Source organism: Solanum lycopersicum, chromosome 2, assembly GCF_036512215.1.
Source record: "Solanum lycopersicum chromosome 2, SLM_r2.1".
In the NCBI taxonomy this organism is placed as follows: Eukaryota; Viridiplantae; Streptophyta; class Magnoliopsida; order Solanales; family Solanaceae; genus Solanum; species Solanum lycopersicum.
The window spans coordinates 54,199,215-54,342,073 of NC_090801.1; the positions used below are offsets into that span (position 1 = coordinate 54,199,215).

The 142,859-nt window shown below is 31.5% G+C and overlaps 16 protein-coding genes, 1 long non-coding RNA gene and 1 other non-coding gene across 29 annotated transcripts in view; 9 read left to right on the forward strand and 9 right to left on the reverse strand.

Moving 5' to 3' along the window:
- Positions 1 to 1,390: 1,390 nt before the first annotated feature.
- Positions 1,391 to 11,146, reverse strand: LOC101251353 (AUGMIN subunit 6-like). 2 transcript variants are annotated; one of them, XM_004233257.5, is made up of 13 exons: positions 10,715 to 11,146; positions 10,570 to 10,626; positions 10,225 to 10,319; positions 6,484 to 6,634; positions 5,926 to 6,051; positions 5,662 to 5,818; positions 5,261 to 5,321; positions 4,886 to 5,180; positions 4,243 to 4,368; positions 3,759 to 3,920; positions 3,421 to 3,670; positions 2,870 to 3,340; positions 1,391 to 2,286 (listed from the first exon to the last, which is right to left on the reverse strand). In XM_004233257.5, exons 1-13 carry the CDS (start codon positions 10,928 to 10,930, stop codon positions 2,246 to 2,248), a joined length of 2,208 nt encoding a protein of 735 aa, XP_004233305.1. In that variant the 5' UTR covers positions 10,931 to 11,146; the 3' UTR covers positions 1,391 to 2,245. The 2 variants fall into 2 exon arrangements, with proteins under 2 accessions (XP_004233305.1, XP_010317066.1); XM_010318764.4 differs by having other exon boundaries at positions 2,870 to 3,343.
- Positions 11,147 to 17,079: 5,933 nt separating this feature from the next.
- On the forward strand, positions 17,080 to 25,123 carry LOC101251948 (F-box protein SKIP14). Of its 5 annotated transcripts, none has more exons than XR_011214689.1 (4): positions 17,080 to 17,310; positions 17,453 to 18,180; positions 19,495 to 21,359; positions 21,484 to 25,123. XR_011214689.1 is itself a non-coding variant. In XM_004233259.5 (3 exons), the coding sequence occupies exons 2-3, from the start codon at positions 17,482 to 17,484 to the stop codon at positions 19,969 to 19,971; spliced, it is 1,176 nt and encodes a 391-aa protein (XP_004233307.1). In that variant the 5' UTR covers positions 17,080 to 17,310; positions 17,453 to 17,481; the 3' UTR covers positions 19,972 to 25,123. The 5 variants fall into 5 exon arrangements, 2 of the variants coding, with proteins under 2 accessions (XP_004233307.1, XP_010317065.1); XR_011214690.1 differs by having other exon boundaries at positions 19,495 to 21,336; XR_011214691.1 differs by having other exon boundaries at positions 17,104 to 17,310; positions 17,401 to 18,180; positions 19,495 to 21,336.
- Positions 23,838 to 25,010, reverse strand: LOC101251059 (TLC domain-containing protein At5g14285). Its single transcript, XM_004233256.5, has one exon. The coding sequence runs from the start codon at positions 25,008 to 25,010 to the stop codon at positions 24,258 to 24,260; it is 753 nt and encodes a 250-aa protein (XP_004233304.1). The 3' UTR covers positions 23,838 to 24,257.
- An 8,988-nt stretch (positions 25,124 to 34,111) lies between the features above and the next one.
- LOC101250767 (uncharacterized) lies at positions 34,112 to 40,398 on the reverse strand. Its single transcript, XM_010318762.4, has 2 exons — positions 40,053 to 40,398; positions 34,112 to 39,148 (listed from the first exon to the last, which is right to left on the reverse strand). The coding sequence occupies exon 2, from the start codon at positions 35,169 to 35,171 to the stop codon at positions 34,329 to 34,331; it is 843 nt and encodes a 280-aa protein (XP_010317064.1). The 5' UTR covers positions 35,172 to 39,148; positions 40,053 to 40,398; the 3' UTR covers positions 34,112 to 34,328.
- Positions 40,399 to 45,445: 5,047 nt separating this feature from the next.
- LOC101250184 (uncharacterized) lies at positions 45,446 to 50,316 on the reverse strand. Of its 3 annotated transcripts, none has more exons than XM_010318760.4 (13): positions 49,741 to 50,311; positions 49,565 to 49,640; positions 48,953 to 49,158; positions 48,797 to 48,883; positions 48,598 to 48,690; positions 48,360 to 48,514; positions 47,935 to 48,019; positions 47,774 to 47,860; positions 47,576 to 47,695; positions 46,854 to 46,955; positions 46,603 to 46,773; positions 46,400 to 46,499; positions 45,446 to 45,778 (listed from the first exon to the last, which is right to left on the reverse strand). In XM_010318760.4, exons 1-11 carry the CDS (start codon positions 50,095 to 50,097, stop codon positions 46,606 to 46,608), a joined length of 1,536 nt encoding a protein of 511 aa, XP_010317062.1. In that variant the 5' UTR covers positions 50,098 to 50,311; the 3' UTR covers positions 45,446 to 45,778; positions 46,400 to 46,499; positions 46,603 to 46,605. The 3 variants fall into 3 exon arrangements, with proteins under 3 accessions (XP_010317062.1, XP_010317063.1, XP_010317061.1); XM_010318761.4 differs by having other exon boundaries at positions 45,492 to 45,774; XM_010318759.4 differs by lacking the exon at positions 45,446 to 45,778 and adding an exon at positions 45,877 to 46,223 and having other exon boundaries at positions 49,741 to 50,316.
- A 7,063-nt stretch (positions 50,317 to 57,379) lies between these two features.
- Positions 57,380 to 62,436, forward strand: LOC101250476 (probable inactive leucine-rich repeat receptor-like protein kinase At3g03770). Its single transcript, XM_004233869.5, has 7 exons — positions 57,380 to 59,456; positions 59,545 to 59,678; positions 60,262 to 60,505; positions 61,014 to 61,225; positions 61,359 to 61,384; positions 61,582 to 61,693; positions 61,896 to 62,436. The coding sequence occupies exons 1-7, from the start codon at positions 58,106 to 58,108 to the stop codon at positions 62,124 to 62,126; spliced, it is 2,310 nt and encodes a 769-aa protein (XP_004233917.1). The 5' UTR covers positions 57,380 to 58,105; the 3' UTR covers positions 62,127 to 62,436.
- Positions 62,437 to 68,660: 6,224 nt separating this feature from the next.
- Positions 68,661 to 73,579, forward strand: LOC101249884 (triacylglycerol lipase 2). Of its 2 annotated transcripts, XM_004233253.5 has the most exons (9): positions 68,661 to 69,015; positions 69,132 to 69,251; positions 71,717 to 71,857; positions 72,006 to 72,116; positions 72,232 to 72,375; positions 72,481 to 72,521; positions 72,637 to 72,716; positions 72,819 to 72,914; positions 73,057 to 73,579. In XM_004233253.5, exons 1-9 carry the CDS (start codon positions 68,815 to 68,817, stop codon positions 73,377 to 73,379), a joined length of 1,257 nt encoding a protein of 418 aa, XP_004233301.1. In that variant the 5' UTR covers positions 68,661 to 68,814; the 3' UTR covers positions 73,380 to 73,579. The 2 variants fall into 2 exon arrangements, with proteins under 2 accessions (XP_004233301.1, XP_019067780.1); XM_019212235.3 differs by lacking the exons at positions 68,661 to 69,015; positions 69,132 to 69,251 and adding an exon at positions 70,964 to 71,162.
- A 90-nt stretch (positions 73,580 to 73,669) lies between these two features.
- On the forward strand, positions 73,670 to 75,988 carry LOC112940930 (uncharacterized). Of its 2 annotated transcripts, XR_003245243.2 has the most exons (4): positions 73,670 to 73,831; positions 74,300 to 74,483; positions 74,602 to 74,753; positions 75,487 to 75,988. It is a non-coding gene; the product is annotated as an uncharacterized lncRNA (long non-coding RNA). The 2 variants fall into 2 exon arrangements; XR_011214692.1 differs by lacking the exon at positions 74,300 to 74,483 and having other exon boundaries at positions 73,683 to 73,831.
- Positions 75,889 to 80,065, reverse strand: LOC101249604 (chloride channel protein CLC-b). Its single transcript, XM_004233252.5, has 6 exons — positions 79,604 to 80,065; positions 79,290 to 79,490; positions 78,975 to 79,152; positions 77,749 to 78,281; positions 76,348 to 77,497; positions 75,889 to 76,210 (listed from the first exon to the last, which is right to left on the reverse strand). Exons 1-6 carry the CDS (start codon positions 79,789 to 79,791, stop codon positions 76,106 to 76,108), a joined length of 2,355 nt encoding a protein of 784 aa, XP_004233300.2. The 5' UTR covers positions 79,792 to 80,065; the 3' UTR covers positions 75,889 to 76,105.
- Positions 80,066 to 91,446: 11,381 nt separating this feature from the next.
- On the reverse strand, positions 91,447 to 94,718 carry LOC101248838 (small ribosomal subunit protein bS21c). Its single transcript, XM_004233249.5, has 2 exons — positions 94,079 to 94,718; positions 91,447 to 91,752 (listed from the first exon to the last, which is right to left on the reverse strand). Exons 1-2 carry the CDS (start codon positions 94,522 to 94,524, stop codon positions 91,641 to 91,643), a joined length of 558 nt encoding a protein of 185 aa, XP_004233297.1. The 5' UTR covers positions 94,525 to 94,718; the 3' UTR covers positions 91,447 to 91,640.
- Positions 94,719 to 99,334: 4,616 nt separating this feature from the next.
- LOC101248354 (SWI/SNF complex component SNF12 homolog) lies at positions 99,335 to 102,489 on the forward strand. Its single transcript, XM_004233248.5, has 3 exons — positions 99,335 to 99,624; positions 99,777 to 101,372; positions 102,131 to 102,489. Exons 2-3 carry the CDS (start codon positions 99,808 to 99,810, stop codon positions 102,198 to 102,200), a joined length of 1,635 nt encoding a protein of 544 aa, XP_004233296.1. The 5' UTR covers positions 99,335 to 99,624; positions 99,777 to 99,807; the 3' UTR covers positions 102,201 to 102,489.
- A 1,185-nt stretch (positions 102,490 to 103,674) lies between these two features.
- On the forward strand, positions 103,675 to 107,572 carry LOC101249142 (transcription and mRNA export factor ENY2). Its single transcript, XM_004233251.5, has 5 exons — positions 103,675 to 103,907; positions 104,009 to 104,096; positions 104,174 to 104,268; positions 106,715 to 106,791; positions 107,089 to 107,572. Coding segments are annotated over exons 1-5 (336 nt in total). The 5' UTR covers positions 103,675 to 103,905; the 3' UTR covers positions 107,163 to 107,572.
- A 1,661-nt stretch (positions 107,573 to 109,233) lies between these two features.
- Positions 109,234 to 114,073, reverse strand: LOC101248071 (B2 protein). 3 transcript variants are annotated; one of them, XM_004233246.4, is made up of 6 exons: positions 113,957 to 114,073; positions 112,380 to 112,980; positions 111,713 to 111,813; positions 109,929 to 110,012; positions 109,734 to 109,844; positions 109,234 to 109,626 (listed from the first exon to the last, which is right to left on the reverse strand). In XM_004233246.4, the coding sequence occupies exons 2-6, from the start codon at positions 112,936 to 112,938 to the stop codon at positions 109,573 to 109,575; spliced, it is 909 nt and encodes a 302-aa protein (XP_004233294.1). In that variant the 5' UTR covers positions 112,939 to 112,980; positions 113,957 to 114,073; the 3' UTR covers positions 109,234 to 109,572. The 3 variants fall into 3 exon arrangements, with proteins under 3 accessions (XP_004233294.1, XP_025885069.1, XP_069150539.1); XM_026029284.2 differs by lacking the exon at positions 113,957 to 114,073 and adding an exon at positions 113,776 to 113,954; XM_069294438.1 differs by lacking the exon at positions 113,957 to 114,073 and adding an exon at positions 113,730 to 113,933.
- Positions 114,074 to 117,082: 3,009 nt separating this feature from the next.
- On the forward strand, positions 117,083 to 123,261 carry LOC101247783 (mitochondrial import receptor subunit TOM20). Its single transcript, XM_004233245.5, has 6 exons — positions 117,083 to 117,334; positions 117,489 to 117,567; positions 117,783 to 117,952; positions 118,037 to 118,084; positions 122,480 to 122,566; positions 122,911 to 123,261. Exons 1-6 carry the CDS (start codon positions 117,239 to 117,241, stop codon positions 123,043 to 123,045), a joined length of 615 nt encoding a protein of 204 aa, XP_004233293.1. The 5' UTR covers positions 117,083 to 117,238; the 3' UTR covers positions 123,046 to 123,261.
- Positions 123,262 to 123,443: 182 nt separating this feature from the next.
- LOC101247492 (protein NUCLEAR FUSION DEFECTIVE 4) lies at positions 123,444 to 127,166 on the reverse strand. Its single transcript, XM_004233244.5, has 3 exons — positions 126,595 to 127,166; positions 124,326 to 125,263; positions 123,444 to 124,257 (listed from the first exon to the last, which is right to left on the reverse strand). The coding sequence occupies exons 1-3, from the start codon at positions 126,931 to 126,933 to the stop codon at positions 123,744 to 123,746; spliced, it is 1,791 nt and encodes a 596-aa protein (XP_004233292.2). The 5' UTR covers positions 126,934 to 127,166; the 3' UTR covers positions 123,444 to 123,743.
- Positions 127,167 to 138,430: 11,264 nt separating this feature from the next.
- TRNAS-UGA (transfer RNA serine (anticodon UGA)) lies at positions 138,431 to 138,512 on the forward strand. The gene has a single exon. It is a non-coding gene; the product is annotated as a tRNA-Ser (tRNA).
- Positions 138,513 to 139,259: 747 nt separating this feature from the next.
- On the forward strand, positions 139,260 to 141,937 carry LOC101247185 (nuclear transport factor 2B). The gene is made up of 2 exons (NM_001366609.1): positions 139,260 to 139,692; positions 141,659 to 141,937. Exons 1-2 carry the CDS (start codon positions 139,396 to 139,398, stop codon positions 141,731 to 141,733), a joined length of 372 nt encoding a protein of 123 aa, NP_001353538.1. The 5' UTR covers positions 139,260 to 139,395; the 3' UTR covers positions 141,734 to 141,937.
- Positions 141,938 to 142,845: 908 nt separating this feature from the next.
- LOC101246891 (uncharacterized) overlaps positions 142,846 to 142,859 on the reverse strand; it is a 474-nt gene continuing 460 nt past the window's right edge. Inside the window, exon 1 of the mRNA XM_004233242.5 lies at positions 142,846 to 142,859. This exon is cut by the window's right edge and continues 460 nt beyond it. The gene's annotated coding sequence lies outside the window, so the exon portion shown is untranslated.

Consider the following 142,859-nt stretch of genomic DNA (forward strand, 5'->3'; position numbering starts at 1 on the left):
ATTTATTACGCATGAAAACCATAGATATTTCATAGACAATTTATTACAGTATTGTATTATTTTTTTTAAAAAAATGATTACATATATAAACACATTTCTTTTTAAATTCTTGAAAAAATCTAAAATTGAACTTTAAATAAAATTTTAAATTGTCATGATCATTGTATTTTTCGAACTTCAACTTTAAAAAATAAAAAAATTGATGTTCATACACCAGTTAAAAAACTCACGAATCAGAGGAAAAAGAAAAGGACGCAACCCAAAGTCCAAATCCCTCTCGTTGTCATTGCGCGGTTGCTTGCCATTTATGTTTTCCCTGCTTACAACGTTTGGAATTTAGTTAACTTAAAACACTTCTCTTCTTTCATTGGTTCAATCTCTATTTTTAATCATCATATAGTAGTAACATTTTCTTTTTTCTTTTTGCATAATTTAGCTCATTTTGAATCTCTATTTTTTAAAAGTCAGAATCATCTAACATTTTCAACAAAAATGAGAAAATTTGTGGCTTTGTTGCACAAGACTTGAATATGAAAATTTAAGAAATCTTTTCTCATAAATAAAAAAAGAAATAATAGGAAGGCAATGATAATAAAAATCTTCTATGGTACTTGCCTGCATATTTAAGTAATCCAACGGCAACATTACCTTCAGGATATGGCAAAACTATGGATCAGAAATTGGTCATCAGAGATAATTGGTATCCTCCCAATATTAAGATAACATATGAGCAGTCCATCTCTTTCCAATTGTAACGCTCCAACTGGCACCTCAACTATTTCATTGAATACCTGTTACTACCCAGACCAAGTACTAGATAACTCTACCCTTCTGAAACGCATGAGTTTTTCTTGACGGAATTTTCCTATAACACTCTAATTCTAGCACTAGAACTGTTCCTGCAGCTGTGTTAACTTTGCTTTCACTATTTCCCCCAAGTATTTTTCTTCAAGTCCATGTCAATGACCAATGGAGCAGACAACCTTTTCCTCAGTTCTATTTGATTTGATGTGTGGATCACATCGAAACTGTGAGCATGTTGTTTTGTAGAAAACCATATAATCTAACAGCTAAAACAAGACTTACTAAAGAAGAAAGGACCTACTGAAGAAAAAACAAAACTATAATACTCAGCTACAGGAAGAACAAAAATTCACCACTGGAGGTTACTATCATTCACGGCACATTATACAGGAAGCATCAATCATCTTAGCTCGGTTAGCTGACAGATAAATGTCCAAACATATAACTCGGAAAAGCAAAACAAAAAGTTCGTTATAGATAAAAAGCAACTGGACAAATAAATTCAATGAAAGGACCAACGTTTGAGTAGTCACAATAAACACTGTGGAACATGTAAATATTGACAATCACCGTGTAATGGAAGGTGTTTAAGAATGTCTAGAAGGGAAGGTAATTCATACATCACAATATAATCCTTTAACGACAAGTTTGCTTGGTGTTAGAAATTGAAAGCTAAAATGGAATACTACAGGGATTCAAGTCAAGTTCAAAGAAGGGAGACATGACAGGAGAAACTAGAAAGATAACTACACCAACAGCTGATAAAAAAAACTTTGTACTTATAGTTGTACAATTTAAGAGACATGGAAGTTGTTTCCATGTATAACCACACCAATGTAGGATAAAAATTTAAGTCCTTCGTCAGAAAGCTGGAGTAGCTTTACACATGCCTGATAATGCAAAATGAATAAGAACTAAGGGGTCTTGGAGCTGCACTATGGAGACTCAATTTTTTCCATCCATGCAGTAACTGAATAATTCTTTAGTGTCTGGAACAAATCAAGGCATGATAGTTGCTTATCGACAATAAATTTTACTGTTAAACTGACAGTGTAATGAACATATCAAAGCTTAACTGCCAACAGATGTTAGCGTAGCTCACAACAGTAATAAAGCACTTTTCCCCTTCAGTTTAGAGAGTACATTTCACATTTGGGGCAGTTCTGATGATCTCCTCAAGAAGAGCTTTATTCTTATGAATTCCGATTCACATGGTGGGTGAACATTTGAAGATAACAACAGCCTGTCAAGCTGATATTAGAGAAATTTTGAGATGTCAAGTTCCCTCTGCTCCTCGGAATAAGATGAAAAAATACACATAAACGAATGATAAAGAAAAATGTCAAAGTTAGGAGGTTATCCCATGTCACTGAAACATAGGAGGTACAAGGTTCTGAAGATCTGTTGTAGGCTGAGCAGCAAGGTTATTTGAACTTCAATCTCAGTGCTTCATTAATGCAGTTTCAGTTTCTGATAAAGGTGCTGCAAGCATAAAGTTCATAAAACTATTAAACTGAGAGTGGTCTGGTAAAGGAAAACAGAAGTAGATTACAATGCAGATGATCCCCAGCCCCCACGCATATCTCGCCGAACGACCAGTAATATGGTCCAAATAGAGTGAAACGGATATAGACGTATCATTCAGCTGACCTCATCTAGTTTGATTTACTATAGTTGATACTTTTAATAAAATGAAGCATTTAAAAAAGAACAATTAAGAAGTCATTCAATGTCCAGAACTAGGAAATGCTTTCAAAAATTATTCATCTAGTGCCATCAATTAGAGCATGAAACCTATACTTCGAATTAAGAAAAATATAGAATTGGCACATTTATGGAAGGCAAGTTGCAATTGAGCTCCACAGTGATACTTTTAACTCGTAATCCCCAGGTCAGGGAAAAAAAGGTAAACCTAGTGGAGCTATAATTTAAAAATTCAAATCATGTCAGTGCATGTTCTAAAGAACAAGAAAACCAGCACTGCAAAGCTATAGCCCAGGGAATACAGATAGCGCAGTGGTAATAGAACTGCCAAAATAATAAACAATTGCTTAAACCAACATACCAAGTAAATCTTCGTACGAGTCTGCCAGCAGTGACATATCCATAAGCAAAGGAGGAGAAAATACTTGATCTTCAGCTTCATCCAAATCATAAAATGACCTGCAAGCATCAGAAACTGAAGAGTTTGAACCCATGGTCGAAAGAAAACCATCTATGCCATCATAGTCATCAAGAGATCGCAGATCATTGAAAAAGTCAGGCAGTCCCTCTGACTTGATGCACACATGACTGCGTGGAGCCTGGTTACCAAGAAAAGATAAATCTGGTTCGGGCGCAAGCAGCTTTTTACTTCTCAATAAGTTTGATTTGTTACCAAAATGAGAAAACCCAACCCCTGGTACAGGTATAAAATAGTGCTCAGAGCTATCATCAGAACGGCTATCTTGAGATGATTCCGGATAGCACAATTGGGAGGAAAGTGCAGCTTCTCTGACAGATCTCTTCAAATTTTGGACAAAGCTAGTGTCATCATCTGCTGAAATACAGGCAACATTTTTTAGAGATCCAAAACTGAAGAAAATCAGTGCACGCATTTAGAAGGAAGGAAAAAACCTTGCGGAGGATTATCCATTGAATTATTCGAAATTGGCAGATCTGGAGATTTTTTCTCATGCATATTATCTATTTGGCTGGCCTGAGCTGAGACCTGTCTCTTCTGCATGTTCCCACCTTTTCCGGAAGAATTTGGCGTTAAACTAAACAAAGGTGGAAGTTTTAAGGCAGGGGAACTGGCCGATGCCTTCTCAATATGCATGGACGACATTTTTGAGGTCATCTCAGCTACCTCATCAGTGCTGTTCTCCTGTAGAATTCCTTTTGTTTAAATTCCGTGGTGTGTATCAGAAGGTAAATATGTTACAAGTCCCATGAAAGGCTTCACAAAACATTACCAATGTTTGTCTGCTATTCTGTGCTTGGACCAGTGAATGTGATCTAGCATGATGTTCGGCCATGGGGAGAAGACTGGATGAAACACTATTGACTTCTTCTGTAAGCTGTGCAATTGAATTCTGTATAGCTGGACCAACTTCCTTGAGTTGATTTATGAGCACCTGGAGAGAAGTTTCAACACTATATTATCATCATAATAAGTTAATGCAATTTGTATGTAATGCTGAGGATTCCAGGAATACCACTTCCTCTTCAGATAATCAACTTTCCAAATGCTAAGTTACTCAGAATCTTCAATGGTCTCTACACCAGTTTCAACGGGTAGGACATGAATGAAGGCACTTTCGTACGGATCCTCCAAATACACAAAACATGCTGGAAATTACCAGAACCCAATGACCAATGCATAACATATCCCATACTCCACTTGAGCCCATGTAAAATAGTTCAAACATGCAAGAAAATTCGATAGGCTGTACAAACCTGTATACTTGCTAGGTGTTGCCGATGTTCAGCAAGTGTTGCACTCAAGTATTCAGCATGATCACTCGTACCACCATCATGTGAGCTTCTCAGAAGCTCTGGACCCTCTCCATCATTTACTTTTGCCTGAAAGAACTTATTGTATTAGGAAGAATAAAAGAAGAGATGAGGAAAAGAAATAGTTTCACATGCTTCTAACATAATTATTGACAAACGATAGATAGGTTCCAGTATTATAACTTCACATATGGGAAGCTTCATAAGAACACAGACTGTTGATAATTTTTCCTTAAGACATCACTAGATAAAGTTGCTAAAACTGATATAAGCAGATACAATGCTCTATGACATGCCAAGACGGTTTATGCACATTCCTTGACCATAGCAAAAGTTCTGACACCATAGTAAGATTCTAACTTCTAAGAAGTTATTTCCATTTTGGACCACTAGAAACTCCACATATTAAGAAACATCACAAACATACAGTTATAAGGATGACTAATATTAAGAAACATCACAAACATGTAGTCTAAACATTGAGAATTTTGGGGTCAAAGCACTCTTTTTCTAAAATCAGCAAACTTTGGGGTCAAAGGCACTCTTCAAAAACCTAAAATTTTGAGTCAACATAGAAATAGCATACTAGTTGAAGTGACTGCTTATGAATTCGTTGTAATGCATGTGTCCAACGCCTCAACACTTCAGCTATATCAATAGTAGGATGGCCTCTAGCAGTCCTTTCATCAACTCGAGAAAATCTCTCATCATTTCCTTGAGTATGAGAAGAATCTGGATTGTTCACATGCATTTCTCTATTTACAACTGCTGGTGATCTTTCAGACCGTTCATTATCTGGATGCGATGAAACTAAACCACGAGGTGGCGCCGCAGAACTTTGATCCATGGCTGCAAGCAAAGCCGACCCAGATATGCGATATCTGAACAAGAACATTAAAAAAAGAATGTGAAGGTAAGTCCAGCTATGAAAACCAAAGATCATACAGAAAGTGATCTTTACCTATGCTCACGATGAGCTATAAGATCCTCTATTGGGCCAGAAGCAAGAATCTCATGCTGATCTGTACAGCATATGCATATTAGTAATATGATGTATAAGACGCTAAAACTGATTCGGATCACTTGACTAGTTGTTATATTCATTGCAATATCAAATATATATCTGTTTGTGAAGAGAGGGATAGCCTAGTAAATGGGTCGTCCAGCTCCAACCATGATGTGTGTTCTTTCACCAAGGGAGCAAAGTGGGGTAAAGCCAGTGTTGACTCCTAGGCAGGGGAATGGGTTACCATATCAAGGACAAAGTATGGAGTATATAGCATATTGTAGAACATATTAATTGAGCATTTATGGAATTTCATAATGACGGCCAATTGAAGATAACCAACTGTTTGTACTCACTCTGGCGGGATAGCAAAGAGTCCCACAAGCGAGTAGCTCTTTGGACCATATGCGAGTTTTGACTTGAGCTTGATACAAGCTCATCCCAGAGGTCACCTTCCAACTTTACTTTATTTCTAACATCATGCAGTTTTTCAAGTTCTTGCTGCAAATAAGCCTGAGATCAAGAGGATCAAAGATGTATTAGAAGAAACAGTTACCACAATGAATATAAGAACAGAAATCAAGACAAATTCTCAGACAATTCATAAGATTTTATTTTACCTCTTCAGCACAAAGGCCTCGAAACTCAGCTGTCATCTCATGAGCCAAATTAGACCACGTAGCCTGTCTGTTAACTGCTATTTCAGCATTTTTCAGAAACCTTCTTCTTTCAAGAGCAATCCTAGCCTACACCGACAAACAAGGCCACAATTATATCTCCAAACCCGCAATAATAATTTAAACCATAAAGTTATCCACATAACATATTGGGTCAAAGACTAGCTAAGTAAATCAGTATAGTCCCACTCAATACCTTTCATAGAGTATTGAAAATGGAGAAACTGTTACTTCATGAAATATTATTTGGCTTGGTAACTGGAAATAGCTTCATAGGAAAGAAAACTAAGCCCTCAAAAGAAAGTGAATAATTCAAGATACATTTACACATTGGATCTTAAAATTGCAGAAATTGAACCCTTGTCTTCAGATAATAGCTACCCAACAGAGGCACTAAATCATTAGATTTCAAGGTCCCAGCAACCCATCATGTGGACAAACAATGAAATAATTTTAGAGTCCCTTATCAAATAAATGGACATAAAGCCAAAAGAATATGACCTTTGTTACAGGAAGTAAGGTGGCTGCATGTGAGAAAGCTACATCCGTCAATGAAGCAGGTAACGGGTTAGAAGCAACATCAGCAGCAAATGTTCGCCTATGAACTTCCCTCAAAGCATGCAGTGAGAGTTGCCACAGAAGTTCGACGAATCTGCAGTACATGTGAAACAATCCTGAATACTAAGTACATGAATGCTATCATGCGTCCTTTTGCATGTAATATGTACTAATGGAAAAAGACCACAAAAATGGAACCCCAAACAAACAGGTAGGTATTACAGAATAATAAGCAGACAGAACTAGAATTGCACGGACAACTAATTATCATGCCAAAAGATTCTGAAATTGGATGATTAAGTAACAGCGGCACAGAATCAACGATATTTGTTCATTCGTAAATTTAATTTTTTTATGAAATAAACAATAATGGGTCACCTCTCTATCCTTCACTTTAATAATAGGATTTTGTCTATGACAATTAGTGATGTGCGTCTAATCCACACATCAGTCATCACATGTTGCGCTCTTACTACTGAACCAAAACCGTGTGGTTATTCATTCATATACTTACTCAGATGTGTGCTGAAATCACTAACATAACTAGGGATGTTCATGGAAAATTCAAAAATCAAACCTAACCGGAAACCAAAGCAAACTGGAGAAAGGACGTTTTTTCCGTTTGAATTGGTTTTGGTTTTTAATTATCAAACCGACAAAGTTTGAGTTTAATTTGGTTTTAAGCAAAAAATAGCTGAAAACCGAACCAAACCGATTATATAAATACATAGTTAAAATTTAATGGTACATATTAATCTTTTACAGCTTGGTTTGTCTAAGAGTGTTTCCTTCATAATTATTTAGCTTTTTGTCTTTATATTCTAATTTGATTTGTAGTTTCATTTTGATAAGCCCAAGAATCTATTTCATATTAGAATAACTTAACTTTAATTGAGTCACTAAATTAGTAAACTAATTCATCACTATTTAACTTTAGTTTTTGAAATTGGTAACTTAATTATTCATCACTATTTTACTCAATTACCATCTAGATATCTTGGTAAATGACAAGTTTCTTAAAAAGTAATTATCTTGGTAAAGTTATGATGGAATGTGTTTACCCATATAAGTCACATATTTGGAAGAAGAAAACAAAACTGGAAGCAAACATAAAAAAAAAATCAACAAAATTGACAAAATGACTTTAATTAGTTTGATTCCAATATTTGAAAATACAACTTAATTGGTTTGTTTTCTTTTTAGGGACAACTGACTCAAGCCAAACCATGAACACTCCTAAATATAACAGTCAGTGTTATGTAGTTTCAAGCCCAGCTTCCTTAGGACTTAGGAGCTCCATGAGCTCGTCTGGATAAGCTGAATAAAAATACATTACAATTCTGAAGTGTTGGAGTTATCTTTATGGATAATCAGTACTACTCAAAGTGCTGAAATTGAATAAACAGCTAATGTCTTTGATGAGAAGTGTTGGAGTGTTGGCAAACGCATTTTACTAGTTAAAATTATGAATGGACAGTTTGTGTCTTTGGTGAAAAGTGTTGGTAAACACATTTTGCTGTTAAAATTATTGAATAGTTCTTACATTATATACAATAGGCTATTGCAAGAATTTCAGTTCCAAATTCAATAAAATTTTATAACTTCATTCACTTTAAGTTCTTATTGATTAGATAGGATATTTTTGGAAAAAAAAATTATTTAGTTGAATAACATAAATCATGAATAATTTGACCAAAGTTGGTAAATAAGAAAATGGTAAAAATGGTGCAAAATATTCATGAAGAGAATTAAGAATATATTTTTTTGGCTACTAATTAAAGACTAAATATTAGTATTGCCACCTACTTTAGGAATGTTCACGGTTAGGTGAAAAATACTTTCAAACTGAAATCGAATCAATCTGATTAAACAAAACCGATATCTGTTTGGATTTTGTTATAAATTTTAAAAACTGAGAATATGGTTTGGTTTGGTTTGGTTTTATTAGAAACAAACCGTATAAAGAACCGAACCAAACCGACCAATTATATACTCAATATATTAATTTCATAAATAATTTGAATACTTTGCATGTCGTATACTATTTCATATAAATTTTACTCTAACCATTAATTTTATCCCTTATATGCTAATGGACTTTCGATCTATAGCCCATTTTTTAAAAGAAGTCATGAATCCAAACTCATTTATTTAAACAACGTAAACTGAGCAATGTACGTTTTACACAAGTTTTAAGTGCTTCTCTTTACAAAACAAGTTCTGTTATGATTTGTATGGAATATTTTAAGTCTGTACAGAATCAAGTCTCACTGAAATTTCTTTCATGTGCTGAATTGAGTCCCATTACAAGTTTCTCACAAGTGTTAAATCAAGTCCCATTTACGTGGTTATTTGATTTTGGAATATAAATTACTCGAAATTTCTTTTTATGATTAAATATTTATTTATTTACTCTTCAGGTAAGTTCAAATATATTTGTTCACAGTATTCCTTCACAAAATTTTTGTAAAATTAATAATTAGTATATGTTAGCTAAATAAATAAGTTATATTTATTAAAGATAATCTTATCTATTCAATTTACAACTTAAAGTAAATTGATAAAAAGTTACTTTGTATTTAGTAACTTATTAGGAAAAAAATCTTTCATATTTTTTTACCAAAAATTATCAACTGCTTTTTTTGTTAGTTTCAACAATTTTACACGAACACATAAATGCTTATCAAAAATTCAGCTCCAACACTATCTTAAAAGCTGCTTAATTTCAGCTCACTCAAATGGGATGTTAAAGAGCTTTCAAGCTGCTCTATAAAGGGAAAAATATCTTTTCAGCTGAAAATTAATAAGTTAGAGTGATCAACTTATACCTTTTAACTCGTTTTGGCTTTAAAATACAAAAGTACGATAGACACCAAAGTAGGCCAAAAAGTACTTAAAACCAACCTAAACACCTTCTATGTCCCCTCCTAATGCTGCAATCCTAAAGTATTTTCTATAACTTGCTCCTTGATCATTCCTGTCCATAATGTTTAGTTAAAGAAACCTAAAAGTTGAATTGTAGAATCAAAGGTCTATAAAAACAAAGCTACTTCCCCAACACTAGTGCCGACTTAAAACTTCTGCACAAACACCTTCCACCAAGTCCTAAACCCTTTGCATTGGCAATAACCAGCCAAACAGTTTTGGATAAAATCAAGCAAGATCTATGATTTCACCCACTTTCAACAGAAACACCACAACTAGAGATGCAACTAACAAGAAAGCAGTAACAGCAGCAGTCCAACTCCACAGATATGTCTCCTCTCTTAGAGGAGCTTGGGTGGTAGGAATTATCAGGATACATTCAGCTTAGTATTCAAAGAAGATAGCTGTTTAATTGTGTGCTAAGTGACCAAGATACAGAATAGTTACCCAAGCTGTGCCACTTAAATATAAAATGTCTTTGAATGCAGATAAACATCAGAGTTACAATTCTGACTTTTGTTGTACGTCTTGAGGGTGAGTTAGTTACCCCAAACTCAATTAGGTAGTGAAATCAAAATTAATCTCCACAAAAGAATCTTCACTTAGCTGACCACTACTACCTTGTTGTAACAGCTCTACGAGTAAGATGCTTTACAATGTAGTCAAATGGTCCAAATGATAGCTCAAAATAAACAGAACAGAAAAGTTCTTTCATTAAAAGCTGTAAAAAAATTTTGCAAGTAATCTTCATTAACCAACCTTGGTCCACAGCATGTCGCAAGAGATGAGACCCTCGAATTGCTTCTAGGAAGTGCACCTTGTGATTCCAGCTCGCTTATAATTCCTTGCACAACCTGAATCAACACAAATTAAAAGAAAATGAAATAAATTAGACATAAAAGAAGAAGAAGAAGAAGTTCAAACCGAATTCATGAAGCACATCTCTAGATAAAACAACGGTTTAAAAGCTACAGCATAAGTCAACTTGATCAACATGTCTCAATCTCAAAATAGACATCATTCAGCTATATTCTGCACGTCTCACTTCAAAACTGTTAAAAAAGATAACAATCATCTTTCATGAATAAGCTAAAGCAGACTCACCTTCCGAAAATCACGAGATTGCGCCGAATCAAATATTGGCCAGACCTTATCGAAATCCTGAAGATCTTCAGAGTGAGAAAAGAGAACAAAACGAAAACGAGTACCAAACACAAATCCGTAAAGCCTGCACAAGCTAAAAAGTTACCTTGGAGGATTGAGCAGGGCCTCTAAGAGAAGAAAGTAGGAAGTAAAGAAGCTGTTCTCCCAATTTAGGGTTTGAATGACGAAAAAATCCAACACGAGGAGTGCCATTGTTAGCTACGATACCTATGATCGCTGGATCCAGGCCTAATAACAAACAGTTAGTGTACATTGCACTTTCTAACTCCATCTCCCTCTCCTTCTCTCTGTCCATCGTCATCCACACCTTCACTGTTTACAACTGCAATTTTTGCTTCAGTTCTCGCATTTCCGGCGTCTCAATCTTCGTTCGGCCGGTGGATTTTCCGATTTAGCACATGATTTTCTTGCAAATATGAAAACAACAAGCCCTTTTGGATAAATTTAAGAAAGGCCTGGTTGTTGGATGAATGAAGAGTATGATCTCAAAAGTTTGGGGTGCATTTCTGAATTAGTTGTTTTTTGGTGGGGTCAGAAAGGATAAAAGAAAATTTTGAAATGCGTAACGTGAACCGCTTAACTATGTTAGCGTCAAGCCTCGTCTTCACTGATGTTGTTAAAAGGAAAAAAAATAAAATTTAGTATCTTTTATGCTTCCCAGTAGATTGTTCAAATTTTTATTGAATTAAAAATGAAATTAAATTATAGATATTTATTAATTTAATTGTTATTGGTTTTTGTTTGGCTTAGATCTTGTTTGGCAACTGTTAAAGTATTTTTGATAAGCAAATTATGTTTTGATTTAATTTTTTAAAAAAAATATATTTGAGAGTCAAATTACAAAAAAGAGCAAATGTTAATATGTTTTTAATGTTAAGATTACTTTTTAAGAGAAAAAATATTTTAAATATCGACAAAGAAATTTTAATTACATTTATTGTACATAAATAAATATTGTTGAAAATATTGAAATAATATTTTTGTTATCTTTTACCTATTTTTTTTAGATTTAGTCTTAGCTATTATCTTCTTCTTCTTTTTTTGTGATAATACTCTAAAGTTATATAAAAAATAAATTAAAACAAAATAATACATAAATTTAAAAAAGAAAAAAATATATTGTTAGTACTTTTTTGGGCAGGCCTAAATCCTTAATCCAACGAAAATATTGTTTGTTACATTTACTTTTAATCATATAAAAACAATAAATAAAGTAATATATAAGATATAATATGTAAATAATAATACAAAATATAAAAACAATAAAAATTATTATATAAAAATCAATTAACCTGATGAGATAGGTTAACTAATTAATAAGGGATATATTGATAAATATGTATAAATGTAAGGAATATTATTATTTTAAAAAATTTATTTTCTATCCTAATTCTACTTATTTTTATATAAAAAATAACATGATTTTTTTTGTTTTTGCTAACATTTAAAAGTAGTTTTAAAAATTTGTCACCTCCGAATGGGCCATACCATGCGCGATCCCAATTTTAGTCAGAACTCAGACTTCGAACATCGGGTGAAAAAAAAATTGAGGCTTCTAATTTTAAAAAATGCACTGAGCATGTGCTAATTAAAAATTCTTGAAACTTAAATTTTGTAAGGGAAAAGGGTTAAAAATATCTCTCAACTTTGATTAATTGTTTAAATTTACCCTCGTAGTTAAAATGAAGTTAATATTATTTCTCTCGTTACAAATTTCACCAAATTTACCCCTCATTAGACGGATTGACCAAAATTGACCCGAATTTTTTTTAAAAAAGACTATATTCCTTATTTTAACCCAATAACCCGATTCTATTTAAAATAATCCGTCCATTCTCTCAAATCTCCTATTTTCACTGTTGTGGGACGAAATTTTTCGACAGCATTATCAATTATTTGTCAAATTACCACCAATTAATTTATTTATGAAAAAAAATATCGTTAAATAATCAAAATTTAAATATTCAAAATATCACCAAGTCAAAATCTGATATTTATATCACATCCTTCTCCAACTTTTTACTCCCAAATTGAGTTTTTCATAATTTCACTATTCCCAAATTTCAACTTGATTCGTAGGAGGAATAAAATTATTAAACTAATTTATTTTTCAAAATAAAAAAGAATAAGAATGAACACAATAAGATTAGTTTTTTAAAAAAATGAAGAAAAACATAGATATCCAATATACATGGGTAAGCTAATGATGGTAGGAAATACGAGAAAAAATATTAAAAAATTAATACATGGGTAAGCTAATACATAGATTTTTGTATTTTTTTCAAAATAAGTCAAATTGGGAGTGACACATGGCAATTTTACATTGGTCTGAAGCTGTGTGTATAGTCCTTCACGCGCCCAAATTTTGTGACATCATGAGTGGTGTTAAAATTAGTCAAAAGATATATTTTGTTGTTCATCTTGTATTCCAAACATACTTAGAACAAAACTTTGAACATCTTTGTAAGAAAACAAAGTTTAAGAACATTTTCACAACTAGAAAATTAAAACTAGTAGCGAAACTAGAATCAGAAACAGAAAAAAAATATATGAAATATTTTTCTTAAAGAGGAATTGTTGTTATATGTGTCTAAAGAATCTTATTGATTCCAACAAACTTTGCAGAAACACGAAGTTACCAAATTTAATGAACCAGTGAAGAACAGAAGAATAGAAGAACTGAAATTAATTCACAAATCTAAAATTTGTAAAACACGTACCAGAATTTGGAAATTTTTAATAGGAAAAAGATCAAGTCCACTGAATTCACAGTGTTCCCTTAAGGAAATTATTCCCCTCTAGTATCCGAGGTTTGATTTGGAATATAACCTCCCAGGGTAAAATGATCTCAATCACCAGAGTATAGATACCAAAAAATCCGGTGTCAGCGAACCACATAACGACAGTAAAGTACACTTAGAATACTAGATTTAGTAGTTGAAGAAGAAGTCAATGAATTCTATTTTAAAATGAGAGGAAATCCCTCAATTTATAGAAGACAAAGGGTGGTGCGAAAAGGTTCTTATTGTGCCTTACCGGAAAGGTCACAAACCATTGGAAAAGTCACAATCTTTCAGAATGGTCGTCACCTTTCATAAAAGTCACAACTTTCCATAAAAGTCACAACTTTTCATAAAAATTGCAACTTTTCATAAAAGTCACCACTTTTCATCAAAGTCGCAACATTTCATAAAAGTCACAACTCTTCATAAAAGTCGCAACTCTTCATTTTCCATTCACACCTTTTTTAAAATCCAACATATTTATTGTAGATTTAGATAATTTCGCGAGGTAATATAACACCCGCAAAATTAAGATGTCTTTTTAAAAATTCAAAACAACTTCAGTTATTACTTTATATATTTTCTCTATTAAATACTTAAAACATATTTGTTCCAAAGAATACACATCATTGTTCACCGTACAATATTCTCAATATGATCCGTTCCGTGCGTGCGAGAAAAAATAAAAAATTCAGTTAAACCATATAATAATATTAAATCTTATAACAATATGTAAAATTTTTCTCTTCTAAAAAATCATACTTTTTGATAAACATGTGATAGAAGAACACCTTCTTTAAAATTTTAAAGAGTAAACTAGACCAATACACCAAAAAAATAAATCTTCAATCTTCAATAGGTTATTTGATCGGAAATTCAAAGTTTTTCTTATGCAAGATAAAAATTTTAAAAATTTAATTTGTGGACAAAATAAGAATGTCAATTAAGAAAATCCACGATGAGTTATTAATTATACAATGTTTACATATTAGAAAAAAATATGCAAAAGCATTTTTCTTAACTTCACTCTTTTAAAAATTAAAAGAATTCTTGGATTACTCCTTGAAGATTTATGTTTTTACATGCAAATAATAAAATTTACTCTACTAAAGTAATAGCACCGTAATAAAAGATGTCCTTGTAAATCAAAACTATTGAATTGAAGAATCCAATCGGATGAATTTTCTGCCTAATTAACCTATGTTGTTTTTAAGAAGATTTTGTTAGGTGTTTGTTTACAATAGTAATTTTCACATCTAAGAGTAATCGAAGTGCAATGCATCGAAGATTTTCTATGAAATATAAAAAAAATGTATGAATCACGTTAACAATATTAAAAATACTTGAAAATATTGGCAAATGATCGTTATTACAAAAGGAATTGTTACATTTGTTGTTATTTTTTTTTTTTAAAAAAAACAATGATTAGCGTCTTTTTCTTATGGTACTTAAAATTTATGTTCAAACTTGAGTTTATTCAAAGAAGATTTGATTAAATTGTTGAATTTAAAATAAAAATGCATTATTACTAGGTAAAATTTATTCATATATGAACTTTCATTATAACTATAATAACTTCAACCACATATGACTAAGGCCCGTTTGGATGGACTTAATAAAAGCAGCTTTAAAAAAGTACTTTTTTTTTAAAGAAGAAATGAATTATTACCAAATCTATGGATCTGAAAAAAAAAAATACTTTTGAAAGTGCTGAAACTTATTTTTAAAATAAGCAGTTATGCGTTTGGATAAAAGTGCTGAAGTTGCTATGCCGAATGTGAAAAAGGAAAAATGGAAGAAAGAGAGGATTATGTTGGTAATTTGGAGATTGTAAAAAATATTAAGAGCAAAAAAATAAAAATGTGGTCAACTTAAAACAGCTTATAAGCTAAAAAAAAACACATCTACCACAGCTTTTAACTTTTAACTTAAAATAAGTTATTTTGAATATTGTCAAACAGCTAAATAAGTCAAAAATCAGCTTTTAAATTAGTTTGACCAGCTTTTAAGCTGAGCCAAACAGGCTCTAGGTTATTTGCTCTAAGTTCATGCAAAAAAATGTAAATTTTAATTATATATACATATAACGTTCAATTATGCACGTGACCTGCAACTTCAAGCTCATATGTTTGACTATGCTAAAAGTGGTTGAAGTTGTAAATATTTTTACACCGTAAATATAACTAAAATATTGATTTAAATCGAACATTCGTACTTATCTCTCATTTGATACGCGACGTGATTAAATAAGTAATATCCCATGAATTGATATACTTTATTAAATTATTTTATTCTGTTTTTTATAAATTAAATTAAGAGAGTGATTTTCTAATATTTCAAATCAAATATCAAATATCAAATAAAATTAAGAAAAAACTATGGAATATAACCAACATCAATATATCTTCCATGTATATATCTACAATTTTTGTATGATATATGAATATAGTTTTATGTGGATTGGCAAATTTAATTATACACGAATTGTCAATTTTTATATGTATTCAAATAATTATTAAATATGAAAGGCATTACTACATGCCTAATAAGACTCTAGATTCTTTGCATGATTATAGAATTGTATTTTATAATTTATTTTTATTAGGTATTTTTTAATTATATATTTTTTCTCATTTATATGAAGTTCATATTTGTCACATCTATATATTTAATTTATTTTTATTAAGTATTTTTTAATTACATTTTTTTCTCATTTATATGAAGGTTATGTTTGTACACATCTATATATTTGGTCTATTTTCATAAAATTTTGTTTGAAGAAACTGTTTCACTAACATTCAAATATACAATTTAATTTTGTTAAAATTCATTTTGATACAAATAAGGAAATACATAAATACATTTCCTTCTTTGGATTTTATATATATATATATATAATGATATTCGAATGTTGAACATAGTAGAATATATATACATTGGATATTTGCCATTTTTTTCAAGGACTGTCCAATTGGAAATACAATAAATACACTAAGTAGATTTACATGTATAAGTATATGGTGCATTCATTTTTTATACAATAAAATACATATTCATTTGGAAAATTATATTGTAATATAATTCACTATAATTTTTTAAAAAATTGTCTGATTGTATTGATCATACAAAACTATATTAAGCAATATGGGGATATAATTATTCTTGCTGTGGAGTTCACTATTTGAAATCAAAACAAATAAGGTTCATTTACAATTACCATAAATCAAGTTAACATAAACTTATGTGAAATACTTTCACGCTAGAACAAAAAGGATGGCAACAATGAAGATTGGTATACAATATACTATAATTTTTCAAAAACCGTTTGGAATTCAAAAGCATATGCATTAAACTATATAATTATTAGTTGTTGATGTATAGTGAAAAATAAATTTTTTTGGAGATACGTTATTTAATAGAATATAATCAAAATTGTATCACTCTATAATTTAAAAAACAAAAAACAAATTAACAGACATATGTAGTGAGATATTGATATAGAATGTAGTCATTTTTTTATAAATAGCATACTTATATCTATTAAACTTCAGTAACCCTATAAATATAATTCATTCTAAAATAAATCTCAATTTTATACAAAATAAAATTATTATACTTATTTCACGTACTAAAACCCAGTATTCATCTTGTAAAATTCAAATACGGAGCCCCAATTCAATAAAATGAGCCCACCAAATCTCGCGCCAGGCATTCCCACTGAGGAACAATTGTCACTCTTCTCCGATAGTCAAAATGCAATAAATACCAAATAATCTACTTTTTACATATCATGAACTCCGCTTGATAGTTTAAAAGCCCTTTCATTTCTCAATTTCCTTCTAGATTTTGGGCCGTGTAGCTGCTATTTTACCACCATTTCCTATTTGAGCGAATCCTGGTAAGTTATCTTTCGTTTGTTGTTTGAATTTCGTGTTTTTTTTTTGGAACAAGTTGGTGTTTTTGTTTAGTTTGTGTTTGCCATTTTTAGGGTTTTTGTTGAAGATTAATGTTGGGTTTGTTGGGGGGTGAGTTTTTTTTAGGTGATTGGTGATTGTTTTGAGTGGATGTTATGGCCTGGAATCAAGGAGAGGGAAGCTCATCTGGGATCAAGTTCGATGAAGGGGGTGGATTTAGTTTTAATTGGGAAGAAGAGGAGTTCGATGAAACTGCTGATTTGTTGCCTTCGGATCCGTTTAATATGGAATGTAGGAACCAAAGGACGGGTTTTTCAACCATGACCAGTTGGTTAGAGGATTTTTGGTTTAAGATAGATGAGAATGAGGTTGCGAAACTTGATTCTTTCTTGATTCGCAAGATGGGAATTCATCAGGGTGCGGGTTTCCAGTTGATTGATGGGAATTGTGAGCCAGTCGGGATGATTGTCAAAGAGGGGTTGAACGGTGGTCATGGTCTGATGGATGGTGATACAACAGATAATGATCAAGGGAGGATTAAAGATCACTGTGGTGTGAATGAGGGTAATCCTCATCAGGCGTTGTTGCTGTCCCTTGGTTATTTAGGCTTGGGGGACCTATTTGTAGTTGAAAGAGTAAGCAAGCCTTTACGGGATGCTGTTGTTGGAGATCCACTTTTATGGAAAAATATTAACATAGTTCCTCCATTTTGTACTAATATCACAAATGATATCCTTATAAACTTGACGAATAGGGCTCAGGGCAATCTTCATTCTCTCAGTCTATTTCACTGCTCAAAGCTCACCGATGCTGGTATGAAGCATGTACTTGATAGGAATCCTAACCTGTCAAAGGTCAGTTTTTTCTCTTGCCTTACTTGCTTAGCTAAATTTTATCATTATGTTTTGATGGAACTTGTTATTTTTACTGTAAATAGTAATTATTAGGTATTATGTAAATCCTCTCGTACCCATTAATGTTTTACATAAGTCATATTAGCAATTGTAAAAAATAGTTATTAGGAACTGTATCACATTAACTGTTATAGGTGGTAAACGATCTATTAAGCACCAACTCTTCATTTCGAACAATGAATTTAGAAACCCTAACTTGCAAACTACACTTTTTCATACTAAACCTAAATGCAATTTGAATTTCCATGTTGACGTCTCTTCAGCCCGCCTCAGTACTTGTTAAGTTATTCCAGGGCCTTGCTGGCATTTGACAAACAAGACAATGTCCTCTACTTAATGCAAGACTTAAAGAAAATAATGCCTATATGGTAATAACTAATCTCTGCATAACTCTAAGTCTCTAACTAGTTACCAAACGACCCCTTAAGGTAATACACAATGAAACAATAAAATTAAAAATGGATGTAGAAATTAGTTCTGGATTTCCTGTGAAATATAAACAATAAATGGAAAAATTGTGTTAAGAGGTGATGTTTTCGTAGGGCATGTGGTTTAAAATTCAAATAAAAACTATAAATATTTTTCTAGAGGCTAGGAGTTCTCTTTTAATTTAGTGTCTCTTTTCTTCTAGTTGTTCAATTACCAATCCTTCAGTTCGTAAAATGAATTCGGAAACCCTAACTTGTAAATCACACATTTTCATACCAAACTGGGGATTGAGTAGTATCTGTTTAGGTAATACCTTATGAAATTAGTAAACTTAATTATTGAAATTAGTTTTGGATCTTTTTATTTGGTGTTGGTGATAGATAGTTTCGATTTCCTGTGAAATATAAATAGTAAATGGATAAGTTGTATCAAGAGGTGTTGTGTTAGGGCACATGGTGTAAATTCTAAGTTCGTTTGATTCCTTTATGTTGAGGGATGCCACTAACAATTTCATTGACACAACTTTAAGAAAGTAACAGACTGATGGAAGACCTTAGTTCTACCAGTTTTGGTAATATTTATACTAAAGTGTCATCCATTCCACCTCCTTTTAACCTCTCTGGAATTTCTCTTACTCTTTTAAATTTCTTACTATGTAGCTCTTTCACTTCCTTGTATCTAGTTTTCAGTTTGGTTCTATTAATTTCTTCTTTATGGTTTTGCCATACATTTAATAGGACTAATAGAACTTGATTCTAATAATTTCTTTCAGGCTCTTCTTGTTTGTCTAGATTGCTGATGTCATGTTTGCCTGTGTTCATGCAGTTAAATGTCCAAGGATGTGCGAGACTCACAGCAGATGGTATGCTCTCTAACTTAAAAGACTGGAAGACTGCTGGAAAAAATAGACTTAAATATTTAGGGATTTATGGATTGTCTGGCTTGACGGACAAGCACATGGATGAGTTCAAGCTCTTAACAGGTGTAGATAATAGCAAGCTGCCAACTACTCGTAAGCCACGATTTTTTGGTGGTGGCCGGCCGCGTCTCATTTTTGACGATGACCGTGATATTGACGTTGAAGTTTGCCCGATATGCCAGAGGTTTGAACTAGTTTATGATTGCACTTCGGAGAGTTGCCAAAAGCAGCAATCTTCCTCTCAGTTGTGCAGGGGTTGTGTTAAATGCATTAAGCGATGTTTCGATTGTGGATGCTGCTTAATTAATTGCGATTACGTGGAGCTGTTCCATTTCGAGTCGCTTTGTTTAGATTGCCCGATAGATCCTGTGGGTTCGCAATAGGGGGAGCAGAAAACCGCCACTTTGTCTGAAACCACTGTTCACTAGGGGGAGGGTTACCATATTTACCTCTATGGCTTGGATGCATAATGTTTGTTGCTTTTCTTGGCTGTAGGAAAGCTTTGGGATCACATAATGCTTTCGAGCATCAGATTTGAAATGGAAGTCCTTTGTCTATGTTGAAGAAATTGGAGTCTGCATATTGTCGAACATGGCAGGCCAGAAGCTGATCTTCCGCATGGATGCTTTGATAATCTTATGTTATATGTAAGCTATGTCATGACTGTGTTAAGTAAAACTTCTGCCGAGTAACCCTTGTGTTGTATGCATGCTGGGTCATGATTATGTTGAGTAACCCCAATGTTGTATGGTTGATATATCATGATTCTGTTAAGTTACCGTTATGCTGTGTCATGATTATGTTTGAGTCATGATTTGTAGCGTAACGAAGGAGAGTAATGTCATTCACGATGTTACACCACCACAAGCATTGGGGCCATGATATGTGATGATTCTGTTAAGTAACCCTTATGCTGTATACATGCTGTGTCATGATTTTGTTGAGTAAACCCTTATGTTGAATGTATGCTACACCACCAGAAGCATTTGGGGGGGGGGGGGGGGGGCTACTTGTTTGAGGTGTAGTTGAAGAAGAATGTACCAGTGTTGTTTGGCTGGCGAAAGATTAGGTTGAGATATTGTTGAATAGGAAGCTCGGACAGGTATTTTTAGTGCATGTGGTTCATGTTGGGATATTATGGGTTGGCATATGCTAAATCTGTTATCAGTTTTAGCTTTTTAGTACCGATATCCTGTAGGACTTGTATTATGATAATTCACAATTAAGAGAAGAAGAGAATAGACTTTCTATGCTCACAGTAATTAAGAGTACGAGGTAGGTGGGTGTGGAGGATGGGAATTAGACTAGAATGTTAGTAGGCAACAATGTTTTGTCTTGCCTTCCGTTCCTATCAGTAGTCGTAGGGTTAGTTTTCGATTGAGTTTCTTGTCACCTTTGGAGAAGGAAGAATGGTTTTTGGTGCGGCTGTTTGAGTGTTTGGATAGAGTTGCTGGCAACAGCAGTGAACAAGAGAAGAGTACCGTCCACTATCACTGAATGCTAATTAATCTCTTCATTTTCAGGTACCATATATGCAGGTCCCCCAATAATGTATACAATTATGCCTAATGATATGTTCTTTCACCTTCATTATCGTATTGTTTTGTTGTGGTTTATATTATGTAATTATAAGTTATTTTTTGTTCTTCGTTACTTCCTGTGGATTGTTTTTTTCTTGAGTCAAGCAGCCGTGGATCTACTGGCTTAGGCGCTTGAATCTGTGCCACCGAATAGACTACAGCAAGTAGGTAATAAGAACAACCCTCTGATGGTAAAGCCTGTGTGCACTTAATTCTCTTGAGTCTTACTCATGAAATTTTTGTGAATATGTTATTGCTATCCATTTATTATAATATATAATTTTCAAAAATGTCGTACAAATATTTTGTATTCAGGATTTGAAGTTTAAAGCGTCGGAAGGAGAAATCATCTACCATATTGGGGGACATACAGAAAAAAAATTTCTTGTTCTTTTATACGTACAACAAAAATTGAATTGTTTATTCGATGAAAAAAATTGTTGTGGTTTACTACAACTTTGCTTTATTATTATTTTATTTTATTGATTAACTTGCGCGTGTTAAGCAAGCCACCCACTTTCATTCTAATCAAACTCTCCGTAAGATTCATAATTGCATTATTTATAGCTTTTTAAATTATAGACAAAGCAAATTTACGAGTTTGTTTCCAAAAGGACAATTGTTCTCCCAAAAAAACAAATGCTATATAATTTTTTGTAAAATCGCTATGGGAAAAGGAATATATTTTGACACTGTTAACGTTCTGCAAATTAAAATTAAATAAATTAAATCGCTGCTTGAGCAGCAATTTTGTCAAAAAAAAAAAAGGAGAAGATGATGAATTAATTTTGTTTAAAAAAAAATTAAAACTACTGACTCAGCAACGTTATTTTCAAAAAAAATAATTGTTCTTCTATAAAATTGCTGCTGGTTTTTTTTTTTAAAAAAAATCCGAAATCACTACTTCATCAGTGTTTAAAAAAGATAAAATCTTTTTTTGTAAAATTGCTGCCCCAGCAGAGTATTTCTTTCTTTTTTTCCATCTAAAATCGCTCAAATGAACTTTTTTCTGTCGAGGTATGCAAGTTTTTTTTAGATTATTCTAGATAAAAAAAAAAGAAAAAGAAAAATACTGCTAGGGCAGCAATTTCAATTAAGTTTTTTTTTTTACAAGATTACTGCTCCAAGAGCGAACAATTGTTTTTCATTCCCTTCCCATTCACTTTTACACGGAAGCTTGAAAGAAAATGTCAATTAATAAAAAAGTCCATAACTACCTCCTGCAGACTATAATTCATTGGACGGGTTTGATCAAATTTGAACAGATCATAATAAATTAAGATAATAATCAGACTCAACCCAGCTCAAATTCATTCGAGTCAAATTCACTTAGGTCAATAGGTTTGGATCAAAAAGGGTTAGGTAACGAATTATATAACAGATCAATAACACCCAATCCAACCTAAATTTTCTAAGCTTAATAGTTAATTTGTTCTTTAAAACTATTTTAGTACCTGATTAAAAAAAATTCTCTTTATTATGACTAAATATTACCTACCAATATATTCCTTAAAAGAGTTTCATAAGTAAAGCCGGAAAGAAGTACATCTTACCAGCATCTCGCAGAGAACTATTGACATGAATAGAACTGTTCGAGGTAAACAATGCAGAGATAATTGAACTGGCTCACCGTCTCAGCATCGATTGCCAGAATGGCTGTAAAATGATTACTACAGGACGAAAAACATTATTCGAATTCACAGTATTAACTGAGATTGAATTTGATGGTAATCAAGAGAACTACTATGATTTCTGGACTATGCGTTTTGTTAATATTGGCAGGTAGGAGAGCAAATAAATGCATCCTGTTAAGCTACTCTGTTCTCAGATTAAATCCGAGTAAAGTTCTCCTTCCCGGGAACTAAATAAGTCCTGGTAATGAATCCAAACTGAAATTAAACTGTTATTATCCCCGAACACTGCTATGGCAAGATACTCATGTTGATGTGCACAGAGAAACGAATCGATAACACAACTCATAAGATTCTTCTTGTCATAGAGACTGACTCTACTTTTAAAACATACTACAATAAGGTTCAAAATGTTGAGTGTTCACTCTACAACCTTTGTCGGAATGGAGAATAAGGCCAACTCTAATTTGGACAAAAACATCCATTGCTTGACCATTCTGCTAATAAGCAATTCACCAGGTGACCCTTCCCCTTACGTTATCAACATATCAACAGGCAAGACCGCAGATGCAACCTCACGTTAGCAATCTCTAGAGGGCAATTAAAGTGCTTCGACCTAAAAGTCTTGTGATTAATGAAACATATCATCAAGTTTCTAAGCAAGGTTAACACCCCCATACTCACCGGGCAACGTTAATAGTGAAAAGGGTGAATGTTCTCCATCTAAACCTAGTTAGAGATAGAAAAACTAGATGCTCTCTGCAGTCTCGACCAGTACAGCCAAGTGTATTGGACTCTGCATCACAGACAACCGTTTAAAAACACATAATTCAATGCATATCAATACAAGATTGACCAAGGCTAATTCACCACATGTCAATACAAACCTTGACGAATAATAAAATGAACCACTAGCACCTAAAAGATTAAAGTGCTACTTGACTGATTCCTCCTAATCAATAATGCATATCTAACAACTTAGCAACCTAACAGAAAGTACGTTTATGAATTAAATTAGCACACCCAATAGAAAGAATATATATGAATTAAATAGTGCACATTACTATTAGACTATTAGTCTTGTTGAGACAACATGAATTAATATATTCTCTTGAAGGTAACCTAACCAGAAAACTTCACCAACAGCCAATGAAGTCCCGGACTCGTAATATAAACAATACAGGATGAGACATCATAATAACAACTTAAAAAGATTATGCCAGCAGCATCAAAGTTGTACATAACCTTGAAACTCAGTTCAACACCAGAAGGAAACTGTATCAAAGTTGACACTTTTTGCTGATATCAGAATGGAACAGACTATAGAGTAAATATATTTCTGAATTTATGCATCCCACCTAGGGAGCAAACAGACAATGAAGGATTTTGGGGTTTTTTTTTCCCAATGTCTCATTCAATAAACCATATAAGTAATCTATAAACCACAACATTTTTAGCTCACCTAACTTTTTTCTCAAATTTCCTACTCATTTCTTTATACAATTCTACCCAAAGATTTGAAATCCACAATATGCTAACAGAAATAGCAGTAACAACAACAAATACCCAAGAAACCCAAATCCATCTCGGTAGTACGTTATCAGCAGCACCACTAAGATAATACGAAAGCATCCTGTAAACAAAATACGGCCCAGCAATACCTCTCACCAATGAATAGAAAACATAAAACGGAGGCGAAAGCACGGAATAGACCTTGGCAGCAAACTCCACATCGGATTTCCTAGCACTGGCAAGAGTCCATGTGTTCTGTACAAAGCTAGTAACCTCCGCAAGAATCAAAAGCACAAGAATCGCATAAGCCCCATGATACACCATATACCTACACGTAACAAAAACGAAGAGGGTAGCAAGATGATGTCCGATGAAGAGAACATCACTAGGGTAGAAAATCAGGTAGTGGGTTAGGTCCATTAAGAAATAAGCTATGCTGTAATCAAGGACCGTGTTCTGAAAAGGGGTGTTGGTAGAGTGAAAATTACGATCTGGGTCGGCGAGTAGAGAAGTAACGGCGAGGAATACGGCGGGTGTGCCGTGGAAGAAGGAGATAACACAGCTTGAAGCTTCTGGACGGAGTTTTGGTTTCCATGAAGGGAAGATTATGAAGTAGGCAATGAGGTAAATTATGAGAAAAAAGATGAAGAAGGAGAAGAGATTGGGTATGGAGGAAAATGGAAGAATCGGAGCTTCCATGAATGAAAATCTATGACAATTAATTGAGAAATTTAGGGTTTTATAAGAGAATTGGGGAAAATCGTCCGAAGAAGATGAAGTTTGGTATGAAGTTTGGAAGAATTGTACTTCTCGAGGAGAAGCCAATGAGCTTGCAGTTCCCTCGTTATATGTGGAGAAATTTTTGTTTTTGTTTTTATTTTTATTTATAGGATTAAGAAAATAATATATATATTAAGTTTTTTATTTACACGTCATCCTTTTTAATTTTTCATTAATATATTTTACTTTATAAAATTAATGTAACTATTTTCCTATATTAATCTAGAGAGTTATTATCATTAAAAGTATTGTTGACTAATATATATAAAAAATAATTTATATTTATTAATTAAAATAGATTAATTCATAAAATATAATAAACTTATATAATTTTTCATGTGGCATAAAATTTATAATTGTGACATGTAAAAAAAAAACATGGAGAGTATATTTAATTTTTTTGATGAAAGGGTTATATGATGTATAATTTACATAAATTTTATAGCGTAAAGAGTAAATAAATTTTATTCCATTTTTTTTAATTACAGTAAATCCTCTGATGCATTATAATATAAATTGGATACATAATAAGTAGTTCGGATACATTAAAAACTAATACATTATAATATAAATCGAATACATAATAAGTAGTTCAGATATATTAAAAACTAACTCAGATACATTAAATGCTAACGCAAACACATTAATATATAGCTAGGATACACTAAATACAATAAGAAAAATAATGAATTTTAGACATTTTTTAAAATAAAAAGGAATATTGAAAAAAATTATAAAATATGTATTTGAGTAATTTTTCTTTTAAAAAATCGAGCATAAAGTTGACTTCTTCTTTTTTTTTTTTTGGAGAAAATTATTTTTTAGGAATATGTAGAATTTGAATAACACTATTACTTTGCGTGAGGTATAAGACTCACAGAGAATATGTGAAACTTAAAAGGGTGTTTATCTTCATGCTCCTAAAGATAATTTTTTTTTTTGCTAATATTTAATTATTTATATATTATATTTAACTAATTTTAACTTAAAAATGATATAGTTGAGAAATAACAATTTGTAATGAATTAGAAATTCGATTTTTCAAAACTGAAATATAGTTAATTAATCATTGTTATAACTAATCAATACAGTAACAATAATATATATAAGTTAACTTGATTGCATCAATTTATTATACTTGTTGTATTAGTATACATGTCTTAGCTTAATTAAGAATGAAGTTTAAATTAAAAAAACTGGATATTTTTTCTTTTTTATTTTTATGACTTTAATTAAATTACATAAAAAGTATAATAACATCTTTAATTTCTAATTATCTTAAATATATAACATGAAAAGTTAAAATTTGAAAAATATATAAATTTAAATATATTTATAATAAAATACAATATACATAAATTAAAATATATATTTTATATATTATTAAATTAAGATTCAGGCTGATTGTGTCAATCTGCTAGCCAAGTAATACAAGGAAGCAAAGCGTGCAAATAAATTTATTCGGCAGAATATAAAATTAATCGTTCTTTCAATTTAAATTGTAGCTCTTCCCTATGAGTTTGAGCCTATACTTTAATGCTCCATTTGATTTATTCAATCTTATGAGTGTTGAATAAAATAATTTTATTATTAAAATATAGCTTAATATTTCTTAAAAGTTTTATGGTATGTCTCATTTTTGCTGTCGCATCTAAGTAATATATATTTCATATAAAAAAAAAATTATTTAGCATACTTTCGGGTAAAAATTATATATAGCTTTTTTGCTTCTATTTACTCAGATACATATACTTCAATCTTTTGTTTATTTTAACATGTAAGCAGACATATATAATTTAGTGTAATTATAAATGAAAAGAAAATTGAATAAGGATTTTACTAGAAAAGATATAAAGTCATTATTGAAATCGTCACATATTATTATAAAGATATCTTAACTTTAAAAGTGTCATATCACATCACAATTTTTTTTTGATATATTTGTAAATGGGTCATTTTAACTCATTCACTCATATGGATTGTCGCGAGTGATGTTCACTCTTTTCAAACCCATTCAAACCGACCCAATTATTTACTAAAGTAGAAGAGTTATTTTTAGTATTTCTAAACTTTTAAAATTTTTCGCATATTGTCGTCTCTATGTCAAGATTCTTGGAGGAACAAAAAAATTAAATTTGATTTTTAAATCAAAATCTAATCACAATATTTATTAGGGTGTCCTACACCAATATGACAAGATTTAAGAGGATGATTGTTCGTGATGCACCACTATTGGACTAGCTTCCATTAAATGTTGGATGGAACCATTTTGATAAATCATCTTAGTCTCGATTTTTTTTTTCTTTGTTACATTATCTTTGAGTGGTGTGTTTTTAATTTAGCATTGTTTGAAAAGACTCTCCGACTCTTTTATGCTTGATTATTGTTGGTGATGAAATTAAATTTGATGCTTTTACTGATACACAAGAAAAAAGAACAAACTAATGCAAATTAAAAGACAACGAATTCCTATCATACTGCGTTTGAGAAAGATGACGAATTCATCACAAAAAGAGTACCAATGTTGATCTTGCAATAACAAAAAATAAAGAAGATGAAATCATGAAAAGAGGGTTACCAATGACGCTTTTGAGTTTAAATTTGAGAAAGATGATGTATATTAATTAAATAATTAATGATAAAAAAATAAAGTGACATATGACACTTTTAAGCTGGTTAATGACAATTAAAACACAATGATATTAAAAGGTTTTATGGATAATAGGACTTTTTCAAAGTTACGGTATTTTTATAAAAATATGAATCAACTTTTTAATGATAAGTTTATAATTTTTCTCAATTTTTAACAGGTTCTTAATTATCTATGACAAAACTCCTATTGACTTTAAAAAGTTAAAACGATGTAAAATTTGTTTGTTAGATTTGTTATTATTTTGATAAAATGATGATCAAATTCATTATAATAACTATTATTAAAATTTACTTAAATAAAAATTTATTAAAACGTGAAAGGTGTGGCATATGTCATGCCTACCCTACTGTACAACTTGTCCCATGGCTCAATGCTCATGCATGCATCTTATGAATTCGATAAAACTTTTTAAAAATGTTTTTTATTTAAAATTGAGTCAAAATCGATGGATTGTACATCATCACAAAAACATAGATTGGTTTCATAAATTTTTCACAATAGAATCGATTAAAAATGAGGAGTAAAATTCAATCCTTCGATCTTAATAAATCAAAAATTAATATAGAAATTTTAATAAAAGAATGACTCCTCAAATATCTTAACTACATCATTTTCCTATTGAATCATTAATTGCTCATAATTTGTTCCTTTTAAACATTGTTGGTTGATTTTGATTGGCTTATCTATTGTAAATGCCAACTGTGTTCGTATTTGTAATGATTTTAATTGAAGGAATAAAGACAAAATGTGTGAATCTCATTTACTTTTAATGTGTTCAAATGACTTGAATTAAAACATAATTATTCTCGAACGTTTTCATTATCAATTGAACTAATGAGTTCTGAAACACCATATTTATTCTTTATTAATACTCCTCACAAAGTTTCATCCTACATCAACCAACAATGTTTATTTAAAATGAATAAATTATGAATGATTCAATGATTTAATAGAAAAATAGCATAATTAAAATATCTGAAGAGAAAAACCCAACAAATTTAGAAATCTATTAAAATATTTGGCTTAAAAGAATTGTTAAGTCAAATAGGGACTAAAACAAGATAACCCTCTATCATCTTTATATATATATATATATATATATATATATATATGTATATATATATATAAAAGTTCATATGATGTGCTGAGACACTTTCACATTTTCATAGAGAGGACAAGGGAAGATAAACAGTGGAATCTAATTCTTGGCTAATGATTTCTTTTTATTTTGTTCGGTTAAAATTAGGAATGTATAAAATTAAATTGAAAATCAAATTAAACTGTAAATTGAATTAAATTATTTTTTTATTATTATATTTGAATTGATTTGATTTTAACATTAAAAAGTCGACCTGATCAAATTAATTTAACATTATATATATAATTTTTAAAAATTTATTTTATACATAAAAGTGTGTTGTAATTTCTAAATATTACTCGTACGTTTTCACAATTTTAAACTTTTAACATATTTTTTCAAGATTTTTGAAACTTAATTTCGAATGGTCTAATAAAGGTTATAGTCCATAGGTATTAATAACTTTCATAAAATTCAGTTCAAATCAAATCAATACTAATGCTAACAAAAAGAATAAATTAATTCAACACTAACGGGTCGATTGGTACAAAAATGAATAACGCATGGATTAGTGATGTAGGGATTAGTAATGCATGGATTAGTAGTGCAGAAATTACTAATGCAAATTTTATTTTTATCAAGTGTTTGGTTCATTATTTCCAATCCCAACTTATATTTGAAATCAAATTCTTTAAAGATCTCTTTTCCGATTATACCCTTAAATTATTATGTAATTGAGTCAATGTAGATAATTATCGAAAAATATTTTTTTTATGACATTCTAACTAGCTATGAGAAGAATAATTTTGTTGTCATGTTTCCAGTTTTCTACTTGAATTATTTTATGTACATTTACACATAAAAAATTGCAAGTTATAATTCTAATAAGTATGTAATTTTTTAAAATTGTTCAAAATAGGAATAATTAGTGATATATTTGTCTTTTAATTAGTAAATGTTACATAACTCACATTTTAAATTTATATTGATTTGAATTAGATATATTTAATTACAAACAAGTCTCTCTAAATAATTTGTAAACTAATTTATTTAAATAATTTTACTAGTACAAATATAAAACAAAAAATCAAGAAATTTAAATAAAACTAAAAAGATTTGAAGGATCTTTTTGTCTCTATGTGCTTATCCCATGGTATTATATTCTATGTATTATTAGTACTTCCAAATGGAAGGTATAAGTAATACATCGCATAATACCATGTAGGATATATTAACTAATCCATAAATTAGTTATACATAGGCTTATATTCCTATTAAACAAAGTATTAATTTATACCACATGATATATGAATTATTTTCTTTTAATACAGTCTACCAAACGCCCCCTAAAAATGATAATAATGTTGAATATTTGTTCTTTAGGTTTACATTTATTTACACATTTAAACTACAAACCAAATTTTAATTTTCATTTAACTAATACTATAAGACTTATTTTAGTATGATTTAATACATTAAAATTATTATTTTCATTATGATTTATCAATTTGCAATATTAATTTCTATCGTTTCATTATTATCTTTAAATGAATATTTTAGTGTTATCACTCATCTTATATTTTGTGTTATTTTTTAAAAACACCTTAGATAGTAATATTTGATTGAACTAATGAAATATTTTGAGCAAACGTTAGTCATATTTTTGTATGAGTACTTTACTGAAAATAGTCGATCTAATTTGATCTTTGAAAAACCCGAATCAATCTAGAAAATTAAAAAAAGCCACCTTTTATAAATCAGGTTTAGATTATTAATTTGAAATTTTGATACAAATAATTTAATTTAATATTCAAAAACCCTAAACCAACCCAATACTTCCCCCAAAATAGCAAATCATATAAATTAGGACATAAGTAATAAAGAAGTTATTTAAACCAAAAAAAAATAAACAAGAAAGAAGATCAAACAATTCTCATATTTTTTGTTGTTTTCTTAAGAATACCTTAGACAGTTGTGTTTTGAATAAGCTAAATAAATATTTGAAGCAAACATTAATTATGTGTTTGTATGAATACTTTTCCGAAAAAAATTTAAAACTCCGACAAAAAGTTAAAGATTATTCATTTGATTGATTTCAAACCTATCTAATTTGATATTTAAAAAATTCAAACCTACATAAAAAGCCAAAAAGTCAAGTTTTATAAATTTGATTTAATTTATTAATTTAAAATTTTGATAAAAATTATTTAATTTAATATTTAAAAAACATAAACCAACTCTGACTTTGTACATCCATAAAAACAACAAATCATATAGAAGATATTTAGACGGAAAAAAGAACACAAGAAAGAAGATAAAACAGATCCCATTCCGAAAACTTGGGCTTAAAAAAGCAGGGACACGTGATGAACCAAAAAAATCTTCAGCTTCAACTCTAGGCAACTGCCACGTGTAATAATATCCTAAAATCTGTTACTAACATTTTATACGCAATCTTATTCATAATTTCACAAAGTACTCGCCTATTCAATCATACTAGTTTCTTAATGATACATAAATTATCAAACAAATAAATGTTTATAATTTATTTTAGATCATAAATTTTACGTAAAACACGCTTCACACAGCTTAGGATGGAAATGAGCATATATATATATATATCTGCTCATTTTTTGTGATGTTTCGTTCAAGACAAAGCATAAAAATATGCATGCCTTAACACTCTAAATCCGCAACTAATTTAATTACGTTAGTTAAGTAAAGTCATTAACTTGGTTTGCACACTAAAATGGAAACTAAAAAGATGAGGTCAGACAAATTGCGTATAATTTCTTTTATGAAGGTGTATTTGAACCATATTTTAAAATATCTGTTATTTTCATTTTCCCACCAACATAAATAATAAATATAATGAAATAGAACATTGTATAGGTGAACGCACGTACATCTAGATTATATACTTACTACTCAAAGCTAAAAAGAAAGTGGTCGATTGGTGTGATGAATAAGGAAAAAATTATTTGACATAAATTATTAGAAGCCTTCAATTCTTTGTTAGGTTGTAGAGTGTGTGATAACTTATCTCAGGATTAATAATTATGACTGGGATATATAGACGGATAAATTCTTTTAGATGAGATGCACGTGCACTCGTTAATTTTTTAAAAAAATTGCGTATATCTCATCGTTTGTCTTCAAACCATATCAACCAACGTAGAAATTAAGTCTTAGGCCTAAATCACACTCTAAAAGGTAGCTCAAAGGGAGAAGATTGACCAAGCCCAATGCTTAGCATCTAATGCATGGACAATTTTGATTTTGGTACCCTCAACATCGGATGAGACGGGCCCTACTCTGATATCATGTACAGATTAGGTCTTACTCCTAATTCACAATCCAAAAGCTAGCTCAAAGAGAGGAGGATTGCTTAAGTCTTATAAAGAATCAACCCATCTCATTAATCAGCGATGTGAGACTTTTTTGATTATTTAACAACCAACCAACCCTAAGTACTATCAACTTTGCTATAGATGATGACTTCACGCGTCAAAATTTAAAAAGCTATATTTTGATGTAAAGCGTCGGCACATTTCTGAAACTGGATTGGTTTATAAGAAGGAAGAACCAATAAAACTTCCAAACAAGTAGTACTTTATAATGACAGAGACCCAATATAATTCTGTTCTACAAGAGATTCTCTGAAAAAAATAATCCCTTCAATCACTATGTGCTGCACCATATGAGCTGTTATTTGTACGTCTGAATGTGGTCTACACAATGATTCAAACTCCTTTTGTTCAACTATATCATTCAATATCCATAATTCACTTAGTTTTTTTTTATAAATTTTAAATTCGAATCTGAATTCACACATGCATGTAACACAAATTCACTTGGAACTAAAATGTTCATTACCAAGAAACTACAAGCTCCAACTTAAGATATACTTGGTGAAGAATAAAGAATCCTACTGGTAAAAACTACAGAAATACCCATATTACTACTAATAAAGTTACGTTGTTTAATAGAAGTTCAAAAGAATCAGCTTCATAATGTAACCATCAACCTCATAAAAACAAAAGAAAAAAGAAAACGTTACCATCAACGCTAGCTATACTCTATAACAAAACATAGTTGTCAGGTTAACAGCGCAATGTTCAAAAAAAAAATTCTTGTATTACTACTTATTTTACACTCGTTAGATAGGTTCCAAGTGTCTCAATGAAAATTAAATGATGAATTGCTTGATGTTTCATCCTCTTATCAATTAATTTTATCTCATATGGATGGTCAGTAAATGATTTTCTCTAAGGAACCAACAACAATACGGAACTGTATATATAATAAGCTAAATAATACCGGTAATATTATCATTTTAAGATATGATCGGTGTATAAATTAAATTCATTTGAATATGAACAATGATAAACTATATATCCTTAAACAAAGAAAAGAACAAGCCGAAGTTATAAGCAAAGTAATTTATTTACTTCAAGAGATAAGCTTTAATTTATTATTTGCAATAGTTTTCTTGTACTGAGGGATTTCATGTATAGTTAAAATGATTTTTTATCAGTCAAACAGTTAGAAAACACAATGTTAAAAAATCAAATGCTTTAACATAGTATTAAAAAATTATAATAGCAAAGCTCAAGGTACAACTTTATTTCTTAACGAAGTCCCTAAAAATTCATCATAACTCCGATTCAAGACGGATTATTGATGTTACCTATCACACAGACTCAACTGTGTAATTAAGATGATAGTTCAACTGATAAAAAGAAACAATTAAATCATGTAAGAGCTCTGCCTCCTCTTCATCTATTCTTTACCATATATATTTGATTCAACTAGCTAGCTATAAGTGTTAAAAGTAAAGTTAATGCAACTTTTTAGCTCTAACATATATTTATATTTGGTTTCAAATTAACAAAACAACAACTTAATATAAATTTTTGGACTAAGATATATCAAGAAAAGTTTCACTTGATATACGTTTTTGGGTTATCGGATTGTAAAGATAGCAAATTATGAAATGCTTAACTATGAAAATATCTCAAGTTAAGTTCAAAGCTACAAAACTCAAACTACTTCGATATAGGATAGAACAAAGGAGTGATAGTATATGTTTTCAACACAATCGACCCTACATATTCTATCTAGATATGATAATTATATCATGGAATAACATCTCCATCTTCTTTGAAACTCGATTAATTCTATAATGTTCATCTTCTTCGTAGATCGAATTGGTTCACTTGTTATCTATATGATTAAAACATTGGACCAATCTAAGAAGACGAAGGATAATTTACACGAATAGAAACATAATCAAGCAAAATCAAGTCATTAGGTTTCAGAATTTTCACGATCTCAACAAACTCTTTTTACAATTTATAAGTAGAGATTACACAAGAAGTGCTCGCAAATCCCCCCTTTTGCGCAAGATTTTATGCACAAAAGAAGCACAATCACCAATAATAATTATTTAGCATTATATAATAAGGTATTTAGGTAATTTAATTACCTGATAGTTGCTTCTTCATTAACGACCCAATCTAAGAGCAGCTTTAGCATCAAGTCTCCATGCAAATCCTCCAAATTCCATCTTCCATACATCACATGGCATTGTCTGTGAGTTTTTGGTGTACAGTATCCTCACAGTGCATGCAAAAGCTGATGAGTTAGGCAACAATATTTTCTCCTTCACTACCAGCCACGTCACCAGCTCCGGCGAATTTCCGGAACCTTCTAGAGGATCAACCATTCTCCGGTACGCCAGATTCACCCACCGAACTCTATCTAAACCGTCTGATATCAACCCTGGACACGTGTCAGCCTCCAGATTCTTCATCTTCTCTGTATCCGTACTACCTAACGCTTCTCCGTCTACCAACGCGTTTGTTATCTGGTCTACCATCACCCATGACTCCACCACTCTTTTCTTCTGCATCTCAACCGTCCGATCTATCTGATCTGATCCTACGGGAAAAATCTCACTGTTCTCCGATTTCTGAAAATTCATCCAGAAAGGTCGAGATCCAGAATTTTCTAGACTATTTCGGACGCCGCTACTGCTTTGCGGCATCAGCTGTAGAGTTATACCAGCTCCGTTATCCTCATACAATGAAGATCCGTCTTTATTTGCTTCGTCTTCTTTGTTAGACTTGCACTTGCTACTTTTCTTAACTCTAACGTACTTTCTCTTCGCTCTTCTTTTGGTAACAAGTTCCATGTTGTTATTTTCCGGTGTAGATCCATCCGATGAACCTCCGGCGACAGGTTTCGGTGCGATCGGACGGAATCTTAGCATTATCCGGTTCATTATCGTGGTATCGTTTTTTCCACCGGCGTACTTAGCTGCTGGAAAACCATTTCCACCGTCCATCAAAGCTGAGGAGGTTTCTCCAGGAGGTTATTTTAGACTGATAAAATGAAATTTGACCGGTTGCCGAGCAGATTATCATAGTTACAGCACAGTGCTAGGGGCGAAGGAAGGGCACGTGTCTAGGGCAAATGTAGAATAGTGAAGAGATATGATTGGTGCAGAGTGATTAGGTGGGTCCAGTGATAAAGTAGCGTATCCAGGGAAATTGGGTGTCCTGATTGGTGTGAAGGGATAATCCAATAAGAAGGTGGACACGTATATTGCACTGAGACAAAAAAGGTGCCACGTTATGTACCTTCTAAGTTGTGAGGACCAAAGTGGTGAATTACTTTTTGGTGGGAGGTTTCAATTACTGGACGCGTGTCAACTGCTAGAATTGTTACCTCTCACGCTCCTTGCTCGCTCCGTGAGAATCATTATATTCTCTTACATTTTAATTTGATTTAAAAAAAAAAATTAAATATTTTTCTCATAGACCACCTAGCCTTAATAAAATAATTCTAAATTACAAATTTTAAAAGTTTTATTTCCTTTCAAATGTCACCACCATATCAAAGAGTGCCACATTTTTATTTTAAGTTTTTCGCGAATTTTAAAAATATTTTAAATTATTAGTTATTATAATTTATAATATTTTTTAAATAATTTATAAATATGTATGTTTCATTTTAAAAAAATTAAAGATTTTATATAAATAATTAAATTTAAATTATTTGAATATAAAAAAAAATATCATATAAATTAAGACAGAAAAAATAATTGATCTCTAGTGAGCGAAGAGAACGCGCTATTATGAGAATTGTTATAGTTAATAAGGCTATGGCATTCGGACGCGTGGGGATTATTAGGGGTGACTCCGGGGCCCAGGTAAAATTTTGGACCTGTTATTTCAGTCTTGGATGGTGAAAGGAAAATAGATGAATAAAATTAAATATTATAAATCGATAAGATTAAAAAAAAATTATGGTATAAGAAGGGAAGAAATTTTTGCTAACACATGTTATATAAAACCAAAAAGAAACCCTAATTTCTATGTACACACTATACATGGGTGATCAATGAATTCTACATTGATCGTGTTGAAATTTAAATTATACAGAAAAAAAATATAATCTCTACGCAAGAGTGATATATAAGTGTTTTGAATACTACATCAACCATGCTTTCGAATTACAAAATGTTATAAGCAAAAGTAGTGATATGAAAACACTATTGAGACAATCAAGTAGATTTTGATAAGATTCTCTCGTCATATTAAATGTTAGGAGTAAAGGTTTATTTTCTTTGTTTTTCATTTAGAAGGATTTTCATTGGTTGCTTGTATATATATGAAAACATATTGAGACAATTACGTAGATTTTCTTTAGATTCTATTTCCTAACTATTATTCCTTTCGTCTAATTATATGATGATTAAGTAATTTGAATAAATTGATCAATTTTATTATTTTGATTAGCCTCTTAAAATTTGCTTAGATTTTCTAATTTTGTTTAAACTTTAATTATAAGGATAAAATGAAAAAATAATAATTAATTTTTTCCGATTCAGTAAATATTCAAGTAATTTATAGTAATATGTTCATCTAAATTGGGACAGAGTAGTAAAAAATTTTAATATTCTAAAAGTTGTTCAAATATTACTGATATTGTGTGATTGCTTACTAATGAAACTCATCTTCCGAGGGATTTCATAAAGAAGAAAAGATTTATATTACAAAAATATTATCCTAATTAATGGTGAATTTTAAAAAAAAAAAAATTCTATTCCTATATGTTGTATATAATTTTATTTATATATATAATGTATTTTTCAATAATAAATATTCATAAATTGACTTTATATGACTACACCACTGATTTAATCTCTTCATGAGATTATTCTTTAAACCTAACTATGTAGTCATCATGGGCAAGTTGGAATTTGGAAACGAAAAATATTAAGGCTCAAAAGTCTGGTAATATGCAACTAAAGGAATCTTCAAAGCTAAAGTATGTACTAATGATTATAATTTTTATTTGATTAAAGCTACTTTCTATTGTTCTTTTTTCCAATTTATTGTTCTTATTCATTGTGAGTTGTGACATACATTTTTAATAATCAAATCAACTGGAAATTAAGCAATTCTCTAAGTTTGGAAATTCAAAATTTGAATGAGAAATTAGTGTAGATATACTGAATATAATATGCAAGGGGAATAATTTGGATTTGATGATATTGATACTGCTTAATTTTTCAAAATGTTGTATTTGTTTAAAAGTGAATTTTAAAATTCACAGTTGATATATAATCGGTATAGTTTAAAAGTTTTATAATTAAATATCAATAAAGTAAAGAGAAAGGTTTGAAACATGAAATAATCTAGCCACAGATTGTCGACAGTTAATAGGAATAGAAAATAGCGAGGGTATTATAAGATAGAAAAATAATTTATGAAATAAAAAACGTTTGGGCTAATTATTGACCCGTTAATTTATTGACTCAACTTATCAAAATTTATATTGATGTATAATCCAAAATATTAATAAATATCTTGTTAAAATATTTTAAAATTTTTATTTTATTTGATAAGTTATATATAGTTATAACAACTCTTCTCCTTTAGTAATAAAGTAGGTACACATTATACCTATTCCATTTTATAGGATTATATTAAAAATGTTGTTGTCAAACTATGATAGTATTGTGTTTTATATAGTGATAATGATAATCTTTTCAAATATCACTTTTTATATATAAAATAAAATGTGTTTAACGATAAAAGGTGAGAATTAAATTCTAAAATTTAAAACTTAAAAATTAACATTCATTTGTGAAATGAGAAGAATACTTCAATTTCAATTCATTACTTTTATATTCATTTGAAATATCAATTTTTTGTAATATAGAATTTCAAATTTTAAATTGTTGATTTCAATTTTTTATATATAAATTGTGATTTGAAATCAATGTCCAAATGAACCAATAGTAACTCTTTTACACGTAATATCCTATATAACATATTGAAAGCTACAAAAAACTTTAAGAATAATTTAATATATTTTACGCATTTTTAATTTGAAATATAAAATAAAAAGGAAAATTAATTTTTTTCCTAATTTATATCAAAGGCGTGTAGTGAGCAAAAATGGGGTCAAGAGAGAATAAATAAACAGTACTTTTGTAATGTGTTGTGTGGTTTTTGAATGGATAAGAATATGACAATATTTTCAAACATTTTTGGATAAAATATCGACAATCTTATCTGGTTAGGTTTGCACAGTAAAGGTCCCCTCACGGATATAAAAATTTAAATTTATAAGTTTATTATTAATTGATATTTTGAAATGTTATAAATGCAATAGGTGGATAAGTTTATGTTATATGTCTTAAATTGATTATAAATATATATATATTTGTATAATTGTAATATTATTATAAATAATTAATTGATGATTTGGTAAGAATTAAGATAATAATGATAAAAATAATTTATGTGGATATGAGTGTGCATGCGCCATCAAGCAAAATATCTTAGAAATTTATTTTTATATTACGTTACATGTCGCAATAACTTGAATACCTTATTTTCTTAATGACATGTATTTTAGCTATATTTATAACTCTAGAAAGAAACTCAAAGAGTACATTCCATTCTTTTCCATTTCAAAATATTCGTCATTTTAAAAAAAAGTTAAATATATAAATTTTAATTAATATCATAAGAAATATTTATTTATTATATTGATATGATAAAATTATCATATTTTTTGTAACATTTGTAAATTATGATACATAAAATTAATATAGTTTAATTATAAATTATAATATTTAAAAAAAGTAAAACATGATAACTATTCAAAATGAAAAGTAATAAATTAAAATGATAAAGTATGTACTAACCTGTTTGAGAGCGCTTTTGTCTCTCAATGCGAATTCAAATTTAATCGTATTTAAATTTGAGATGCTGCTCAGCTAGGGTCGTTCTAGCGTCCATGCACCTACATAAACAGAAATATCCTAAATAATATTATCTTCACTTCAATTTATATAAATAAGAATAATCAGAAATTTTAGAGAAAAAAAATAAATACGAAAAAAACGATATTTTATTTAGATAATACTCTCATAATTGTAATTTCTTTATCTAATTATTTCAAAGAAATGTCTCTTCAGACAACTCACTATTTCTAATTTTTAATATGAGATTATAAAATTTTGAAAATGTTTTACGTATTTTTATACTATAAAATTATTTTCTGTACTACCTAAAAAATTAGAAAAATCAAACAAATAAATTGATGAAATAAGCGGTGTAATAATTAAAAAAATCATTTCGTTTAAGTTATAAATTATGAACTAATAAACTAACCTTTTTATTGATCATTAAAAGGGTGTAATAACAATAAAAAATTTACTCTTACAAAAAAAATGGAAATAATATCCTTATGACTCAATTTGTTATTTTACTTTTGATTTGAAATTAAAATTTTAAAGATAAACAATTTTTTTTTTTAAAAAAAATGAACTAAAACTATTCAGAATACACTAAAAGATTGATTATATTAAAATTTTTAAAAATAATACATTCTTTATTAAACAAACTTAAAAAAGAAAAATAATTCAACAAATTAATTCTGAGAGAGAAGTGAAGAAAGCTTTAAATTATTGCAGACAGCTAAACTTATAGCCGGATGCGCTGTTTTCCGTCAACTCTCTCCTCTTTAACACGGTAGGTAGGTAGAGCTTAATGATTCATCTGAATACGATACTTATTTTTTTTGGTACGACACATAAATATATATAAATAAAAGATTAACTTTATAATTTTAAATTCTGAATTCATATCGAAAAAATGTACTGAGTATCCATAACATAAAATTGAAAACAGGGCATAGTTTTTACCTGAACTTTATGATTGGATAGGGTAATATATGCCAGTAGCAGACCACCGGCGTAGTAGATCGTAGCATCGTCGATCGATCATGAGATTTGTACAATTCCATTCGTAATTCTATAGTAGAGTAATAAAGTTTTCATTAGCTCTGGTTTTTTGTGATGTCTCTGTTTTTCTTTAGACATAATGTTGTTTGTCTAGGCAGAGGAAGTTAAAAGGGGTAGTTTTGAAATAAAATATAATATTATTTATTAAGGGTATAAATAATTTAAAATTATTTATTTTACTATTCATATTATGATAATAAGAAAAATTAATTTTTTTAGTTATATAAAATGAAATAACTTATTCTATAAAATATCTTAACGTTTGAAATATCTATATTTATCTCGTCTCAGATCTCCCTACAATAAAAGAAAAGTTTGAAGATAGTGTTATTTTGTCATTTGTCTATTTGGTATAAAATGTATTTTTTATTCTAATTTTAGGGGTTGCAGAAAGAAAAAAAGAGAGTGATTGCAAATAGTTAATTGACATCTTACCGTATGTTGTTTATGATTATAGTATGAAAATGCAATTGAATCATAATCAAACTAATTTAAAGAATTGATATGAAAATGCAATTGAATCATGTTATTTAATTTGATTTTTTTTTAAAAAATATAGTGATAATTCAAATTAAATCAAGATTTTATTAGCAAGCTTGGGGTTATTTTTTTTATTGTAAAAATTTGATGTTTTGATCTTGTTGTATAATCATTTTAGTATTACTTAACTGAATTGCTTTATTTGTGTATAACAACTCTAATATTACTTAATTGAATTTAGAAAATAATAGCTTTTTTCATATTGTTCATGTATAATGCGCCTGTAACTATCGATATATTTATGCTCTAAAGTCTAAACAAAACTTATACTTCCAAGCCAAAAACAAGAAATAAAAACGTACCAACCTTACGAGAACCAAATCAATTATTATTTTTTTATTTTTTTTATTTGATTTGATTATGATTTTAATCCATAACTGTGTCAAACGAACCATGAACAACCCTACTTAACAATAAGATGAAATTTATTAGTCAACCAAATGAATTTATTATGTTTCTCAACATCTATTGTTAGTTAGCATAAACAACTTTTTAAAAAAAATAAAAATTCAAATTACTAATCGTTTGGGATAGTCTATTGGAAAAAACAATTCATTTATTAATTTTGATTCTTTGTGTATTACTAGTACCTTGTTTGGTACACTTTTTCAGCTTATGTATAACTAATATTTGCATTTCTATTACATTAAGACTGTATTGACGTATGACTCGTTTGTTAGAGTTAATTAGGATTCTTAGGGTAGAGTGTATTAGCAAAAATAATGCATGTATTTGCCCTGTATTAATAGTACCTTGTTTGATATACTTTTATTGTGTTTCAAATAGCATATTACTAACACTATAAATTTCTAGATATTAGCATGAGTATTTAGTATATACATTAACATGATTAAAAATTCAATTACCCCTTAAATTCCTTCTATTTCTAATAGAAGAAATCAAACGATACATACGAAATACTCTATGTATAGCTAATACAAACATAACCAAATTATATGAATCTCTATGCATTTACTACATGCATTAGCATAACTAAAAATATAATTATTCCTCAAATATTAGTACACATTATTAATATATTATATTTTATATTATTTTTAATACATTCTATCAAATGATCCCGGTAAAAAAAACGAATCTTTTTTGTTATCCTTTTGTAGTATCTTTATATCTTTAGAAAAAGGTGATCATTTATAGGAGGATCTTTTCTCCTAACAACACAACGTGTCCCCTTGATACGCACGTGAAAATCCATTACCGTGAAGACTTCAAATTCAATGTAACAAAATTGAATTAAAAGGAAAACAGACTGATATATCAATTTTATTATTTAGAGTTAGATATTCGATAAAAAAGTGATGTTTATATATATTTTTATTATATAAATGATGTATTTATAGTTTTATTGTCATAAAGAGAGTTCACATCTATCGTCTATATAAGAAGATACATTTGATCTTTTAAAAAAAATTCAAAAGATATTTTAATCATCATGGATAAATTATTTTTGAATTTTTTTGATCATTATTATTTGAATTCCTAATATTTCTTCTTTCATTTCTTAGTGTAAAAAAGTTTAAAAAAATTTTCGGCTATTTTATAATTAAAATTTTGTATTTGTAAAAGAATTTGATGCATGTATAATAAAATTTACAAATATATTAGCGAAATATAAATAAATTTAATCATCATAATAATAAATTTTAAATTAATCATTAACACAAAAAAGTAAAAAGTAATGTTTGAGGAGGATCAAAATGTACCCATATAAATTATATATTTTTTCTTTAAAAAGCAATTAAATTGCAAGTCACTTGTGTAATAATACTAATATATATATATATATATATATATATATATATATATATATATCTTTTCTAACGAGAACTATCAATTCTGATTAACAAAATTATGGTGTATATCAGACTCTTTTCCTTATAATTAATTCTTCAAAATTAAATTTAAAATAAATAATTCTAAGAAATTTAAACAAAGATTATGAAATTTGAACTTGTATTTTCATTCTTAAACATGTTTAGTTAAATTTATCGAATATATTATTATTATTTTACGAACTCCACTTCAATAATAAAATTAGTAATTAAAATTTTTTACAGAATATATTATTAATCTCTCCGTTTCACAAAGAGTGATCTAGTTTAATTTGACACGAAGTTTAAAAAAATAAAGAAGATTTTGATTATGTAATTTTAAATTAAAGTTATGTCAAATATATATATGACCTTAAACATGTCACGTAAAAAATTGTTATAAAAAAAATTTATTTTTTAAAAAAGACTAAAAAAATTATTTTTTTAAAAACGAAAAGAGTATTATTTTAGTGGCTCCGCCCTCATATAATAGACTAGCATGAAAATGGAATAGAGCAAGGAAGGGAGACACTTGTCCTAATTTGGATGATATAATGGACCATATAATATAAAAAAAAAAAATAAAGATGAAGAATCGTTTTTCTAGAAAGCTTTGGTTGAACCTATATTCGAGGATGTACGATCCACTCCACTTGCTTCCACGTTACATGTGGTCCAAAAATATTCCAACAAAAGACCAATCCACTATTTATGATGTTTACCTTAATTTAGTAAATTTTGTCTACATTTTAAATATGTATAGATATATAACTAAACGTCGTTCATGGTTATAGTTAACAATTAAATTGAATCGTAAAATTTGAATTAAATCAATTAAAAAAATTGATATTCCATTTAATTTAAGTTTTTAAATAGTAAAAACGACTACTATTTTGTTTGATTTTGATTTTACTAAAAAATAATCAAATCGAATCATTAGATATATAAAGTTTTATAATAATTTATATATTATTCATAAACAAATTAAAAATATTTTGTTAAATATTAATTAATCTAAGTTTTTAACTTTACTATTTTCCCAAGCTCAACACTTTAGCCAAGTATAACAATCTTAAATCCAAGCCCATCAAAATCTATTTTAGTCTTTACCTACCGTACTTCACATAAAATAGTCACACTTTCTCTTAAATGAAACACTTTGTTCATATAGCGATAACTCTAATATTGTTTAATTGCTTCACTAAGCTGACTAGCTTTTCGTAGATTGTTCATGTACTTGGTGTTTGTGTTCATCGAATACATACGTCCTCAAAAAAATTATTACTTTCAAACCGAATAAACCATAAAAACTGAACCAAACCAACAATAATCAAATCGATGATTACTTTTTTATTTGATTTTAAAAATTTAAAAAACGACTAAATTAATTTAATTTTAATTTTAATTCGCTCAAATCAAACCACAAACACCCCTATATATAACGAAAAAGAGTTACACGAATAATATGCACTCCTCAATTCTAATTTGCTAGTTGGGGTAAGAAATCAAAAAGGGGTGGAGCTCCCGGAAGGGGTAATAGATATATTTTACTACCATATAGAAAACTTTAAAAACAAGTACTTCTTCTATTCTTTATTTTGACGTATCTTTCATAAGGTATTTATGTAATAATAGTTTTTAATTTAAATTTATTTATCTTATTTTCTTTTGATTTTGTATATTTGAAATTGAAAGTAAAAAATATTATAAAAATAGGATATATTATTATCTTCGTCAAATAAAAGTAAAAAAATAAATTTTGAAAATCATCCATTCAAATAACAAATGACCATGCCAAAAGTTAGAATAATAATGAGAAGTTGTAGGTGGGTGCGCGTGTGTGGTGGTGGCGCCGGGGGTTTAACCGGGCGAATTCAATCTTATGTATATGTTGGGCGAAAATACATGAACTTTCGAAAAGCTCCGAATCAAGATATTCTTTTTGAAAGATTTTATCATTAAAATAGAAAAAAGATTTCATCTTAAACATATTTAGTACGAGTACATATTCAGTTTATATTATATTTTGCATATTTTATTTTTAATCTAATGAATCGAACAGTTAGCACTAAAAATATCATGACTAAATAATACATTAAATTATGTTATCCCTATAATTAGAATCTCGTCTAATCATAATATATAACGATTCATAAAAGTTTTAATTTATATGCACTATATGTACAATTTTATATCACCCAAAAAATATTTACAGAATTTTTTTAAAAAAATATTTATAATAAACCAACTATATAAAATATCTCTCAGTGAATATTTTGTCATAAGACAAAAGAAAAGGACAACACAAACGAAGGATCTAGAAATCCTAGTGTTCATTATTAGATTATTTTCCACAATCAAATACCTAACCACGGCATTTAGCTGTCATCAATTAATTAATTGACTAGACTTACAATCTAAACATCCTCAATTCTGACATGTTTCGTCTCCTTATTGCCTACTAATCATTATATTATATTGGATGTATCTAGTATAGTTTTTTCGAATTTTATCACGTTTGATTTGTCAAAATAATTATTATCTTTTAAAAAAAAATTCCATAAATATGTACAGTAACCACATTCTCTCTCCGTCTAACAAAATAGTTGTTCACTATATTATTTTGGAATATTCAACTACACCGTCTACTATGTAAAATCAATGGATAATTTTGCACTCAATTCATAATTTACCCTTATCACTACTTACAATCATTTCTTTATTACATTTTTCAAGACATTATATTTATATAATAAAATTATATTTTTATATATATAATTTCTTAAAGAGTGTCCCGTGTCAATAGTGAACAATTATTGTTGAACAGAAGAAATAATACCCTACATTCACAGGTGAAATTTAAAAAGGGTGATCTATACACCTACCACTTTATTCCTATTTTGTGAAGATAGCCCTAACCGCTTTTATGTTCAGATAATTTTGAGTACTTAATATTAATGATTTGGGATTACATCAGTATCAACTTCAAACCTACTCCACTTACTGCAAGTTTTAAATGGGATCTCATTTAAAGTTGCATGAGTACATGTTATTCCAGACCTCAAAATCCAGAGCAATAAACAGGCATTACCAGAGTATGCCGCTTGAAGTAGTGCAAGAGACGATAAGAAAATTCATTTGAATCCAAGCTGCAATGCACCTTCTTTATATTTTTTCACCCAAATTGGAGTTTATATATCCACAGTAAAGTCCATCTGTCTGCGTTCTGTCACTGTTATTGAAGATCATCCCTAGCTTTGAGTCCATCCATTCATGTAATTTCATCTCCAATAAGTATAGTGTCCAACATACAATATCGAATTATGAACATGTTCATAGTGCATAATAGCATATACTCGGACTAGAGAATCAGACTGATTACGGTACATCAAAACTGTTATTTACAAAGAATGATTAACATCACATAGATTGGCCAACACAATGATGCACTTGGAATAACAATTTTCTCTTTATACACTTAAATGCACCAGGATCCATGTGAACTGAAAAGGGGGAAAGGGGGGCAAAAAAACAAAGACGCTAATACACAGTTGGGGGATCAAGGAGAATGACAATGAAGAGAAGAACACATTGGTCTTTGATGGATCTTACAGAAACGCCACCATATTGTACAGAGCAAACGTACATATCCTTTCCATTTGGTTCACTTGATTTAAACTACCCTATCTATAAGTTCCATCTGAAAACACACACAAGCAAATCACACATTAAGCATAGTCCCAAACTGCCAATATTTTCACCACTTGCTAAAAAATTAAAATTCAAGGCAAAATCATCAGCACAGTAACACCAAATAATTTCTAGTACCAACAGTCATTCCAGACATTATAGATAGATAATATCAACTCCACTGACCTTATTGAGCAGTCTAGTTGGCACTTGGCCCAGTATGATTACACTTGAGAAAGATGCTCAATCTACCCACAGCTTTTAAATGAAGATTCATCCAAAATCTCTGTAATTAAGTGTCTTTTCAGAAAATAATACTCCATAATAGAGGTAGAAATAGTGTAAGGGGAAAGTTCAGGTGGGGGCAGGGGGTGATAGAAGAGAGAGACCTATCATTTCAGTGTTGGAGCAAAAGGAGCCGGACACGGAGATACAGAGTGATCAGGTAATTGATTAATGAAGTTCACCGTAGTTTCCAGGCAAGCATTTAGAATTTTCTTTTCCAACCTGACAAGCTGTGTGGCAACTCGTCTTTTTGGATCCAGATCAGCGTCAGCCAACTATGAGAAGTAAACTGATATTAGATTCATGCTGACGAGCTTAGATCAAAGTTCAACTTCTAAAAGCTTTAGGAGATTACCGAAGTTTCATCTTCACTTAGAGTGGTCGGATAACCAGCCAGTCTTGCCTTAAAATAGTCACTTAGCTGGTCAAGAACTGCTCTTTCCACACAAGGACTCATCTGCATCGAAAAAAAACAGATGTAAGAGTTACACCTTATGTTAAGATGTAACAGGATAACAGCCACATTAAAGTGGTTTGAGACTTAAAGGGAATAGTTGAGACGATTAGAATATTTTTCCTTCTGCTTTTATACTTGTTTTACCCAGAGTATGGTCTTCTGCAATTACTTGCCAGACACCATCAAATAAATTTTTTGTACAACTGGAGAGAAGATAAGAATAAAATAGGACACCAAGATTCTCTAAGTAGCCAAACTCCTGATTTGAAAAGAACCAAGTGCTACATGCTACATGAAATGACACACTACTGAATTACATCAACCACTAGACGAAATGTAAAAGAAATCTGCACTTGGCGGGAAATAATAAAGGATTATCAATTGCCATGTGAAAGCAGACGGTAGTATGCATCCTTTTTATGATTTCAATCTGTTCAAATTGAAATTAAATTGCCTGGATTACTGCTAAATATATCACACGCCATTATAAAGGCGTGGGTGCCTATATTTTCAACAAGAGAAGAAAGTAGTCTACAAGAATCTCCCTTTTTCTTAAGTCCATGCAATTTCAACTTTATATAACCATGATCAAGAAGTTTACAGCAGCCAGAAGATTTTACCGGACATATTGGACCTTGAGATGATAAGACAGTTTCCATTTCCGAAGGATCTGAAACATATCCCAATCTCAAATAGGGAAGCATCTCCAACACAGCCTCTCTTTCTTTTCCCACACATACCTGTTGTAGTATAAGAGCGTTCATAACTCTTCAAATTAAAAACAAAGCACTGACGAAATTCCTCAAAACTAATTCTACCTGGAAAGCTTGCACTGATAGTTTACCATTCCTTTGAGCAGCCAGTCTCTTGTCTTGGTATTGAGGATCCTCTGTATTTAATGCTGCCTGAATTTAATTGAAGGCAATTATTCCAAACTGAAGAACTAATGCAATTGTGTGAAGATTGGTTTAAATATTACCTCCACCATTAGACGGTCGTGTGAATTTTCTTCATCAACAAACCCATAGTTAATGAGTAATTTTGAATTAGGTTGTGGTCCACACCTGCAAAAATGCAGTAACATATTGCTATAGATCTCCTGAAAAACAGCAGGCATAGGACAATAGATTTGGTTATGTCTAAATCAAAGTCCATCTACCCATCCAATTTTGTAATTCTTTTTCGATAAGGTAAGCAAACCACCCATCCAAAGTTTTAACTAGTTGCTAGTCTCTGATAAGGTGAAAATTCCAAAAAAAGAAAGAGTATAGAATTATTTTTTTATATTTCCACAAAACCGGAGTGCAATCCAACATTTGAAACACAACCATATAGTAAGTGAAGTGTTCTGAGTTGAAGAAAAATTTCAATACTAACAAAACATGTAGATGGCAGATTACATACCACACGACAATTGGATCTCCTGCGCTATAAGAGCGATCAACGACCAGTTGCACTGCACCATCAACTGCAGCTAGCATTGCTTTGCAGTTGCTACAATAGGATAATAATGGTGGCCCCAATGGGACTAGTGCAAACCTCCGCGCAAGACTAACTTTCTGGTGTTGATAAGGGCATCAATTGGCTAAGTCATTCTTACACATAGAAATATAAACAAAATGCCATTATCAGGGTGACGAACCTGCAAATGTACAACACATGATTGTACCGCAACAAAAGCTTGCTTGAAGATCTCAAAAGGAAATGCTTCAGTGGGTATTTCATATGGGTATTGCTGCACAAGAAAGAATGTTGCTAACATCAGAATCAATCAGATAATTGGCCAAGATGAGTGCAATGAGGCACCAACGAAAAAATTCAGAACAGAACAAATTAGAAACCTGAAACAGCGATCCAGCCATAAACCAGACTGTATCAAGCTCATTGTACTCTCTCTTGATCCCTTCAGCCCTCTCCAGAACATCGGCCTAAATTTTCAACAAAATTAGTAATGAAGATAGTTCTGATATCTATCAACAGATGGAAACTTAAAATACCTTAGTTGGACTCCCCGTCAGATAATCAAGTTCAGCATCTGACCACAGAAGAGGGGATTCCACAGCTAGCTGACCCCTTGCCCGCTGGCGATCAAGTTCTCTTATATAAGGGTACCAAAACGATTTCTTTCCTTGTTTCTTCTCATACATGAGATAAAGCGCTAAGCAGGCTAGTTCAGACAATTTGTTTGTTGTCAAGAGTTCCGCTGTGAAACAAACTTTTCTAATCAACTTTTTATTTTGCCAGCACGAAGACAACTATACATCTTCTATTGAAACACCCATAATTTCCAACAAAGCATCATTGGCCACATTACTTGCATAAAGTGATTAAAATTAGACTCTTCAATTGCTTCTATGAATTGCACAATCAGGGTGGAAGTATTCCTCTCTCTAACTAAAGGGAGTCAGCAATCCACACAGCTTTCAGTTTACTAACTGTCCCAAAAAGAATGATGTTGAGGAGTACGGGAGTCAGTGCATCTACTTTTATGCGGATTTAGACATTGATACGTGATTTATTTTCTAAAATAAAATTGACAAGCAAGATAACAATTAATTCACAGTTATCAAATGGATAGTGTACTTGCAAAAACCAAGACAGCACATTACCAATGGTCTCATTTCCCAGAACTCTCTCAAGCGTTACCACCAAAGAATCCGGAACAGCAAAAGCAATATCACCAGCCTGCAAAAGTACAAGTTGACCTCACCTTATCAACAACAACAAAAAAAACACAAGTTGACCCAAAACCAAGAAAAAACCATTAACCGGATACGAAATGGACCTGAAGATCCTCACTGGCAGCAACGTAGTGAATAGGCAGATGTTTCGCATCATGCGAAGGCCTATCCTTAATAACAACTTTACAAGGAGGCAATCCATTTTCGTGCATCCATGATTTCAAGTCCCCATACTCACCCTCTTTCTTACTAGCAACTTCAAGAGATTTACTCCCTTCCTTAACCGGACCATTATCAACAAGTGTATCTGAGCTGGAAGCAGAACACATCTTCCACAAACGACGAGCATTTGCATATTTGGGGGAAATAGAAACCCTAGAAAACAGTGCGAGTGGACGATGAGTGAAAGAAGGAAACGGAGCTGAAATGCATTTAGCCATTGATGAATAAACCAAGTCCATGAGTAGAAGAAAGGAAGAGAAATTAGGGTTAGGAAAATTGAAAATCGAAATTGATGAAGAATTTTAGGGTTTTATTGTTTATGAAATGGTGAAGATGAGAGCTATCACTGTCGAGCTTCTTTAGCCTCTATTAGGTAGAGTTGCAGATATTTTTTTTTTTATGGCGGATGGATTTGTTGATTAACAAACTTTTTTGTTGGAGGGAAACGTGGATAATCTAGAATTCCGGATTAGTTATATAATATAATTAAATTTAAATAAGTATTTTATTTAGTGATTTGTTAGGTGTAATTCAGTTATTCATTTTGAAAATTATATGAAATGACAAACATTCATAACTAATTATATATTAGGGGTATAGTTAATTTATTTACATTATATAATTATAGTTTATTTTGTTTTGCTATAATTAATGGAGGTCCACAACCTATTATGTAACCAATTGTATAAAAACCTTATTTTTTAATTTTGTATATAATTATACACAATCTAATTTTCTCTCTCCTTTCCTCAATTCTAACGTCTTCTCCTACATTTAATACTCTAATATCAGATTTGAATTTCGAATTTTTGTCCAAAATTTCAGTAATCCCTCCTGAAGTTGAAGTCTCCTCCCTAAGTTGAAGTCAATTTCGTAAGTTATCCTTAATTTTAGTTGTTTACCTTTTTTTCTAACTTATCTAAAAATTGTATATGTGTTCTGTTTTTTTTTTCCATATATTTTGATGAAATAATCGTTTTTTTGTTCTTGGTAGATCTAAAATTCGTCAAACAATGAATGAATCGTCTACATCTTTGAGGATTACCAGAGGTAGTCCTTTGCATGTCAATGTTGTTGACATTTTACCATCCTTTTCAATGGGGCTAACTCAAGAATTTGGGGTTAATGTAGGGTCTTTGGGAAAATCAAAACAACTTATACAAAAACAAACCATGGAAGAGCTGAGATCAAAGAAAAAAAAATGACCCACAGTTCAACAGGTTATTAAAAATGCCAAAGATAGAGGCATTAAAAATTGTACAAGGTACAAGAAAGAGGAAAGCTGTACTATTTGAATCAGATGAAACTGATTGTGAAGTCGGATCTGCAGAACTTCATAATCATGAGATAGTGTCTTAAAACACAAACTTAGATACAATTTTTTTGTTAATTAGTTGTCAATATACAAAAACCATTAAATTAAGTATTGTATATAGTATATTCCATGTGAGTAATTGCATATAGTATATTGCATGTTTATGTTATTTTTGGTTTTTGTATATATATACAAAATAGTAATTGGACTTAGTTATACAGATGGAAAATTTGAATATATGATTAGAATTTGTATATTCTATTAGTTATATACAAATTTTTGAAGTTAGTATATATTAAGTTTACATACATATACAAAAATTGATATGTACATGTCTGTTTTAATAGCTAGTAGTAGGGATTGTATATAGATGGAGAAATATCATTTGTGATTATAATTTTGTATATTGTAGTAGTTATATATAAATTATCGAATATAATGTATTGAATATGCATATACAATTAATAAAAACATTGAATAAGTGTTAGTATATACTATATACAATTAAAAACCTGAATAACATATTTCTCTTGTTATACAAATTCGTAAAATGCATTTTTGTACATGTATATATTTATTCAATAAGATTGTATATGTATATTTATTGCAATCTAATTGGATGTGCATATACAATAAAAGACATTGAATACGTGCTGGTATATACTATATACAAAAAAGGTAAATTCATATATATAAACAGAAAATAATCTGTGAATGACTTTTTATTTTTATTTTTTTTGTATATATAGGTAGGTATGTATATACACAAATTAATTTGTACACGACTTATTATAAACAGATTTTTTTTTAAATTTGAACGTATGGCTTGAAAATAGGGACGTTTCCCTAAAATTGTGGCATTATCTTGATTTATTGTTACCATATTTAATGCTTCAGTTACAAACAACTTTTTAAAATAAAATTGTATAAATAATAATAAAAAAATTTATATACAAAATTAAAGACACCTTTAATAACTTAACTATACCCATATTATGTAATTAGGTAAACTATACCCATATAATGTTATTTAATCTAATAAGTTTGCCATATATGAAATTTTCCCTTTATTATTTCGTATAAAATTATATATAAATAATCACCGGGTAAATTATAGAAATCATATAATTTTAAGATAAAATTATAATTCTTTTTTTTAAAGTTTATGAATATAAAAATTCTTCAAAACGGATACAATAACATAAGCGATTATATATTAATCTAATGCGCGAGGTATATTAATCGTTAAGTAGAATACATTACATTTTGTATATTATACACTAATTTGATACGCGAGATACACTAATCTGATGCATAAGATACACTAATTTGATGCGCGAGATACACTTTATACACAATACAGTAATATGATGCGCGAGATACACTAATATAATGCGCGAAAATGAGGAATTTCAAAAATTTATAAAACTTATAGGGAAATAATGGTAATAAGTAAACTAAAAGGTTAGATTTCCGTAATTTATCCATTATCTTATACATAATACTAACTAAATATCAAATATAATATTATTTATAGATAATCTAATATATATATATATATATATATATATAATATAATATAAAAAATGCAAAAGGCATTCAGTGTACTAAATTTTTGGTATGCACTAAATTTGAAAAAAAACAGGACAATGCATTAAATTTCTGCTACATGCGAATTTCAGAAGAATGATGGAAAATATTAAGTAATGAATTTTTGCATCTATTGCTTTAACATTTAAGTTTCCTCAAATTAAAGCACATAAAAAAATTGAGATATCGCAAATATCTTTTTAATATATAGTTGTTTTGGATCTAAAATTACCCTTACGATCCTCATAATTGATATTATTCTTTTACTCCTATTAATTTGAAGATCTTCAGTAGATTTTTTGAGTTCAATTAATTTTTGAAGTAATAATTTTGGAGGATAAACAAATCGAAGTAAATTATGTTAGACATGTATATGATCGACATTAAGTTTTAAGATATAAAGACTATATGTATCAATTTCTGACCTTCTTTCTAGTACCACCTGTTATACCAACTCAATTTTTCTTATAAAGTGACGTGTTCTAAGCTTGCTATTAGTAATTATAATGATTATTAGTCCGAAAGGGTTAATGGTCCCATAAACAAGCACTAATTTTAAAAATCAGCCAGATCAAACTTACGATATCCTTACTTTAAGTACCCCTTTACTTGATAAAAAAAATACAATTAATAAACATAATTCGATTAAGTTTCCTAAACCATAAAAAGGAAAATGGCCAACTAGTTAATCGAAATCATCGAATGCCTAATCTCATTTGCATTTTTCATTGAATCTAAACAAAAAGAAATTATGTAAAAAATAGACAAACTTGTACATTATAATGTTTATTTCTAGGTATACTCTTTACGTCACAAATATAAAACTAGTAGTTCATGGATGAGTACTAACATCTTACAAATTTTCAAAAAAAAGATGATTTAATTTATCTTTCAATTATCTTCCAATTTATTAAACATATTAAAAAATTTTAGTCTTTCACGAGACTTTCCAAGATATACAGAGACCAAATCAAATAGTTAACAAATGTAATTTCAAATTTAATATCGAAAATGATATCCTAATTCTGGTTACCAAACCGCTTTATGTATTTTAATTTCTTTGTAAGTTAGCTTTGTCTTTTGGGAAACAAATGAATTTGAAACTTTTGTATTAGATTCCAATTACAATTTGCAAATAGATAGCTACTATATATTATTATTATTATTATATGTAGAAATTGCAATAATTGAGTCAAACGACAAGCTTTAAACTATTGATATGTTGTTGTATCTTATATTATAAAAAATAGTAGGAACAAGATAAAAATAGTACAAGCATGGGGTGGCATTTGTTGGATTTTTTTTTTAAAAAAATAGCTGAGGTTTTAACCTAATTTTTGTTTTGGAAAAGATAATTAAATAAGCGCTATCATAAAAAATCTTTAATTTTTTTTTGAAGGAAAAAACTCTATAACTTTTAGTGTCATATCTTTCAAAATCATGTTGTGTATTGTTCAGTATCTAAAAGTCAATTGTACAAGTTTTTTTTTTCTTATAACATATGTTGATTAAAAAAATTATAAACATATTCTCTAAATAAAAAATTAAAGAATTAGAAAAAATATAAGTTTCATAGGTGACATACCCTCACATATATGTATCTTTATCTACACCACGTTATCCAATAACAGATTGGGGCAATATCCAACTATTTTCTCAATAATATTTTTCACTTGTGTATCAACAAAAAGAAAAGAAATCAACTAAAAGATTTAACCCACATCTTTTTTTTTTTAAAAAAAAAAATCCTTCTTAACGAACGTTAAATGCTTAGATTTAAAAAGATTATTTGAACTTACTAATAAAATATAATCATATCTAATAATAATCTCTAAAATTATGTCTAATTTTATTCATTGATTTTTCAATCATGCGTGGAGATCATATTTGAGTCTGATTAAATTTCAATCACGTATTGTAAAATCTATTTAAAAATCATACTTTTAATAGAACTTGTTATCTTCAAAATTTAAATTTAAAATCTCTGAAACAATTTCATCACTGCCAACAAATAATCATTAGAACATATTTGTGAGGAATCCCCAGGCATGTGAAACTCGAAAAGAGAGACAAACAGAAATCTAGTAAATTACAAGACTAGAGTCCAAATAACCAACTTATAATTTAAAAGGAAAATTTTGAATAATAATGGAAACTAATAATATTCTTTTCATTTTACTGAAAAAAGGGAACAATAATTAGTTGAGAATAAGTAGTGACTTTTTAAATTTAATTTTTAATTCACTAATAGTGACTTGTTTGGTCAAACTTTTTAAATCAGAAAAGTTTTTTTCTCCAAAAATGCCTATAAAAAGAAAAGCACAATGACAAATGACTTAACAAGTTTGGAATCACGACGTATTTGAATAATTGAAATTTTTCTACTTTTAATTAGAGTTTTTGAATATCAATTTTCAAAAATAAAATAATTATATGTTAAAACTATCACTCTCAAAAGTAATTTACACAATACATAAGATAAATTTAATCAAATAAATTAGTGTTTGAAACCATGGAAATGAACAAGGCATCCATGAAAGTTTAATCTCAAAAGAAGTGATGAAATTATGCATCACCCACTAATCATTATCCTTAAACTAAAAAAATATGAAGCTGATGATAAAGGCACCAATTATTAAGGGAGCTAATTAATTAATTTTTTTCTTTTTGGAAAAGCATTAACCTAATCAGCACGGAAAGTGAAAGTAGTTTACTTTCTTTTTTTTTTAAAAAAATAATTTTATTTATTTACATTATATTAAAAATAGATATTTATTTTATTTTTATAATTCAAAAACAATTTATTATTTTATATCTATTTTACTTCTATTATTAAATTATTAAATATTACAATTATTTTTAGTTCATCCCCCAATATAATATAATTAATAGGAATGTTATAATAAAATTGTCATTCTTACAAATATATTAAATTAAATATGAACTAGTAAATATGAATCAAGCAAATATTTAGCTTTGTTTCTAAATAAATATATATACTTAAAACCTAATTTAGTATTGGCAATTGACATTAGATTTTGAACTGCGTTGCTTTTTCTTTTGAGATGTAGATTTGAAATACTAAAGTATATAATACACCTTTTTCTTTCAATTTGCCTGCATTATTTACTAGCAGTTTTATTAATATTATTTACTGATATGTTAAAAGAAAAAAAGGAAAATGCACAAGTATTTTCGAATTATGATCTAAATCTCAAGACATATCTTAACTAAACTAAGTTCTATTACTATATTAATCTTTTTTTTTGGTAATTTTTTGCACCTCTATGACTTATGTGACATTCAAATATCTTCCACGCGTCTGAATTGCGTGCAGTTACGAAGTGTTCAACGTAAGAAAGACAAAATGGGCCAAAAATTACAAAAAAAAAATAAGTTCAAGGGATAAATAAGACCTCAATTTAATTAAAGTGTGTCTTTGAAATTTCGATCATAATTTAGAGAGATATTTATGCATTTCTCAAAAAAAACTTAAAAATTTGCATTTAACGACTCTATTTGGTTTGGGAAGAAGGGGAAAGTACAATTTTATACTATATTTAAATTCATCAAATTCAGAGCATCTATCAAAAATATCGTCTCTATTTAATAATAGAAACTATTAATAATAATAATAATACTTTAAATTCATGTACATCTCATTCTTCTAAACTTCATATATGAAACTCACTAGGTACATTATTATTGTTTTTGTTTGGAATGAAATTAGAAAATTGATTTGTTATTTAAACCTATTAGATTTATTTGTAGCAGCAAATCCAGCAGAGTACACGACATTTAAACCAACAACCCTTCTGATAATATAATATAATACTAGTACTATAGTAACAGTTCTCCGACCTAATTTTTTTTATTTCAAGCATGAAGTTTGTGTCTGTTCAATTATACATACCTAAAAGAATAATCAACTTTATAAGAAAATCACGATGTTTCAAGATTAAAGTTAATAGAAATTATTTGTAGATAGAAAGAAAATTATAATAATTAATCGTTTCAATATTTAAGAAGATACCTGCTTTTTTTTTTAATTAATTAAACACATCATATAATTTAGACTCGAAAGAATATATAATTGAGGCATAATACATTAAAATACATTTAAATTGGGATTGCAAGTACATTTAGATATCTCAATTTGCTTTCATATGTCTCATAATTATACAATGTGATGCTGATATAATACATAAAGATATATTTAAATATACATATTTAAATTGAATATTAATGTCAAATTTAAATCTTTATTTATATATTATGTTCGAAATATGATCGATGTGATATAAATTGAAATAAAATGGGTAATATCAATATTTTAAGATTTCTCTTAGCCATCAGACGACTTACTTCCAATTCTGCGCTAAACAAAATTTTTATATCATGTCTGAAGACAGATTGCTTCGCAATGAGACGGAGATCGATATTCGCTTCTACAAGACCAGATCAACTCTTTGTAGGAGTCTTCCTTTATCAAGGGGCACATAATAATATCTTGTAATCCTGTCTATAGCGAATCTCACGAAGAGTAAAGGTGGCCTGGGTCGAAATTAATGTTTTTTTATCCGCTATAACTTTTGACATAATAAATCGGGTTTGATGGCAATGCCAAGGCCAAAAACAAAGCTTGTAATTAAAACTGTCACATGGGGGTAAACTATGTTTTGAGGACTGTGTAAGTGAAAAATATTGATAAGAGCCCATCTTTCTTCTGCAAACTGCAAGAACCGAACCCCCAACGGGAAGGTCACCATTAATGGCGGAAACCTCATGAAACCCGCGACAGACTACTTATCTTCTTCTCATTCAATGCATGTAGCATTAAATTCTTTCTTCTGTCGGGTGTACTTTTATAGCAACCCAACTTCTCCATTTTTCTCCATTATATATACTCTACTCTACTCCACTTTTTTGCTTCTTTTAATTCCACCTCTTTAACCGTACAAGACCCACTTATTAGTGCTTCATTATAGAGTTCTCTGTTCTTTTTGTTTCTTTCTCTTGACCCCCAGAGTGGGTTTTTGTTCTATTTGTTTTCTCTTCTTCCAAAATATTTCTGCCACGAAAAAAGCAAAACATTCCTTCTTCAATGTGCAGTTTAGTTTGTTTCTTTGTTTTTTCTTGATGGGTCTTTGTCAAGATTTGCGTTTGGTTCAGAAAATTTAGTTTAATTTTCATCCAAAAATATTCTATCCATTTGGAGTTTTCCGCAGATTTAGGGGGAAAAAAATGCTTGAGGTCTGCAAAAATTGAACTGATTGGAAGCTTAAATTGCTCCCTTCAGCTTATTCATAAATTTCTGTAGATTTTTAAGAGGACTGTGTTAAATGGGGTGTCTAAAGATTTTTGTCATAGTTGTATTCATTTGGGCTTTATTGATCCCAAATACTCATCAATTAGGGTCCTATGAAACTCAAATTCTTCTTCAGTTACGGAGGCACTTGGAATATCCAGTGCAGTTGGATGTTTTGGAGAATTACGGTGGGGATTTTTGCAGTTTGGGTTCAACACTGAATATGAGCATTATTTGCGAGAATAACTCTGTTACTGAGCTCAAAATCAAGGGAGATAAGCTTGTAAAGGTCAATGAATTCCATGGAGTTGCAGTTCCAAACAATACCTTATCTGAACGTTTCTCCATTGATTCTTTTGTTACCACTTTGACAAGGTTAAGTAGTTTAAAAGTTCTCACTTTGGTTTCTTTGGGCATTTGGGGGCCTCTTCCTGTTAAAATTCATCGGTTGTCTTCTTTAGAAGTTCTGGATATGAGTTCAAATTTTCTTTTTGGTAAGATTCCATCTGAGATGTCTACAATGGTGAAGCTTCATACTTTGACATTTGATGGAAATTTTTTCAATGAGAGTGTCCCTGAGTGGTTGGATTTGTTACCTAATATCACTATTTTAAGCATGAAGAATAATAGGTTGAAGGGTAAATTTCCTCATTCAATTTCTAGAATCACAGGCCTTACTGATATTGTTCTGTCACATAATGCACTTTCTGGTGAATTACCTGATTTAAGTGCTTTGTCGAATTTGAATTTGTTGGATTTAAGAGAAAATCATTTGGATTCTGAACTGCCACTGTTGCCACAAGGATTGACCACTATTCTTCTTAGTAGTAATGCTTTCTCTGGTGAGGTCCCAGAAGAATTTGGAAAACTAAATCAACTACAACACCTTGATCTGTCAAATAATGCTCTTACCGGGACTCCGCCTGCTGATTTGTTCTCTTTGCCAAGTATTAGTTACTTGAATTTAGCGTTTAACGTTCTGAGTGGTTCACTTCCTGAACATCTCAACTGTGGGAGTGAACTTGGTTTTGTTGATATTTCTGATAATAGACTGCTTGGTATGCTTCCTTCTTGCTTGAATGCCAGTTCGGATAAGCGAATTGTAAAGGTTAGTGGAAACTGCTTGTTGGATATACAATATCAGCACTCTGAATCCTACTGCAAACAAGCTAGTTTGGCTAAGAAACGAACCACTGGAAAAGAGATAGCAATATTGGTAGGTGTTGTTGGGGGAACTGTTATACTTGTGGTGTTTTTGGCAGTTGTTATTCTCATCTTTTGTAGAAGACAACATGCACGTCACGATATGGATCGGTACATGTTCCCCAAAGTTGTGCAAGATAACGCACAGCCCAATATTTCTGCTGAGCTCCTGGCAAATGCTAGTAAGTTGTAGTTTGACTTCATTTTCAGTGTCAACTCTAAATTTTTTCCAGGATTTGATAAGAGTATCTTTAACTTATTTTACCTCAGGAATCATTTCTCAAACAGCAGCACTAGGATCACAAGGTGCCCCATCATATCGGGTGTTCTCCATGGAAGAGTTGGGGGAAGCGACAGAAATTTTTGATAAATCAGCATTACTCGGTGAAGGCTCCATTGGAAAAGTACTGCTCTGAAACTATTTATGACTCCCAAATAATTGTAGGAATAGGTCTTAGTGTATTGTTTCCTCGCATATATCCATTCAAATTTATTTTATATTTTGTCGGAAGAATTAAATTTGTTGCTTAGTTTTGTCCATATGATGCTATATTATTCCAGAGGTCTTGATCTTGGTTATTAATTGAAGTAAATCATATTAGTTTTGTAGGTAGGTTTCATTGAATAACTCATATCAAACGATTAAACAGATGCACAAGTCGTCAACATAAGCAGTTGATTAAACAGTTTTTTGCCTTTATGATTGATTGTATAGGTTCATGAATGCTATATGCATCTTGACTGTGCAATTTAATACCATATAATGGTGGTCACAGTTAGAAGTAATGTGCATTTTGATTTGGTATCTGCCGAACTTTGCAAATTAATATCAATAAATCCAGTGCGCTTGATTCACTTATTTAAAATGCATATGCAGTGAGTTGATATCTCTTCAAGCCTTCTGTCCAGGATTTTTTCTTTCTTGGGATCGAAGTTGGACAATTTAACTTAGCTTAACACCCTTCTATGTCATTCTTTCCATCTCAGATTTACAAGGGAAAATTAGAGAATGGAACCTATGTTGCTGTAAGGGAATTAACTGTTCATAGACGATGCACTAGTTGGAATTTCAAACTTCGAATGGATTTGCTGTCAAAGTTTCGCCATCCCCATTTAGTTAGCCTTCTGGGTCACTGCATTGATGATGGGGTGCAAGATGACTCAACAGTGCACAGACTTTTTCTGGTTTATGAATTTATTCCTTGTGGAAACTTCCGTGCTCGTCTTTCAGGTCAGTAGTGTAAATATTTTAGTGCCAACAATTGCACAGATATATACTTGATTGTGCTCGGCTGGTTGTGCTGGTCGCTAATTTTCAGACAACTGTTCAGTATATCAGTTTTAGTGCATCTGTCTTTTTTTGAATATTGTGCGGGGGAAGGGGGTTAAGTCATGAATTTGTTGCGTCTTTTGTTGTTTATTCGCTAGTAAGTACAAATACAGGGTATTGTTATCTTCTGAATAGTTTCTTTCCTTCTATATGTCTAAGCTTGCGATCTGAAATTTACAACAAAGTGAAAGACAATTACTGTAGTTTGATGAAGCAATCTGTGTTAGCATTTCATTGATTTGTCGAGATATACTTGATCGCATGTTCTTTGCATGGTCTGTTGGCTAACACTTGCACTGCGAAATGTTTTGACCATCTTTTTCTTTATGTTCATTTATTTATCACGATATGTCCAATGAACCATAGGGAATACATGTTCACCTTGTTAAGTCATCATTTTCACTTGCAGAAACTACTCCAGGAAAGGTCCTCAACTGGTCAGACAGGTTGGCGGTTCTGATTGGTGTTGCCAAGGCTGTGCACTTTCTCCACACGGGTGTAATCCCTCCTTCATTTGGCAATAGCTTGAAGACAGATAGTATATTGCTTGATGAGCATCAGATTGCAAAACTTAGTGATTATGGAATGTCAATCCTTACGGAAGAAAGTGAAAAAGTTGAGGTATGTTGAATGATATTCATATGATGAAGGGTAGGGGTAAGGTTTGCGTACACCCTAACCTCCCCCTACCGCTATTACACTGGGTTGTTGATGTTTTAGGTTAATATCTGATACTGATGATATCCCTTTTCAGGCAAAAGGAGATGGCCACAACACCTGGTATGTAAATCTTTCCCCAAATAGAGTCACACAGCAGTTTGTTTGCAACTTCTATTCCTAGACCAACTCTGATAGTTTTTCTGACTATGGCATCCTTTAGAGATGGATAAAAATGCTTGGCAATGACAGTTCAAGAATGTTGAGCAGAGACATATATTCTCAAAATATTAATATTTTGTGCATTTCTTCTCATGCAGGAACACCAGGAAGAAAGAGGACGATGTGTATAACTTTGGTTTCATATTATTGGAGTCGCTGGTTGGTCCTTTTTTAAGTGGAAAAGGAGAAACATTTTTGCTCAACGAAATGGTATGGAACTAATTTTGATTTTTGATATGCAACTCCTTTCTCATTGGCAGTAGCACAGAATGCTCTTCAGCATTGTTTCCACTGTGGATCACAAACTTTCGTCCCGTTTGTAGTTTTAAGGAGTTTTGAAATGAATATCTGTGACACATTTACTATGACTTGGAAGGTAAGCTGTAAAATCTTTTTTTTTTTCCAATGACAGACATCCTTCGGTAGCCAAGATGGTAGGCGTAAAATTGTGGATCCAGCTGTGCTAACCACTAGCTCCCAAGAGTCTCTGTCAATTGTTATATCAATCACCAACAAATGCATATCTCCTGAGTCACAGAGTCGCCCCTCGTTTGAGGATGTCCTCTGGAACCTACAATATGCAGCTCAAGTCCAGGCTACAGCCGATACAGATCAAAGATCTGATGCAACTTCATTGTCATGAGGTATTCAAGTAATTCAACTGCACCTCATAATCAATACTTTCTCATGCCGCTGTCTCAATTGGGTTCCGGCTGAATGCATGATGTTTGTGAAGCACAAGATGGTTGCAAACCTCAGCCTCATGTTCAATCTTCTAGTCCTCATTATCATTTTCTTTTGTATAAAAATGTAAATTTGTCGATTCTTTGGACTTTAGAATTTAGAAGTAGGTGATGTTGCAAAACAGAGACCTAGTCTTCATATGAATTTGTATTACCCTCCTTCCAAAAAGATAGACATGAAAGTGACAGAAAAGCTTAGTAGCTGTGCAACCTCAGACTAATAGCTGATCTCCATTGCCTTGGTACTTGCGTTGGTCCAGATATTAGAAAATCAAAGAGACTAGAGTCCCTCCAAATACTTATAAACCGAGTTGGGAACCAAAATAAGTCACAAAAATATAAAAGTAACCAATATAAGCCACTATTTTAGTAATTAACTAAAATAAGCTTAGTGAAAGAAAAAGTTTCACTATATCCAATAATTTAAACGTTTTTCGTTAGTTTCATAACGTTTATTTTTAATATATAACGGAACTTTTTCTTACACTTTATAAAGTGAAGTTTTTTCTTCCACTTTATAAAGTGGAACTTTTTATTCCATTTTATAAAGTGAAACTTTTTATTCCACTTTATAAAGTAGAACTTTTTATTACACTTTATAAGAAGAATATTTTTCACGTCTTGAAGAAGCTTTTTCAGTGTTGTCATATAAATTATATTGATTTGATATGTCATTAAAACGGAAAAAAATATTTCATTATGTATTTTTATTATTTTATTCTGAAAAATTTATTTAAGGACGTTTATACATAGTTGATAGCACCTACAACATAAAGTCTTCTATATTTGTTCATTTCAATCTAAAAAAAATATCTACACATAAAGTTAAAATTTCAATTTATTGAGATGGCGAAATTATACATGACAGAAATACCATCTATTTATAATTGTCCTCCCAAACACAATGCTAAATATCCAATAAATGTTCGATATCATAAATTTATTTCATCAATTTATAAAGAATGGGTATAAACAGTACGATTATAATTTGATTATAGCCGAAAAATACCCTACTTCATTTTTATCACAAGAACAAGTAAATTTTGAAGAGTGAATTATCTATAATGACGAATCGTTAACCGACTTTTTAAGGGTTCCAAATGACTATATAGATCAAATCAAGTTAATAATACTTGAAATCTATGTTAGGAAGGAGCCTAAGATTAGTCAACAATGTTCTCCTTTATCAGTCGATGTTTATCCCTAATTAGAAAATGACAATAACATTTATGGATTTTCAATAACTCAATCTACTGATTTTCCTAAAATGACTCATTATCAAAATACTCTTACGACATATATGATTTTGATTTAAACAAAACAATCAATGATAGTGATCAGTAATGCTCAATTATTATATTTCAATTATTGTTTGTTGATTTTGTCAATTATTTATTAATTTATATTATTTATTATTTGTTATAAATACATTGAATTAAGTGGATAGTCCATAAGGTTGGTACATGAACAACCATTCATATTCACTAGGTTACATGAACCTTTTTGGATAAGAATGTATCTATTTATTATGATACTTAATATGGTGACCTTTGGAGTGATTTCTCACTCTATAAATAGGGTTGTTCATTCACTATTGTAATAGATACAGATGAGACTTACATACACTTGAATAAGAAGAAAATTTCCCTTCTTCTATCTATCTCTCTTGTCTTCTTCTCTTTATGATTATATTCTTATGAGCTTGATTTTATAACACGTTATCAGCACGAGTCTCTAGCCAATTAAGATTGAGTTTTACTTTTTCTTTAACTCATGTTTTGGTTGATCTCGTTATGAAGATCAAAGTATTATATGCATAAAATCAGGTATGTATTTTCTAGAATATTTTTATGATTTAGAATAAAATAGTATTCAGTCACTAACAATTATCAGGAACCGAAGACATATACTACTATTGGTTGAATATGACATGCTATACAAAATTTCTTAAATAGAAAAAGGTATAAAATTTTAATAGCATGAATTTGAATGTTATTTTGATTGTTTTGAAAGACTCAAAGGATGAGTTATGTTGTACTTCGATTTATTATACCGTTGGTTAAGGGTAAGACGATAGATTCAAGTTTCATCGCACCAAAAGGGTAAGACATCAGGTTAAAGTCCGGATGCACCATAATGAAAAATATTTGAGGATAAGACGATAGATTCAAGTTCTATCGCACCAAAAGGGTAAGACATCAATTTGAGATTTGATGCACCGTGATTGGGTTCAAGTCCCAAAGAATTATGGCGTAAAACGCCTTATATGGATAAGACATTGAGTTTGAGTCAATGCACCATAATGATGATATAATGATGACTAGGCTTTGATGAAAAGTCTTGAAATTCGTTCTATTGAATTTGCTTCATTCCTTGAAAAGAATGTGGTAGCAACATGTAATAACTCTGAAATCCACATGTTAACTTGCTCCATTCAATCATATGAATGTGGTAGCAGTGAATGTTAGTCTGAAAGATGACAAATGATTAATAATATGAATAAGGGCGTGGAGGGACATAATTATAATAGTCATCATTGTGGTAATGATAAAAGGAAGAACACTATAAGTTCTTCAAATAGTCCTTCAAAATGTGAAGGCAATTTAAATAAATATGTGAACTTAAAGTTGAAGGGATAATTCAGTTGCATAATGTTGCAAATCAGTTGCCAGATGAATGCACTGACCCTATGATATAATTCAGCTGCGAATGCTTCAATGTGAAGTCCTTGAAGGACAGAGTCTATGATACGCCGAAAGCGTAATAGACCAATTGATTCCAAATATGAAATTCCTTAAAGAAGGAAGGAGCAAATGATCAATATGGTCATGATAATGAGGCAAGTGCTATAAAAGAGCACATTGACATAACACTTCATAAAATCTTGAAAAAGGTTCAGGTACCTGAAATAATAAAAAATGAAGAGATCTCGATAAGTTATGTCTTGTTGGAATCGATATCAAATAACCGTCGACGGTATCTTTGATATGAGGTAGCGCTCAATGATATAAATTGTGACGAGGATCTTGAATTCAAATCTGTCATATAGTGTGGACAGATAAATGGTTGGCCAAGTAAAATGCACAATTCAAGTATATTTTGTTTCACTTAGAAAAGTGACATTTTGGACTGGTAGTCCATAAATTAAGGTATAATGTCAGTGGGGTACAAATAAGTTATTATGCGATAGTATAACCGTAAGATATCAAATACGGTTTGTGCCTTGGGGCATAAAGGTTTATCGCAAAAATCCTGACATTATTGGAGATGTTTTCTCCTTTGGTGGATGCAATGAGGTTTGTTTTGATCTGGCAACATATGAAAAACTTGAATGCATGTAATGAAAAATTGTAATGAAGGTTATATGAAAATCCTTGAAACAATCCAGGTGTCTGAAGCATATAAAGGTTTGAAAGAAACTTATCCAATAAAGCTTCAATAATCCTTATATGGATTGAAACAGTCAAGGAAGAAAAAGGGTACAAAAGAATGACCCTAATTGTCCTTGTATTTTTATGAAAAGGTCTTGGTAAGACAAAATTTTGTCTTGACCTATAGATTGTTAATTTGACAAATAAAATATTTGTCTAACAGACAACAGTGCACATACACTGAAAAATTTTGATGCAATTTTATGTGGATATATCGCATTCATTGAGTACCCCAATGATTATGAGATCACTTGACATAAATGATGATTCAGTTTGATCTCAAAAGAAGGATAAGAGTTTCTTGGTGATGAAACTCTATCTTGGTGCAATCAGGGCACTAGTGCATCTTACTAACAATATTTGACTAGATATTTGTTTTGCAGTAAATTTACTGGCAAGATTCAGTTTCTCCCCGATAAAGGACATTGAAATGGTGTTGAACACATGATTGAATATCCTCAAAGGACCATAGTTATAGGCTTATTCTATTCCGAGGAATCCAAAACAAAATTGATTGGTTACGCAGATGCAGAATATTTATCTGATCCGCATAAAGTTCTATCTCAATCACGCTATGTGTTTGCATGTGGAGGCACAATAATATCCTGGGGATCAATGAAGCAAATGTTGCTATGCAGAAATAAAAGTCCTTTATGAAGCAAGTCAAAAACGCGTCTGGTTGAGATAAATGATACACCATATTCAAGAAATGTGTGGTTTTTCTTTAAAAAAAGAATATACCAACCACAATGTACAAAGATTGGAGACATCATCACAAGAAATCAAGTGATGTTTTAATCAGGGGGAGTACAATACGCGTTGCACTCTTTTTCCCTTGATCGAGGTTTTTTCCCACTGGGTTTTCCTGGCAAGGTTTTTAATGAGGCAACAAATGGTGCGTATCAAAAGATATGTGTACTCTTTTTCCTTCACTAGAATTTTTTCCCACAGGGTTTTTCCTAGTAAGGTTTTAACGAGGCACATTATCTATGGACATCCAAGGGGGAGTGTTATAAATACATTGAATTAAGTGGATAGTCCATAAGGTTGGTACATGAACAACCATTCATATTCACTAGGTTACATGAACCTTTTTGGATAAGAATGTATCTATTTATTATGATACTTAATATGGTGACCTTTGGAGTGATTTCTCACTCTATAAATAGGGTTGTTCATTCACTATTGTAATAGATACAGATGAGACTTACATACACTTGAATAAGAAGAAAATTTCCCTTCTTCTATCTATCTCTCTTGTCTTCTTCTCTTTATGATTATATTCTTATGAGCTTGATTTTATAACATTATTCTTATTATTATATATTTTGTAGCGGTTTACCTCAGCAAGATAGGGATATTGCTCCAAGTTATGGACTAAATAATTATTTTGGTCAATCCTCACACTCTGAAATGACGAAAAATGTTGGAACATCCTCAAATTTTCATGTCTCGCCTACTTTTGAGGCAGATGATTATCGATATGTCTAACACTTGTTTTTTTATTTGAGTAAGTTAATTGCATGAGCCAAATATTTATATTTTTTTTTACATATATAGGGAAAATACTACACAAGATGAGCCCATTGATCCCGTGAATATCGATGATCGTGACCTTCCTAATTACGGCTCACCTTCCTAATTGGTGCAAAAATAGTCAAACAATAACATCCACCATGTGGGAAAATTATGGAAGATTTGTTGATATTTTTTCAAAAAGAAAAAAATCAGAAAATGTTTCAACTTAAAGCTAGACAGAAAGATGAATTTTTGTGTACTTTATGACATAGATTCATTTATTTTGTCTTATATTTTACGATATTCTGCCTCTTAATTTATTTTATTTTATTTTCATATGATTTTGACGTAGTGTAACTATTGAAACTTTTATAGGATGTGTAAACCTAAAGTTTTCTATCAACGAATTTAGATGTCTTCCTAACCAAAACTAAATTAAGTCTAAGGTTGAAAGTAAATCAAACCAAAAGCACATTCTAAAAAAGATAAAATTTTTCTACAAGTACAAGGCTGCAATCTTACTTATTTTTGCACCAAAAGCAACGAATATGAGTTGTATGTTGTCAGGTTGTGCTACTCCAAAATTTCAATTTGTTTAGTGTGGGACGGCTTCAAATTGTCGGATTGGGACCATCTTCAAAGTGAATTTTTTTTGGAAGCCATGAAAAGGAAAGGGAGAGAAGGTGAAGATGAAAAGGTAACTTTTTACAAAGTGGGAGAAATTTTTTATAAAATGGAAGATTTTCTTCCACTTTATAAAGTAGAATAAAAAGTTCCACTTTATAAAGTGGAAGAAAAAGTTTCGTTATATATTAAAAAGTAAACGTTATGGCAGTAACAGAAAACGTTTAGAAAATTGAATATAGTGAAACTTTTTCTTCCACTAAGCTTATTTTAGTTACTTACTAAAATAGTGACTTATTTTAGTTACTTTTATATTTTTGTGGCTTATTTTGGTTCCCAACTCTTATAAACCCTATAACATACTTTTCAACAATGAAATTTGAAGTATTTTTGTAACGAATGTAGCAACTTATTATATCTTGCATGTCATTTTCATGTAGGCAAAGTTTACTTTCTAAAAAATTGAACAATTGGTAATCGCATTACAACAAATTAGACAAGACATGACAAGTTGTTAGATAGTAATCGTTCTCCACCTCGAACTCTAATATTGTGAGTTCGAGTCTGAAATAATTACTTTTTTCGTTTAAAAAAGAATGATTCTATTTACTTTTTAGATTTAGATTGATTCAATTTTCTTTTTAGTTTGTTTAAAAAAGAATGACCCTTTTATTTTTTTGACAACAATTTAACTTTAACTTTTCACATGGCATGTTTAAGACTACAAGATTAAAAGACATTTTCATACTTTCAATTTAACTTTAATTTAAAATTACAAGATTAAATTTTTTTTAAAACTCCGTTTCAAGTCAAATTAGGACACTTTTTTTTTAAACGGAGGAAATATTTGAATCTCTTTTTGGAATTGAGGGTGTGTGTGCATTTTTTTCTTCTTTTCTCGGTCACAGCTCCCTCCCACTGTTCTCTCCACTTATAAATAGTTGTGGCTTTAATTTTACAGAGCACAACACTGTCTGCAATATATCTTCCTTCCTCACGCCGTGTTTCTAATAGAATGGCGGAGCTAAGAAACTTTCCGAGTCTAAGCATTTTAAGTTTAATGGCATTACTCATCTTAGCAGTGGAGCAATACGAATCATTAGGCTCTAGCAGGAAATCTGTTCATTCTGGCTTCAAAACCGATTATAATGGCGTGGGTAGTGGAATGTGCGCCTCTGCCGTCACTGTTCATGGTTATAAATGCCAGGAATTTGAGGTAAATTAACAATCGTTCAATTTTTCTCCCTCTATTTTACCGATCGAGCTGGTTGAATCAGAAAGCCATATCCTAATCTACAATCCGTAAAATTTTATGTGTTTCTGTTTTCTCAGGTAACAACTGATGATGGATACATACTTAGCGTACAAAGAATACCAGAAGGCCGTGTAGGAGGAGATGGTGGGCCGAAGACGAACAGGCAGCCAGTACTGTTGCAGCACGGCGTTCTTGTGGTAAGCATCTCTGGGCTTTAGCTCTAACTGTTTCACGCGTGATTATAAAATACAGTCCTTTTCCTCTCTCTAATTGGGGAAATAGGGCAAAAGATTATAATGCGTAGAATCAAACTCGAGAAATCATCAGAGTTATTATAATTTATCAATTATAAAATTCAGTCATTTTCGACCAAATATAATATTTGATCAACTCAACATAAAGATATACTCACATCCTTTAAAACAAAAGAATGTCATCTATTTTCTTTTTAATTTTTTTTTAAAAATAACTTTTTTTCTTTTTTGGCGATCTTTAATTTTAACTTTAACTTTTCACATTACATGTTTAAGACCACAAATACATTTAACATAATTTTAATTTAGAAATACAAGATTAAAAAATCTTTTTTTAAAAAAAATTTCATTTCTAGTCAAACTAGATCATCTTTTTTAAAAACGGAGGAAATATTTTAATATAAAAACAAAAATTTAAATAGCTTAATAAAATAATTGATAGTTGATACATGGAAACTTACAAATTTCAATAGTTTTAAATCATTAACTCTTAATAATTGCTTAGGTTGCCTCATGTCTAGAAGTTGATTTAGAGAATTTTAAATTGAACGCATTATATTTTTAATCGTTAGTAGGTCTCATTCGAATACACTATTCGTTGCATCCGCCCTCGCTTATGTCTGGAAATAGTCTAAGGTAATTATACTTCCTTTATTCGGATTTACAAAAATGTTATGCAATTTTTAATACCACAAATTTATTAAAAAAATATATAGCCATAAATTTAATGTAATATTTTTAATCATAATTTATATTCTGTTTTGTGTCTATTCAAACTAATTCTATTTTCCTAATTACTTATTTATTTTTGAATTGATATAACTATTAAGAAAATCATAATTGACATTAATTTTGTCATTTTACCCTATTAAATATGAAATGAATGAATTAAAAAATTATTTTTCAAAAAAAAAATTCTATCTTTTTATAATTAATTAAGAATGTAATAAATAAATAAAATTTATCACTTTCTAAAATTTATTAAAATAAAAAAATAATTAAAAAAATAGACAAATAATTAGAAACAGAGCATCGTATACTTTCACGAGCCTTCACTAGCTGATGGTGTTTGGGAAATGGAATCTTTCTCGTGAACATGAGTTTATCGTCTTTCGTAGTTATTGTCCCCACTTCTGATCCAAGAAACAGAAATTGGGATCTTTTTACTATGTATCCAGTGTACACAGTACACATAAATAACACAAAAAGCAAGTGGATAAAATTATTTCCTTATTTAATTAAAAATTTAAATTCAAATTCTGAGTATAGAAAAATTATTAATAAGGAAAGCTTTCTCATTTGAGGCCCTATATAATGCGAATTAATAGAATATCATTACGGGTATTAGATATCTAATAAAAAATTAAAACAAATTCATTCTAGTTATGAGCCAGAAATTAAGCATGTTCGAGAGTTCAATATGCTTTTACTTTGACAAGAAACTACCTAATTACACATACAGAATAAGTATATCCCAGAAGGTAATTTTGAAGAACTCATTAGAAGGCATGTAATTAGGTCATAAACTAGTGGGATTTGTATGTTTGCCCTTTACTTTGACGCATGTACTTACCTTAAAGAAATTGATTAAATATATATAAAACTCAATTATCATGGTTATAAAATCCAAAATTCGAAAATCCTCGTTTGAAGCCAGTATGCAAAAAGGCCTGTAATTTCCATAATCCCATTCTCTTCAGATTGCATAAAATTTTGAAATGTAAGTAGCTTTTGCACGTAGAGAAGTTCAAGATTCCAAATCTTGCTCACATTACGTAAATGTGGCATAATTTAATTAGTCAACCACAGACTCAGAGGTTGGCTGTTTCTGTAGGCTAGTGCGCTCACGAGAAGGTAAATTACAAAACACAGAATTGCCATTTGTATGTTTCTTCGAATAGGTATATGCAATGACCATTAATTTGCTCTGTGTACTACTACTGTGAATGCTTGTGAATTTGCACCATTAGAGGCGAATTCAGAATTTTTAAGTTTATGTGTTCTTACTTTCTACTATGACTCAAGTTAGTAGTACTGTAATAATTGAATTCACATTCAAATCATGTTAATTAATCGAATTCTTAATATATATATATAAAGAATTTGACCAAAAGCTAGTATCCATGAGGTTTATGAATACTCAACAACTGTTATTCTTCCGTTTAAATCTGTTTGGTACTCTATATTAACATTCTACCATGAACATCACTTATTTTGAGCCATCACTGAAATCTATACAAATTGTTCGATGCAAGGATATATTCGATATTTAGTTAGATTATGTGTCAAAAATCTTTCTTTCTATGTCTCCAATCAAATTACTACCCAGAATAAGTTGATGAACATTTCAATCTTAATTCACTGCAACTGTGGATGAAGGAAGTAAAATATGGTCACTATTTTGGCAGGATGGAGTAACATGGCTGCAGAATTCACCAGCACAATCACCGGCGATGATCTTGGCAGATAATGGCTTTGATGTTTGGATTTCCAATATCAGGGGAACCAGATATAGCCGTCGCCATGTCACTCTTGATCCTGATAGTGCGGTATCTCCTTCAGTTCCCCCTTAATGAGCTATACATTTTTCATAATGCTAGCAAAACTGATAAAAAGAATTTGGGTAAAGGGAGGAATGATGTCAAGCTACTTAAATAGCTCTAAATCTTTAAAGGTTTTATTCATTCTGGTTTACAGGACTACTGGAATTGGACATGGGATGATCTTGTCGCACAAGACTTGCCTGCTCTTGTTGACCTTGTCTTTAAACAAACTGGGCGGAAAATTCACTATATAGGCCATTCAATGGTAAATTTGGAAAGAGCACAGAACATTAGTCTCTATTGTAGGTGGCAAAACATTTATTATCCTTCCAGTACATGATATAATGACCTTTTAATCTGTCTATTTTCTGAACTAACAGGGCACCTTGATAGCGTTGGCGTCCTTTTCAGAAGGGAAACAAATAGACAAGGTAAAATCAGCAGCCTTGCTCAGCCCAGTTGCTTATTTGAGCCATATGACCACTGCACTCGGTGATGTTGCTGCTAGAGCTTTTGTTAGCGAGGTCAGGGCAAAATCTGGCTTCACTTCTTTTCTTTACATTTTGCAAAGCTTAGGAGCAATGCATACATTGTGATTTTTTGATGTTTATGGTTCCCAATGTCAACAGATCACTACAATATTTGGTCTTGCAGAATTTAATCCAAGAGGGTAAAAATTTGCTTCACCTTACTTACAACTAGTGTTCTGAATTTGCCCTTCTTGTCCCCCCACCCCCTTTCCTTCTTTTGTCACATTTACCTCAATTTTTGATGCTTTGTGGTAGTGAGCCTGTGTCCGATTTTCTCAAGGTCTTATGTGCTCAAGCTGGGGTGGACTGTTATGACTTGATAACTGCACTTACTGGTACTAATCTTCCCTAAGAGTAAACATTTTCATCATTTACAGATGGAGTCATTTGTAATGATCACAAGTTCCAAGCTAAATTACTTTCCTCTATGAATATAGGAAAGAACTGCTGTCTAAATGCTTCCACGGTCAATCATTTCTTGAAGAACGAGCCTCAGTCTACATCAACTAAGAACCTCGTGCATTTGTCTCAGAGTAAGTTTGTTTCTTCTAAGTACTATTAACGAATTCATCAATCAACTATACCTCAGTCCTAAACAAGTTAGGATTGGCTCCAATAATCAACCAACCAACCAAAAATATCAAATGACTATGTAACTGTTTGAAATTCATGCAGCTGTTAGAGATGGTGTCTTGTCGAAATATGACTATGGGAGCAACGACTTCAATCAGGCGCACTACGGTGAAACCAAGCCTCCAAGGTACAATTTGACAAATATCCCTCATGATTTCCCCCTGTTTCTCAGCTATGGAGGCCAAGATGCACTGTCTGATGTTCAAGATGTTGAGACATTACTTGATAATCTCAAGTACCACGATGTAGAGAAGCTACATGTTCAGTATATCAAAGATTACGCTCATGCAGACTTCATCATTGGGATTACTGCTAAGGATATCGTCTACAACCAGATTATCTCCTTTTTCAGAAACCAAGGATGAACACCTTTGGGATTGAAATAAGCTAGTAATATATCGGATTTTGTTTTACAAAAAACTTAGCAAAATACATTGTATCCGCATTCAAAATCTAATCATAATTGAAATGGTACGTGTGACCACTGTATATGTATATATTTTTTCAAAGAAACTTTGAAAGTTGGCATCAACTTTTGTTGTATATCGCAAGAAATTACGCTGCACATGGTTTCCTTTGTCTTCTAACCCTCTGTTTGGGTGGTTGAAAATTGTTAGTGTTGTTTCTTAATGTATTATGAAGAAAAAAGTTTCACAATGTATTATTTTATTTTATTTTGAAATAAAATTAAACATATTTGTGAACTATATAAATAATAGTAGGAGACAAGTAACCATCAAAATAAAGATTGTGATTCTATTGCTGGCTGCCTCTTGCTGCCCGTTCTGAATCTGCACAGATTTTGCCTCTGACAAAAGTAAGAGTATTTTTCCCTCCATGATTGCTGCAAATCTTTTAGTTTTAGTTGATTTCATTTTCAGTTACTCAGTTTTCATTCACCATTCATATATCAAGCTCTTGCTCCAGCTTATTGGACGCATGAAAATATGAAAAACTTTTATAGTACGATATCTCCGACTTTAAGCTCTGCGATTCTTCAACATTTATGTTTACCATGAATAACCTAGTTAAGATATATGCACTTTAGCTTTGGTAATTGTCATAAAATGAGGGAGATGAAAGGGGGAGTGGGTAAAGTTACATAGACCTGAGGATTGAGAATCAGAAATCATTTGAGAAAGTAGGTCTTACTCTGAGTTTAGACGGGGAAAATAATGGAAATTGGGGTTATAATTGGATATGTGAACCTCTGTATAACTGCTATGGATGATAGAGAATAGGGATACTTGCTGCCTATGATGATTTTGGTTTGGGGGTTTTGCAGAACAACTCCTGGTTTTACAAGTAGCTGCTATAAGATGTGTAGTTAATGTGATAATATGGTTCATAATTTGAAGGCCATAGTAGCTCATATATGTGGCTAAGGGCTACGTTGTTCGGACTCTTCAAAAATGTCAAGGGTGCGTGGGATTCACCAAAAGTAGTGTATTTTGAAGAATCCAACACAGGTACGGCATAGAAAGTGAAGAGTCCGCGTAACTTAGGCCGAGGGATCTGTTTTCCAGTTATCTTTCCGTTCAGTATATTGATTATTTTATTTCTTAGTAACTTTCTATTATCTTGTAGGTATCTCCATACAAGGAATTTAAGCACAACTGAGCTTGAGGGATATCAATAATTTACCTTTTAAGTTCTTATTCATATTAGCTGTGACCGGGGAAGTTCTGCGGAAATCCAGAAGAATTTTATTTCCCTGATTTTGTTGAAGCTTTCTTAAGGTAATTGAAAAGATCCATTAACCATAAAATATTCCATTTTTTTTATAATGTAATTAGTAAGCACAACTATGACAAGGTTTTATTGCATTACATTGTTTTTTTATAATTGTAACTCAAATTTATTTATCACATTAACATGAATTTTGAAGTTAGCCTTTCTACAAATTTGGATTATACTGTGGAATCACAGGAGAAAAACAATGTTATTGCCATGTGCAGAATCGATTTTGTGTTCCTGTAAAATCCTCAAGTGCTACCATTCAGTTCTGTCAAGTTTACTTTAGGTGCTAAAGATGCCTTTTCCCTCAAATGTTTATTATTCATTTAGGATTTTCATCTGCTCTAGTGAGGAATGACATTTAGACAAAGCCTGTCTTTAATTTCATCTACTATTGGATTTATATGTGGAGACCCTTGCATCAAAATGAGGAAACTGAGCATTAGTAATGCAATTCGGAATGTGCATTCCTTCATAGAATTTTCCGGTGTTGGAAGAGGGGTGGGGATGGGGAGGCGTCTAGTATGTAAAGATTGTTAAAGGAAAGGAAAAAAAAAAAGAATTCCTCCAATTTTAAGGGTGTAGATAATCTGTCAAAATTTTAAAAGTTCCCTCTTAGTATTTTGATATTTTCTTTTTAAATTTCAATGTCAAACTTCTTTCATATAGTTCTCATGTAGACACTAGACACTTGTCTGTTATTGGGGAGCCAATGTGTTGTCTGTTTTGGAACAGAATACATAGCTGCTCAGGCTGGGTGCTTCTTGTTATAGTCTGCTTCTATGATCCTTTTCTGTTTCGGAGCATAAGTTTCTAATTGATGGTCAAATCGAAGAAATTAATGTGCCTGCATGCAGTATTGAGATTCTGTACTTGAAAAGAGATATAGAGGATACAACACCAAGAAGAAGGAATCTTTGAAGAAGCAGTAAGGAGCTTTTGAATATTTCATCTTCAAAAAATTGTTTATGGTTGAAGTTCATAATCGACTCAGGTAACTTGCAAACTGAACAATACTAAGGAGTAAGGACAGATTTCTATTCTGGAAAGTTTTCATCGATGGCACAAGATTATATCACATCATTGTCATTCTTGTGTTATATTGTGTTCGCTTTATATGAACTACGTTTCTCTGAATTTGTACCAAAATGATGTATATATAAATGATTTCTTATGTGTGTCAAATAATTCATAATAACATAGCTCTCACTCTCTTCGGGTGTCTCTTCCTATAAAATATGTGAAAGAATGGAAACTGCTAAAAGTGAAAGAAAAATAGAGAAGGATAGATCAAAGGAATCTGGAAAAGAATATTTCACAGAAACTGACTGGTATCTGTTTTCTCCGGAGAGATTCAGTGCTTTTTGCCACTTTTTGACTTCACCAGATGAGGGAAAACAGTCAAAATGTTGTGGGCTCTCAAGTCTTGCCTGGTTAAGATTCCCACCACCGGAGATACCTGAAAAAGGAGCATGGCATAATGTTAGTAATGCTTTTATCACTTCTACGATATGACTTTTTCTGTGTATCGTTAGACTATGATAGGAGGGAGATATCTGCATAAGATAAATAACTGAAATTTGCTTATAATCTCACCCCTGCTGCTTGATATTTCGGTACTATGAGCATGTGGCGAAGCCCCACTTGCCTGAAGAGCACCATTGCTTTAGCCACTGACATGCTTTCTACCACAGTATAGGGGGTTGTATTGGTCAAGGGATGCAAGTCAACATACATCTCCATTTCACTCTTTGTAACTGCCACATCTTCAATCTTACCCCATCTCTCAGCTAAATCAATCCAGGAGAATTTCTCTCTCACTTCCCACTCCTCTGTCCTCCGTCTTTCATGAAGGAACAACTTTTTCTTGAGAACCAAAAGTAGATGAGTTCTTAGGACAATACCGTGCAATTCAGTTGCCCCAATTGGCAGCCCCACTGGTGGTACCACCCCTTCATCTACTACAGGGAATCCGTTATGTGTGGTGTTCTTCAGGACCTCCACGATACGTCCCACCTTCTCAATTCCACGAAGCGTAACTACTGGTGGCTTTACATCAGCAAGTTCACCAACAGTGATATTTCTCATCCATGGCTCAGGGTTGGCATCCAAGAAAGGTAGACCTTTCAGCTCCAATATTATTTCATAAATACTTAGGTTGAAGCAGTCTCCTACACTTTTTGATATAAGAAGAACAAGCATTGTTATTGGCAGAAGGAGAAGATTGTTTGTCAGCTCAAGAAATATGACGCAAAGAGAAACAGTCATTCTCATTGAACCAGCCATAAGGGAAGCTGCTCCGAGAACGGCATACAACCCTGGATCAATTTTTGTATATGATCCCATGGCAATGGCAAGCAAACGACCATAAGCTGAACCCATGAGGATGATTGGAAGGAAGAGACCAGATGGCACAGCAATCCCAAAAGTGATGAGTCCCAAGATGCAATACAGTACAAAGTAGATAATAAGAGATGAAACTTGGAATTCACCGGGAGTATTTATGGAAAAAATATTTCGTACTGCATCATCATTGGTTGTAAGGAGAAGAGTAGCGAGATCATTGTAATAGCCGTTTGGACAGTTGAATTGCTTGAAGTTTCCTGTCCCTCCAGTGCCAGGACAGGACCCTTGAATTGATGGATCACAAGGCTTGCATTTGGCCAAAAAAGGAAGTCCATACATGCTAATGGAGGTGAAAAGGGAGACGCTCAGAGCGAGAAGAAGCTTATGTAGTTTTCCCTTCCTGCAAGATATAAAATGATCAATGATTGGAAGTCTGGAATTTGCATCTAGAGTGCAATTAAATGTGATAAGAAGACCGTGTTTGAATAGAATTCGAACTTAAAAAGATGCAGGGGCTGCTGGATCAAAGTCTCGAGATGATTCTAGTCCCAGTAAGTTCACTTTTTGTGGATATGCATTGCTTTTCAAAACCCCAAGAACCGAGAGACTGTTTGATGATCTAGTTAGGAATGTGGGAGAGTTGATACTTACTCGTTGATGAGATTGTAGAGTCTGAGAACTTTGTGGAGGACATAATTATAAAGGCTTCCCAAAAGTCCACCTATGATTCCAATCAGTGCAATAGGAATGATGTCCACAGGATGGTACGTAACACTGACACCACTCACATCAAACATGATAAGCCCTCCTTTTCCAAAGAGTCCACATTTGCCAGATTTGCAGTATTCTATAAAGGCCCTAAGTATCACCACCACAACTGCTGTGCTAAAGAAAGTTCTCCAGAGAAGTGCACTTCTCCACCATGTTGCCACTTCCTCTAAAGCAAATAGGACACCACCAACTGGAGAACGGAAAGCAGCACACACACCTGATGATGATCCAGACGTGATGAGATCTCGCCTGTCCCGATCGTTGTTGAAGTAACGGAGCCAACGCCATTTGAGTCGGTAATTATCTGGACCACCTTGACCTAGTAAGGAAGCAAAGCAAGCGCCAATGTGAACCAATGGCCCTTCTTTCCCAAGGTCTAAGCTTGCAGAAACTGCTGCTATGCTTCCAATGATCTGTGAGCCAAGAGATTATAGATTGTTTAGATAAATAAAATTTAAAGAGAAATTGGTAAGTAGCATAATTGACTTTTAATGAACACTTTTACAAATCAATCAAAGGGAAAGAAAACATGTCAAATCTCTCAAAATTTTGAATCTTTTAGTATGGAGATTTTGCATATTTGTTTTTAAGTATATGTAATTTTCTCAGTTCCATTCATTTTCATGAAGGGAAAATTTGTGTTACTCAACAAATAGCAAATTCAATTGAGAGATATAAACTTGAGTCTCATGGAAGCTCTTGTATTTTAATGCCACATGAGAAACAAGACAGTGACTCTAGTAAAGGATTGAACTACTGGATGTTTGGAAGTAGATTAGATACCCTGACGGATGTTCCTTGTTGGATGAGCGCAGTCGATTCTAAACTTTTCTTTTCATTTTATCTGATTACTTAAAGATAGAGATCAAGCTATCTATATGTAGGCTAAAAAGATGTTATTTGCTGTAATCCTATTTATTTATACATCTAGTTCAATAAGATCTCAATAGTATGTTGATGGCATGATAATCTGTCTGCAACCTGAATTGCCAACAATAACATCATACTCAGCGTATACACAGACCTTACCCCTACCTTGTAAGGTAGAGAGACTGTTTCTGAAAGACGCTCACAGCATCACTGATAAAATTGGTTGTGTGACGCACCTTGACAAAAAGTGTGGTTGCTCCAAACATGTTGGGAGTATCTACACCGTTAAGATAGGCTTTGATTTCAGGAATTCCAGGCCCTGCAGCAGTAGGCGCGAAGCACACACAGAGAAGGGCGGCTATCAGAGTGAGCACAAAATTAGCACCCGCAAAATATGCAAATCCCATAAGGTACCTGTAAACATTATTTGTTACAATCTCAATTATGAATTTACCATACTCAATTCAATTGAGGTGATCTTTGATCTTGTCACTAGTCACTAGCTAGTGGGATGGAATTGTTGAAGCATTAGAACAATTAACATCACTAACCTTCTGTTATCGATATAGTCCACTACAGCACGAAGTTTGTAGCCAGCAATATTTTCAATTGCAAGATTGATAAGTGTTGCTGTAACTCCTGTAAGAAGCCCAACCAAAAATGCCAGTGACCATTTCAAGAATACATATTGTAATACTTGAACTCTGGATCTCCTTCTCCAGTCATGCTTGAAGAGATCATTCTCGTTGATCCTAAAACAGACACACTCAATTAGGACATTCAATTCATGTTGGCCAAGGTAATGCATAAAGTAAAGAAAATCTAAATTTTGATCTATAAAGATAGGATTATTAATTGTTCTTACTCATAGTCTAAACTTTCGATATGTGAGACTTTAGCTCCAACCAAAGCAAATGGACTGGATGACAGGGTCCTGTTTCTTTTGAGTAGAGGCTGTCGCAATGAATTGCTCTCTGGATCTCTTTCTTCTTCATTGAGTTGTCCATTGATGTCATTTGCTGTTGCTTCCTCTACTAATCTTGGTTCTTCCATAATAGATAATAAATTGCCAAAAAAAAATCTAGAGCTCCTCCACTGGTTGGTTCAGAAGAAGATACCAAGTTGTTTTATCCTGTTTTTTTTGGGGATTCAAAGGCAGGGAAGAGCAAGAATCATATTGGTTGTTTTCACATGTACGTTTGTCTTCTTCTTGAACATGAGTTGATAGATTATAGGCACAACTTGGGTGTTTTTAAAAAATCAGATAATGGTTAATCCACTTGGAACATGATATAGGTATTATTGGTAGTATTATTTTTTAAGAAAGAAGTATTGAAAACAATTTCACGTAAATTATTAGGTTTGTCCTCGAACTATTGACACTTATAAATACATCAATGCTTGACTAACTAAACATAGATACAATCCCGATCTGCAAGTGATTCCTACCTCTGGTAAAGAGCATGAGACTCTTAAATATACCCTTGAACTATCGTAAATGGTATGCAAATACCCTTAGTCCTACTTTAGAGATATTGGTGCCCATGTCATCCAAAAAACTAGAGTGTATACGCCCTTTGCTCTAACAGAAGGCTAAACAGGGACACGTGGTGCGATCTTACTTATCGATCAGATGTCGGGTCGGTGGATGAGATTATCACACGTGTATGTCCATTAATATAAAGGGTACACATGCTTTAATTTTTGGATAGCATGGGCACCAATGTCTCTAAAGATATCCGTATATCATTTACGATAGTTTGGAGGTGAACATTTCTAAACTTACAAGAATTTATGAACATAATCAAATAAAAATATTTTTTTTAAGATATTCAATAGTACAAAGATAAAAGTAATAATACTAGATTATTATTTAATTTTTAGGAAGAAATAATTGTGGGTGAAAAGTGTAAAGAGGGTAACTTTTTTTAATTACTGTAGTTGGTCCATGGGATTTTATTTTTTTTAAAAAAAAAAAGGAGACGTGGAATGTTGCTAATCCTTGATTACAAACATCCTTCATTTGGGGCCCTGAACTGAAGTTAGGTAATGTAATGATGTCTGTTCTAATAATATCCCATCACATTGAAAACGATAAACTATTTTTTACACTTTGAGTTATTATCATCTATAAGAAAGTAAAATTATTTTATGTGAATGATGGAGTACGTAACATAGTTATATTTGTCATTTTATTAATCTTGGGTTATTAGGAGTATATTGATTATTATTTGTTTTTGATTTGTCATCTTTGCTTGAAAGGTTATCAATATCAACTCAGGCTGTCGGGCAGAAGCAGATATCATCCACTTCAAGTTAATATATACTTAATTAAAGTATTAATCTTTGATTTATGCTGTACTTTTCGTTTTCGAGAATTAATTTAACCAAGAATCTAAATTATGCTCTTTCCGTTCTTAATTACTAGCCTAATTTTTATTTTTATTTTAATTTGGATGTTTTTTTTTGTCCACTTTATAATTAATATGGATAAAATAAAAAATTCACTATGTCAATCATTATTTTTTTAATAGATTTGTCAATTCTAAAACGGACAATAATTAAGAATAGAGATTATACTGAAATACTCTCTCCGTCTGAAATTGTTTGTCATGTTGCGCTTATCGAAAGTCAATTTGATTACTTTTTAAATGTAAATTGAATCATATTAATTCGATATTTAAACAAAAAAAAAATAGGTATTCTAAAACTAATTACATTTTTTTACATATTAATATGATAAAAAAATCATAACAAATAATACCGTACGGAGGGAGTAACAAATTACCCATCAGATGGAACCAAAGAAATGAGCGAGAACCTCAAATTGCTCAGGGGTTGCACTTAGCTAGCGTTTGGCCATAGATTTTCAAATATTCTTGGCAAATATTATTTGAGTGAAAATTTGGGTGAAATTTCACCATGTGTTTGGCCATAAAATTTGGGAAATATATTTCACCTTTTTAGAAAAATATGATTTATACACACAAGTTTTAAAAACTATCAAAACTAACTAAAAGTTTGTATTACAAGTCAATTGAATGTTAGTTACAACAATAACAAATAATGTCCATAACACTGAAGCAATGTGGTAATTTGGAGTGAGTGCAACAAGAATTATTCCATACATCGTGAAGTAGATAAAGTACATGACTTTGTTACCTAAAGCCAATTTTTAATAATTTTCATCAACAATCATATCATTATTTAATATTCACTAAATATTTCATCACTATTTTGGTGTTCACGTAAAAAATGATGTAATACAACGCAATCAAATACTAGAGAGGGTGTTTTTGTAAAAGATAAAAGATTGGGGTAAAATTTTAATTTTTAAAATATCCCAAATAATGATGTTTGGCCCAAATACTAGAAAAAACTAGTATTTGAAAATTTGGGATATTTGCCAAAAATATTTGCCAAATAATGACAAATTGTATGGACAAACATTATTTGCCAAATTTTTCCCAAATATTATTTGGAAAATTTATGGCCAAACGGGCCCTTAGTGTCACGAAATTTTCTTTCCTACTATTAGAAATTTAGAATTTTTTTTTGTACATATCTTAATATTTAAAATCATACGATAAGTAATTTTAATTGTAATACTTCTTATATTAATATGATAAAAATATATTATTAATACTAATATAAATTACATAATTTAAATTTTAAAAAATATTATATAAATTAAGACAAATTCAGATTCTAAATAAATAGACTTTATTCGGAAGAAGTTTTTGCTTTTGATGTAATCGAAAATTTATTTCATGTTTGGTAGTACAAGAAAAATGCGAATCTGGATCTGATCTGCATGCCTACGTGAACAGTGGTGATTTGTCAAAGTTTGTATCTCTAACTTTAATATATAAATGACTGGTAGGTAAAGTAGTGACCGATCCGATAGTTATCGATATTAAAATTTGATTAAATTTATTTTAGGGTAAAATATATTTCAATAAAGATTATTCTCATACTTAGGAGTGGCTCAATCAAACCTAATTTGTCCAACTTGATTCAATCCATGTAAGTGTGAATTGATTATTGACCATTTATTTGTTAGCTTAATCTATTGAAATTTGAGAAATCTTTATATTTTTTTTATGTTATATGATATATATATATAGTTATAATTTTAAAAAACAAACTATTACTCATTCGTTGATTTAAAGTATTTCACACTCTTTAAGAAAAGAAGATTAAGACATAAATTAGGTATAATTTTTCATTTTTATCTTATTAATTATTATCAAATTTATTGTTAAAATAACTACATATTAATTAATAATTAGTTCCAATACTAATCAATGAAATCTAAAATTGAAAGAACATTTTAAAAGTAATCTAGAGAATTAAACAATTAAGTTGATTTAAAAAATGAAAAATGTCTAAAAAATTTCAATAAACTTGAAACGTGTGGAGTAGGTTAAAAGCTTATAAAATTAGTAATGAATAAAGCTATTAAAACTTAATAAAAATTGAATGAATTGGGTTATGATTCATTATTAATTCGTTGTCTAATCTATTTTAACATAAATCATTTTTGCCTAAATAAATTTAAATTATAACCAATTTAACCCATCTAAATTTAACACAATCCATTCGATCGTCACCATTATTCATACTTGAGGAAATTTAAACTTAAAAACTTCAATAAAATTTATTTTGTTGTTGTGCTGATCAAGTTCAATGATTAATTAAATAAATTAGTGAGAATTTAGGACCTTTTGACAACTCTCAACTGCACCTTCATGAGTAATAAAATAAAATAAATCATAAAAAAGAAGTGGCTGAATTGTGTTCAGCCATGTGGCCTGGACCTTAAGCTGTCAAATTTGACAGAAAGGCATCATATTGGGTTCAGTTCATACTATTCCCTCCGTTTTTTTCTTAAAATATAACTTAATTTAGTTTGAAACGAAATTTTAAAAATAAATTTAATTTTGCAATTTTAAATTAGAATTATGTGAATTGTATCAAAATATCATTTAATCTTATGAATTTAAATATATCACATAAAAAATTAAAATTAAAAATTATTAAAGAAGAAAATGAATTGTTAATTTGAAACATATTGAAAAAATAGATTATTCTCTTTTTTAAAGGGAGAAAATATTATTTACATATAAGTATTACAAGATTCATCCAATCCAACGATGGATACCAAATATGACCTTTCAATTAACTGAAGAGTCATATTTTATATTTTCGTACAAACAAAAAATGGCCTTTCATATAGTCAATGAGTCATTTATTCGAATATTCTCCCAGCAAATTGGTTTTTTTAAAAAAAAAAAAAGAGAGAAGAAAAAAGACAAATTGATATTGGATAGTGTCATAGTATGGAAGGACAAGTAGTGTGAATTGTGATTCAATTGAACAAATGATTGGAGTTCAAGAAACATCTTTTTTAATTTTGTTATACTTATACATCCAAGTGGATCAATTTTGGCTATCACTAATCTATAATATATGCACAAATTAAATAATAATTATTTTAATGTCCTTATCTTTAAAACTCCCTTCGATCATTATATACATTGTTATTAGCAAAAATAACTTCCATCATATGGAAATATTGACACATGAATTCAAATTGACTTAAATATCGAAAATTAAGTAAAAGCTCAAAAAAATGATCTATGAATTTTTTTAAAATCTGTCAATGATTTTTATCCCTTTTAATTAGAATATTTAATTAAATAATTGATATTATTATTATAAATAATGATATTCGTAACAAATTTATCATAAACATCATTTAAGATTAAACTAAAGTAGCATCAACATCAAATAACATCACGAGATACCATTAAAGATTATGGTGGGAACGACAATTATATCGTTAAGAATTGTGATGAAAGTGATAGATATTTTTTTATTTTTAATCAAAAATTTTAAATTTAAACTTTAAATTATTAAAGATTATTTAATCAAATAACTCAGATATATCCTTGAATATAAAATCGTGATTAATAACAATAGTTTTACCTTCCCACCGGAATAATTTTTAAAATATAATTTGAATTAAGTAAATTTTAATATAAATATCGAACGCGAAATCGAAACGAAAAAAAGCATCACGAGATGCTTGTAGAGACTCGACTTTGCCAGATAGTTATATCAGATCAGACGGCACGGGAAGTGGCCGTCTGGATATCTTTTTAAGCAAAATAAGGCACTTTTTTTCTCATGATTTGTCCAGCTGGCTATGTTTTTTTTTTTGTAATTTTTTTTGCCCTTATTTGGTATGTTCAATGTTACTAAAAATAAAAATAATAAAATTTGTATATAAATGTCCACCTAAAAAGTGAGAACAAATTAGAAATTAGTCTCTTTTCTAAATGTAGAGATTATCTTTTATTACATCCACATTATAACAAATCAAAGAAGAAGAATATTTTTTTATCCAAGTAGTCATTTCTAAATTAATTTAGGTATTAATAATTTTTATAATATCATTCATAAGTTATAAGAATATAATAACTTAATAATTTAAAATTTAAATTCATGTTATAAGGAAAAATATGAATTTGGGACTATCTCAAGTTTATAAGTATTAAGTAAATTTTTGCTGTATAACAAAAAATATTCAAGAAGGTAAATTAAAAATCATTTTATTATTAATTATTTTAAATTATAAAAAAGAGTGTAATAATTCACTTAATATGAATCTAAATAATTTTTTGAGATATTCAAATTCTGTTTGATATACTCCATTATATTTAGGAGTATGTCTTAATCAGTTCAGAAAATATATAATATAGAATCAAATGAAATAACTTCATCTTACTTAATTTGTACATTAATCTTATCTTGCTGAGTTATTCAGCTTAGTTATTATTATATATTAACTTCAAATTATTATTCAAAATTATAAATCTTAAATATTGAATCACTTATAATCTTTTTAAAAAATAATGAAAAAAAAATACTTGTAGATGAAAACAAAAAAATTGTCAATCCAAAATGTCCAAGCATTAGCTAAGGCCAAGACTCTTACTGCCACGTGGCGGGCCCAGACAGAAAGAGGATGGACCCCACTGTGACTTGCAATAATAGAGGGGAAATTGAACAATCTCGAGTCGCCAATTATTGAATTGATTTATTTCCTTTTTATTACGATTTCAATTTTTAACAGTTATAAATATTTATATTAATAAAAAGTATAAATATTTTTACTAATAATAGTAAATTATATCAAATTGAATGTTGTTATATGTTTTTTTAAAAAATCTACAAAAAGAGCATTATGTCTCTGATAATGATAATTAAATTATTATCATTAATTAATTATTATTAAAAAATTAATTTTTTATATATTATCTGGACATCAAAAAATATATCGGTTTTCATAATTATTGTCTCCAATAAATAAATGATATATTTATAAGGTTTTTATTGACTACCACAAAAAAGTAATATTTATTTTATTTCTGTTGGTTGTGAGAAAACAATTAGATGCTATCAAAGTGTTATAATCTCAGTTAAATGTCACAAGATTAGGAGAAGATATACTTATATATATTATTATATTATTTATATTTATTTATAGTATAATATAATATAAATAAAATGTCTATCCAAAATCGTTGGAAAAGAAAAGCTTATGTCTATCCAAATAATAATGGTGATTTTTAATTGCTAAGCCTGCCACATAAAGTCATTTAACATTTTTCTATAATTCAAATGTCGACCCCCACCAAATGGCTTCATGCATAGTTATATGGAGGAATATATATATATATATATTAAATCTTAAATAATCATAAATATTTTTAATGATGAAATTTTTAATTTCACAATTATTAATTTAAGATGCTTTTGAGAGCAAATCACTAAAGATACGATGGATGACATCTAATAACTTTGATGAAACACGCCAAAGAATTTGAATACCCACAATTTAATTTAGACAACTCATTTATCTTGCTTCTTATTTCTTAATTAATTAAATTTGTGTTCAAACAATTTAATACATTCCTTTTGATAATTAAATAGCCAACGTGATTGTAGAAGATCTTGTAGGGTTGACTTTGATTTGAATTTTGAACCTCCACACATAAAAAGAAAAAAAAAAGTTTAACAAAATAGGTTTGAACAAAAACTTAGTTGATTTTTTTGATTTATATATTTGACTAACTTAAGTTTCTAGACGCTCCAAATGAATATAATTAACACGAAGAAACACGTCTAGTTCTTTTACGTGTCTTTATAGCACAACTCTCGTTAATGTCTTTTTTAGAATCGAGTAGTATTTAAAATAAATTATTGTCTTAATGTTAACGTTATAATAATTAGAAAATAATTATCAATTTTAAATTATACAAAATGACAACTAAAACTAGAGAAATAACTAAAAAAATAAGTCCTTCCTAAAACCTTTTAATTCAGTCGCCACTCACCCGCAAACCAAAAAAAACAAGAGGCAAAAGAGCAATAATACTCCCCTATCGTGAATATATACTACCAAACTACTCTCTGAGTCTAATTTTACTTAATTTACTTGTAGTATATTAAAAATATATATTCAATTTTAAAATTTTAAAGATAATCAATTATTTTATATTTGTTTATTCCTATTGTTTAGTATTATGTAATTTTAAATCATTGAGCAAAGTAAATTAAGAATAATATAAAAGAATTACCATTATATTTATTGTACAACTAAAAAGTTCTGTTCGATATATTTTATTCGTATCATATTAATATTAATTAGTTTGATGTAAATATCAATTTAATCAAAGACATTATTTCATACGGAGGTGCAACACCCCAATCCTCGTCAGAAGTGTGACCATAACAGATTTAATGCAATAACGATTTCACATGCCAAGCATGACAACACCTCATTTATCTCACTTCTCATTGTTCAAATCGATACTTGTTTTTATTTACATTATAAAAAAATCGATAACGTAATTGTACGAGGTATTTCTTTTTCTTTTATTTCGTATCCCTTCAATCCTTACGGTCATTGTAATAATATAAGATATAATAAACCGTCCAAATTCATAATTATGCTATTGAATTGGGAGTTGGAACCACCACACATAAATGATGAGTACTAAAAGAAAAAGTTGATTGATTCTTTAGATTTATTTGAGTGGCCTACTTATTTTTCTGGACCCCAAGATGATATTAACAGGAAAATCACGTTGTGTAGGTCACATCATATTTAATTGGCCTCATATTATTTGGGTATAGTTCTTCTACACTCCCTAACAAGACAACTCATGTTTGTATGAGAATGGCCCCTACTAATAGCACTTTCTAGTTTTTAGACAATGAAACCATATATATACAATCATTTTGGTAATAATAAAAAGTTCATAATTCGTATTAACGTTGATTTTGTTAATGATATCTACTCCCACGAGGTTACCCTCGACAAAAAGATACACGATATATATAAGGTAAATTTTCTATATTTTTGTAGACATGTATATATTTTGGACCCCTCAATAACAAATAGAAATAGATGACTAATTTTCCTTTTTTTAGTTCAGTTTATTTTTTAAAAGAAAAAATCTGTTCTGTTTTTCAAGTTTTTTTTTAGCCTTATTTTTCATTTTAAAACGTGCTAAAAGTGTGGTTTTAAACCCCCAAAAAATTCAAGGGCCCAATTTTTAAAGACTTATTTACACGTTTATACTTTAATTTTCGAACCCACTGAACGAAAATTCTTGATCTGCCACTGCACTCTACCCTCTCCTTTTCGTGTCCCAGCAAGTGGAACTATACTTGGTATGTTATTGTAAACAGTTCATGATTTATATATGATAAGCTCAAAGATCAGTCCTATATATGAAGTTTTCACCATATAATTAATTATACTGAACAAAAGATAGATTGTTGAATCCTCCTTTTAACACAAGGACACTTTTAATGTAGTGTAAAAGGTTGTAGAGAGATTGTTTTAGGTGACAAGTTCAAATCCTAAAGGTTCATGAATGAGAGTACTAAGACACAATGTGATAATCCTTTTACTGGTTTTCTAAGCCAAAGGGGCCACATTTTGAAGCTAAAATGCCAAAAAGGGACAGCGAATCTCTGGATTGACCAAAAGGGACAAAGCGTGGGACTCCTAGCAACAACAAACAAATTCCATTGATGGCTAATCCAAACGAGTAATTTTCCTATATAATCATCCATGTTTGACAAATTACCTAGAAATATCACTTATGTTTGTTTTACGACTACAATATTACTCATCTTAACTATTTTCTTCAAATAATACTTAGACACAAAAAATATATTACCTCTCTCCTATTAGGATAGCATGTCACATTATTTATTATTAAAAAAATATGCTTTAAACCTATTTTAACGTTAGGTAGCTATATGTTTTTTTAAAAAAATATTGTTTTCTATTTATGTTTTTTGAAAATGTTTTGTTTTTTAGATATATTAAGATAAATTTTAAAAATGAATGAAAAAAAAAGTACCTCTTTCAACAACTAACTACTAATGGACTGTTTTAACTATTTTTTTAAAATAATTTTTTTAACTCTTTAATGATAATTATTATTTTTTACTATAAATTTTTTTTAATTAATTTTTTAAATAATAACTATAGTTTTTTTATGGTGCACTTTTTGTTCTCTGATTTAGATAGATATTTCTACATTTCATTTTGTTGGAGCTCCCTAAAATCACTGAAAGTATGATAAATAGAAATAGACATAACAATTTTTCTTTAATAAAATACTTCAATTTTCAATTTTCATTTTTTAACTTTCAAAATTGAAATTTGAAGATTTTAAAGATTTTTCATTTTTTTCCCGTAATAGCCATTACTGTTTTTATAAAAAAAAATAGTTCAACTTCATTTTTTTCCGTTACAGTTTTTTTTAACAAAAAAAATTATTTTTTTATTTAAAATAGCTATATTAAAATTCCTATTTCTTTTAATTGTATTTTTAGAGCATATTTAAAATGTTGTTTGAAAAATTAAAATTCTTGAATATTTGTGGTGCTGACATGTGACACTTTTTACTTCTTTCTATTATATACAGATATATTTTTTTTAAAAAATAGACAAACCCACATATTAAAATTTATACCCAGTAAAAAAAATTACATTAAGAACTGTACTATGAGCTCCTCCGATTCTTCAAAAAAATATGTGGGTTCCTCCAGTTCTTTAAAAGAATTAGAAAAATATTAATAATAAATTAAAAAATGTGACATGGCACCCTATTAGGAGAGAAATAAAGTTTTTTTTGTGTGTCAAGTATATTTTGAGAAATAATAGCTTAAGTTGGGTGATATTATAATCCCAAAATAAATATAAGCGATATTCCTAGGTACTTTTCAAACGCGTACGAAAATTACTCCCCGGATAGCTTTTGGCCATCTACTTTATCAGTTAGTTATGCGAATTCCCACGCCTGTTCTTTTAACACACAGTTTCTGCAGTTTACAAAGAGAAAATGTATGACCAAAAAGTAGCACTGAATGAGAACTCACTCTACTTGGTCAAAAAGATTAGAGCAGCTAACAACTTCCAAATTAGTCTGAAAACTCTCAAATTGCCAATGAATGGAAGGGCTCAGATTTAAATTTTCAATACAACAAGCTGCTGATAAATTTTGTGTATCGTGTAAACTGACCCTTGAAAAGATAAACGGATTTTGAGATATTGACGAAATTTACACGAGCTCCAGTGGCCAAAAGAATTAGCAATCATCTTCTGCCTGTACAAGGAGGACCAAAGAAAAAATCAGTGCAAAATGACAAAGCTCAACTACAACAAGCTAGCACAATTCCTTTTTTTTTTTTTAAGTTGAAACTAGTTCCAGGTTTATTGCAGGAGAGCAAGTAATGCTAATAAAGTAGCCCAAACTGAAAATTACAATATAAATTTTAAAAGAGTTAGAAGAGTTTGTAAATGATAAAAGCCTTAATAGCTTCTTGAGCTGCCCGTCGAAAATAGCTCAGGCTTATGAGGAACATCACTAACGCCAAGCGTATCCATTATATTATTTAGAGCACCACCAATGTAGTCAAACTTCAACCCAGTTTCACCATGTTGAAAAACAACAAGAAACAAGCATTCTTCTCTCAAATTCTTAAGTCAGTTTCAACTCTCCATTTTGTACGTATCAGTATGAGTATGATCATTACAGAAACATGTTCATAAAACCAATTGAATAATGCATTGGGAAAATGGCTCAGCAGGAAGCAAGAGAGTAGACATACCTTTCAAGCTCATCAAGTTCATGATTGTTCTACCATTTCTAAAACACCACAATAGACAGGAATATGGATCTACTCACCTCATGAATTTCCCTTCTGTTACTCTCTTAAGCTACCTGGTGCCAGCTTTCTTCTTGTTATAGATAACATTCAGTGAAAAATCATACTTTAATAATGGTCAGAATCTTCCATTACAAGAAAAAGATAGAGACAGCCCTGTTGTGAACCCAAACTTCACCACTGAAATGTGCCCGGAAAAATAAAACTCCCATGGCAAGATCCTTATGTTATTCAGATCAACATGGTGAGGATGAAATAAAAATAAATTTTCCATCAGATTCATCTTCTCACTCTGTCCGGACAAGAGACTGCTAATAACACAATAGATATTGCCAACTTTGTTGATTTTCAATGTATACTCTAATTCTTTTGTGTTCTCTCCTGTCAACTACGAGTTAACTAATAGTTTTGATAGATCACACATATGAAACAGCAAGAAGCTCGTACTTTGAAACAGGCTTAACAATTACTACATTTTTTACGAATAAATAGATATAGTACAAGATATCAGGTAAATGCAGTTGGAAAAATCAGTGAAAATGATTCCCAAAGGAAATTACATGAATAGAATTCTCTCCAAAGTGGGAAATAAACCACTTTCTACAGAAGGACCAAAAAAAGGAAAAAGAAACTACAATAAATCAAAAGGCAACACCTCCATCAGGAAGTTCCCAGTTATCTTCCCCATCGTCATCCCTCTTACTCTTAGTCGTTTCTTGCTTATCATCTGAGAAGTTTCTTGGTGGGCCACGTCTGTTCCAATAGAAGGGCCATAAGAATGATGGAAAAATATAAAATCAGTAATTCAAACTGGATGATATATATATTACGCAGGCAAGTTATTATCAAAAAAAATTATATATTATTTGAATTATGATCACAATTATAAATATATTCTAATCCATAAAACCAAAAATGGTTAATATGAAGGGTTGATAGATCAGGGTCTCATTTTAAATCCCTAGCTTGACAAAGCTCACCAATTCGACATTTTTGTGGATGACAAAATTAACATCCAAGAATGCAAGAGCCAATGCATAAAGGATGTATATTCTGTACATCTTTTCTCTTTGAAAGTTATTGTCAAGAACCAGTCCTTTGAAGCTAACACATGTTATTGCACTTTAGGTATAACCAAAGTTTAGTAGACTTCACTTCTACTGCCACATACATGGTATTAAGGTTTTCTAATTTGATGGTAGTACCAAAGTGAAGCTTTATAACTGCAGAGACTTTTAGGTTCCCTTTATCGTTATGACATAATAAACTTTGTGTGAAGCCCATTGACGAAGTGTGAGCTTATGAGGGTAGATCAAAGAGTAGCTGGCAGGCTTTTAGGCTTGCAAGTTTCTGAATAATGGGTGAGCAGGACACCTAAACCAAATCCATAGAAAAGTGATACCTATATAAGACAGAGCACAAGTTCACATGGTATGCACACACATGAGTTCAATGATGGCATATCCAAGAAACAAATTCGTGATATATGTGGGACCAAAGCAGAGAATACGTGTGAACGGGCTTGGGTTGTGACACTTTGAGTCTTTCACTGACCACAGGAAAACTTAATGATCAGAATTGTGGCTCAAATAGAGAGAATAAGTATTGGGGGTGGGTGCTCGGCTCATTTTTTTCAAATTTTGGTTCAGTTCTTCATTAGTGTGTACCGTATACCGAATCAATTCGATCGGTTCAGTTGGGTTTTCTCAAGTTCAGTTCAGTATTTCTAATTAGATTCTTCGGTCTGGACCAGACTGTTTTTCTGCTTGTAAGTTGGCTATTTTTAAATTTAAAATAGCCTATTTTATGTTTTCTTTATAAAAGAAAAAGGCCATAGAGTTACAAATGCAGCTCCCTAAATGCAATCAATATTACTATTTGCCAAAAACGCAGCTGCCTTGCTACTGTACGTGTTCATGCAGCCACACAGCAGCAAGACGAGATAACCAGTAGCGACGGAGTTAACGATAGGCTGGTAATTTGGAGGCCAACCTTGGGATATAAAGGGTTCAGGATGAGCAAGACTAGGACAGGGTACTTGAATGCAAGTTCAATTACGTAACTGATGAGGCAGATATGGAAGAGAGGATTGATCATTGATGTACAAGTCATCTCCAAGAGAGGAAGTTTCAACTAGCTTAGCTCTATTATCCAAAAAAAATGGATAGATCGACAATAATGTTACACGGCGTATTGGAGCGGGCTGGATTGGAGGCTCGCATCCAATGTCTTGTGTGATAAGAGTATGCCACCAAGACTCAAAGGTAAGCTTTTAAAAAATGGTTGTCAGACCAACTATGCTGTATGGAGTGGAGTCTTGGACGGTCAAGAACTTGCACATTCAGGAAAAAAGAAGTAGCAAAAAACGAGGATGCTGAAATAGATGTGGACATATTAGTAGTGATACGATAGAGAATGAAGATATTCTGGACAAGTTGAGATGGTACGAACATGTCAAAAGGAGATGCATAGATGTCCGGTGAGGAGGTGCGAGAGGTTGGCTATGAAAGGTATGAAAGAGGTAGAGGTAGGCCCAACAAGTATTGAGAAGATGTGATTAGAACGACATGACACACCTACAACATATCGAGGACCTTATCTTAGATTGATATCATAGGGAGGTCGAGTATTAGAATAGAAGATTAGTAGGTCGTCGAACGTTGTCTAGTTTCTCTTATGAGTTTTGTTATTATTACTCATATTATCTTATCCTACAATTTTATTATTACTCGTTGTTTCCTATGCTTCAATTATCGCACTACGTTGTTGATTTTGTTTTCTTCTCCATTATGGCCTAGCATAACTAGTACAACACTTCACCTTCACCCATTAACTTCCCTTGCATACAACCTCTCTACCCTTACAAACTAGGGGTAAGACTACATACATACTACCCTCCCAAGACCCAGGATATGTAATTGTTGATTGATTTGACTTCGTACCAACTTGGTATGCTAATAGCCAAAAATACTAACTTACAATACTAGCAATACTCAACATAGACATAAAAAACAAAAGCACAACGGGGCTAAAGACAGAGTAAAACCCAAAATGGGTATGAGGGTATTAAGTGAACCACCTTCTACGATTGCGCCTAGCAGCGTCACGCGTCCTGCGCTTCTTCTCATCTTGCGAGTTCTCAAAATATCTCCTACGCTTGCACTCCTGGATTACCCCAGCTCTCATAACCTCCCTCCTAAATCGGCCGAGAAGCTTTTCTTCCGGTTCATTATCACCCACAATAACCTGAACATTATAAGCCGATCTGAAGTAAAGGGTGTTCGCATAAGCAAGTGAGGGACAAGTTACGGCCATAACATCGGAATCAGAAGACGATACTGGTAATATTGGGTATTTGTGATTGTCATTGGATGAAACGACCATTGACGAAGAATCATTGTTAGGTCTTGAAGAAGTGAGAGAATCAACGGCGGAGGGAGAGAATTGAAGGGTTGGAGCTTTGGGTGTTGGGGGTTTGGAAGGGTTGAAGAAGGAGAAGAGATTGGCTATGGATGAGACAGCCATTTGAGGATTGGAATGAAGTTGTGGAGAGAGCTAACTGTATCCTTTTGGATAAAATGACACTCTTGTTGAAGTAGAGGCTTGTTTGGATGATATGAGTCTTTTTTACAAATGTAACGATATAATGAGTTATTTTTGTAATGAGAATATATTAACTTTAAATAGCAAAGCTAAGAGATATATCGAATTATTTTCTCTAGTATTTATTCTGAGCATTAGTTTAAGGGGTTGTGTTTTACTTAATTAGAAATTGAGTTATATATTTATTAAATCTTATATACGTTAATATCATATTTAGTAATTTATTATGAGGTAAATAATTTATGTGAAATTAATAGGGCAACCTTCACATATAGCAAATAAAAAATTCATATTTGTATGCTATAGCAAAGTTTGCAAATGCACTCCATAACAAACATAAAAACTGTATAATTCGCTATACATATACAGTTGAAGCAAATTGTATGAAACGAAGTGTATAAAACAAGAAAGAAAAAGACACTCGGGCAGAAAACTGTATAAACACGAAGTGTATAAAACGAATTGTATTATTATAAGTATATAGAACAATTATATACAATTTGAATTTATATAAAATGAGAAAGAGAGAGACAAAAGAGACTTGACAAGAAATATACAATTGAATCGAATTGTATAAAACGAGAAAGAGAGAAATTAGATATAATTTGAAAATTATATAAAACTAAAAAAGAGAGAAAGGCAAAAGAAACTGGGCAGGGGAATATTTTTATTTGTATAATTATAAGTGTATAGGACGAAAATATAAGTACTTGCATGTGTATATACAATTTTCTCACGCTTTATACAAACAGAAACGCAATTTATACATTTCGCTTCTGTTTGTATAAGTGAGAAAGGCGAGGGTGGCGAGCGAGATCTCGAAGTGGCGAGCGAGATCTCGAAGAGGGGAGAAAAGGGAACAAAAATATATGTATTTATACAATTTTCTCTATTTTATACAATTATAAACAATTTTATACACTTGTGTTTGTATAAAAAGTAAGGAAGCGAGCGAGATATTGGAGGAGAGTGGCGAACGAGATATTTCGAAGAGAGGTGCCTGACAATTTTTTGAAAACGTTTGCTATGGAGCACAATTAAATCAAACCCTAGCTACTCCATTTATTTTAGGTTATTAGTTTACTATTATATACAATTTTCCCAAATTAATATGGTGTTTGATTTGAAACTTAGACTTCTACTTAATTAATGCATATATTAGTTAAGAAGAAATTTATATATTATTTTATGCGAAATCAAAGATGAAATAATCAATATATATGTAGTTAACAGATAAATACCTAATCTTTATAAATATACTATATAAATTTATTCATAAATAATTCATATACCATTATCATTTGCATAATTTTAATCAATTATCAAACGATCATTTAATTACAATGTATAATATATTATTAAAATTATTTCCAAGTCAATATCAAATTTTATACTAAATTCTATATTTAGTATACTATTTACGAATATATATAATATATTACTCAATCTGTTATATTTGTGGCCCCTTTTTTTCTACTCAAGAAGCACGAACGTGTCTCTTTATTTAGCAATTTGGAGAGAAATTCTATTGTTATTTAATGTGAGATTAATGATTCTGAATTAAAATTTCGGTTGAGAAATCATTTTCTAAGTTCATATTATTATTATTATTATTTTAAAATGTCTTGATGAGATCTATACTAAATTTGAGAATATTTGGGGTGATCAAAAGTGGCAAACATCATTGCCTTCGTATTGTGTATCACATGTATGATGCATGTATGTCATGTATAGAATACTGATGCAAATGATCAGGTTGACTTAATAAAATTGGAGCCTAAAGTCAAATTTTAAAGAGCGATTTTAATATTTTTTTTAAAATAATAATTATGTATATATTTATTTAAAATCTATTTTTTTAGTTTTTTTAGATGTGAAGTCATTAATTACTATTTTTAATTGATTTGTTTTAGTAATTATTTTTGAATTGATGATATAACTAATGCATTCATTATCACATTGTTGATGTTGGATAAAATTTTATTAATTTTAGTTTTAAAAAAATTCTTTCGACCGAGGCAATAGTTACATGAATTGTTAACATTATTCTATAAGCAAAATATGCATTAGGATTAGAATCAAGTCTTTTTATTTTGATTGAGTATTTTTATTAAAATGACATCTTCTTCTTGTATTATTTCTCTTAATAATAACTAAAACGAGAATATATATATACTTACTAACTAAGAATATCAACAATAACAAGAGTTCAAGAAAAATTATAAAATAAATTTAGTATAATAAAACTTGGCTCACGAATTTGATAAGTTGATATAATAATATTTAAATAGTTTGTATTTCTTTAATATAATGATTGTTTGTTGCATTTCTTAAGATTTCGAAGGAAACACTCAAAAGCAAATTTTATTCTTTTTAACTTGTAAGCAATAATGATAAAATTTTGCATGTCTTGATAATGTGAACTAGTGATTAAGACGGTCCCTACAAATAATATATATATATATATATAGACACGAGAGTTCTTAATTTTCGATATCTCTCCTTTAATTGTTCTATTTCATTTGGGATACCTATCTTTTACTATTTCGAAGTAATAAAGGAAACAAAACACATTTCATAACAATTTGATATAGATGGATAATTCAATAAACTTATCAAATTGTCATGATTCTAATGATACAAACATAAAAGTTTATAGCATGCAGTTTATGAAAACACACACGTGACTTTATGTTATATTCTACAAAATTATTTTGTTAAATTGCTCTCAATTCACACAGAATCCTCATAAGTTTATGAAAATGGTAACTTATTACAAAATTTGCAATACGTTAATTGCTATTTCAAGGAAAATGTCATATTACTTCACCCGTAAAGTTAAACATACCTTTTTTTATAACAGATACTAGTACGGAAGCAAAAAATAAATATTTATCAATATCGTCTAGAAATATTTGAATAATTTATTTATAGAAATTACAGATTAAATTTTATATTTAAAATAACATATAGTACTATTTCTCTTTAAACACATGACAATATATATAATCTCTAATAAATTTACAAATTAAAAATTTCGAAGATATTAAGGCTATTAAATTAGGTGTTATATTTCTCCTCACACATCTCCTCTTCATATCATCTCTCTTAATTTTTTCCAGCACACCTTGATGACTTCTTCTAGTGTGTATGATATAAAACTTAAACGCCTAATGAAAAATAATCCTAGAAAGTCAAATTCAATGCTCGAATGTTCATTAATGAGCTTATGCGGTTTCTTCTGAGTAATTCAGTGCTTAACTCTGTATGAAATACAACTCTCAACTTCAATCCATAACCACCAAACAGAGTTTCAACAATAGTTATTTTCAAAATTATAAAATTTAATCACAAAGTCGAACAGAAAGAAATCAATAACTCAAGTGATTCGAATGTCAGATAACTAAATAAAGTTTAACAGTTTCTCTCAACTTCGAACCATAGCCATCAAAAAGAATTTCAACAACAGTTATTTCCCAAATTTCATCATTTATATTCAAAACACCGAATAGAAAGAAATTTGATAACTCAGCTGATTCAAGTACACAACCACCAAACACAGTTTCAACAATAGCTGTTTTCAAAATTCATAAAATTTAATCATAATGTCGAACAGATAGAAATCTAATAACTCAAGTGATTCAGATGTCAGGTAACCAAGTAAAGCTTAACAACTTTTCTCAACTTCGAACCATAGCCACCAAATAGAATTTCAACAACAGTTATTTCCCAAATTTCATCATTTTTATTCAGAACGTCAATTAGAATGAAATTTGATAACTCAGGTAATTCAAGTACACAACCACCAAACATTGTTTCAACAATAGCTGTTTTCAAAATTCATAAAATTTAAACACAACGACGAACAAAAAGAAATTTAATAACTCAAGTGATTCAGATGTCAGGTAACCAAGTAAAGCTTAACAACTTCTCTCAACTTCGAACCATAGCCACCAAATAGAATTTCAACAACAGTTATTTCCCAAATTTTATAATTTTTATTCAGAACGCCAAACAGAAAGAAATATGATAACTCATGTGATTCAAGTACATAATCACCAAACAGAGTTTCAACAATAGCTGTTTTCAAAATTCATAAAAATTTAATCACAATGTCGAACAGAAAGAAATCTAATAACCAGGTGATTCAGATATCAGGTAACTAAGTTAAGCTTAACAGTTCTCTCAACTTCAAACCATACCCGCCAAATGAAATTCAACAACAGTTATTTCCCAAATTTTATAATTTTTATTCAAAACGTCGAACAGAAAAAAATCTGATAACTCATGTGATTCAAGTACATAACCATCAAACCGGGTTTCAACAATAGCTGTTTCCAAAATTCATAAAAATCTAATCACAATGTCGAACAGAACGAAATCTAATAACTCAGGTGATTCAGATGTCAGGTAACCAAGTAAACCTTAACAGTGCTCTCAACTTCGAACCATAACCACCAAATAGAATTTCAACAACAGTTATTTCCTAAATTTCACAAGGCTTAACAGTGTTTCATAAGGCTTAACAGAACGCCGAACAGAAAGAAATTTGATAACTCAAGTGATTCAGGTAACAGATAACCATATAAAGCTTAACAGTGTTTCAGTTTTAAGTTTTCAAAATTTGATTCGTATGACACTATTTGGAAAAAGTGATGTATTGATTTGATCCTATAATCAAGATTTTCAGTAAAATTACTATCAAATTAGCAAATCATTTTTAAATATACTTATAACAAATGATATTAGTGCTCCCAAATGGTGAAGGAACAGTAAAGTTTCCTGTTTGATCATGAAACCCAAATCAGAAGCCCAAATCCCTTTTTAGGTTTATTTGGAAATTTCAAGCCCAAATAGCAACACAAAATACAATTCCAAAATGATCACGTCCCGCCGATCACCAGGGTTGGTCGATTTACTTTCTCTCTAAAGAAGACGATCGACCGCTTCCCGGCGATTGTTAACGATCCTCTTCCCTTTTTTTAAGGCTGCGAATTCTCTCTCTCCGGCGAAATCAAGCTTGTAAGTTTCTCCCTGCTGTTCTTTTTTCTAGATTTGTTGCTTTCATTTTTTCGGTAGATTATAAAAAAAAGCCCTAATTTTTTTCAGTGATTTGTACTGGTGTTGTTGTGTTTTGAGTGAATTGGAGAAAAACTGTTTGTGTTTTGATGCAGATGCGAGATTCTTTTTGACTGTTGCATAGCTATGTCGGTTAACAATAATAATAACCCTAACAAGAATATCGGAGGACCATCTTCCTTTGGCAATTCACCGCCGGGGAATCCGATGGCACATCTCCAGGCACAATCACAAGGCCAGCAACAGATGCCTTCAGGGTTTCCTGGGGCATTTCAGCTATCGCAGCTATCTGCTGCACATGCCCAAGCAATTGCTCAAGCTCAGTCGAAAGTTCAGGCTCATGCGCAAGCTCAAGCACAAGCTCAAGCTGCTCATGCCCAGTTTCAGGCCCAGTTACAGGCTCAGGGTTTATCTCTTAGCCAGGCTCATGCTCTTGGCAATTTTGGTTCTTCCTCACCCTCGATGCCTGGAAGTGCTTTGGCAAAACGCTTACCTCAGAAACCTCCTGTGCGGCCACCTGCATTCACAACTACTAACACAATTTCTCCAATGAGAACAATGGAGCTTTCAGCGGCTGCTCGTAGGAAAAAGCAGAAGCTTCCTGAGAAGCACATGAACGAGAAGGTGGCAGCCATTTTGCCTGAATCTTCCCTTTATACTCAGCTCCTTGAGTTTGAATCTCGGGTTGATTCCGCTTTAACAAGAAAGAAAGTTGACATCCAGGAGTCATTGAAGAATCCACCTACTATTCAGAAGACGCTTCGAATTTATGTATTCAATAGTTTTGCTAATCAGGTTCGTACCATTCCTAAGAAGCCAACAGCTGAACCTCCTACATGGACTCTTAAGATTGTAGGAAGGATTTTGGAGGAGGGAATGGATCCTGATCAAGCTGCCATGTTTCAGAAAACTAGCTCCATGTACCCAAAGTTCTCTACTTTCTTCAAAAGAGTCACCATTTCCTTGGACCAGAAACTCTATCCTGATAACCATATTATAATTTGGGACTCTGCGCGATCTCCTGCACCTCAGGATGGTTTTGAGGTCAAAAGAAAAGGAGAGCAAGAGTTCACTGCTAATTTAAGACTAGAATTGAATTACATGCCTGAGAAATACAAACTTTCACCAGCTTTAACTGAAGTTCTGGGTATTGAGGTTGAGACTCGTGCTAGAATTGTCTCTTCTATCTGGCATTATGTTAAGGCTCGAAAGTTGCAGAACCCTGATGATCCTTCTTACTTCAACTGTGATCCTCCACTTCAGAAAGTTTTTGGGGAAGGAAAGGTTAAGTTCAATACAGTCACACAAAAGATCACACCTCATTTGTCTCCTCCACAACCCATACATTTGGAACACAGGATTAAGCTTTCTGGAAATAACCCTGTTGGAACTGCTTGTTACGATGTATTGGTTGATGTGCCATTCCCTATCCAGAGGGAGCTGAATGCTTTGCTTGCCAATACCGAAAAGACCAAAGAGATTGAAACTTGCGATGAAGCAATTTGTTCTGCTATAAGGAAGATCCATGAACATAGAAGGAGAAGGGCTTTTTTTCTGGGTTTTAGTCAATCCCCTGTTGAGTTTATTGATGCACTTCTAGAATCCCAGAGCAAGGACCTGAAAGTTGTTAGTGGGGAGCCAAGTCGCAATGTTGAGAAGGAGCGCCGGTCTCAGTTTTACAGCCAACCATGGTATTTACTAATTCTTTGCCTCCTGCTGCTAATTATTACTTGCCCTTGCTATATAGTAATTTTGTCATTGGAAGTTAAATTGCTTATTACCATATGGAGTAGCTTCATATTTGAAGTTTCAGAAATTTGGTACGAAATACAACAATTTTCACCTAGGACAAAAGTTATACAACATTTAAATTATTCCCCACTGATGTTTTATCTCAGCTAATGATCAAATTAGAAAATCATTTCAATTCTGATTCTATGGAAACTCAAGTTTCATTTTTGCCGGTCTAAATTGAGAGTGGGTGGCGTTCAGTAGGCAGTACTTTGCTTATTGTTTCATGTGATTTTGTTGCAGGTCATGTCATTTTTTGTTTTACTTCATCGCGTCAACTTCCTTTCTTGTTACTTACTTCTAATTTTAAGATAATGTTTTAACTAAAGGTGTTAAAGAATTTTTTCTAGTACTTCCTGCCTTTTAAGTTACCAGCACAGATGTCCTATGGAAGGTTATCATTTATCAAAGAAGTTAAATGTGCATTAAAAGGTTCTTAATATTACTCAAAATCAAACTTATACTGGCTAAAGAAAGGAGGGCTTTCAAGAAAAAATTAACCAAACGGGACAATTTTTTTGTTGGTGTAATCAACCCTTTTATTCAAGACATTGTGGACCTCATCACGATATCTTTCCCCTTGTTGGTGGTGCAAAATTATGCAGTGTTGAACTGATGTTTGGAGATGCTGCTAATGGAGATTGTTTTTTATTGCCAGGGTTGAGGATGCTGTTATCCGCTACCTGAATCGCAAGCCAGCTGCTGCTGATGCCCCTGGAAGTGGATGAGCTGAACTGGATCCTTGCCTGGTGTCATTGTTATCTCAAATAGTCAGGAATGTAGGTTTTGGGTGGGGTACAGGGAAGAATTCTTGTGAAAGAAGCCATAAACTATGTTTGGTTGTTCTTAGCATCTCCCTGTGTTATGAATAGGTGTTCAGTATTTCTATTTTCATAATTGGAAAAAAAAAACTTAAAACTTTGTTGCTATGTGCTACAAAACATGTAAAAGTGTAGGATATCTGGATGCGTTAATGTCTGATGATAGGACTTAAATTATCGATCTTCATTAGCATTCCATCTTTGTTTGATTACTGTATTCAGTGTTTGTTACCGTTCATTTTTTTCCATCGTTCCCTTGTCCTGGCCAGCCCCAGTAGCATCTTCTTTTTCACCCGGTGTCCAGTATCCATTTGGTAAATTCATGTCAAAGGTAAAGCGCTCCCACTAATCTTGTCTCCCAGTTCAACTGCTTGTTCTCATTTGGTTTGGTTTGAAAAAGTTTTTTGATTTGCTTCTGGTAAAAGTACTTTCAACTGACGATTGCTGAGAATCTTGTGTTGCGTGGAATGTTTCCTTTGAAAAGTTTCTCGAAAATGGACTCCAGTTTGACAGACGATGATGTAAGATTACTTAAAAAGCAGAGGCTACCTTATTCATGCTCTTTTCTTATTGTTGTCCTGGTTTCTAACCAATTTTAGCGGATGAAGATCATGATAAAACCAATTATTCATAAAAAATTTACTTGATTAATCTATTAATACAAATTAATCTACTGTATTTCGATTTAAGTCTGCTTAGCGACATTTTCTTCCTTAAAACAATAAAAAATAATTTAAGTTAAATTTCTCATCTTTTTCATTATCGGTGGTGAAACTCAGTAGGTGTAGGCATAAATATTAAAAAATCAGATCGGATTAAATTTTTTTGATTTTTTGGTGTCTTAATTCGATGTCGGGTTTTTTTTTTGATTCTTCAGTTTGAAATTTGGTGTAAGGTCCCGAACTACGGTGCAGAATTGAGGCTTTATTAAAGAAATTTTAAATATATTATATACTTAAATTTTAACTTTACTTGGCTCATTTCAATTTTTATATTTAAAAGTCTAAATTTAAATAACAAAATGGTAAAACCTAAAGACCAAACTAAACTCAATTTAATTCAATTTTGAGCTGCAACATGGTGTTTCTACTTTATGTTTTTATCATTTTATATTGTTACTTTGAAGTCTAAACAATAAATTAATGTTCTAACCTTTTATTGTTGTAACTTTGAAATTTGAAATGTGAAGTGAACAACGATAGTTGCTTTATTATATTCTCTCTTTATTTTTAGTCATGCCAAAAAATCAATCTAAAAACACCAAATTAAAATTGAATTGAAGTAGAAAATCGAACTGAACCGATCTAATTTGAATTGAAGCATCGTATATACTTTTTTAAAACAGAATACTATAAAAATCAAACCAAAATTTAATTAAATCAAAACCGAAGCTCATCCGGTTAAAGAAAGAAAAGAAAAGGTCTTTATCGAAAGGAGAGAGAGGAACAGTGTCGTACATCTTTTTCTGTCTACTCGCCGGTTTATCTATTTATTTTTTATTTAAAAAAGGGAAATTAGAAGTTTCCAGACGCAGCTTGATTGGGGGTAGGGCTGGAAGATATAGGCGCGAAGCTTCAATCAGATTATCGGGTTTTCTTAGCTCAACAAAAATATGTAATTTCTCCTTCTCCAAACTTACGGTTTTGGTATTATTTATCTGTTAAAAATCATGATTTTTGTTTAATACTTATGGTTTTGTGAATTGTAATGAGTAGGAGGCATTCGGTGAATCGTCCACCAACACCTGATACACGGGATGAACAAGAAAAGGAGCCTACACTTAAGGAAATTATCAACATTAAGGTAAATTTTTAGTCCTTTTTAGATTAGTTGTGTGGGTCTTTTTTTAAAAAAAAATGTTTGATGATTTGCTTTTTTAGTTGATTGAAAGTGGGGAAAAGGAAAGATTAATGGAGCTTTTGAGGGAAAGGCTTGTTGAGTCTGGGTGGAAGGATGAAATGAAAGCTCTTTGTAGGTAATGTATCTCTCTGTGACCTTGTTTCAAACACTTGGAAGGATGAATTGTTGTTTAGTGTTCTCCAAATGAGTTAGCTATGTGTTTTGATCTGTTTTTCAGCAATTGGTGCCTTGGCCTTTGCTACAATGAACCCCAGATAGGAAGTTTATTACTTTTCTTGTTTTGTTGGCATGTGAAAACTTTAATGCTTATTTGACAATCTTGTTATGTTGATTTTTATGGCAAGTGAAAATGCAATTGTGTGTACTACATCCGTGCTTTGCATTCTAGAGGTGCATGTGGTTCAGTTCTCATCAGGACTTTTCATCCCTCTTCCCTCATCCCAGGCTTTCCACGCCCCTTAGACCCCAAATGGTGCTAGGCAAGAAAGGCAAGTTATTTAAGTTTTTCATACTACTTGAACAATAAAACCACCAACAAGTAAGGTGTTCTAAGTTCCTACCGCTGCTTTTACTCTAATAATTGATTGCTTTCGACACACTGATATTAGTGTCTTTTCTGTCTTAAACACACCAACCCTCCTCACAGCATCCCCCTCCTTCCCAAACCAGAAAAAAAAAAGAAGGAAAGAGAACCTTTTTTCTAATAACCATGGTCTGTTCTAGCTTGCATGTAGCTTAGCTATTTCCATGGGATACCTGCTACCTCTCACCAGCACAGGTGTTCTCCATGGCTAGACAGATGGGAAGAAATCACTTAGTGTTTTCATTCTTAAAAGAAAAAGATCACCTTGTGTTTTTGTCTCCGCTGGAAATTGGACCATGAGAAAATTGAACATGAAATCTCATGGTTCTCAACCCAGTCCATGCTCTTGGGTGCACAAGAACCTTTTCCCCTGCTTTTGACCCTAATTCTACTTAAATCAGTGTTGACACCCCAACTAGTTCTAATTCAACTAGTGAAAATTAAAAGGAAGAAACTCTATTATCCTAATTCTAAAATCCAATTATCGAACCTCTCTAATCAGATGGTTACCCTGAATTATTTTAGAAGTAATAAACTTTTGTTTTGTAGTTCCAAAACCCCGACAAAAGATGTCACAAGATGTTTTTTCATTCAACCAGGCATGCATATTAAAAGATAGTTAAATTGGAAATGTTTAATTTTTCAAAAAAAAATTAAATTGGAAAGACAAGTTCAAGAAGTGACAATCCTCCAGCTCTTTTTTTTGGACAAGAGGAGGTTGCTCGGATGGTAAGCACCCTCCACCCCCAACCCTGAGGCTGTGGATTCAAGTCACCTTAGGGAGCAAAACGGATGGGAGCTCCTAGGGAGGAGTTAAAAAGAAGAAGGGGTTTTGAAGGTAAGAGTTCTAGAGGGAAACTAGATGATGAGTAGAAAGAAGAGAGATGGACTCCCTTGAAAAATAAAACTAAAAGAACTTCCTCAGAAAAGGAAGGGATAGAGATGGTAGGGGTATGAGGGGCCTAAGCAAGGAAGGGAAGTGAGGATATGAAGCATGGCAAAAGAGGATGTATGGAGGAGGAGAAGAATGGATAAGGGAGTCTGAAGGGAATGACTAGAAGGTAGTTGAAGGTACAATTGAGGGTTGCAAGTCTGCTGAAAAAAAAGACTCACAGAATTAGTAAGGCAATTTGCCAAAGTAGGATGGGGAGGGTTGGAGGAATAGTTGTGGGATATGGTTGGGAAGGGGCGGAAATAGGAGAAGAAAACATACAAAATAAGGGTAGTGGAAATGCTTGACTTGTTTGATTAGTAGCAGAGATTTTATTCTATTTGAAGAAAGGGAAAAAGTATCACTTCTTCCCCAAATTAACTACTTTAAGCTGGCGTCGATGGTAAAGTTGTGTATTTTGACAATATGCTTTTGTTAAATTATGTGGTATTTTGTGGCCAAAAACCTAATTGTTTAGTGATACTCTATTTTTTCTTTTAAATTTGAAAATTATGTTAGCTATCAATTTTGATTTGGAGATTACAGCCAACTTGGGGGTACTTTGCTGTGGCTAAACTTGAGTTGTATATGAGGGAGAAGGTACATCAGTTCAGTAGTGAAAGGTTATTTAGTTAGATGATGTAAGAGAAAGGGGAGGGGGGTGGGTATTTAATAATACAGGGAAAGCAAAATGTCATAAGAACCAAGAACTCTCGTTCTAGCTATCCTTGTGTTGCAAGTTCTCTTTGTTTTTTTTATTGTCCTGTTTTTTATTTATGGTCCTAATTATTATAAGGTTTGGTGGAGCTATCTTGGAGAAAAAGTTTTGTTTATGTGGCGAGGGTGACAACTATTTGTCTCAATCTTTCAGTTCTTGATATGCACTTGTTTGTGTCTGAGGGTACTTAAAAATAAATTTTTCAAGTTATGACCATATTTGTTCATCTTCTATGATCGTTGTTTTCTGTTTGTTATTCTGTACATATAGCCACCAAATTTTCATTTTGACATGTAACCTTTGTCACATTTGTTCTCTATCAACACTAGGGAGTATATAAAGAAGAAAGGACGGAACAATATAACCATTGACGACCTTGTACATGTGATTACCCCAAAAGGCAGAGGTAAGGGCTTTGTATTTACTTTTGCTTTCTTTCAATACACACATACACACACCTGAAAAAGGAATGGCTATATATATGCTTAAAAGCTATTCCTTCTGCTTAATCTTCTAACTTTTCTTAAGCAACAAAAGAGCATTGATGTTGACATATTCCCTTGAGTAAACGTCATTCCAAATTCTTATTCATTTTCTGATTTTTGGATGTATTAGATGTTGCTCTTGCATTGCCTACATTTGATTATATGTAATTGTTGTTATCCTTGCTAAACTTCTCTGCTTCTTATTTGGAATGTTGCAGCTTCAATTCCTGATCCGATCAAAGCTGAATTGCTTCAGAGAATTCGTACATTTCTTGTTTCTCCCACTCTCTGATTCAACAGCTTCATGCATGAAGAGGGTAGCAATATAGGTGAAGATGTGGCATTATGTTTGACTCATTTCATCTTGGAACATCGTTTGTCTAGATTATGACCACGATGAGGAAACCAGGAGCCATATGAGAAGATGTGCTATTGGCAGTTTGCTTGTACCAAGTTTCGTAGAACTGTATAAATTGCTACTTGGTGGTTTTATGTTGATGGCCCAGGTTCAGAGTTTGATCACTACATGACCCTCACCTTTTAGTGGCTAAACTATCTGTTATCTGGTTGTCCCTAGTTTTAAGAAAGTGTAGTTTTATTGAGATGCCTGCTCCTCAGCAGAATCCCTGCTCTTCTTTTGTGTGTACTTTACTCATGTGTTCTTCGTATTAGTGAAAGCCAGTTGGTTGTGTGTTCTCTCTAGCTTGGTTCTCCGTCGTACTTGCCTCTGTGTTCTGTGTGTCTTCCCAAATCTTTGCAACCCAAGCGCCAAAGTGTCTGAGGGATTTTAACATCTTGTTAGGCCATATATAGGTAACAGGCCATATTGTTTTTAAGCATAATATGATGGTAAGATCAATGAGCAGCTTTGTCACGTCAAAGCAAATTTTCTTGAGGCGCTTGGCTATTTTTCTGACTGCGGTGCTCAGTGCAGTAGTTTCCCCGTTGGTCACAGCCAGACTTGCTGTTGTAACTTACTACCTTCATTGACATTTCACAAAACATTTTTCATTATAGATAAAACTAGAAGTTTAAATTATCTCATTGTGGATGAAACACGAAATCTAAAGCCAATATATATATATATATATATATATATAGAGAGAGAGAGAGAGAGAGAAGAATGTACCTTCTTGAAACAACAAAAAGATAAAATATAAAATGTATTTACTGAAATGAGGCATAGGAATAATACTGCTTTTGATTTTAGGATTTCATCTCTACTCAATCTGTGTTTTATTATGAGGAATCAAAAGATAAAGTGTTTATGGCAATTTCAGTACATAGGGAAATGAAATCATTTTGTATGTATTAAATTAAATGAATCATTCATATTTTCTTTTCTTTTCTTGAATGCGTTGGTAACTTAATATGATCTTCAACCTATTTAAGTTTATACAAATGAGAAATTTTTATATATAGCCACTTAAAAATAGCCTAATTACTTTCTGTAGCTATAGTTTGATAATTACAACTCATAGCTACATGTTATCTGAAGGAGAGAGGCGTGAGAGACTTGGAGAGTGAGGAGAGGCGAGATAGAGAGGAAAAGAGTGGGAGAAAGGTGAATTGTATATGTATATTGGTATGATAATTGCATATTATACATATATATCTGTATATATGGCAAGCAAGATTGGGAGAGGAAGGAGAGAGTTGAGCGAAACTGGGAGAGGGAGGAGAGAGGCGAATTGCATATGTATATAATTGTATATTATATATAGGCATTTGTATATATGGCAAGCGAGATTGGGAGAGGGAGGAGAGAGACGAGCGAGAGAGGGGGAGATATGAATTGTATATGTGTATCGGTTAGATAATTGCATATTATACATATGTATTTGTATATTCTGCGAATTATACATATACCAACGTGACTAATTATATAAACTCAAAGTCAACTCATGCAATTAATGTGTAATGTTTGTCGCGAATGGCAAGTACAACAAAGTATAACTATGATAAGTAATTAATTAGTATAAATTTGTTTAACCCCAAAAATTTAACTGTTCAAATATGGACAAAAAGCCCATATAAGTAAAATGAAATAGATTTCTCTTTTTCTTTTTCTTTTTTGAAAACAAAAAAAGTTAGGGTCGATTGGTAGACCGGGAGAGTGGTTAAATTTTTTTTTGAGAAACAGTTTTCTTTTTTTTTTTGGAAAACAAAAAAGAATAGGGATAGGTTGGTAGAAGGTGGCCGGGGGTGTGGTTGTAATCCAAAACATTTTTTGTCAATCCATATTCAACCTATCTAAATTCAATCGAATTCAACCATTTCTGTGTTCTGGAATGAGCACGGTAAGTTGTAAAATAGGGAACTGGTGCAGTTTCACCTGAAAATTTAATTAATACCCAAGAAAAGAGAAGAAAAGACAGTTTAATATTGCACAAATTGGATAATACAGAGTTGCAAATTGTAAATGTAGATATGAAAGAAGACGTTCAATCTTTCACCCAATCATTACTTCTCTAATTCATTATAAGATCACAACACTAAATTTGGGAGGCTCATATTCAAGCATCTCCAAACAAAATCACACTTCATTGGCTAAATTAGCCAACCCTGCTATTCAGAACCTCTCTCAGCCAGACTTTACACCAAAATTGTGCTTTGGAAATCTGTGGAGAACACGTTTCTACTACTAAACTACAATATTCATGAGTTCATAATATATGCTAATAAATAATAAATCCATGACTTCAGACTGGCGCGAACACGCTGGTATTTTCAAAGAGATCCATCAAGTCCAAAGTCTGCAAAACCAACAAGGTGGTCACTTGTTAGGTATGTTTAACACTCTACTCTAGACATCATACTTTCTCATAAGGACTCAAAACTACGAAATAAGATGTCATCTTACCTCGGGCACAGAGAGCTCAAGACGAAATTTGGGTCCATCATAGTGATGCAGCACTGGTCTAAAAGCATCTTCCTCCAAAGCCCTACCAAGTTTCCTGATACGGATCTTCACCTAGATGTTAAGCACACAAAACTCATAAGTATGATAAAATACTGGAAAAAAACTATAGAGAAATAAGTGGCAACTCATGATTACCTGAGCAGGGAACCTCGACTCTCCTTTACACTTCTTATCTTCCCAAGCAGTTGGATCAATGTTAGAACCTCCAAAACTTGTTGCCTGCACATAAAATAGTTAAAAGATATCCTAGGGGAAATTCATCATGCTTCTGATGATGCATTGATATTTGGCAGGAATAGTACATTTTTTAGCTATACTTCGGCACGTATCTTAATACTTCACAAGCCGTTAAGAGTATTAGTTTTAGTGCATTGTGCTTAATACTGTGCAGGAACAAAATTGTGTGGAAGCATGACGAAGATGAAGAAAATTGGACGAGAAGTGTCAAGTTTTTAAAGGAAAGAATAAAGAAATTAACAAGGCTATGCGATCTTCTTAGCTTGGACGAAACTGATGTTGTAATGGTCATGTAAGCAAGCAAAGGAGTAATTAAATGCCCATGAAACATAAATCTATCAAGGCTGCTGAACAAGAACTCAATGTGATGAAACCAAGCAAGGTGAGACTTTTAATAGTACATTTGGACGGAAAAAAACAGGTTTGAGTAAATCACTCTTGGCACGACATGCCAGGGTAATCTTCAGCCCAGTTTTCTTCGCCGAATTACATCAAGGGTATTTTTCATCTAGGGTTATTTCTACACGCTGTATAAGCACGGTAAACACGATGTAAGAGAAGTTCTTGGAGGTGCACAAGGGCTAGAAACGGTGAAAGCAAGATTCTCTGTAGGGTTTTTCTTTCTCTCTTTATTTCTTGCATTTCATAATTTCTTCAAAAGATTTTGTGCTTGCTGCCTTGAATATGTGTAGCTAAGCTTTATTTCTAGGGGTTTGACGGAATCTTTTATTGTTTGAATTATTCATGTTGTCTTTCTTTAATGAAACCAAGTTCATTCTGTTTATTCAACTGTTGTTTTGTGATTCTAATCAGTTGAAAAGGCTATCAACTAGTTGTGCATGTGGGATTAGAATGCTTGAAAAAGATTTGACTTGGGTTATGTTGAATAACTGTACTTTAAGAAGGATAGGGGTTGAATGATTTAACTTAACGGTGCCATCAAGAGGAAACTGGGGTCCTTATTGAGATCATTAGCCTAAGAAGGTCATTTTAAGATGTTAATCACTAAAGATATGAAAGAAATTGGTGGTAAATTTAGTCTCACAATCTACAGTCATTAACTAGACCTAATTTGAAGAAGACATGTTCGTAGTTCACTGCAATAAATAGGGAAATCTTAGCTCTAGATCTTTTTCTCTCTTTGAATTTATTCCATTACTCTTGCTTTATAGTTAATATTTATTCTTATTTTCTTAGTTTATAATTAGCTCTAAATTTATTACTATTACCTTATTTGATAAATAAACTGCAGATTATCCTTTTTATGACTAGAGTTCTAACAACTCATTTTGTTGCATAGAATAACTATAGCAGAAAAACTGAGCCCTTTAAATAAGCCACCTTAAAATGGAAGCTAGTAATGCTCATCCTTCAGCAATTTATAGTACTTGGACTAATTTTGATAAATATGACGGTAGTGAGTTAATACTCAAGGCAAAAGAAGTAGAATTGTGAGTCCATCACCAATATAACTGCATGTCTTCAAACTACTCGCCATTTTTAGATAACAAAGTCTTAACACAAAAGAATAGTTTCTCTGCTCTATGAAGAAAAATCTTATGATATTCAAAGCAACCAAATGCTTGTCTAAATATGCTTTTGTTTGTGCAATATCTTATGGTCTTTGACCGAATTTACATTATAAGGATGTGAACAAGTAAAAACAGATTTGTTGGACATACCTCAAAGATACCATGCAACTGGTGAGTAGTGTAATTGTAGAGGAACAACGGTAACCCTGGTGTTATTGCCCTCACAGAATCTTTGTACCTTGGAGGTAGACCTGCGAAACAACGATTATAGTTGAGACTTATGATAACAACAAATATATATAATGCCATCACCTCCTATTTATCAATGACTTCACCTCTCTCTATAGTTTGCTCTATCTACAAAATATAACTATATAAGGTTCCAGGTAATATCAAGTTAGGAAGGTATTATCGAGTTAGGATCTCACGTCTTCTCTCTCTCACAAACAACTAAAACTCTCTGATCGGCTGCAAATTGTAAAAATATCAACGCATGTAAAATGCATACAGACTGTTAAAACAACATTCCAGGTATAATAAGGTTAGGATCTAAGCTGCTTCGTTTTTCTCTCACGAGTGATTCAAACTCTGATCAGCCATCAGTGATAAAATGTCAAAGCATGCAAAATGCATACAGACCGACAAGTAAAGGACATGAATGTGGTGTTACATTATTATTTCAGTCACACTGTTGATCAAGCACGTTCAACATGCACTTAAGGTGTTTATAACCAAACGTATACAAGGCATAAATTCCACACTCTCATTATGCCAAACAAAAAAGTCCACACAATAATTAAAAGATGATAGAAATTACCAAACAGCTGGCGCTTCAAGTCTTCCTGCATTGTGTCATTGTTGCAAACAAAGATATACCCACCAAGAACCTCATTCCTGGGCAGTGTCTCAGCAGCAGGCAAAGTCTTAAACCTTTTGTCAACAGCATTGTTCCCGTTGATACTCTCAGTGTTTTTGTTATTGCCATAGCTGCTAGCGTCATTTGTGTGGTTGCTACTGAACTTGCTAAATGACATATTTCCCAAGCTGTTGACATTGGATTTCGGACAAACAGAATTAACGTTGTGAATGTCATTACTGAAGGAGCTCTTGGTCGTATTGTCAGTTATCTTGGTATCAAAATTCAACATGTTGAGGTATTGGTTTTCCCACTTGTTATCTTCCTGTAAACCAAGATAAACCCTGAACCTACTTTCAGCTGAGCTTTTCGAAAGGTCAAGGTTATTCACCCGCTCACCCTTGGACCTTAACTGCTCAGCCAATTTTACAGTACCCGTTGTCCATGTATGATCCTCCGATACTTTTGATTGTCCTCGAAGCTCATCCCCGAATTGCCAATAGCTGCTCATACCATCCATGTTGCGGAGTCAGACAATTTAACTTACACCTCCAAAACCTACCTGACATATGTTTAAACAGAACAAAAAATCAGACGAAAAATACTAAAAAGTGAGTCCATCACAAAATATCAGGGCTATATTCTAAAAATCACAGCAAAAGGAGTTAAATCAAGCACAGCATAGTATAAGATATACAAGTATACATCTTTTGAGTCTGTATCAAAGAAAAATGTCATACTTCCTCATTTAGAAATAATTCAACTTGAAACTATGCATTTTATGAGATATAGCCACACAAATGTCTACACTCTACAACTTGTTTTGAGATCAGAAGTTCCAACTTTAGTCTTTTAATAAATTCTGTGCCAGTCAAACAACGTCATATAAATAGTGACGGAAGGAGACTGAAATACCACTTGAATTACATTATAGATCAGCTAACAGTGACAACAACATCAGCATCAAAATGGCAACAGTGGTGATAAAGAAGTTGGGAACAGTTTAAAAAGCTTGCTGAATATCACAAAATTAAGGCAAATAAAGTCAACGTACACCGTGCAAGCATCAAGCAGGGATTAAAGACTGAATCATAACAGAGAACACATAAACTTTATGGTAATTGTGTCAATAGCAGCTTTCAGAAGAAAACAGGAAACGAAAAAAAAAAAAAATTAATCAAGCCATACATGGTTAGGTAAAAAGTTCAAGCAGTACGGATCAAATGAATCACAGATAAGATCACCAAATTGGAAATGCAGCTTAGTTTAAACTTAACACAAAAACAAACAGAGGCATAGCTAGAAAGTTACCTATGAATTAAGCCAAATCAATCCACAAAACAAATACAAAAATTACCAGTAATGTCGTTAATCTAAAATTCAGAACTCATAAATTTCAAATTCTAACTCCGCGTTTTCAAGCAGATATTTAACTAGGAGATCAACAAAAAAAATTATTCAGTTACAATAAACCTAGATTTTGAAATCTATAGCTAAAGCTTAAAACTGCAGAACAAGAAAAGAGAGAAGAAATTCACCTTTTTCTTCTCCAGGAAGACACAGAGAAGAGACGCTGAACACCAGTTCAAGTATTTTGAAAAAACTTACACCTATTATCTCAGCTGTCACAGAGTACGCACTCATTTTTTTAGTATATAATATTAAATGTTATTTTCCTATATTATAAATAATAGTTCTCTACTATTTGATTTTAGTAATATAATATTAAATGTTATTTTCCTCTATTCAATAATAGTTGTTTACTATTTCATTTCATATATTTTTAAAAAACTATTATAAATAAAAATGAATAATTTTACAGTATTATTTTTTGTATATAATAAAAATAATATTTTAATAAAAATTATAAATAATGATAAAAGTAAATCAAACAATGAATAAATATATATTTTTAATATAATGAATAACTATTATTATTAATAGAATGCTACTAACTTTTTTTTATAGTAAAATATTTACATTCTCCGACATTAGATTTTCAAAATTTTATGATGAAAATCCACGCGCTGTGCATGGCGTGGTTGAGCAGTTTGAGTCGTTTGACGGCTGCTGAGTGATGAGAGTAGAATACACGCGTCATTGGTGAGAGTGGATAGGGTTGTGTAAATATGGTCAGACATCCGTGTCGTGCTGGCCATTTTGAACAAGAGATGTGCTAATTTATAGGGGCTGTCGGTCGAATAAGAAACAAGGCCCACTAATTCCGTACTTGGTTTGGGCCTGTTAAGGTTTTTCTTGACCCGACTTGATTGAGCTCAAAATATCACTTTTCTCATTCTGTATAATTTTTTAAAAAACTATGACATACTTTTTAATTACAGAGTTTGTGTTTTTTAATAAAAGATAGTTGATGACCAATGGATGTTCTATATATATTTATTTTGGATAATTTTTACGTTATAAGTTGAATATTTTAAAATTTAATTAGACCAATATTCTTTTTTTTATAATATTAAATCAGAATTAATCTAATTTTGATTTTTAATATTGAGTTTTCGTATGGTATTGTTCGAGCTCCATTTTTCATAATTGGCAGTGTAGGGAGAGGTGGAGGTGGATGTTAAATTGTCTCATATGTAGTATGTGAATTTTTGACTTTCTTATACGTTCTTTGTGTAGTTAATAAGAATTTCTTAATCTTTGTTTGTGTAACTAATGGTTTAAAATATTTTTTACTTTTAAGAACGTAATCGAGTCGAATAAAATTAATTTTAAACAGTTTTTTTTACTCTATTTAAGAAATTTAAGGACTAAAATGTATAGTTAAATAAAATCTAAGATTTTCAACCCTAGTTGATACTCAATTTAAAGTTAGTATACAATACTTCATATTCAATCTCATAAATATATATAGAATTTACAAAAAGTGTATTCGATGAAAGACATAAATAAGAAAGAGGAGAAAAATTTATATAATTTTGGACAATTCTAATTTGATAAGTTTATATATTTTTGTAGAGTAAATTGAACTCAAAATCCATTCAATCTTATATTAAAATTGAATAATATTAATTAAAACACTCTTAAGTTGCAATAATATTTAAAAATTGAGGTTGAATTTTGATTCATGTGGCCTGCATTTTCTGACCAATTCTATTGGTTGGCATGTGGGGAGTGTTATAGCAGTCTGATTAAACATAAGTTGTTTATGACAACAAAATATTAGAGTTTGGATTCGATGTTTCCTAAGATAGGGAAGACATTTGTTTAAGAATAAATTAAATAAAAGAAATATTATAAGAGATCACTTTAGTGTGAGTTGGATCTCATAATTTTTAAGTGTTTTAAAATGCATGTTCAATTGTGACAATTAATTGATCATGATTTTGCTAAATGCTTAATGCAAGATAATTTTGTTTGTACCCACTGAAACAACTATTTACTAAAAGAATTTATGAGATTCTTAGATTACTGATTTAAAAATTTTTCTGAACAAATTATAAATTTAATGAAAGATGTTAGATCACAATCTAAAAGTTTGTAAATATATAATCAATGTAAGAAGATTATTTGATATTTTGTTTGTATGATTAGGTAATTAAGAAAAATCATCAGATTCGACTCTGATATTGTTGGAAAAGTATTGTAAAAAAATTATATAGACAATAACGCGATAAAAACGATTTCTCAATCGATTCCATCATTTTACTCCAGCCAAATGTGAATGAAATTGTTGCTTCCGTTCTGATAAATTTAACTCTCAAAGCTAAGAATCACCAGTTCGTTGAATAAAAGTTTTGATATAAAATAACAATCATTATCGAGAAATGCACTAATCTAGTTAGAGGACATACAAATTTGATTAAGAACTATACCACTCTTCACCAAGACTGAAATAAATTGAACTTCATAGATACCGACTAAGATCAAAATGACAGTTAACCAAGTTCAAATTAACTCCTTAAATTTGTCTCTCTTCTTGAGATTCACTCACTATTAAAGAAACTCAATTTTCTATTGTTGTCTAACAAGAAAAAGGGAAAAATTGTGGATAATCATGCCTTAATTTTAGCTATAATTATGTCCATCTCTCTCCTCTTTTCCTCTCTCACGCCTCTCTTTTCTATCCTCTCTTATACATATACAATACAAATTGATATGATTGTATACAAATTTGTGTAGTACATATACAAATACAAATTGATATTATTGTATACAATTTGTTCATCAATACAAATTGTATTTCGTTAATACTATAGTATTCACTGATACATATAAATACTAATTATATACACAATTATTCGGATATACAAATACAATCATTGATACATATGTATATATACAATTATTTAACATATATACAGATAGAATTCGTCTCTCTACACTCTGCAACCTCTCTTTTATCTCTCAATCTCTCTTGCGTCTCTCCTCCCTCTAACAATGTAGCTACGACTCATAATTAGCAAAATATAGCTATGAAGCCTAATTAAATTTATTTTAATGACTATTTCCGAAGTTTCTTCAAAAGAAAAAAGGAAGACAAAAAAATACGACCTCAAAATGTAGATAAAATTTAAACTGAAAGTGTTATTTCCTTAAATCAGCTCTTATTAATTTAGTTGTCCAAAAATGGGGTATATATGGTATTTTCGCCTAAATTTCTTTGTAGCCCAATAGAATAGATTCCGATTTACTAAAAGCCCACAATATTTTCTCAAACTAATGACGTGTCACAAAGGTTATATCAGTATTTATAACTTAACCTGCATAGCGTTGTAATAGACCGACTGATAAAAACTAAGCAAGGGCAAAAGGATTTAGCTAGAACCCTAAACTGATCGAATCGAAGCAACTCAACAATGGAGATGCAAAGCGAATTCGATCGTCTCCTTTTCTTCGAACACGCTCGGAAGAGTGCTGAAACCGCCTATGCTCAGAATCCCCTAGATGCTGATGTCCGTATCTCCTCTTTCTCTTCATTTATCATTTCTGTTTTATCGTTCTAATTTTCGATTTCAGCTGTTTGATGTGTTTTTGTGTTTAATTTGAACTTCGATGCATTGTTGAATGAATGAGTTTGTTGTTTCTGATATATGATGATGAATGCAGAACTTGACGAGGTGGGGAGGTGCATTGCTGGAATTATCACAGTTTCAGCCCGTAGCTGAATCGAAACAAATGATTTCTGGTATTGAGTTGCTTGAATTTTTGGTACTTGATTAAATAGTTTGTTATAAATTAGATTTTTCTAGTATCTGTTAGTTAAACCTATAATGTGTTTCTTCAGCCCAAAAAATGTTCTTCTTTTGTTTGCTGTTTTGGTTTGTTTCTGAAATTCTAAGAGACTGATGAAGTGTGTATTTGTTGTCGTTTACTATATGTTTTGGGGACTTAACTTGGCAGATGCAACATCAAAGTTGGAGGAGGCATTGACAGTGAACCCTGAAAAGCATGATGCGCTTTGGTGTTTGGGAAATGCTCATACATCACATGCTTTTTTAACTCCTGATATGGATGAGGCTAAGGTTTACTTTGAAAAAGCAACTCAGTGCTTTCAACAGGCATTTGATGCGGTATATTTTTATCAATAGACATTCCAAATGTATTTGCTCCTGAACTGTTGGAAGTAGCTTAGATTTTTGTTACTCTGAATGCAGGATCCCTCAAATGACCTTTACCGCAAATCTCTGGAAGTTACTGCTAAGGTGAAACTTTTGTTGTTCTTTAGCTAAGTGTCGATATGTTTAATGCTTTGCATCTTTATGTTGTATTTAGGTATTCCAAATGAATGATATCAAACTGATACACGTGGTTGTGTGCCATTGCCTTTTTCTCGCTTATTCCCCTTTTTTGCACTCAATTCTTTTTTTTTTCATGTTCATTCCTACATGGTCCTTTGTAATTGGTGTATATCGATATTGTGTTAATTTTTTGTGTATCTTTTCTTGCCCCTGACTTCCTCCTATCCATATTATGGTATTTTTAGCTTTTACATTTAGTCCAAAATAGATAGTTTTTAACATAAGCAAGAAGTTATTAATAGTTCTTTTCCAAATTTTCACTTAGATAAGTGAATTTTTACCTAACCAAGAAATCATGTTAAAGTAAAATTATTTTATCAAGGTGCAATCACTTATCTCAACGAGTAAGTGATTTCTTAAAAGGGTATGTCCAGGCTTAAAATACCATAGATATGGAATGAAGGGGGTATTGCACGTAGGCCTTACCCCTATCTTCGGAAGTACAAAGGTGGTTTTTGATAAGATCCTTGACTCATGGAAAAGCAATTTAAAGTAGATTGAAAAGAAATTACGAAGTGGACAAGCCATGGAAAAATTCTATAGAGAGCATGAGAAAACACTCTGAAAAGGTGTCGTAACTACAACAAAATACTATTATAATTGAAGTACAAGAAACATGTTGTAGCAGAAATAGGAAGACAAGAAACTACAAGAGTAATACTACAACGAACTAGTATGTAAGGAAAAGCAAGATGACACCCAACTATTTATCAACTTTTTTCCCAAATTCGTGTCCTTCATAACCTCCTATCTAAGGCTGTTTTCTCGATAAGTTTAACCTCATCATGCCCTATCTAATCACCTCTACCTTATGCTTCTTCGGACTATTTGTTCCTATCTGAATTTATCCATAGTCAACCTCTCACACCTCCTCGCTGGGGCATATGTTCCTTTCCTCTACACATTTACAGACCATCTCAGTTTTTTTCTTGCATCTTATCCTTCACCGGGGCTACTTCCACCTCACCCAAATATCTTTACTTCTAATACTATCTCTGTGAGTATGCCCACACATCTATCTCAACATACTCATTCCCGCAACTTCCATTTTATGATTGTGGGGGTTCTTAGCTAGCTAACATTCTGGCAATACAACATAGTTGGTCTAAACACCACTATGTATAACTTGCCTTAAGTTTCAATGGCACTTTCTTAGCACACAACACTTCGGAGGCAAGCCTCCACATCCACCCTGCACCTAAACGATGTGTGATGTTGTCATCAGGAACCTTCTTAGATTACACTTTACATCATTTGTCATTATACAGATGTAAAATTTAGTCAACATTAGAGCCAAATTTTTCGTTGTCAATCAGAGCATTATGAGATCTTACAAATTACTATGCCTCGGTCCAATTTATGTGATACCCTCCATTTTTGAGAGTCAATTTGTCGAAACTTGATGCTAGATTGAATTAGATTAGATGTTTAAAACTCTACAAAATTTACTATAAATTGCAAGTTTAACTGAGATTAATATTTTTAAGCATAACTATATATGAAGAACATAAATTGATTCTGGAGGTTCATTTAATGCATTTAATTTTTTTTCCTCAACTTCTTCTAAAACTGAACTTATCACCACGTTTAACTCGCATAAAGTCTTGCACCATGAAATATCACGCATGAAATTAAAACCTAATAAATACACCAAAAAACTATTATTGTCTATAACTACTGAAATTATATGCTCACAAATTCATATAAATGCCAATATTTTCCAGTTTATGGTTTTAACTGAGTTGTAATTATTTGACATAATTCAATTCATTTTAATTTATAGAATGTTGAATGGCTTTTTTCACTCTGTGTTAGATAACATGCTACTTGTCCAATCCAATAACTTTTGTCAGTTTGTCTGTTCGGGTAAGGTGATTAGAAGTCAAAGTTGTTAGTTTGAATATAGTCCATCTTGATTGACATGATGTATGCCCAAAACTGATTGCTTTAGAACGTCTGTTCAGTTTTGGTAGTTTAAACGTTGAGCTATAGTTAGCCATTTTGTAGGTCTCTATGTGCGGTTTACGTAGGTGAAACAGTCATTTCATATCTTTTGTATTATCTTAGAGACTGATAAATAAGAAAACGTCTTGCGGTAAAGGATGAATGGATTATCACATAAAGTTTATTGCTTTACTGTTAAGCCAAAAGACACTTATTGTTGGATGGTCATTCATCGTTGATATTGAGGGAGATGAAGAAGTGCAATTACTTTAAATATGAAAAATAGGAACTTCTATCAAAATGTGCGTTATTCCTCGTTACATGTGTTCATGCAGTGATACATATTATATATGTGACGCTAGTATGTGTATCAATTTGCTCATCATACTAATTTTGTTCCTGAAGGTTTTCTTGACGTCCTCTTTGGTTTCCATTCCTTACATCAGTAGGAGATGTAATGAATTCACACAAGTAGCAACAGATAAGGAAAATTATATTAGGACTCATTATAAGGAAGGAAATTAAGAAAGAACTGGGATAAAATCTGAAGCAACGATGCACCAATCACTACTCTACCAAGTGACTGCATCCTTCAGAACTTACCTATCTTGCAGGAAAAAGGGAAGTTGCAAATTTTGCAAATTCTTTTTCTACATCAATATTTATTTTAGGATAAATTACAGCCCAAACCTTTGGGCCATCTAGTTAATAAAATATGTACAGTTTATAGGTAGTGTCTACTTCGGTTTAGGTTTGGTAAACTAGATGGCCGAAGTTTACATCTTCTCAAGTATCCCTTTATTCTATCCTATTGCCATTCACATAATTATGGGGTGTGAGATTCTAGGTCCCGTTGGAGTTTATTAGGTAGCTGTCTGGTGTTTGGCTGGCTGGGTATTTCCTTGGTTTCGTTGGTGTAGAAGTGGATCGCACATGGGGGTTGCCCAAGACCCATCAATCCTCCCACACTCAATGTGAGACTCAACAGAACCTCCGCACGCCTGGGATTGGTCTTTTAGAATGTGGACAATGTAACTTGGGGGGGGGGGGGCAACATCGGATAAACAAAGAATTGGGATGAACCTTTCTCAGATACCATGATAAAAAAATTTCAACTGCAATATATTGATCAAGAGGTGAGGATTTTCAAAACCATATAAAGAGACCTAATCAACCCTCACACGATGTGGGACTCGACGGTAACATTTGGCAGTTGCTATATCAGAGATTTACTAAGGTTGCAACGCAAAAGTTTTTCCCTATCCTAGGAATATTTTCATGTTAAATACATTACGTGATTTATTTCCATATTTTCTGCATTCAATTCTAGCTTCTGCACCTTCTAATCAAATTGAACAACTAATGGGATATACTCACTATTTTACTAAAAATGGATCAAAGTGAATTTGTTTTGTTCTTCTGCTAAAAGTTTTCTTTATACGGATAAGATTCAACATTTACTGTATGAGAGATTTGTAAGGTTTCAGACTTAAAAGCTTTTCCTACTCTCCAGGCATCTTAGTATGTTTATTATTGTAAGCTATATGGAAGGGGCATTATGCATTTAAGTGGAAAGTCGTCTCCTTGAGTGATGACACTGAAAACGCTGCTATGATGTAGATGTCAGATCTTTTGACTTTTGTTTGTGGTCTCTGTCGATGAATCCTCCCTCCTTTTCTCTCCCCTACTGGTATATTCCCCAAACCCTTGAAAGGCTTCATTGGAAAACATAAGCTAAAGGCTGGTTGAGGATGTTCCCAATGGCAAGGCAATCCTCTGAAAGTGGGGGATTTGGTTTGCATATAAGACTATGTGAGCATAGAAATTGGTTTATTATAAGGTCAATGGATGTTAGTGTAATATAGTTCAATGTAGCTTCTATTGTCATATTTGTTGACATAGTAATGAGATGTACTATACTTTTTCTTAACTCTCTGATTGCTTAGCTTTTATTAAGCAAATGTGTGCAGGCATGTGATGGTAGTTGCTTGCACGAAAGATGCTTCCTTTTTTGTTGTTTGCATATATCTATCCTAAACCTCAGATTTTTTTTTCTCCAAAGAATGGTGGGAAATCTTTGTATGACACCCCCCTCCCCCCTCCCGACGACTATTTGGTTCCAACATTTCCTTGATTGAGTTGCATTTGTCTTTGGTAATGAATGTGGTTGAGTGTCAAATTATGCTGATATGTCAAAGCAAACAAGCTTGAGAAATGTCCTGACTAGGTGGTGCAGCTTGTGGAATATGATTGTTTAGTTTGTTTTATTTTATCAATTTTGTGATATCTTTACTCATGAAATGTCTCATTTTATGGTTGGGAGTCTCGATTTATGTTGTTCTACATTATATTTAGGCTCCAGAATTGCACATGGAAATCCACAGACATGGTCCCATGCAACAACCTATGGCAGCAGAACCTTCAACATCGACAAGCACAAAGGTATCTCTTTAGTCTTTAGTTCTCACGCTTTATCTCTTGATAGGAGCGATATCTTATCTTCTGTGTTCAGTATAATTCTTACTAATTGATGTGTCTTTATTATTTTTTTTTCTATTTAAATTGTTGTTCAGAAAAGTCGTGATGCCTTCCTCACAAAGTCTAATTGTTGCTCTTTGATTTTGTACGCCTTTAAATGTTACAATTACTTTATCCTCCCTCCTCCCTGGAAAATTGAAAGTTAAAGTCCTCTTAAGACTGGTACTGAATCTCTGTGAAAATCTGATTCATTTTTAATCTATCAATATTGTTGCTGATTCACCATTATGTCTGCTGTTGCATTGCAGAGTTCAAAAAAGAAGAAGAGCAGTGATCTCAAGTATGACATTTTTGGGTGGGTCATACTTGCCGTTGGCATTGTTGCATGGGTGGGATTTGCAAAATCTAATATGCCTCCACCACCACCACCGCATCCACAGTGAAACCCATAATACAGCTTAGCTTTACTGGTGAAGATACTCTATTAGAGTTTTTCCTTTTGCATAAACAGGACCCTAGGCATTAATGCCTGTCATTTAGCTAGTTACTGAAACTTTATAACTTTCTGGTGAAAACTTTGAAGACTTTTTTTCTGTTGTAATAGATTAAATAAGACTTTTTTTCTGTTGTGATAGATCAAATAAGACTTTTTCTTTTAATCTCGGGATATTTTTCATGGTGTTAAGCTTTGTCTTAAATCTACGTTGTTTTCTTCATTATTGTGTATAGTTAGATGTCATCTTTGTAGCTGCTGCTATCAAGAACTTATTCTAAAATAACTGAGCGGCCAGCCTCAACTTTTACAAAATAGGGGACAAGATGTCACTGGACCAATTCTCTCTGACAGGAAAAGGATTTGCCAATTAGCAAAAACTCAATCAATACTGTTACTTGTGGTGGTTGACAATCAAAATTCAACAACTTAGATTGAGAAATTAGAAATATACGGAAAGACTTGCATACAAATATTATTTTACTCAACCAAAGGAATGCTTTTGCAACAGCAAAACTAGGCTGTTGTCTTCTTCGACGTTTGCTCTCACCTGGAAATATTCTGGAGATGGTTTCCAGTGTCGCAATGAATTGACAGAAGATGTCCTTTTTCAGGATGCATATATTTCCATCCGTCGTCGAGGATACATTATGTAGGAGATCTTCCATACAGATTAGCGTACACAGTTTTTGTGCGGTACACCAGAATCATGCTTAGAACAGCTGCAATAATGCAGATTCCTGACATTATCAAGGAAGTCAAGAAGAAGCAAATGGTACCTTCACACTTGAGAGGTTCATCAATGTTTAAGAAACTTGTCAAAACCGATGCCAAATTCAAGCTCCCTAGTCCTATCTGAGACTGATGAGCTTGCTTTTCAGCTTCCCTGTCATATATACTACTGGCAATAAGACCTGAAAATACTAATGAACCAGCTGGGTTGGCAATAGTGAGGAAATTGTACAAAGCCCCAAAATTCTTTAATCCAAACAATTCTGAAGCAGCAGCTGGCACAATCGCCCAATGAGCTCCATAACCAAGTCCAACCAAAAGAGTACCAATATACATAGCTCCAGGCCAACCCATAGCAAAGAAAAAATGACCAAAGGCCATCACAACTTGAGCAACCGCCATAGCTGCATGCCTTGGATATGCATTATCCCTGTTTGACAAAGGTCGTGTGAAGAGATTTATGAGATTTGAATTTTCATGTAAAGATAAGGTTCATACCTGACGATTATCTCAGAAAAGTATCCACCCCCAATTCGGCCAAGGAAGTTCCATATGCTGATCATGGAAACAAATACATGTGTGTTTTCATATCCTAAAGATTGGCTCATCTGTCCCAAGTTATCAATGACAGTCAAACCAGATCCAGAACCGAAAAGCAGTGAGAAAAACATAAGCCAGAAATCTGATTTTATTAAAGCCTGGACTAAAGTAAAGTCCTCTCCCCTACGAGGACCTCGTCTCCTTTTCACCCTCACAGCTCCTTCTGCAGCTGCTTGTGCTAGTCTCACTTGTAACTGCGCGATCCTTTTCTGCCTTTCTAAAGCAGGAAGCAAGTCTACTCCCTTTGGTTTCTCTTCTTCAACCTCACTAAATATAATTTCTTGACCATCGTAGTGTTCTGATCTGCCAGGACCTTGATCACCTGACCGAGATACAAGTGCCTCTTCTTCTGGTACTACTCTTGGCTCTTGAGTGAAACTCAAATAGATAGGGATCACAATAGGGATAATCAAGATGACAAATAGAATAGATGTGAGGATAATAATAGCATTTTGGCTAACATCGACTAAGTCTTCAACAATCATAACTCCCAATAAGTAAGAAGCTAAAATGAGGCATATACTGTAAACAAACGAAAAACTTAAACCATCAGAAGGCCTGACTTGTCTATGGCCTCCAACAGGCCTGATTATAAACATGAGAGCTATAATCACCATTGCTGGTCCAACCGCAATCACAAATATAAGTGAAGCGTGATCCGGGGAATGAATTACTGCATATATCTGAGTTATGATAGCACCACCTAAGCCAGCAAATCCCTTAAGAATCCCAACCACAGGACCGCGACTTTTCGGGAAATTTTGTACACAAGAGACTAAAGCTGCTGTGTTGAAGTAGGTTTCACCATTTGTTCCTATAAATATAAGAATACACATCTGCAGAGAAATGGTTAAACTTCAGCTGTTAGAGAAAACAAGGAATTTGTGACAATTTTGCACTCTAGTAGACACTAATAAGTTATGCCCAATTGATGTCATGGATAAGACATAATTCATTATGATAATCAGCAAAATAGGGACTGAGTTCAAGTGTAAACTTTGGTACTATGCCTCAATTCCAATCAAGCACAGTTGAGCCGCATGGAAAATGTATAAAATTACAAAAAAAAAAAAAAGTTTTGGATAATAAAACATTAATTTAGTTAAAGTGTGTCTCTGAAATTTCAATCATAATCTACCAGATATTTATGTATTATGTATATATATACACATACATATTTTCCTAAAATTCGGAGACACAGATGCAATTTAAATAGCCCTTTGGTAACATGTAAGGTATCAACTTGGACAGAAGCACTTGTGTCTCCATTCGATAATAGGAAAGTACACTTGTTACCTTTATTTTTAAGGCACAAATGCTTGTCTAACATTTACTATTACGATTTACGGGGTATATATATATATATAGTATTCCAACTTAGTTTTTACAAATTCTTCTTTAAAATAGAAATGTCAAGACTAGAAAAAAAGAAAAGCAGAATAAAAGTAAATTCAAAATTTGAAATTTATGAATTCTTATAATAATTTCAAATTAAGTTGAGTTCCCACTTAAATATTTATAAAATATTAGTGAATTTTTCAATACACTTTGTAGCTAAAACTTTGGATATGCCCCAGACAGAAACATGAAATTCGACTTTGTAGCCACTTGAGCTCGACGCATTTTGAGATGGCAAGAATGCCACAAAAAAACTTTTTAAAAATTAGTTTTTGTGTTTGACAAAGTAAAAATAAAATTTTTTTGGTGACAATTCAATTAATTTAATGCATATCATATAAAAAAATGGGAACTTTTCAACGTCCAACTATAGCAAAAATGAGTGGACAGCAAGAGCCTCGTTTCAAAGAAAACTCATAAAGATAGAGTTGCGTTCACTACGAAAGAAAAATATTTTTAGAAATTTTTATATTCAATTCATAAGCAAAAAAAAGAAAAGAATTAATAATATATACGTTTCTTATTTATTTTTTGTGTTTGATAGTATAAGTAAAGAAAAAAAAATGAAGATGAGATGTATTATAAGTTGACAAGAACACAGTCGATTGAATCACTTGTATAACTTATTTTAAGCTTCAACTAAAAGAAAGATCATTTTCTATATTTCAAGTTATGAAGAAAAAAAAATTAAATAAAACATTTTCTGAAAAATATTTTTCGATTAGAAACTTTTGAAATGAAGATGAATGAAGAAGGGTGGTTTACTCACAGCCCATAATGGCAAAGGTTCAGTTCTTCGAGTCACAATAAGCCAAAGCCAACCATATCCAATAAAATTCTGAATAGCACCCACAAGAAGTGCAGCCCATAAAGGCAAAATTTCACACAAAGTAGCAGCTAAAAATCCAACACTATCACCCAAATCTTTAGCCACGCCCAATCGAGCAATCTGTTTCTGATTGTAATTCAGAGAGATTTTAATTACTGGAGAAATACTGCCGAATAAGTATCCAAGTCCCGCACAAGTTTGAATCCACATTGCAGCAACGAACACCAGCCATCTGTTATGAAAAAAATAGCCAAATCTTTGTTTCAAATAAATTGTCATGGATTCAGATCGAGAGCTTCAGATTTTTTATATCTTCAACTTCAAAATTCTTGTTTTATCAATGAATGAAGTTGGGCTGTGTGGGGATACGTTGCGTTTGATTACTCTCTTTTTTTGATGAGAAGAGATCAGATGAGCACAGCTAGGTATAAGCTAAAGCCTCCTTTCTTAATTCGTGTGATGGGATATGGACTCGTTCATTTATAATCTCAACTTATTTGAACATAACTTTCAACTCATTTGAACATAACTTTTGAGTACGTATAACTTTTAAGCGATTAATTAAGTGTCTGTTTGTATTGATTTATTTTTATTATTTTAAAACTAAAATAATGTTAAATGTTATAAATCCATTGAATTGTGTGGATTGTCCTTTAGATTTACTCAAGACTTAATTGTATTCATGTATACATGTTCCCAAGGTGATAAGAATCATTTGGATAACTATGTACCTACTAATTGGACATTTATCATGGGGGCCTTTGGGGTGATATCTCAACTCTATAAATAGAGATATCATTCACCTTTTGTAATACATACTCGAATAAGAAAATTATCTCCTCTATCTTATACTTCTTGTCTTTTTCTTCTTATATTCTGAGCTTTCTTTACAACACGTTATCAGCACGAAGTTGCTACTTGCAAAGGTATTATATATAAATATTTTTATTTGATTCACATATTCTCTCATAATTTCATTATGTCGAATTTATCCAAACTTGAGTTTGTGGCATTAGATATTTCTGGAAAGAATTATCTTTCATGGGTACTCGATGCTGAGATTCACTTGGCTGCTAAAGGTCTTGATGCCACTATTACTCAGGGAAATGAAGCATCGAGTCAAGATAAGGCGAAAGCTATGATTTTCCTTCGTCATCATCTTGATGAGGGCCTGAAGATTGAATATCTGACGGTGAAAGATCCACTTGAATTGTGGACTGATTTAAAGGGGAGATATGACCACCTAAAGGCAACAGTGTTGCCAAGAGCTCGTTATGAGTGGATGCATTTACGGTTTCAAGATTTTAAGACCGTAATTGAATACAACTCTGCTGTATTCAGGATAACCTCCCAGTTAAAATTATGTGGGGAGACTATAAAAGATGAGGACATGTTGGAAAAGACACTTACTACTTTCCATGCCTCAAATGTGATATTGCAGCAACAATATCATGAAAAGGGTTTTCAGAAATATTCTGAACTAATTTCATGTCTTTTGGTGGCTGAGCAACATAATGCTCTTTTAATGAAAAATCATGAAGCTCGTCCCACTGGAGCTGCTCCATTATCGGAGGCAAATGTAGTGGAAGCACGTGATCAATCTGAAGTAAAAAGAGATGATCATCGGGGCTATAATAATGCACGGGGACGTGACAAAAATAAAAGATGATACACTAATCGTCAAGGTGGTGGTCATAATAAAAGGGAGAACAACATGAGTTCTCAAAATAACCCCTCAAAAAGTAATTGTCGTCGTTGTGGCATGAAAGGCCATTGGAAGAATGAATGTCACACACATGAACATTTTGTAAGGCTCTATCAAAATTCCTTTAAAAAGAAAGGAAATAAAAGTGGTGCTTCCTCTTCCAATGCTCGAGCTGAGTCACATATGACTCTTAAAGATGATGATAAGCCGGGAACATCTCAAAAATATGATAAGGATATTGAAGCAAATTTGGCTTTAAAGGATGATGTTTTTGATGGCCTTGGTGACATTACTCATATGGAAGTTGATGACTTCTTTGGAGAACGAAACTGATGTTTGATCTTTTAGCTGGGGAATGAAGTCTGTTAATATATTACTTATGTATTTTTAATTATTATGTTATTCATGTTGAAGTATTTATATTTCCGTTGTTAGTTTTGTTTCTTCCTTCTTTTGATGTTTTTTATTTTAATGAAAATTAATAGAAATCCCCAGTTGACAGTTGGATTCAAGATGAGTAATGGAGATGTATGCCTTCTTGATAATGCTACAACGCATACAATATTAAAAGAAAAGAAATACTTTTCTAATTTGGTTATGAAAATGGCATATGTCAACACAATATCAGGTAGTACAAAATTAATTGAGGGCTCTGGAAGAGCGACCTTATTACTACCTGGAGGGACAATATTAAGCATTGATAATGCATTATATTGTAGTAAGTCTCAAAGAAACTTATTAAGTTTCAAAGTTATTCGCCAAAATGGCTATCATGTTGAGACGGCTAATGAAGGAAAGGTTGAATACCTTTACATTACTACAATTAATGTTGAGAAGAAAATTGTGCATGAAAAATTACCTGCATTTTCTTCTGGGTTGTACTATACAAGTATAAGTATAGTTGAATCACATGCCATAGTAAACAAAAGGTTTACTAATTTTAATGATTTTATCATTTGGCATGACCGGTTGGGCCATCCTGGATTTAATATGATGCGCAAAATCATTGAGAATTCACATGGACACACCTTAAAGAGCCCAAATATCCTTCAATCAAAGGAATTCTCTTGTGCTGCTTGTTCTCAAGGAAAGTTGATCATTAAACCATCAACAGTTAAGGTTGGAATTGAATTCCCTGCGTTTCTGGAACGTATATAGGGTGATATACGTGGACCAATTCAACCTGCATGTGGACCCTTTAAATATTATATGGTCTTGATAGATGCTTCTACAAGATGGTCACATGTGTGTCTATTATCAACTCGCAACATGGCTTTTGCGAGATTGCTGGCTCAAATAATAATATTGAAAGCACAATTTCCAGACTATACAATAAAGACAATCCGTCTAGATAATGCTGGTGAGTTTACATCTCAGGCATTTAATGATTATTGTATGTCTACTGGTATAACTGTTGAACATCCAGTTGCGCATGTTCACACTCAAAACGGTCTAGCAAAATCATTGATTAAACGTCTGCAATTGATAGCTAGACCATTACTAATGAGAACAAAGTTATCCGTGTCTATGTGGGGGCATGCTATTTTGCATGCAGCAACACTTGTGCGCATAAGGCCAACCAATTATCATGAATTCTCCCCATTACAATTGACTTTTGGTCAAGAGCCAAACATTTCCCATCTTAGAGTTTTTGGATGTGCGGTGTATGTCCCAATTGCTCCACCACAACGCACAAAGATGGGGCAGCAAAGAAGGTTGGAAGGTTGGGGATATATGTTGGGTATGAATCTCCTTCAATCATAAAATATTTGGAGCCTATGACTGGAGATTTATTTAAGGCAAGATTTGCTGATTGTCATTTTGATGAATCAGTATATCCAACATTAGGGGGAGAACATAAGTCATTGGGAAAAGAGATAGATTGGAATTCATCATCTCTATCTCATCTGGATCCTCGAACAAACCAATGTGAGCAAGAAGTTCAAAGAATAATTTATTTGCAAAACATTGCAAATCAGCTACCACATGCATTTACGAATCTTCCAAGGATTACTAAATCGCATATTCCAGCTGTTAATGCTCCAGTTCGAGTTGATATCCCGACGGGACAAATTGTTAAGGCAAATGAGTCTAGACCACATTTGAAGCGTGGTAGACCAATTGGTTCCAAGGATAAAAATCCTCGAAAGAGAAAAGGAATAAATGATCAAGATGATCATGGGTTGAAAGAAATTTCTCAAGATGAGACCCAAGTCATAACACATGATGATGAGGAGGTTCGAACTTCTGAAAATAATGAAATTTCAATGAATTATGTCTCGACGAGAAAGTTGTGGAACCGAAATAATATTGTGATTGACAACATATTTGCCTATAATGTTGCTATTGAAATAATGCAACAAGATGAAGTTTTTGAGCCAAAATCTGTTCACGAATGTAGACAGAGAAATGATTGGCCAAAATGGAAGGATGCAATTCAAGCTGAATTGGCTTCACTAGAAAAACGTGAAGTTTTTGGACCAATAATCCGAACACCTGAAGGTATCAAGCCAGTGGGGTACAAATGGGTTTTTGTACGAAAAAAGAAATGAGAAAGGTGAAGTCATGAGATATAAGGCCCGACTCGTTGCTCAAGGTTTTTCTCAAAGACCTGGCATTGATTATATGGAGACATATTCTCCAGTGGTAGATGCAATCACCTTTAGATATCTCATAAATCTGGCAGTTCATGAAAAACTTGAAATGCGTCTAATGGACGTTGTCACAGCCTATCTATATGGCTCATTGGACCACAACATTTTCATGAAAATTCCTGAAGCATTTAAAGTGCCTGAAACATACAAAGATTCAAGAGAAACTTGTTCAATAAAGCTTCAGAAATCTCTGTATGGACTGAAATAATCAGGAAGGATGTGGTACAATCGTTTGAGTGAATATTTGTTAAAGAAAGGGTACAAAAATGACCCGATTTGTCCCTGCATTTTCAGTAAATGGTTGGGGTCTGAATTTGTAATAATAGCTGTGTATGTTGATGATTTGAACATCATTGGAACTCGTAAAGAGCTTTTAGAAGCTGTTGAGTGTCTGAAAAGACAAAATTTTATCTTGGTCTACAGATTGAGAATTTGTCAAATGGAATACGTGTTCATCAATCAACGTACACAGAAAAGATACTAAAGCGTTTTTACATGGATAACTCACATCCATTGAGTACTCCAATGGTGGTAAGATCGCTTGACATCAATACAGATCCATTTCGACCTCAAGAGAATGATGAAGAGCTTCTTGGTGATGAAACTCCTTATCTTAGTGCAATCGGGGCACTAATGTACCTTGCTAACAATACTCGACCAGATATCTGTTTTGCAGTAAGTCTACTGGCAAGATTCAGTTCCTCCCCAACAAAAAGACATTGGAATGGTGTTAAACACATACTTCGATATCTTCGAGGGACCATGGACATGGGTTTATTCTATTCCAATGAATCCAAATCAGAATTGATTGGTTACGCAGATGCAGGGTATTTATCAGATCAGCATAAAGCTCGATCACAAACAGGCTATTTGTTTACATGTGGAGACACGGCAATATCTTGGCGATCAATGAAGCAAACATTGGTAGCCACTTCTTCAAATCATGCAGAAATAATAGCCATCCATGAAGCAAGTCGAGAGTGCGTCTGGTTGAGATCAATGACCCATCATATTTAGAAAAATGTGTGGTTTTTCTTTGAAAAAGAATATACCAACCACAATGTATGAAGATAATGCTGCATGTATAGCTCAATTGAAAGGAGGATACATCAAAGGAGACCAGACAAAGCATATCTCACCAAAGTTCTTTTTCACGCATGATCTTCAACAAAATGGTGAGATAGAAGTTCAACAAATTCGTTCAAGTGATAATCTTGCTGATTTATTCACTAAGGCATTGCCAACATCAACATTTGAGAAGTTGAGATACAAGATTGGAATGCGCCGTCTCCGAGATATCAAGTAAAGTTTTCATCAGGGGGAGCGAAATACGCGTTGTACTCTTTTCCTTAACTATGGTTTTGTCCCAAGTTGGGTTTTCCTGGTAAGGTTTTTAATGAGGCAACATTCAAAGCGTATTATGAGATATGTGTACTCTTTTTCCTTCTCTAGGCTTTTTCCCACTGGGTTTTTCCTAGTAAGGTTTTAACGAGGCACATAATCTATGGACATCCAAGGGGGAGTGTTATAAATCCATTGAATTGTGTGGATTGTCCTTTAGATTTACTCAAGACTTAATTGTATTCATGTATACATGTTCCCAAGGTGATAAGAATCATTTGGATAACTATGTACCTACTAATTGGACATTTATCATGGGGGCCTTTGGGGTGATATCTCAACTCTATAAATAGAGATATCATTCACCTTTTGTAATACATACTCGAATAAGAAAATTATCTCCTCTATCTTATACTTCTTGTCTTTTTCTTCTTATATTCTGAGCTTTCTTTACAACATTAAAATATTTATAAGCATTTATTTTATAGTTAAATAACAAAAATAAATCATAAGTTAGAAATCTTTATAGGGATTAATATACCTATTGGTAATGTAACAATGAGAATAGTATTTAAACCTCTAGTAACATGTGTTTTCTTAAAATATATGGTTGTAGCTATAATTTAAGTTGTCTTGTTTGTATAATTCGCAGGTACATTTGTATTATTAAACTATTTTTGTTTAAACTCAAAATAATAAATTTATACAAACACAAACATCTAAATTTTAAACATGTATACGATTATATTATACAATATTCAATTATACATAAGTTGGACATATTATATTATACACATTCTGAATTATACAAATATTCGAATTACACAGACTCAAAACCCTTGTCCGCATAATTATCGCTGAATGTTTGATTGCTAAAATTATAAAGTAGTTAACTATAATAGTATATGTCTGCTTATCCATATAATTTTCCTATTATAAATTTCTTCTTAAGATTGTTGAGGTATGATTATATATAACAATATACAATGATCTAAGCTGAGCATTATGAATTTATAATTAAAAATATTTGAAATAAATCAAATTAAAGGCACCTTTGATAAACATGAATTAAATATGTAACAACTGCTCAAACAAGTTATCCTATTTTATTTGCACGGTTATAGTCTGTTTAATATAATTAAGGCATTTCTCTTTTCAAAAATTAGTAAGTCTTTAAATTTCTATTTTATCCTTATTAGTTAACTTAAGTTTAGTTTAATACTCACATGATACACTGGTTTTTGTTGTTTTTATTTTTATAGAAAAAGAGCGAAAATGAAAGATATATATTAACTGCATAAATAGGTATGTTTAAATCAAAGCTAATTAATACATAATATGTGTTAAACTATACATGCTTATCATTTAACAATAGTTAAATAATGTAACTTTATTAAATTATTTATTTATAATAAATTATAGTAGTTTGATGATGTAAAAAAAATGAATTTTGAGCTTAAATCAATTCTAAAAATTAGCTTCTATCAAAAAGATTGTCAAAAATCTTATAAGAGAACTATTTATCACTTTTATCTGATATGAGATTTTTTAACACAACAACATCATATTTAAAATTAAATATTAAAATCCAACATTATTATACAATAATTGAGATAAATCTTACTCTAGCTACTAACACGATAAATAAGTAGTTGGACCTATTCAAACTCAAACTAACTCCGTCGAGAAAGATGACCCAAGTCTAGCTTTCATTCAATCGTGTCTCTCTTAACCTGATGTAAACACACGATGAGATTAGGGAAAATCACTATTTTCTCATTTAAAATGAGTAGTAGCTATATTAACTAATATTATGATTGAATTAATGTGAAAAGAAAAAATTAACAATTGTTTTATATGGATGGTTGTTATCCGTTGTATTGTTTGTTAAAATATATTGTTATTTTGTTTGTTACTTAAATTATAGAAAATTATATCTTTATCATTTAAATTTATTGTTAGATAATAACAAAAAGACTCATTTTATGTAATAATCGATTTGGTATGGTCACGTCATTATCATAATATATATTCTTCTCATTTTATCTATATTTATTATTGAGAAAAAGGACGGCCTCGAACGTTGATAAATGGTACGTATATATCCTCCATTATACTTCGCGTCCACCTAAGCCCCTACTGTCCAATTAATTATCGGTACACATATGCCCTCTCACTAACGACCCCCTCATTTCGTACACGTATCTTAATCCTAATAAACTACCCGTTTGACCTTTCTTTTTAACCCATAAACCAACAACCCACCTCATAAACCCAGTACCCATCCAAATCCCTCTAAGATATATTCTAATGAAAACACTCAAATCTACCGTGTCCATTTCCTATCACACAAAACCCTAACCTCCATCAAGTTCGTCGATTCATAGCGTGTCCTTTAATTTCATCAAAGATATCCAAATATTTTATTCGAAAACAGAAAGCAAGAAAACTGTTATATAATCTTTTATATATTTCAAATATATTGTTCAAACCTGGTGTATAATACATCAAACTCAACTAAAATTTTGAGTGGAAGAAAAAGCAGGGACACAAAGCATTGAGTAGATGTTTATCAATTATTATCGATAAAGATGGGTTACCTATTTTTTTTTAACATAATAAAAGCTATAAACTACAAGTGGAGCCGCCTGTCTATCTATAATAATCTGTCCGGTATTCCTGTCCCACATGCCTATCACACATTTAATAATTAAAATAACTTCATCAGAATTTTCACAATCAAACATGACATAAACGTTTAATTATATTTTCACTGATTTTTTTGGCCTTTTAGTAAATTGTTGAAAATTTAAGATAAATATATTTATTTTTTCACGAATAGCTATATTCTTATCATTTTTTTATCAATTGATCACTTTTCATTATGTAAAAGGCTTGAGAAATCATAAATAAAAAGATAATTTAGTTAGTCCGCTGATTAAAAAACTTCTTGAAATTCTACTGGCAAATGTAAACACTCTTAGGGGTCGTTCGATCGAATGTGTTAGGAAAAATAGTACATGCATTAGCCTTGTGTATTATCAGTACCTTATTTGGTATCCTTTTCTAACATATGTATAATTGTTATATTGCTAATACCATAAAATTTCTAGGTACTAGCAATGCAACGGCTTTAATGCATGTAAAAACTCAATTAAGGACTTAATTACACATTAAAACCTTTTTTTACATCATTTCCACCGTGAAAATGAAGGGTATCTTTATAAGTAATTTTTTTATTGATGAATCAAACCAAACAATGCATAAAAATAATGTTTTTCTATTTAGAGTCCTTTTGAATTAAATTAAAGAATTATTTTTAAGTTAAAAATTAAAAGTCAAACCGAAATGACTTTAACTCAAAAAATTAAAAGTAGTTAAAGACCTACTTTTGATTTTTAATTTTTAAAGTCATTTAAAGCTTATTTTAACTTGTTTTTAACTTTCCTAAACACTCTTCAGCTTATTTTAAGTCATTTTAACTTATTTAAAGATATTTTTATATTTGTTTAACACCTGCCAAAGTTTAAAATTGACTTAGAAGTAAATTTGATGAACTTTTAAATCAATTCTACACTATTTTTATTTTTTTGTTAGATGATCAACTAATATGAAATAACTATTTTTATAGTAATCATTAATAAAGGATAAAGATGAAAAATATAATTTAAATTATATCTTTAATGTATTCATTAATAAGTATATATTGCCTCACAATAATATAAATAGCGAAAATTCAAATTTTTTAACAAATTCAATTATTGAATCGTCCCTCAACCACATCAAAAGATTCCTTCTGAGAAGCAAGTCATTTCTGATTTGCTTTAAAATTTGAAATACATAGTATTCGAATTTGATTGACTTGACCAATTAAAGACCATTACTGAGTTGAGTTTTTTTTAAACACACTCATATGAAAAGTCGATTACATTTAAACTGATGTCAAAAATTGTATATTAGAGATAAAATATTTTTTAACAACGATAATTTTGTATTCAAGATAACTTGTACCCACATAAATACGGAACTTGATTAATTTAATTGATATTAAGTGATTTTCTTTCGAAAATCATTAGTTATTATCTTTAATATATTAGAAAAAAAAAGAACGTCATTATATAAAAAGATAAGTGTCAAAAACACATTTAAATTATTCTTTTTTATTTTTTATTTTTGTACCTAAACTAACTAAGTGGAGCCACCTGTCTATTTATAATAATATGACCTGTGTTTTCGTCGAGAAATCTACTTTTGATTTTTAATTTTTTAAAGTTATTTTTATTCTTTTTAAACACTCGCCAACTTATTTTATGTCATTTTAACTTATTTAAAGTTATTTTTATATTTATTAAATACTGTCAAAAGTTAAAAATTGATGTAAAAATAAATTTGATTAACTCTTAAGTCAATTCAAAATATCTTTTTAGTAAAATAATCAACTAATATTGAACAATTATTTTTTAGTATAGTGATCAACTAATATAGAATAGCGATAGAAAATATAGTTTAAATTATGTCTTTAAATGTATTCATTAATAAGTGTATGTTACCTCACAAATTAAATTAATACGAAAGTACAAATTCTCACAAGTGCGAATTTATACCTAAGTTTCATCTCTAATAGGAATTTTGATTTAAAAATGCATGTATATACATTGAAATTTGTGAGACTTTGCAAAACGTGTTCAATTTGAATTGAGACTTTATAATGTGTTTTTAGTTATGGTTAAATTTCTTGGAGACTCAACGCTAAATTTTAGTTCATATTTATATAAGGGTTACAAAATTCTCTTAAAAAGACATCTCGATGTATTCAAAGTCAAATTTAAATCATTTTAACCTTCAAATCATGGATAAATCTTATAAAATGAATAAAATTGTGTAGTCACCATTATTAATAAAATATTTTATATCTCATCAAATTTTATTTGTGTAGTTAATTTATTTTTCAGCGTTTAAAATTTGTTGCTGATAATGTGACGAGGCTCTACCTTCGTAAGCAGCATTATACTTTCATACCAAACAAGCGTTAAGCGTGAAATGATAATCGTTGGAAATTTGAAACTATTAACTTGTTGAATATAATCTGACGTGTTTAGCATAAACTGGTAAAAAAAAAAAGTAATAGCGTGTTTGGTTAATTTTTTAAAATCATTTTTTAAAAAAATAAAAAATTAAAAGTATTTTTACTGAGAAGTTATTTGTATTTGATTTATCTATTTTAGTTGTTAACTTGTCATGTATATTTTTGCTCTCTGTCTTATTGGCACCATTATCTTTTTTTTTTTTAAAAAAGAGTCATATTACTATGATAGAAATAATTTGACTTTAAAATTCTTTTTAAATTCTTAAGACCCGTTTGATAGACAATATTAGATAGAATACTCCATGGATTAATATTTAATCCATTTAATATATTGTTTGATTACTTTATTTTATTTAATCCATCAACTGCTCATACATACATCATATGTGATCTTATTTTATCGATAACTAACAAACCTTAGATAAGACTTCTAAATTACAAAAATATCTGTTTATTTAGTTTCCTAAATTGCTTTTGCAATTTGATTTTCTTTTTATTTATATTGAAATAATTATAAATATTTTTTTTTCAATTCTTCAAGTTTGTTAGTGTAATTTACTGATTTCCCCAATATTTTTTCTTTATTACTTTTTTTATTTTTTTAATTCAATATTGTTCGTCGATTAACCACTAGAACGAGTTTTTAAAAATAAACTTTAGGTATTAAATAATTTAAATAGTCTTAAATCTATGTTAAGTTTAAGAAATATTTGATCAACAAACAATTAAAAATACGTCGTGCCATCAAAGATCTCCTTATATATATATATATATATATATAGACTCTCCTTATCAGTTTTAATTGTTATGATTTTTTTTTAAGATTAAATTATAAAAATTTTGATTAACATTTTACGATTTTTTCCCATCATATTTGGACCCATTTTTCAAAATTTACCTATTACTTGACAGGATCAGCTTTCATCGTGGTAGGCGTTGAACTAGCTTTTTTTTTATATATATGAAAAGATCACTGAATCAAACAGACAAGTCGATATGTCCGAGTGGTTAAGGAGACAGACTTGAAATCTGTTGGGCTTCGCCCGCGCAGGTTCGAACCCTGCTGTCGACGTTTTTCATTTTTTTCGTCTTCACTTAACTATAAGTGCTTTCAGAATATTTCAGCACATTTGGAACCATAATATTACTAAAGTTTTACAATATTTTTGAGTTCAGAAGTGATCAATATATTTTTGTGTTCAGAAGTGATCAATTGAGATGAGATTTTTCGTCTCCGTTTTCATGGAACTGTAAGTGCTTTCAGAATTTTTCAGCACATGTGGAATTATAATATTACTAATTTTTACAATATTTTTGTGTTCAGAAATGATCAATTAAGATAAGAAAGCTAATGAAATGTTTTTATTCAAGGTATTGATGTAATACGATTGACTTGTGTTAGGGGGTTTAAGAGTGAAGATCCGTACCGATTGCTGAGAATCGAGAAAAGTGTGAAACAAAAGAGAGAATTGCTGACTCCAATGCTCAGCCATACCGATGGGCACAATGCAAAAGTTCAAAAAATTCGCAAATTCCTGTAATTACAAGAAGTAATGAGCGTTGTGAACTACAATCCAGAAGATAATTATAGTTCATATTGTGCTCTTTGATATACAGTGTTAACATTAATAATATCATTTTTTTTTTGTTTAAATCGTTGGATTCGTCTAAAGTTTAGTTCTAATAGTTTTAAAAATGAATACAAATTAAATGACGGTGTTTGAACAAACTAATGCAAACACTTATCCAAATAGGCTGGGCTGTTAGTATAAGACTTATGAAATAAGTCCAATCTTATAGTTTGGGCCTTTGGCCTTGTAATCAGCTCAGACAATAAGAGCGCGCGGCGCAGTCATAAAAAGGGCTCTTTCAATAGCCAGTAGCGTACTGTTGGACTTGAGTTGACACACGCAAATCAGAGTGAGAAGTAGAGCGACCGATTTTCCGATTTGCTAATGGATCCCGACGCCGTAGCGAAGGCATTTGTGGACTACTACTACACCACCTTCGATACCAATCGGGCTGGACTTGCTAGCGTCTACCAGGAAAGCTCTGTACTGTCTTTTGAGGGTCAGAAGTATCAGGGGACTCAAAGTATCTCCGGTAAGCTCACCGGTCTACCTTTCCAGCAGTGCAAGCACCAGATCAACACCGTTGATTGTCAGCCCTCTGGTGCTGCCGGGGGAATGCTTGTCTTTGTCAGCGGCAATCTCAGCCTTCCAGGCGAACAACACACCCTCAAGTTCAGTCAGGTACTTCTTCTAGTACTACTACTACTCCATTTGATTATTTTCAGGACTGCTTTCCCATTGTTACATTGACGAGCCATGTGGTTAGGGTTAAATCGCTTGTCTGTATCAGATGCTGTTAGGGTTTAATTTTGCGTGTTTTAGTTTGTGTTTGATCCATTCATTAGTTGATTATTCATTGCGGCTTTCTTATTGAATCTTAAATGGCTTACTTAATCAAAGGGAATAAGACGACTTGATTTTCATTTCTGAATATTAGTGCATTGGAGTACCGTCCTTATACATGAATGTAATTATCACTGCAATAGACTTGTAGTACTTTATGGAGTGTATACCACTAGTTCACTGTTTAACCATTTGTGGATTGCTTAATTGGTTGTCCTTGTGGTAGGGAAATGGGACTACATGAGATTCTCAAATTTGAATAAGGCAGGTGGAGTTTTGTTTTTCAGTTGCTATTATTTGAAGGGACAAACTAGATTCTATGGTCTTAAGAATCAATGGTTTAATGTAAGATTGTGACACAAACTACCCGCTAGTGTGGCCTTGATCATATCACTATTCTAGTATGATAGCTGAATTACATGGTGAAGAGAACTCTGCAGTTTCTTAAGAAGCCATTAAGGAATCCGTGTGTACTGTGATATCATACGATAGTCCATTATTTTCCCTCGATCAGTTGTTTGTTTTATTCATTTAACTTTGTATTGTATGAAGACGAGTTCTCTTGGATTAAGTGTGGTAGCCTTACTCATATTTTTTAAGTTTAGGCCATTTCGTTTTAACTTGAAAATGTTGTTTACTTGTGTACCACTAGATTCTGACTGTTCTAACAAGATTCCTTATGGATATGCAAATACATTTGAATTCTACTGTCTTAGAGTTCAACCTATGTACATGTGCTTTAAGTGCTCCTTCTTCATGGTCTTTTTCTTGATGCGACTTTTTTCAATAGTTCAAGGAAAAGTTCCTAAACATAAAAAATAATGTGTTGCTTGTTTCTATAATTATTTGATTGGATTGACTGGCCCAACTTTGCAATTATTCGATAGAATTCACTTTGTGTGTGTTTAAGTGCTCTTTCCTCCTTGTCTTTATCGATGATATCACTTCTTTCAACAACGTGAACAGAAAAACGTGTGTTCAAAAAGTAAAATGAATGGTGTGGCTCTATTATTATTTGATTTGGCAGAAAATGGAAATTGAATACTCTTATATTGCTCTATAAATTCATCAGATAAACTTAGCAAAAATGTAAATCTCTTGGCTCTCCACATTGTGAACACCCTTATATTGCTCCAGCCTCATCGAACAATAGAATGCATTAATGAACAGTTTAATTGGGAAGGTTGTTATACTAGACTGAAGAAGGGTCAGAGAAAGTCTTATAATGGTAGAGTATCGTGCTTTGACTAATTTTGATGTTTTTCTTTTGGACTACACATCTAATGTTTGATCATTTGGTCTTGTGTTGCTACTTTATGTTTGAAAAACAACTAGCTTTGACATTATCGCTTACGAGAAAAATGAAATAAAGAATCAACTAGTTTTTGCAGAGAACTTTCCTGTCTTTCCAAAGCAAAAAATGATTGTTTTCGTTTCCAATGTTCATTACAAAAATTGATCATTATTTGAATTGGTGGTTTTGGCTCAATACTGTTAACTGGTTATGTAGACAGATTTTCTTGCATCGTTGCGTACATATTTAAGGAGATGATAAAGGATATTTGTTGATTTTCTCTTTCTTATTTATTCTACTTTGTATTCTCATTCCTCTTGCACCTGATCTTACTTTCCAAGCACATAGTGTGCTTTTCCGTTTGCTTGTTTCAGAAGGAACGGTCTGTGATGAATTTGTTGTTTTATAATTTCGTATTGAAAAGGTTCATATTTTCAAGTTTTCAACGTTTCAAAGTTATACACATATCAAATTTATAATGTTATGCTTCTATCCTTTCATGGACTGCAGATGTTTCACTTGATTCCAACACAAGGAGGAAGTTTCTACGTGCAGAATGACATATTTCGCTTGAACTATGCTTGAAGGGTTCTGCGTTCAATTATCTCCTGGTCATATTTTCTTGATTGATTCGACAAAGATAGTATTATAGCAAGATATTGCTTCCATTTCACAGTCATTGAGAGACTATTTTTTCCTGTAATGGTTTAGTGAATTGATTGATGAACTTGGCTTCCCTCAGAGTTTAATGGAATTGAACGAGGCTTTAAGAAGATTGTTATCAAAAAATGATTTCTTGCCAAAGCATTGGCACTTTCAATTCGTGCTCAGGGTATGGCTAAATTTTACTATAGCTTGTTGACTAAACTTTCCTAAGGTGAAAATTGACCAGTAGAATTTGATACTCAACACTTTGGCCTGATAGTTTTGCTATGTAATGTAGTAGTCAAGCATTACATTTATCATCCGTAAGTCTATTTTTTTCTGAGTATGCAAGTAATGTTTGATTACTAACAGTAGCAGAGTTCCTTTTCGAGAATGAATCATATATGAATAGCATCCCACTTCCTAGGGAACACTCATTTCTCTAGGTATACATTAGATAATAAATAGGTAATTTGCATAAATGTTTAGGAGCTAATTATTTAACTATACACTAGTTTACCAAATTACAAATCTTATCAGATTCTGGTGTGCGCTATCTAGAGATATATGTGGTCAAATTAGGTGTAATTTGTACTAGATACACTGTATATAAGTTATAAATGGATTTGCATGTACTTGAGATACAAAGACAAATCTCGCTCGCCACTCTCCTATATATGTGGTATTTCAGCTATGTGTGAATCACACCAGATACATATAAATGTATCACTTGTATTGTGATACATAGACAAATTTCGCTTGGTCGCCTTCCTCCTTCTCTTCCTATTTTAGTGTATTTTTTTAAAAAATATTATAATCTACCATAAAGTGGAGGAGTTTAGGTATGACTATCTAGTAGCAAGAAACATGTATTCAAGCATGTAATGTAATTAGATAGTGTCTCCATTAATGAACCACTAGTGCCCCACAGGCCACATTTAGTATTTGGTTCTTGGCACTTTGAAAGCATCAAAGGAAGTCATCACAAATGAGAATGAAATTTCAATGATCTTATACCTAAACACAGCAGGCTTGGGGACTAGTCTAACAAATGAGAGATTAAAGC

Coding starts and splice junctions, on each gene's coding strand:
- LOC101251353 (XM_010318764.4), bottom strand. CDS start 10,930: ATGACGATGGACAGAGAGAAGGAGAGGGAGATGGAGTTAGAAAGTGCA. Junction 5,819..5,925: donor GAGGCCTTTGTGCTGAAGAG/GTAAAATAAAAT, acceptor TCTTGATCTCAG/GCTTATTTGCAGCAAGAACT. Junction 3,921..4,242: donor AACACCTAGCAAGTATACAG/GTTTGTACAGCC, acceptor ACTTCTCTCCAG/GTGCTCATAAATCAACTCAA.
- LOC101251948 (XM_004233259.5), top strand. CDS start 17,482: ATGGCCTGGAATCAAGGAGAGGGAAGCTCATCTGGGATCAAGTTCGAT. Junction 18,181..19,494: donor GGAATCCTAACCTGTCAAAG/GTCAGTTTTTTC, acceptor GTGTTCATGCAG/TTAAATGTCCAAGGATGTGC.
- LOC101251059 (XM_004233256.5), bottom strand. CDS start 25,010: ATGGAAGCTCCGATTCTTCCATTTTCCTCCATACCCAATCTCTTCTCC.
- LOC101250767 (XM_010318762.4), bottom strand. CDS start 35,171: ATGGACGGTGGAAATGGTTTTCCAGCAGCTAAGTACGCCGGTGGAAAA.
- LOC101250184 (XM_010318760.4), bottom strand. CDS start 50,097: ATGGACTTGGTTTATTCATCAATGGCTAAATGCATTTCAGCTCCGTTT. Junction 49,159..49,564: donor TCTGGGAAATGAGACCATTG/GTAATGTGCTGT, acceptor TTTGTTTCACAG/CGGAACTCTTGACAACAAAC. Junction 47,861..47,934: donor ACGACCGTCTAATGGTGGAG/GTAATATTTAAA, acceptor AATTAAATTCAG/GCAGCATTAAATACAGAGGA.
- LOC101250476 (XM_004233869.5), top strand. CDS start 58,106: ATGGGGTGTCTAAAGATTTTTGTCATAGTTGTATTCATTTGGGCTTTA. Junction 59,457..59,544: donor TGAGCTCCTGGCAAATGCTA/GTAAGTTGTAGT, acceptor ATTTTACCTCAG/GAATCATTTCTCAAACAGCA. Junction 61,385..61,581: donor GGAGATGGCCACAACACCTG/GTATGTAAATCT, acceptor CTTCTCATGCAG/GAACACCAGGAAGAAAGAGG.
- LOC101249884 (XM_004233253.5), top strand. CDS start 68,815: ATGGCGGAGCTAAGAAACTTTCCGAGTCTAAGCATTTTAAGTTTAATG. Junction 71,858..72,005: donor CTCTTGATCCTGATAGTGCG/GTATCTCCTTCA, acceptor TCTGGTTTACAG/GACTACTGGAATTGGACATG. Junction 72,915..73,056: donor CCTCGTGCATTTGTCTCAGA/GTAAGTTTGTTT, acceptor AAATTCATGCAG/CTGTTAGAGATGGTGTCTTG.
- LOC101249604 (XM_004233252.5), bottom strand. CDS start 79,791: ATGGAAGAACCAAGATTAGTAGAGGAAGCAACAGCAAATGACATCAAT. Junction 78,282..78,974: donor CAACCACACTTTTTGTCAAG/GTGCGTCACACA, acceptor CTTGGCTCACAG/ATCATTGGAAGCATAGCAGC. Junction 77,498..77,748: donor CTCTACAATCTCATCAACGA/GTAAGTATCAAC, acceptor TATATCTTGCAG/GAAGGGAAAACTACATAAGC.
- LOC101248838 (XM_004233249.5), bottom strand. CDS start 94,524: ATGGCTGTCTCATCCATAGCCAATCTCTTCTCCTTCTTCAACCCTTCC. Junction 91,753..94,078: donor GCTAGGCGCAATCGTAGAAG/GTGGTTCACTTA, acceptor CTATTGGAACAG/ACGTGGCCCACCAAGAAACT.
- LOC101248354 (XM_004233248.5), top strand. CDS start 99,808: ATGTCGGTTAACAATAATAATAACCCTAACAAGAATATCGGAGGACCA. Junction 101,373..102,130: donor CAGTTTTACAGCCAACCATG/GTATTTACTAAT, acceptor TTTTATTGCCAG/GGTTGAGGATGCTGTTATCC.
- LOC101249142 (XM_004233251.5), top strand. Junction 104,097..104,173: donor AGGAAATTATCAACATTAAG/GTAAATTTTTAG, acceptor TTGCTTTTTTAG/TTGATTGAAAGTGGGGAAAA. Junction 104,269..106,714: donor GAAATGAAAGCTCTTTGTAG/GTAATGTATCTC, acceptor TATCAACACTAG/GGAGTATATAAAGAAGAAAG.
- LOC101248071 (XM_004233246.4), bottom strand. CDS start 112,938: ATGGATGGTATGAGCAGCTATTGGCAATTCGGGGATGAGCTTCGAGGA. Junction 111,814..112,379: donor CTTGAAGCGCCAGCTGTTTG/GTAATTTCTATC, acceptor GTTGTTTCGCAG/GTCTACCTCCAAGGTACAAA. Junction 109,845..109,928: donor AGTCGAGGTTCCCTGCTCAG/GTAATCATGAGT, acceptor CTTAACATCTAG/GTGAAGATCCGTATCAGGAA.
- LOC101247783 (XM_004233245.5), top strand. CDS start 117,239: ATGGAGATGCAAAGCGAATTCGATCGTCTCCTTTTCTTCGAACACGCT. Junction 117,953..118,036: donor TTCAACAGGCATTTGATGCG/GTATATTTTTAT, acceptor CTCTGAATGCAG/GATCCCTCAAATGACCTTTA. Junction 122,567..122,910: donor CAACATCGACAAGCACAAAG/GTATCTCTTTAG, acceptor GTTGCATTGCAG/AGTTCAAAAAAGAAGAAGAG.
- LOC101247492 (XM_004233244.5), bottom strand. CDS start 126,933: ATGACAATTTATTTGAAACAAAGATTTGGCTATTTTTTTCATAACAGA. Junction 125,264..126,594: donor AACCTTTGCCATTATGGGCT/GTGAGTAAACCA, acceptor ATTTCTCTGCAG/ATGTGTATTCTTATATTTAT. Junction 124,258..124,325: donor TTTTCTGAGATAATCGTCAG/GTATGAACCTTA, acceptor TTTGTCAAACAG/GGATAATGCATATCCAAGGC.
- LOC101247185 (NM_001366609.1), top strand. CDS start 139,396: ATGGATCCCGACGCCGTAGCGAAGGCATTTGTGGACTACTACTACACC. Junction 139,693..141,658: donor ACACCCTCAAGTTCAGTCAG/GTACTTCTTCTA, acceptor CATGGACTGCAG/ATGTTTCACTTGATTCCAAC.